Below are 144,179 nucleotides of genomic sequence, written 5' to 3' on the forward strand. Positions count from 1 at the left end.
GCCCAATTGAGGTAGTACCATTAGGATATTTTTATAAGCCATTTCTAAATATGAGAATTGAATGTGCCCCCTAAATGTTAATACACAATCATTGTTTTCAATGCCAGTTTCTAATCGTTTTTCTCCTTTAGACCATGTGGACTGACTTGATACTCAGAACTTGGAGGTGTCTGGAGTTAAAAATCAGAATCAACCCGTCACACAGCCTGGGACTAACATCACTAGTCACCTGAGAGTGAATTCTTTACCATCTGCTAGCCTTCCACAGGTAGAATCATTCATAGATTGCTTATGGGGCATAGAGAACACATCCTCTCACGATATCCTCAAAGTAGCCAACTCTATCTGTTCTGTATCAGCCCAAACAATGCCAGTATTAGTAACTGTATCTGTGACAGTCGTATCTGTGACAGTTGAGTTGGATGTTCATGCATCATTTGATCTGGTCCCTAAGGACGGCCTCATTTCAGTCTCAGGAGATCCGGCAAGCGCTCATGTCAGTTAGAATAACATGATCACCCACGGAAACTAGAAATTGGAGAATTGATAGGTTTCATTGTAAAATATAGCAGAGTATGCTTTCAGGAAACCTGGATGTGTGACACTGCATATTTAAATGGCATTTATTCCATTCACACATCCGCCAGAGCTTCTTTAGGTGGTCATAATAAAGGAGGGCTCCTTTCCTTGGTTTCGACAACTTTAAATAGAAGACTGGGAAAAACTTGTCTTGACTCCCCGTACTTTTAGATTACTAATATTCTGCGTAGGAAAAATTCGATGCTGGTAGTTGTCCATTTTTATCATAACAATTTTAATGTTTTAAATACCAGTATTGCCCAAGAACTGGAAACTACACTAACAAAGCACATTGAGGAGATTATTATGCATTTTGTTGTGCTCTGGGGAAGCGATTTTAATTGCAAGATGTGCCCCCTTTCTAAGTGTTCAGCTTGTCATTTACAATGGGGCAAGTGAAGGTGGCCAACATTTTGACCACAACCCTTGTGGAATATATTTAACTCGCTGTTGATAAAATATTCTTTTTTTAACTATTGATCTCCTAGAAGAAAGAAGTGCAGATTTAGTATCATATGTTGGGAGAGGCCGAGGCACCCTAATTGATTTTATTATCTTATCTGATTATTTTAACCGGTACTCAGTGTTTTTTAACATCCATAAAAATGGTTTTAGCTACCATTATCCTTTGTCATTAGACCTGGTGACACCCTCTGAAGAATTAATTGTGTCCACTAGAATATTGCCTATGACTTATGACAGAAATAAGGGGCTTTTACGAAAATGGTCTGCTGTAAATCCTGACTCTGTCCTCAAGCAGGTCATAGAGTCAAACTTAAATCAAATTCCAGATTGCCTGGAAGACAAGCAGAATCCATGATAAAATCCTTCAAGGCAACTACTGAGACAACAAGCGTGATACTCACTAAGAAATCAAGCTCTAAACAACAAAGCATCAATAGGTGGTTTAATAGCGAATGCACCCTACAGCATAATACATTGGTAAAGGCCTTAAAAGTAAAACCCAGAAATCCCATGAAGATAAAATATTTACGGTATGCCTATAAACATGCGCTGAAGAAGCGCAAAATGGAAATTAAGCAAGAAGAGTCGGGCAACTCCATGTGGCAAGTCAAAGTAAGGATTCTAGGCTCTTTTGGCGCATCGTAAAACAGGAGCACTTTAATAGCTCCACAAATGGCAGTATGGACATGACAATTATGCCCGAATCCTGGTAGACCATTTCTGTAGTCTTTACAAAAGTTGCATTATTTCATATGATAGCCCTAACTTTCAATATGGGGCTCCCACCCTGGCACTGCCGACGGTAGATGAAGTGGGCAGAGCCCTATCCCAGACTGAGAAAAATAAGGCATTTAGCCCCGATGGTATACCTGCGGATCTGTTTTTAGCCAACCTTCTCTTGGGTTACCTCTGCTAACTACTTTATTGAGATGTTATGCCGCCCAGGGTACCCCTGACATCTGGAGAACAGTAATATTAGTTCCTATTTTTAAAAAGGGAGACAGGTCGGACCCTAAGTGTTATCACCCCATATCTTTAATTGACAGTACCTGCCAAATTATGGGTCAAGTTATCTTAGAGAAGTTGGATTCCTGGGTAGCCGAAAAGGGGAAGTTCTCCGATGTCCAATATGGGTTTAGGAGAGGTCTGGGCACAGTTGAACAGTGCCTCAACCTGCAACTGGTCATCGGCAAATACACCTTAGCCAGGCCTGGACCCCTTTATATATGGTTCATGGACCTGACGCCTGCCTTTGACTGGGTACAGGGGGGGAGACACTGACAGAAGATGCTATCCATGGGCATTGAACCACCAATTGTCCACTTTTTAGCAGCAATGCATCAGGGTGTTACGGTACAAATGGGGAATTAAACACTCCAATAAAGTTGGATCGCGGGGTCCGACAGGATTGCTTCCCTGTCCCTTTTTTATGTTGCCTATACATTAATGATTTAGAGCGCAATCATGATAATGGGAATATGACGCACCTTTAATAGGCTGCAGACCTCTCCCAGCACTTTTATATGCTGATGATTGTGTGTTAATGTCCAGTACTGGGATGGGGTGGGGTTGCAGAGGCTTTTAACTGGTTTTAATAATTTTATGAGTGACCTTGGCCTGAAAACTCATGTTATGGTGGTGGGCAAATACCCCACAATTTTTTAAATTGTTTAATAAATAATGAAAAATTGCTTTACGTACCCACCTTTTCTTACTTGGGCATTCTTTTCAATCGAAAAAATTCCTTGTCTCACTTAACCTCTTAAGTGCTGCGCCTATACCAACGGCCGACGGCACCACTACCTCTGGAGTGCTGCCGTCGGCCGTTGGACGTTCCAGCTGCACCTGCGCAATGGAACATTCAGCACTGGAGCTGGACGTTCCAAAGCAGCTAAGGTGTTAATTGAGGCAAGAATTTTTTCTTTTTTAATCAAAATATTGAGACCATGTTCAGCCTTACAAAAAAAATAGGCTCTCAGCCTATAAAAACCATTATAGACATCGATGAAGCTCGCACATGTGCCATCACTATGTATGGTGCCGATGTATGGGGATTTTGTACTGTTACGGGCTTGCAGAGGGCTGAAAACATGTTCTTGAAAAGATTATTGACAGTCCCGAAAAGTACTGCTGCTAAGATTTGTCAGAATGAACTAGGTGTGACCCCTTTATCTTTTCGTATGCAACTAGCACCTCTTTTGCTCCGACGTAACATCCGGGCAAAAGAAGAGACAGTCTTGAATCATGCTAAAGCTGGATTATGTAAAGAAAATTCCTTGGTTCATGTATATCTATGATTTACTGGGGAAGTTGGGTTTATCAGTATGTATCAATACCCCAGGAAACATAGGAAAACTCTTTTCAGCTCAGCTTTTGAGATTTTGACTGTTTTATTCCTACTCAGTCAGAAATCATAAAGGGGTGTTGAACACTCATTGTTGATTTGCTCCCCAGGCACTGAGCCCTATCTTTCTTTTTATTTTAATCATGTTAAGATGCTTTATCTCAAACGATTTAGGATAGGCACTGCTTATTTACTGGTTTCGTACCCACATGATGCACATTGTGATGCTAAATTAGACCTGTGTCCTTGTGACTCAGAATCGGAACACAGCACTTTACATTTTATGTATTTTTGTAAACTTTATGCTATCCCAAGACGTTCTTTTTTAAAACCTTTATTAAGATTTTTAAATATAAGTAAGTGTAAAGCTGCGCTACATCACCTCCTTCTTTTAAAAGATTAATTTATCTGCTTAATAATCTATAAGTACATTTCTTACGCTGTTCGGCTCCAGAACTTTGTTGGAAAATGATTTTATTGTCAATTGATCAAATGGTTTTATTAAATACATGTTACAAATTTGTTTTTTTTAAATGCACGAAATGATTACTTGCTTTATGCAGTCTTTTATGGTTGAATTTTCAGCTGAATAAAGATTTGTTGACTGACTGACATAACGAGTTTTATACTGTGGTTTCCGAACTTTAGAAACTTCTGCATATCACTCGGTGCCCGCCACTTACATACTCAGCAGTGGTTAAAATTTGTAATCACCGCAGAGTACAAAAGGCACCGTTGAGAGGATATGCAGTGGTTTAGAAACCACTTCATATATCACTGAGTACCCTTACAATACTTTGCAATGATTAACACTTAATTACTGCAGAGTATTCAAGGGTGCTGAGAAGTTTGCAGTGATTTCTAAACTTTAGAAACCACTGCATATTTAAATTCGGCTGGCAGAGGATGGAATTTAATTAATCAAGTAATTCTGTTTTTACCAGAGTAACACAAAATTATTAAAATTTCCCTGACTCCGCTGGCAGAATTAAAACCATTTCCCCCCGGAATAAATGTTTCCTGATGTCTTTCTTGCTGACCTGTTCCTGGGCTTCTTTGCCAAGTCCCACAAGTGTAATGTACCCTAATTGTGCCCTGTGGAACTTGTACTTACAGTTCTGGAAACAACTCAGACTCAAACACACAGATTGCTTTGGGTGTCTCATCCATCTTGCTGTCTGCAGCAGAGGCGATGGGCGCCATGACCAATGGTTTTAAGGAGTCTGCCCTGCACTTCTCACTACCCTTTTCTGGCCCTTGCAGCAATATGGTGATCAAAGTGTCCCCCTAAGACGGATGGACAGCCTGTGCTCTGGTCAATACAGCTAATGTTGTCCAAGTCATGTGAGGTTCAGGCTTTGGTACCAACACAGTTGTAATTAGATTATTGCTCAAAATACATCCCTTACCTCTGTTTTTCTCTCACCCCATCACCGTCCATGGCTCTCTAGCCATTGACCTTGCAGGAAAAGGCCTCTTTTGTATGGTCGCTCCCTTTTTGTCTGCACTTTTTCTGCATTTTATGGACTCTGCCCACTGCTAACCAAATTGCAGTGCATGCACTATGTCCCCTAAAACATGTAGAAATTGGCTAAGCTCCTGCTTGGCATATATAACCTATATATACATCACTAGTATATGGTACAAAAGTGTATTCAGGGCTTGTAAGTTACATTTGATCAGGCAAAATACACATTTTGTCAGACCTAAACCTTCCTTATTGTTACCTTTAAGTCACTTCTAACTTAGGCCCTACAAGCCCATTGGTGCAGTGCATGGTATTGTAAAAGTAGGGCATGTGTACATATATTTTACATGTCCTGGCAGTGAAAATTCTCCAAAGTTTTTTTTCACTGTGGTAGTGCTGGATTTCTCATAGGAAAACAATGGGCTACCTCCATGGTATTGGGGCAGATGTGCTTCAAAGCATCATGGTCACTCTCCCAGAGTTCATAACTACTAGATTGAGTGAAGCAGGGAGCTCACTGATCCCAGGTCCCACACATAACACGCTAACTATCACTGGTGGTACAAGATACTTGATAGGACATTCACTGTTGTGTTTCCCTTCTTTGTGGCACTTGTAAATGCTTCCCACCTTGTACAATGCAGAAGACTCATTTGCAATGTTCTCCTTGGGCTCCTGACTAGGAACCCTGTTCAGTTTTTATGTTGAGTCTTGGATGCTTTGGAACAGATCTAGCCTTCAATTCTTGTTTGGAACCAGTCTGCTGGAAATACTCCCCCTTTGGCGTAGACTCATTCAGTTCCAGGCCATTGTTAACCCTGTTAGCTCATCATTTGTCAGCTAACAATGAAAGATTATCTACCCTCTTTTGAGGCAGGTCTGACAGGCATTGCTTGAGTAGAGTAGAGCACTACTTTCAAAGTCAATGTGTCTCCTTTGGCGAGTCGAGGGCATGAAAGTCTTATGCTGCCATCCCTTTCACCCATTCATTCCAATCACACATCACTGCATCCACTTTCTTGTTTACATAAAAGCACTGAAGGAACTGGGCTGGCTTCAACACAAGCCCTCTGAACAGAGTTCTTTAATTCCTGATACTTCTTGTTATCTGTCACATGCATTCTCCATATGACAGTCAGTTCTTCCCTCAGCAAGGAACATTACTCCTGCTTTCAAGACTACATTCAACATTTGTGATTTACAAGTGATCTCAAAACTCAAAAACCATTTCACAATATCTAGACATGCCACATACATATGCATAAGCGCTTTTAGACATTTAGAAAGAAGTTCCTTATATTTGGAGAGGGAATCATATTTCCCAGAACCAGTCCTTTGTGCTACAAAGCTAAGCTTTTCCTTTTCTGAGGGTAACCGCCTCTCTACAATTATCTCTATTTCTCTTTTCCTACCTTTCAACTTTGCCTTTCTTTCTCTTTTTTCCGTCTTTCCAACATCTTCTCTTCTTCTTCTTGGTGGGCAACAATCAGTTTCTTCTTCTTTAAACTCTGGCATTCACTTCTTCCTTATCCTTATCTTCATGAATAGCCAACTAAAGATATCCGGTCTCCGACACACTCACAGTTTCACTATGGGGATACTTGGGCTTCGATGATGCTTCGTCTCTCCCACCTTGTACACCAAGGAGGCTAAAAGTCAATCCAGAGAACTCAGTGGAAAATAAAGACACAAAGGGTAGTAGATTCATAATTCGACAGGAAAAAGAAGGGCAAACGCATAAAGGAGAGATAGGCATGAATGGAATACCATAGGTCCAAAGGAAAGTTAGGCTTGTATCAAAGTGATGTTAGTGGAACAGAGGGGAGGTAGATCAGATGAAAATGTATGATGATCAAAAACAGGGAGGAGGGGGATAGCCTCAATCTGGATGAGGGCAGTGGTATACAAATATCAAAAAATGTACTTGTCTCATTGTGTGTTAAAATTACAAATCTGGGCAAAATGTCCCCACTGCAAGTGAGAAATTATTTGATATTGGAAAAACCCATAGATCGATATATCACCATCCAGGGGCAGGAGACAGCACCTAGGTGGACCTGAAGATATGGATCTTTGACGAATGCCACAAGGCATGCCGACCCTGCCTAGTACACTAATGGGTAAGTGACATACCAATCATAAACCAAGAAATCCTCTCAAATCAGTTTGTATGAATGTGTATTGCATGAGTAGGATTAGATGGAATGCACTCCGACAAATAGACTAGGTGAGAAGTTTGGGGACCTAGATTGGTCTAGAGGAGAAACACAAGACCAGCCTTCTGGCACTGTAGGTTGCTGAAACATGTAGATGCTATAGTAAAAAAAAACTTGAGAGAATGATGTTCAGTTTTTAAACTTGCAAGACGGACCCACATTAAAGTAATAGACTGGCGTTAATGTGTAGGGAATTTCCTCACCCCTCACATCACTGCTCCCTCGAGTGCCGAGGTCAAATGCACGGCCTAAAATAGTATGTATCACAGAGAACTCTATGATAAAGCATGCCACTGTAAACACTAGTTGGTGAAAAGTCTTTTATAAAAAGAAAACTTTTTTTCTTGGTGGATCTAGGGAGTGAGGAGTACATGATGTGACATCATGCATGCTGGACCTCGGATGACATCCAGGATTTTACTACTCGTCCTTTCCTACAATATGTTCCTATTTGATGTGCATTCCTGCCAGTTTTTCTAGTTGCTCAACCCTAAGAGTAGCAGGTTAAGTGTCATCAGTGCCAAAAGGCAAGCCACGAGTGCAGTTTCTATACTGGATTATGCTTCATTAACACCCATTCAACAAAAAGCAACTGTCCCTCCTGCAACTTATTCGGTGCACTTATATATAATACTGCAGGCGTTATACAGACACTCATCTTATTCTTGTAACAATCATTTCAATGCTAATGTAGCTCGGATATAGGATTGTACTTCAGTTTATTTTGTATCACCTTGTAGAGAGAATACATATAATAAAAGGAAAATCGTTGCGATACAAAAAGCCACAACAATTCATTTTAATGAGTCAATGTTATGACAAAGACATTATGCTGGATATTTTTAAAATAATACAACAATTATCATTTTAAAAAGAAAGAGTAACATTTATGCTGGAGAGCTTTCTGCGGAAAAATAGAATATATATATATATATATATATATATATATATATATATATATATATATATATATATATATATATATATATATATATATAAAAACATCCCAACATTTTAGCAGCAATTAATTTTTATTATTAGAAGTGAAATATCCAATTTGGTTTTATATTTAATGAAATAATGACCAAAAAGTGCCAAGTTTCTTAACTTTAAAGTTAACACAGATCTACACTGCCTATCTAATATACATTTTTTGAAAAATAAAACATTCAGTTCATATTAATTTCTAATAAAAAAAGAAGTACCACGAAACAGTTACTCACTGTAACATACATATAACTGGCAAGAATAAGTGAATCCAAGAATGTCGTTGACTTCAACGTAACACTTAAGCATGAGGCAACTAGCCAATTGAAAGATACAGGGTTTAGAATCCTTCAGCTTTCCACTGCCACAATAAATATTATTTTCATTCCACTTTCTGGAGCGCAGTGTCCGCTCTTCGTTTTCGATGCCTTTGAATGTCTCCTAGTTGTATCCAAGCAATCACTCACATTCTGGGTTGCTTCGGAAACAGGGACACATTGCTTTTCTTCGGGAAAATGCAACACATCTGCATCCAAAGCAAAGTTAGAGGCTTTTCTAAAGACACGTGTTTGGTATGTCTGCACCGCCACCCTTTGGATTCTTCATCTTCCTTCATTGTATTGGCTGTAAATTGGCCATGTCAGCTCATAAGCTAATTTCAGTATTTACTTTCCAGCTCTCTCGTATTTCAGTGAACAGTCCTAAGCAAATAAACTCCTCTGATTGGCCACAAGAGCAGTCTGACTCTCTCTCCTTTTGGCTCTCTTTTTCCTTTGTCTGATTTTCCAGCAAAAAGCGCTAGAACACACCAGGAGCAGTCCAGATGATAAAAGAACAAGTCCGAATACTGAGATGATTGATCCATGGGAATTGAAACTGTATGCAACTGCAGTAACCACCACACCAGCAATGAGAATGACCACTCCGAAGGGGATAGTGCAGCGATAGCAAGAAAGTTCAGCACCTCCTGTGGCTGCAGTCAGCTGAGTTTCACTGACACGAGGAGCTGCAGCGGACACTACACAGTCATTGTTGTTGGTCTTCTCCACCATTACTTGCTCCAAGCACTTTGGACCACCAAGAATCTCTTTTATTGGATCTTCAGTCATGTTGAATTTCTTAATGATGGATAAATCCTTAGAAAGGATTTGATTAGGACCCAGAATGTGTTGAACTATATAAAAAAATAACAAATTAAAGTGAGAATATATTTTTCAGTCACAGATCACCGAGTGCAACACATTGTATTACAGTGCAATTATATACGTTTTAATTTAAAGATACAATCATGTAATTAAATAATTGTTTAAAGTATGTTATAATTTTATGTTGGAAATATTCCACACATTTCATACATTGCTATGCTGCTTTTATAAAAGAAACTGAATCAAGAACAGCAGAAATAAACTCTTTGTCCATGATCACGAGTCAGTCAGGGCAGGGTCTCTGGGTGGAAAACTGCTACCTCTGAACTTAAATGGCCCAGTGTTTGTGCAACTGGATTTTCCCTGGTAACACTGCACCAATTTTCCAGGCGAGAAAATGTATCTGGTAGAATCACTTTAGGCAAGTGCAACCAGGCCTGATTACAACACCCTCGCCCTCCCTCTACCCCCATGCTTCCCTTTCACACTCTCACCACCCCTTGCCCCGGCATCAGCCCACTAACTCACATTTACCAGCTGCTATGATCAGTGAACATTTACCCCGATGGAATTGGGAATTTGAACCAGAAAAACTGTGATTCTTTATTTCATGGCGATTGACTCATAATAGGTGGATTAAGGTGTGAAGATAATGTCCGGCATTGTAAATTCCTGCTACTCTGTATCTCTGCACCAAAATCCGCCTTAGTCATAATCAAAGCCTTTGCGGGAGAAAGAAGGAAATGCAATTCATTTAGAAACAGTAAAACAACCCAATATATCTGGAGATGAGCTACAGGCCAAGCTGTTATACACTCAATAAAATACATATTTGCATATTTGGCAATGAATATTTCATGCAGATGCTTCAGGGAGAATATCAAGAGTCAAAGAAATGACTTTTCTCATTTTAACTCCCATTGGACATTTTGCTGTCCTCTACAGAAAGAAAACAGGCGAAGAGAACTGCACTAAACTTTGCAAGAAAGTACTGTTCTTAGGGATGTAAGTTTGATTGGTTTGGTGTAATCCTTTCAGTAGTTCTTGAAAAATTAGGGTTACATAGATTTGTTATGTGTGTTTTGAGGAGTTATAGACTTAGGGCCTGATATAGAGTTATGTATATCCTATCCACCATACTGCAAGTGCCACAGGATATAATGCATTTGTAATATGGCGGACGGTACAGCTGTCATGTTTGTGATGGTGTATCCTACCCACCAAACTCTTATTCAGGCCCACAGAGATATCGGGAGCATTAGTCCAGGGATGTTCCTAAAATCCAGGCTATGCGGACCATTCACCAACCCAGATTTTAAAAAAAAAATAACTCTGATTGAACAAAGGAGCTTGTTTCTTCAACATCCATTTTGAATTAAGGAGCCCAGCTGTATTTGTGGCCCCACACAAACCTGATTGGATGGCTGCAACATAGAAAACGATGTTGAAACTGCCCAAAAACCAGTCACAGCCACCAAACCACTATATATGTACATGTTGCATTTGCTGGCCTTACGTGGATCGGGCGACAGAGTGTCCTGCATAATTCCTCATGAAGTGACCATATGTGAAAGCTATGTTAGCAAAGCTGTGCAGTTTTCAGAGAACTCTGAGCCTGGAATGAGCGGAACATTACTAAAGGAAACAAAAATGCACACACAATCATCATTGGTAAATTAGCCATCTCCTGCTCACTTGGGGCAGCCATTAGGAAGGAAAATCTGCAGATAGCCAGACCACAGACTTTTTTGTATCTGTAACTGTAAACAAGAGATGCAGTTAATATACACAGGACTCTTTCTACAAAAGAGTGCCTCTGTATACCAGGTACTCCGATGTCTTTACCCCGACATTGGGTCAAAAGGCACATTTGCATCCAAGATAGCCCCAGTAACAGCTTGTAACCGCATTCACCCAGCCATGGCCTGAGTAAGTTGCAGCTCAATGTAATCGACTGAGAATGAATAACCTCGAATGCATTCTACTAGATTTGGGTATATAGATTTGTCATATCCGAGAGATTCTAGCAGCAATACCTTTCATGCCAGTATGCTGAGTAATAAGAAACAATTTCTATTTGTGTTGTTAGGGTACTATAATGCAGACTTCTCATGTTGACAGTGTGTCATTGCCTCAACATCATTAAGAGGCAGAGTATTGCACAATTTCACTATTATACCATCCATGCTTCACACTAGGACAAAGTTCAACTCACTGGTAGCCACCAAAATCTGACCCACGATAAGTATACTGCTGTTCTAAACTTCCTCCAACTTCCTCCATATCCACCTTAAAATGGCTATCACTGCTGTCAGTAGCACATTAATCCTCACCCTGTTATGAGTTGATATCCTTTCCCTGCACACATAATGTACGGTCCGATATAATTTATATGAACTGTTTAGCTTTTTTAATTTTGAGATCATCAACTTCCCAGTTTTGTCATTTAAGACTTTAGCTGGGCCTTCCTTCCATTGTTAAATCATGGCACAATTAATTGAGTATATGACAAGAATCCTAAGGCACTTTATTTTAAGAAGATGCTTTACATTGAAACACAACTTTTGAAATGTGCATGGATCTGGAAAGTCTTTGACCATTCAAAACTGGAAAATAGGGAATCAAAATTAAGCCAGACAGAAGGAAGAAAATGACTTCGCCTCTCTTGACCTGTTGACCCAAAGGACTCAATATTGATGATGGACTGTACTCATTTCTATAATGTGTCCTTCAACTCTGTTGTAGATGGATTTATAATATTATAATGACATTTAAGCTTTTAACCATATGGAAACAGTTTTTGATACCTCTAGTTAGGAATATTTATTCCAAGCAATTTATGGGTGCACTCATTCACATTCATTCTATATGTGATATTATTTTATTAAAGTAGCAATGCAATATATGTTGATTCCGAAGAGACGTATTCTTATATCTAGTTTCAATCACTTAATAATGCAGATATATGATACCCTACTGTGATGTTTCTTACCTTCAGAAACCCGTGGAAGAAGGCGAAATATCAGTGGCCTTGTTTTAAAAGTTGCTTTTTTAATAATTAAAAGAACACAGATATGTTTCACCAAGATTGGTGCAGTATTTTTCTGCTTGCTTTGCGACCCTTTTATAATTCATTATTTTGTGAGACGAGCTTTCAGTACATTGGTTAGCTCGCAAAATTAAATAGTGCTCGCACAAAGTTGATATACAATTAGCACCCACATTTTTAGGCCATTTTCACAGAACATCTGAGCTATATTTAACGGTAGAATCAATAACAACATTTACATAACAATTTATTCTTGCCGCACAGTTTGAGTGTTACTCTGCATCAACAGGAAATCATGTTCCTAGTTCGTCATTTTGATGGTATGAAAATCCTCTCAAAAAAAGCAACATATGAAAGGATATTACATTTGATGGGCTCATAATAAATAGACATAAAAACATCATTACTGTCTGTTTGTGGCACTGCAGTTTGCATAAGATAAGTTTAATTAAGGAATGTTTTCCTTAGTATTTTCAGAAAAGTGAGGAATCCATGGTTTATCCTTGGTATAAATTCAACAAAAGGAGGGAGGGAGAGGAAGAAGTGGATTCAATCTCCCCTAACAATTCGTTTAAACAAAATAGAATCCACTCAGAAGGTGGTAGTGATCCCTAAAGTGATGGGGAGCACACAGTGTTGTTTGAATACCCTTCACAACATCAACAGGCCCCTTGGTGTCATGCTTCATCATCGGGGCCTTCGCATCCCTCTACGGGATGCGGCGTGCTGCGACTCACGGATACGTAGGAGCACTGATAGTGAACTATGTGTTTGTGTGTGTGAGAGGGAGAGTGAGTGGTGAGGTGAGAAAAGTGAAGGTTAAAAAATACCTGGCTCGTAGGAAAAAATATTTATTATGTCCTCGGCTGGTATTTTTAAAAGGGGTGCAAGACGAGGTTATCAGTTATACGTATTAGGTTATATCAACCTCAAAAAGTGCGTCGACATGTTTCGGAGTACAGCGACTCATTCTTCAGGACGAGGATATGCACGACTATCCTCACCTTACTCACATGGGATTTGAATGTAAAAGTGTATTCTACAAAAAACACTAGGTGAAATGTACCTATAGGTGTTATAGTATGGACAAGCTCTGTTGCGCCCAATTGGCGTTGAAGATATAGAACCTGTAGGATAAACCAAAAGCATAATAAACATCACAGTCGGACGTCCAGGATCAGGAAAAAAATAATTCCATATATGGGAGGGTAAAGTTGAACCAAAAATAAGGTTCAAGGACACTGTGGAAAAAAACAAGAAAAAGACACACAATAGACACAGACATACACTAATTGAAGATGCGCCAAATATCTTCCCAAACATTAACTGTGGAGGAAGGAAAAAGATCTTATAAGTGTGGCTTACTTATGGACCAAGGTTATCTGACCTCATGAGCCTTAGCGTGGTATTGGGGGTTCCTTCCTCACTGCTCAATATAGCAACCTATAAGATGTTAAAGGTAGGTTTTAGGGTCATGAATACGTAGTAATACTGGATATCCCAGTGGCCCTTGTTTGAACAACAGAACTCACGTTTACTGCACGACCTAGTAGGCTGCCATCCCCTCAACGCGGCTCCGACGATGTGTCGAGTTGTGTTGATCCGTCTCTTTTATACCGCCAAAACCGCTTCAATTAGGTGGTAATTGGAAGCGGAATTATGCCCAAAGAAGGATAGAATCCCTCCACCAGGTCGGGTATTGCGCGCTGGTCAGGGGCGTGTTTAGTGGTAAAAAGGCGCATGGGCTAGAAGTAAGTATTTCCAACTACGCACATGTGTATGGCCGATCGCGGTGCAGGCTAGGAGGTTCGGCACATGTACGCAATGCGCATGCGTCTTAGTGTCAAATTGGGAGATGCTGGTTGTTCGCGCATGCGTATTACGCACTGGGGAGCACTAGGAGTTTCGACACATTTACGCAATGCGCATGCCTCTTAAAGCCAAATTGGGAGACGCTGGTTGTTTGCCGATGCGTAGTACGCACTAGGGAGCTGTTATGATGTGGCCGTAATGTGAATAGTCGGAAATAAAGTGCACATATCGGGCTTGACAATTTGGACATGGGGTTGCTCATTAGGTTAGAGCTATGTCCAAAAGACAAGGGGGTTTAGTATTACCTAAACGTGGTCTACACATTCAGACCGGCTCATTTAAGACATTGAAACGTTGGCTGACAGCCAGTATAGAGGTGGTTGTCAGTTCAGTTTATACATCAGTTATTCACAGTATTATAGTTCAATTTTTTACAGGTGAATTTTTTACAGGGGGTTTTCTGTCTAATTACTTTGCCAAGAGCACGAAAAAGTGGTATGCATAATTAAGGGGTGCCTATTAGGTCAAGATGGATCATCGCAATTGGCTCCAAGGGATGGAGTCATTCAATCCAGTGGTGTCTGTCCCTAGACGGAACACCTACCTTTGCTCTTTTTCGAATAGGCCAACATCCATTGGCAATTGTTCAATCACTGTCCACTGTATTTCGTTCACAGCGTTGGTGTTCCAGGAAATGGGCTGCCATTTTTGTGGTTGATTTCTTACATCTTATGTTGATTTTATGTTCATTAATCCTGATTTTGACCGCCCTTGCAGTCATGCCCACATATTCTTTGTTGCAAGGGCATGTGATTAGATACACAGCCTGACAAGAGCAACAAGGCTGTTCTTAGAGACAATGCATGTAGTACATACGCGAAACAAAAGGGGATGATGGACGGAGCGTTTGAGCAAATCAAACACTCACCCCCAGTCAACTGATCTGTGTTTAATCCATCACCATTGTTTAGCTCACTCAGCCACCCCAGTTCAGACATGGCCATATGCAAATCAGTCTGACCCTGTGCCTCATGGGAACAGTCCAACCCGAACTGCCAAGCCATGTCTTCCCTGGACCGGAAACAAGCATCCTGGGACCGGTTTCGGATTCATAATCCTCATCAGCCAGGCTATCTTGAATCCAGTGGCCAAGTGAGCAAGGCACTCACGTCTGAGCATACCCTTCCAACTTAGGGCGAACAAAGCGAAACAAAAGGGGATGATGGACGGAGCGTTTGAGCAAATCAAACACTCACCCCCAGTTAACTGATCTGGGTTTAATCCATCACCATTCTTTAGCTCACTCAGTCACCCCAGTTCAGACATGGCCATATGCAAATCAGTCTGACCCTGTGCCTCATGGGAACAGTCCAGCCCGAACTGCCAAGCCATGTCTTCCCTGGACCGGAAACAAGCATCCTGGGACCGGTTTCGGATTCATAATCCTCATCAGCCAGGCTATCTTGAATCCAGTGGCCAAGTGAGCAAGGGATTCACGTCTGAGCATACCCTGCCAACTTAGGGCGAACAAAGCTAAACAAAAGGGGATGATGGACGGAGCGTTTGAGCAAATCAAACACTCACCCTCAGTCAACTGATCTGGGTTCAATCTATCACCATTCTTTAGCTCACTCAGCCACCCCAGTTCAGACATGGCCATATGCAAATCAGTCTGACCTGTGCCTCATCTGAACAGTCCAGCCCGAACTGCCAAGCCATGTCTTCCCTGGACCGGAAACAAGCATCCTGGGACCGGTTTCGGATTTATAATCCTCATCAGCCAGGCTATCTTGAATCCAGTGGCCAAGTGAGCAAGGGACTCACGTCTGAGCATACCCTGCCAACTTAGGGCGAACAAAGCGAAACAAAAGGGGATGATGGACGGAGCTTTTGAGCAAATCCAACACTCACCCCATGTCAACTGATCTGGGTTTAATTCATCACCATTCTTTAGCTCACTCAGCCACCCCAGTTCAGACATGGCCGTATGCAAATCAGTCTGACCCTGTGCCTCATGGGAACAGTCCAACCCGAACTGCCAAGCCATGTCTTCCCTGGACCGGAAACAAGCATCCTGGGACCGGTTTCGGATTCATAATCCTCATCAGCCAGGCTATCTTGAATCCAGTGGCCAAGTGAGCAAGGCACTCACGTCTGAGCATACCCTTCCAACTTAGGGCGAACAAAGCGAAACAAAAGGGGATGATGGACGGAGCGTTTGAGCAAATCAAACACTCACCCCCAGTCAACTGATCTGGGTTTAATCCATCACCATTCTTTAGCTCACTCAGCCACCCCAGTTCAGACATGGCCATATGCAAATCAGTCTGATCCTGTGCCTCATGGGAACAGTCCAGCCCGAACTGCCAAGCCATGTCTTCCCTGGACCGGAAACAAGCATCCTGGGACTGGTTTCGGATTCATAATCCTCATCAGCCAGGCTATCTTGAATCCAGTGGCCAAGTGAGCAAGGGATTCACGTCTGAGCATACCCTGCCAACTTTGGGCGAACAAAGCGAAACAAAAGGGGATGATGGACGGAGCGTTTGAGCAAATCAAACACTCACCCTCAGTCAACTGATATGGGTTTAATCCATCACCATTCTTTAGCTATTCTGTAGTACATACGCAACAATTAATTAAACAATAATGCAGTCAAACATGGAATGAACTTAAATGAGCAAAGTATCCTCAGAAAATATGATCTATATATAAAAAAAGAAAGTATGTCTGTCTGTGTGTTTGTCCTTTATGCATTACTACACCATTAATCTGATCGCCATGAAACTTTGGGAAGTTGTGGAGTACACTCCAGCAAAGGTTTCTGTCAAAATATATTTTTTTAAATCAGCCCCCCAGGGCCTCAAAATCTTTCGAAAACTGAAATAGACAGCGAATTTGCGAGCATCGTCGACAGTTATGACCCCCAAACGGAAATCGATTGGTCAATCTACATCAGAAGCACGAAAGAAAAAGGCATTACGAGCTTCAAAAACAGACGAGCAACGGGAAGCAATATTAGAAGCTGTTCGAATACAAACAGCTCAAGCCCGTTCTTCTCAAACGAACAAGCAACAAGATTGGAAGCCAATCGGGGACGCACTGCTCAAGCCACACTTAGAAATGTTTTAAAAAATAAAATGAATAAGTTTCAATAACAATGACACAATGTAAATTTAATGTTTTCATAACAAGTTTCATTGAATTTCCTTTCTTCTGAGATAGCAGCAACGTGTGGCGGGTAAGTTAGTATGTAATATAATTGTGCAACTGTGCCCAAAATACCCGTTCTTTCAAGTAATAAGATTCCCAGACAGCTTTCTACTCGAGCTGCAAAGCACTGTTCTTAATTTCTTGAATACATGCACTATGCCATCAAAACTATCCCAGAGATCCTTGGAAATAATATTCCTTACTTGGCTGTACTTAGTTCTGCGCTACTTCCAACACTGCCACTGGTGTTCCCAGTTCAAGCCATAGCATGCTACAAAAATGAATCTCCTGCGCTGAGCCACCACTTAGTTGGGGGCATAATAGCTACGCCCAGTCAGTCCACTAGCATTTCTTCACCTTCCACCCAGTAAGCGCATTATTTAAAATGGTAATTGGCATTCGGAGTCCACAAAGATGAAAATGGTATGTGATCACAGACATAATTGTGTAGGCCTTTTGGAATGCCATGCAGCCAATTTCATGCACAATATAGTTCCAAAAATAGCTTTGAACGAAGTAGGCAACTGAACATTAACTTTTGCACTGGTCTTTTCAGTCCAGGTCAGCTAATCCTACACATTTTCTTTCAGCAACCCCTTTCGGTTGAAAGTTACACTTTAATACTGCGGCTAGGAGAAATGAGGGGCTGCTAGGGAAAAGAAACAATCCAATCGTATGCTTTAGTAAATGGAACAGATGTACTTATTTTTCTATATTCTGTCTAGCCCTGCAGCAGTTCTTCTCAGTGACTGGTGTGGAAATTTTGAAATAGTAATGACTATCCTTTTAAAAAGAACACAAATAGCATTGACTGTTCAGGGAGTCACATCCACTGTGGGGGTTAACCACATAAGACATGCCTAGTTAGAATGGTACCAGGGAAACACCCCCACCATGCCTTCACCAAAGGACTACAGCCCATCAGTGCGGCGCTTACCCCAATCCTTCATCAGCTACCTTCCTGGGTACCTGGAAACATTCCACAGTACTCTCTCTGATCAAAAAGCTCTCTGCTGACCCAGCAATGCTTGCAAATTACAGACCCATCTCCCTGCTACCAAACCAAGCTTTAGTCTTGGAGCATATGCCTCAACCATATTAACGACCACGAACTCCTCAATACCACACAATCTGGCTTCAGATCTAACCACAGAATAGAAATAGCTCTCATTGCCACTAGGGGCGACATCCACTAGATCCTAGGCAGAGGTGACATGGCTGTCCTCATCCTCCTAGACATTTAAGCGGCATTCAACCCAGTATTCCACCAGCCTACAGGAGATTAGAATCCAAGGACCCACGCTCCGCTAGATCTGTTCCTTCCTGACTTTGCTACGGTCTTGTCCCATTCTAGCTTGGCATGAATGCTACAGTTCTAATACTATGCTTAAAAACGTTGCTAGAAAACCAGACATTTGAGGTGAGCAGTTTCATTGTGTTGGAGGTGTTGCAGTGTGCTCTATATAAGAGCTGCTCTCCACCAAAACATGGGAACGACCCAGAGTTCCCACATATATGCATTTTGCTCCAAATATCACTTGCAATTTTAGCTGGTGCTATATATTTACATATGTCAACAGAGCAAGGTAGGCTGTTCAATTTAGTATACCCACACAATCTCATGCAACCTTGTTACCCAAAGCCTTGTGTAAGAAAAAAACAAAATCAATTCTAATTATCCTTTAGGTCTTATCTAAATGCAGCATTTGATGTCTCGGTAGCCACATGTAATCAACCATTTTTACAAATAAAAACAAATACACATATACATACATAGAGACACTTTTGGTCCTCCCTCTTCATGCATTCATTGGTCATTTACAGTTTTTTTTGCTGCCCACCTCAGAGGATAGCATAGGGCAAGGGGTGTGCACTCCGCACCCACTGGCTCTCTTGCACTGTGAGTGAAAGCTATTTCCCTCAGCACATGTGAACATACGCCTTAAAAGTGCACTTCAAGGCTAGGGCTAGAGGAGGTCAATACTGTACTCTGACAATGTACATTACAATTAACAAGAGGTGTCTATTCCACAAGAATCCATACTGCTCTTACCATTGCATGTAATGGTTTTGTTTTTTGTTATTTACACTTATTATTGCAAATATAGCGCCTCCATATTTAGATATCTGCATTGTTTTTCTATTTGTTTCTGTTGCATATCCTTGCAAGAAACAAACAAGCATTGTCAAAGCCAATATGTCTGGCATCCTTGCAAGCCTTTCGACTTGGCTTTGCCAGTGCTTGTTTTCTTTTGTCATGGTTTTTGGAAACTTTATTTTTGGGGGGTGGTGCTGGGCCCTTGTAACTCTAAAACAAAACAATTGGCTATGAACAAAAATATGTTGGGCCTCACAAAACCATTGCAATAGTAGACTATGCCACTGAAGGGAACTACCTTTTTTTTGTTTGTTTGCCGATGTGCTCCTTGTGAAAAATGTCAATGCTACTACTCACCATGAAGATAGCCAAAGGCTGATTTAAGCTGACTCACTGCTCCAGTCCCTATATTGTACATGTGAAAGTTTTAAATCTAAACCTTTAATTAGAAGTGTTAATAAATTTCACAAAAAAATATTTGCCAAGTTATACCCCTAACAATACTGTCCAAGTTGGAGGAAACTAGACAGAAGATATTTTCACAAGCAGCAAACGTGGAAACCAAGGTTGCTCTTTTACAATAGTGCTAAGTGTATATTCGGAAATGTTACATTCTTAAAACCATGTCGGAATTATTGATCAAATAAAATAATTGTGCTAGGATTTCTCAACAGTGTACACAAATGGCCCCACCGGTGAGAGCAAAGTAGCACTGAGTAGCTCTAGAAGAAGGTGACTGATCCTCCAGCAATTACTCCGGGCCGGGGAGCATGTAAATCTCCTCAGATCCTACACCCATTGTTATATATATACACGCACACATATACATACAAATCCAATACTGAGATTGTCGTCACACAAACAGACTCCGATTTATGCGTGCTTTTATTTCTGTACTGTTTACATGTCAATGACACGTTTCGTCGCCGACCGCTGCCTTGATCACATGTACTCTGCGTCATCATTCTGCTTTTTTTGCATACAACTTTTTCACCACATGATTATTGCTCATTTGCATGAAGTTGTCGAAATAATCAACTAACTGCACGTCCCTCAGGACTTTCAAACCATTGTGATTTCTACAACATAAGAACACTAAAAACCTTGATTTATATAAATCTTACTGCTTAGTGCACAATTAAATCATGTTGTTTAGCTATTGAAATCATATGTAAAAACCAATATATGATTTGTTTATATGCGTTGTCTTGTTGATACACATTGAATGTTCTTTGATTTTAAAAAGCTGCTCTCATGAACTTGTACATTTTTTAATCTTTTATCAAATTATATCTTTAGACTCAAATATAAAATGATGCAATCTTGATGTTGTTCACCAAATTACATCTAATTCATGGGTGCAACTTACACGGCCCGTTACCCAACAGGTTCACAATGATCGTAAAGTAGTCTTATCCAAAGTTTGATTATATATAAAGGCCATTGATAAATAATCATCTATATATATAAAAACGAATGTATGTCTGTGTGTTTGTCCTTTATGCATTTCTACACCATTAATCCGATCGGCATGAAACTTTGGGAAGTTGTTGAGTACACTCCTGCGAAGGTTTCTGGGCAAAAAAAAAAAATTGTCAAATATCGCCTCCCCCCAGGGCCCTCATAATCTTTCCAATACTGAACGTTTACAGTTTCTGGTGCGACTCGCTCTTGCAATGACCATCAACAAAGCATAAGGACAATCACTGCAAGTGTGTGGACTAGATTTGGAGAATATGTGCTTCTCACATGGACAACTGTATGTGGCCAGCTCACGTGTCAGAAAACCTTCAGATTTATTTGTGTACGCACCAGACGGAAAAACAAAAAATACCGTGTATCCACAAGCACTCGAATAAATAAACAGAATTAAAGCAACACTTTAAAATGTTTTCCATATTAAAATGAATAAGTTTCAATAAAAATGACACAATGCAAATTGAATGTTATCATAACAAGTTTCACTAAATTTCCTTTCTTCTGAGATCGCAGCAACGCACAACGGGTAAGCTAGTTTGTTATAAATAGGTGTGCAAATCCTCGCTGATGTTAAGACCTTTTGGGGTTTTGGAGTCAAGTACTAATATGTATCGTGTTTCTAGCTGTCGTAATAATTTCTCCCTATTGCCACATCTTCTTAAAACTGAGACGTCATCAATAACAAAATACTTCATTTTTTATTTTATTTTATTTTTTTAGGCCCTGACATCAGCGTGGAGCAGTAATTAATATCACAATAAAAATATGCCTTGTATCAAAATACAAAAATGTCATTTAGCTTACATACATAATATTCAAATTTCATATTACATATTTAAAAACTAATAGCATTCATTGCTTAGCTAAAACAGTAAGAATAGGCAATACAATCAAAAGCAAGCAGGGCATCACAAAGGGATAGGAGAAGGGTGCGATAGAAAAACAGAAAATTTACAATTTGTTGCTTTCACCTTTCATCGTTCACTTAATCTATTATGGCTCCCCAGACCTTTAAATCAAAAAGTTCCTTCTACGAGGTACTTGAGAGAGTATAAATTATGCTCTCGGCAAAAAAATACAAAAAAACCTGGCTTTCCACATTTCAATAGCAGGTGATTCTATCTGCAATCATGCTGAGGTAATAGAAAGCAGAGCGACAGCAGTTGCCATAAATATAGTGTAGCCGACCTTGTGTACCAAGTCTAGCCAATGATTCCTCTGCCAAGCCTAATAATATACCTGTTGGAGTAAGCACGATTTCTTTCCCAGTCACAGAAGTTAATAAGTGCTTTATCCCTAAAAATGTTGCTGTAATTTCATACATGCAAAGAACATGTGGAGACTATCAGCTGAGTAGGCTCCGCATCCGAAAGCATTTACCATCATTGTATGATACAGATTATTAATGGGTTTATAGTGATGAGCCCTGAGACTTGAGGAATTTAGAATTTTCCCTGCCATGTCAATTGATCTCTGTAAAAGCCCCTCACCGTGCCCCAGTTTGGTATTACATTTCTTATCCTGTTCTTCAAGGACATCCTCCTGCATTTCCAGAAAGCTTGTGTAGAGGCACCCAATTTTCTGTTTAAGCTTAATCGCTTCCATAAGACCCTTTTTCCCCATGTCCACTAGTTGCAGTTTCTTTTCGCCTAGTTAGTCCCATATCTGTAAATACTAAAAGAAATCTCCATTTAACAATCCATAAGTTTCTCTCAGTTGTACAAAGATGCAGAGGTTACCATTATCATAAAAATCCTCGATAATTAAAATCCCCTTTGATTTCCACCTACCCATAATTGTATCCCAGAAAATAGGGTGTAGTAACTGCTTTGCATGAATAGGAGTATAATAATCAATTCTCCTAATTTTCAGGCTCTTAGGAACCTGTTTCCACACTTTAAAAGCTGCCACTAACACCTTAAACTGGGTCTTTTTATAGTATCTTGGTTCAATTACCCTTAAAAAACATCTCTCTGCTTCTGCACCTAGCAACATATGATAGATAGAAAGAGCATCGGCTGAGTTGTTACTTTTTTCTTCAGTTAATAAGATACTCATATTCTGAAGGAGGGAAGCATAATAATAGAGAAAAAATTAGGGACTGCCCAGCCTCCTCGAGACTAGATAGCGTCATATACCTCAGTGCTCTCCGAGATTGTTTCTGACCCCACATAAGCTCTACACAGAAAGATTGCAGATTTTGTAGCTGAATTCTGCTGAGCTCTATAGGAACCGACCTGAAAAAATACAACACCTTAGGTAGAAAGTCCATTTTCAGCACGTTACAGCGGCCTACCACTGAAACGTGTAAGCACTATATCCTTCCCAATTCTTTCTCGATTCCAGCCAACAATGGGTCCAAGTTCACAGTAACTAGGTCATCTAAGAACTCCCTAATTTTAATACCTGATTAGACTGCCTCCTGCACAACTATCATATTGTTAAAAATAGCCTGATTCGTACAAATGATCTTGTTTTAGCGATATTCAATTTATACCCTGACATTAAACCAAATGAGGAGGCTAACTGTTCTATTTCGGGCGTGGCTTTGGCGGGTGTTGTGGTGATGAGCATTACATCATTGGCATAAGCCAATACTTTATACTTTTCCCGCTGAATCTGTACAGGTTGTATAACCATATTCTATTCTATTTGGACCAGCAAAGGATTAATGTATAGCGCAAACAGTAAAGGTGAGCCAGGCATCCCAGCCACGTTCCCCTAGTTATAAAAACAGGTTCTGATTCCAATCCCATCCTACAAATTCCAGCCACAGGAGACATATACATTGTTTTAACTTAGTTAATAAAACTACACCCAAACCTATGCGGCCTCTCACTATCCATACAAACACAGTGAAATGCCTTTTTGTCATCGAGAAGTATCAGTTCAAGTGGAGTCTGCTAGAATTTGGCTATATCAAACATAGTCACCACCCGATTAATATGGTTGACCGTGCCTCTTCCCAGGATGAAGCCATGCTGGCTTATTGAGACCAAAGGGGTTATTACCATAGATAGCCGGCTACCAGGATTTTGGTGTAGATCCTACTGTCGCATTTTAGAAGCGAGATAGGTTTGCATGAACCTGGGAGGGTTGGTGGTTTATCCCTTTTCTTAAAAATAATGATGTTGGCAGTATCCCATGATACTGGAGCTTGTCTTTGCTGTGCAGCCTGAAAGGCTGTCAGCATTTCTATATTAAGTTCAGAAAAAAAGGTCTTATAGAATTCCAAAGGTAGTGTATCAGGGCCAGCTGCTTTACCCACCGCTAACAAATTATTAGCACTCTCAACCTGTTCCGGGGTTATAGACTTTTCTAACTCTGCAGCATCTTCACTACTCAAAGTCTGGTTGAACAGGGCTTGCGGTAGGCATCGGGATGATGTTTCCTCTGTTTTGTCCTCCCCTGTGTAAAAATCCTGTAACATTATCTAAATACTGCTTAAATCTGAAATTTCCAGGCAGTCTTCAATTAGCGCAGTGCCCAGCTCAGTCTCCCTATTCCTGACTTGTTTAGCTAAACATCTTCCAATGGCCACCTCAAACTCATAACATTCTCTCTGTAGATTCGGTACATGGAGGCAATGTCTTCAGACCATAATAGGTTAATCCTAGCCTTACAGCGGGCGACCATAGCTTGTGCCAAAGAACTTGACACCTTATCAACTAATCATTGATTCAAGCCACATTCAGCCCGCCTGAGATCATCGTAGTTACCCTGGAGCAAGGTATTATGTTGTCTTTGCTTATGTATACTGAAGCTCAATATTACCCCCCTACGACATGCCTTAAGAGCATCACACACTACAACAGGGGAATCTGTATTCCTATTTATTTCCAGAAAAGTGCATAATTCTGTTCCTCGTATGTATCACAAATACTTTTTCGGAAAGTAGTTTCCTATCAAAGGTGAACTGTCTCTGTGGCCTGGGTAGGCTTTAAATCGATATTTCAATAACCACTGGGCTATGATGATAGGTAAGTCTGGGGAATAGTTGAATTCTGCCCGTAGCAGCCTGTCTTATGGAGATGAAAAGGTAATCCAGCCTCACCCACTTGTTGGCGGTAGGACAAATATGTAAATCCTGGATCAGGATATCTATTTCTGAACCACAAATTTTCTAACCCATGCTCGGACACTAGCTGCTGCAGGGCCTTGAAAACCGTAGGTTTCCTACCCGTATATATTCTGTTGCCAGCATGTAACTCTGTATAATGTATATTAAAATCCCCACACAGTATTAAAGGTGTTGTCCATGATGCCAACTCGGTATAAAGCACATCTAGAATTTGCACTTCATCCACATTTGAGCATCTAACAAATTTCCATTCCCCAACCGTGCATTTAGCAATTTCGCCACCGGCCAAATGTACCCACCTTAACCCTTCCCACCAACCGTACACAGGATTTAGCCAATATAGCCACCCCTCGAGTTGTAGCAATATGTTGCGTACACACTAATACCGTATATCCCAATTTGGCCAGCACACCACGGTTCTCCCATGGAATATGTATCTCCTGAAGACATACCACATTGGGATAAACACTTCTCAATTCCCTCCCAACCCGCTGCCTCTTAACCATGTCAACACATTAAACGTACATACCCATAACCTCCCTGCCATCATTCTATTCCCCGTCTTTTCAAGGTATACTCATCCTGATTTGACACCCTAGCATTTTTAAGTGAACTTTGCTCAACCCACCTCCACCATTACCTTTTTTTAACCTTTTCTCCCCAAGCCCATCTCTTGCACCCAAGCCTCCTCCCCCCACCCCCTGTCTCCACACCACTGGCTCCCCACCCTCTGAAGCCTCGCCCCCATTCCGGTCTTTCTAGTGAGACCTAAGGACCCAAGGCCTCTGGTGAGGGGGAGCTGACAAAGATCCCCCTGTTTCCTCCATCCAGATACACTCAAAAGATATCCGCCTAGCATTAGCAGGATGTGTATCTGCTGACCCAGGTCTGCATACAAATATACACATTATCCTAGCCATTCTGAATTGATTGCAGATATTCTTTGGCTTGGACTTCGGAAGTGAAAAATTGTGTTTGACTCTTACAAATTACCTTCAATTTCGCCGAGTTGAGCAAAAAGACCTGTGCTGACTTTTCCTGAAACATTGGCATCAGTTGCCGCAGGTGCCACCTCTTCTCTACTGTTGCATGACAGAAATCGGGCCTGACAAAAAATTCACTCACCTTTCCTGCCCTTTTCCTGTCTGGACATGCTAGATCATAGATAGATTCTCGAGCCCAAAAATTATTCAAAAAAATTAATATAGTTTTTGGTTTAGTTACGAGCTGTCCTGAACCCATTTGCTGCTTGAAAGGAAATCTATGCGCCCGTTGAACCTCTGAGTTCCAGTACCAGTTTCACTATGTGAACTCGGATAATGCCCCTGAAAAAAGATCTACAATACATTTCCGCACATCCGTTCCCTCCGCCCCTTCAGGGATACCCAAGACTATCAGATTGACCCTTATTAAGCAGTTTTCCTTATCTGTTAACTTCCAGATGTATCATCCTTCTGTGATCCTAGAGAGTCCATAAGGGTTCTTTGGGCAACGAGTTTATCCTCCAGCATAGAAATCTGAGTCTCAACTTCCCCAATCCTTGCTACAAATTCTCATTTGGGCAGCTTACTGTGGTATGGGAGGTGCCTTTTACTTGCGGGGTGCTTGCGGGGAAATTGGCAATCCTTTTAATACTTTTTGCATGTGAATGGCGGCGGCGACCCACTTGGGTTCTACTAAACCACCAGTCCCAGAAAGCTTTGCTTCAGGTGTTACACGTGTGTATAATTACTGTGGGTATTTACTGCTGCTTTCAGCTTGCCGTCATGTCACATGGCCTGCCACAGAAGATTGCGTTGGCCCGAAACGCGTCTGGCAGGAAAAGGACTTTGTTCGCGGCTCGTGCCCTTGCGTTGGCATTAATTCCTATCTGTAAGTGCATTCCCACCTAGGGGCCACTCTTTCTTCCATTTGTTAGCGGCCAGCCCGGGCGCGGGTTTGCACTACCGCGGACAAACTGCGGGTCCACAACTACCTCATTTGGGCAGCTTACTGTGGTACGGGAAGTACCTTTTACTTGCGGGGTGCTTGCAGGGACATTGGCAATCCTTTTAATACTTTTTGCATGTGAATGGCGGCGGCGACCCACTTGGGTTCTACTAAACCACCAGTCCCAGAAAGCTTTGCTTCAGGTGTTACACCTGTGTATAATTACTGTGGGTATTTACTGGTGCTTGCAGCTTACCGTCATGTCACATGGTCTGCCACTGAAGAGGGCGTTGGCCCGAAACGTGTCTGGCAGGAAAAGGACTTTGTTCGCGGCTCGAGCCCTTGCGTTGGCATTCATTCCTACCTGTAAGTGCATTCCCACCTAGGGGATACTCTTTCTTCCATTTGTTTGCGGCCAGCCCAGTCGCAGGTTTGCACTACCGCGAACAAACTGCGGGTCCACAGCTACCTCATTTGGGCAGCTTACTGTGGTAAGGGAGGTGCCTTTTACTTGCGGAGTGCTTTCGGGGACATTGGCAATCCTTTTAACACTTTTTGCTTGTGAATGGCGGTGGCGACCCACTTGGGTTCTACTAAACCACCAGTCCCAGAAAGCTTTGCTTCAGGTATTACACCTGTGTATAATTACTGTGGGTATTTACTGGTGCTTGCAGCTTGCCGTCATGTCACATGGTCTGCCACTGAAGAGGGCGTGGGCCCGAAACGCGTCTGGCAGGAAAAGGACTTTGTTCGCGGCTCGCTCCCTTGCGTTGGCAAAAATTTCTACCTGTAAGTGCATTCCCACTAAGGGGCAACTCTTTCTTCCATTTGTTAGCGGCCAGCCCAGTCGCGGGTTTGCACTACGGCGGACAAACTGCTGGTCTACAGCTACCTCATTTGGGCAGCTTATTGTGGTACGGGAGGTGCCTTTTACTTGCGGGGTGCTTGCGGGGACATTGGCAATCCTTTTAATACTTTTTGCATGTGAATGGCGGCGGCGACCCACTTGGGTTCTACTAAACCACCAGTCCCAGAAAGCTTTGCTTCAGGTGTTACACCTGTGTATAATTACTGTGAGTATTTACCGGTGCTTGCAGCTTGCCGTCATGTCACATGGTCTGCCACTGAAGAGGGCGTTGGCCCGAAACGCGGCTGGCAGTAAAAGGACTTTGTTCGCGGCTCACGCCCTTGCGTTGGCATTAATTCCTACCTCTAAGTGCATTCCCACCATACTCTTTCTTCCATTTGTTAGCGGCCAGCCCGGTCGCGGGTTTGCAGTACCGCAGACAAACTGTGGGTCCACAGCTACCTCATTTGGGCAGCTTACTGTGGTAAGGGAGGTGCCTTTTACTTGGGGGGCTTGCGGGAGCATTGGCAATCCTTTTAATACTTTTTGCCTGTGAATGGCGGCGGCGACCCACTTGGGTTCTACTAAACCACCAGTCCCAGAAAGCTTTGCTTCAGGTGTTACACCTGTGTATAATTACTGTGGGTATTTACTGGTGCTTGCTGCTTACCGTCATGTCACATGGTCTGCCACTGAAGAGGGCGTTGGCCCGAAACGCGTTTGGCAGGAAAAGGACTTTGTTCGCGGCTCGTGGCTCGCGCCCTTGCGTTGGCATTAATTCCTACCTGTAAGCTACCTCATTTGGGCAGCTTACTGTGGTACAGGAGGTGCCTTTTACTTGCGGGGTGCTTGCGGGGACATTGGCAATCCTTTTAATACTTTTTGCATGTGAATGGAACGCGGCGACCCACTTGGGTTCTACTAAACCACCAGTCCCAGAAAGCTTTGCTTCAGGTGTTACACCTGTGTATAATTACTGAGGGTATTTACTGGTGCTTGCTGCTTGCCGTCATGTCACATGGTCTGCCACTGAAGAGGGCGTTAGCCCGAAACGCGTCTGGCAGGAAAAGGACTTTGTTCGCGGCTCGTGGCTCGCGCCCTTGCGTTGGCATTAATTCCTACCTGTAAGTGCATTCCCACTAAGCATGGGCGGAAAATCCGTTACGCTCGCGGATTTTACGGAATTTCGGTAAATTCACAATCCGCGAACGCTCGCAAATTTACCAAAAATCCGCAAATTCGCACGCAGCGGATTTTTTTTTCTTGGTGATACAATTTTGCGGCGTGCAGTGTAATTTCGCAATTGCAAACATGTAGGTGCGGCGGGCAGCAACAATCTCGCACTCGCGAAATTACAAAAATTGCAATTCTGCACAAGAAATCCACTAGCAAGCAGCATAGATCTTCTGAAAATGATGATTTTTATCAGAATAACTCCTCAGGTTGACATTTGCCTGCACTTTTTGGGATTTGAGGCCTTTTGACTTTCTTTGGATCACTTTTGGATTAGAAATCAACTTTCACAAGTAAACTTGTTTGGGGCATTATAGTTGCTGTAATGCTGTTCTGCAGAAAAACGAGTTTTGCAAAAGTGAAAGCATTCAGCAGGTGCAAAAGTTCAAATTCATCATTAGTAACCATTCCCTGTAGTGCTTCCTGACTGGGGCCCCTCCAGAGTTCAGTTGCTAGTTGCAACAATTGTATGACCCTGCTCTGACCCTCACAGCAGGCTCATAGAATAGCTACAAGTAGGCCACAAAGGTCCTGGAAAAAAAATTGCACTGCAACAGAAAGCAAATTACAGATAAGAAAGCAGGTGCCAGACTGGAATTTTAAAACAGTGACACATTAATAAATCAACCCCAAATTAATTCATGTCAGTTTAAGCAGGGCAGGTGTGCTTGCTTTTCCCCCCCATAATCTAAAGTGATGATGAACCAGAGTGTGGCATTGATGTACCAGAGGGTGGCATGGGTGAAACAGAGGGTGGCAGGGGTGAAACAGAGGGTGCTGGGAACCTGTGATGATGAACCAGACGTAGAAACAACATAATCGCGACCGTTGCGAGCCGACATGTAAGTTCGCAATTGCGAACTGGTACAAAACCCTCGCGAACTGGCAGAAATCCTTGCGAACACAAAAAAAAAAAATCCGCAAATTCCCAGTTCAGTTGCTAGTTGCAACAATTGTATGACCCTGCTCTGACCCTCAAAGCAGGCTCATAGAATAGCTACAAGTAGGCCACAAAGGTCCTGTAAAAAAAAATTGCACTGCAACAGAAAGCAAATTACAGATAAGGAAGCAGGTGCCAGACTGGAATTTTAAAACAGTGACACATTAATAAATCAACCCCAAATTAATTCATGTCAGTTGAAGCAGGGCAGGTGTGCTTGCTTTTTCCCCCCATAATCTACAGTGATGATGAACCAGAGGGTGGCATTGATGTACCAGAGGGTGGCATGGGTGAAACAGAGGGTGGCAGGGGTGAAACAGAGGGTGCTGGGAACCTGTGATGATGAACCAGACGTAGAAACAACATAATCGCGACCGTTGCGAGCCGACATGTAAGTTCGCAATTGCGAACTTGTACGAAATCCTCGTGAACTGGCAAAAATCCTTGCGAACACAAAAAACAAAAAATACGCAAATTCGCGAGAATTTGCGAATTTTGCGGATTGCGAGTTTGCAAATTGGCAAAATTCACGATCGCCAAATTCGCAAAATTCGCCCATGCTTAATTCCCACCTAGGGGCAACTCTTTCTTCCATTTGTTAGCGGCCAGCCCGTATGTATATACTATATATACCTACTGGCGATAGCCAGTAGGTATATATAGTTAGGACCTAGCTACCATAGAAAATCCTCAACATTCTATTGGGAATAATTTAGGCGCCATTTGAGGAATTTGCGTGTAATTTTCCAAAATTTAGGCCAGCTCCGCTCCGCTCCTTCCCTGGAAGTTTTGGGGGGATTCGTCATGCGGGGGCCGAGAAAAAAGGGGGTCCCAAAACATTTTTTCCCCATGTTAATTTCCATAGGACAATTAGACGCGGCTACAGCCCGAACGGCTGAACGGAATTACACCAAACTTGGCAAAATTGTAGGGACTGGTACGCAGAAGTGCCTTTTCTATATTTGGTTAAAATTGCTCCTGTGGTTTTTACGAAAATTAACTTCTAAAACACATATATATCTATATGCGCTCTTCGAGCGCTTACAGGTATGCGTACTGGGGAGCGCACCGGGCGCGACGCGGAAGTGCGCGAGCGGAAAGCTGATTGGCTCTCGGATGTCTGTGAACATTCCAAACGGTCCGGAGAGTTCGCCATCTTGTGTTTCGGTAGAACTGAGACACAAGAGGTAAAAAACAAAAGGGGCAAACTATAAAAGGGGGCAGGGTAGAGACCCACTGACCCCCTAGGTTTTATCAGAAGGGCCTAGGAGGACCCCGAAGGTCAAAAAATGTAATATGTGTTTTGAGAAAATTTCACGGAGTACGCGCTGGGTGTGATGCCATGTACGCCTACCCTGAGCGTACCACGGGGAAAACCAAATAAAAAATTTTGTGGGGGGGGGCCTGGGTGGTCCTTGTGGCACCCCCTGAGCAGGCCTACGGGGTCAGGGTGCTTCTACCCTGTCCCCTTTGCGTGTTTTTCACCTTTGTTTCAATGACAGTGGCAGCCAATCAGCATGCCTTTCGCAGGAAAGCAGCATGCTCATTGGCTGTCAACACTTCTAACCAGGAAGTGTTGGCATTCATCTTGTGCTAGGTAGACCGAAGCACAAAAGAAGCAGAAAAACAAATGTATAGAATCTAAAAAGGGGGCAGGGTAGAAACAACCTGACCCCCTAGGGCTGCTTAGGTGGTCCCACAAGGATATTAACATATTTAAATGTTATCCGCTAATAGAATTAGCATTTAAAAAACCTTGCGAATTCACTGAAAAAACCCATAAGTTTCAGGCCCTATATCGTCAGGAATTAGCATTAAAAAACCTTGGAAATTCACTGAAAAAACCATAGGTTTCAGGCCTTATATAGTTAGAAATCAGCATTTAAAAAACCTTGCAAATTTACTCAAAAAATATAGGTTTCAGGCCTTATATAGTTAGGAATTAGCATTAAAAAACCTTGCAAATTCACTTAAAAAACCATAGGTTTCAGGCCTTATATAGTTAGGAATTAGCATTTAAAAAAACTTTGAAATTCACTGAGAAAACCATAGGTTTCAGGCCTTAAATAGTTAGGAATTAGCTTTTTAAAAACCTTTGAAATTCACTCAAAAAACTATAAGTTTTAGGGGTGTTATAGTTAGCTGGACATTTCAGTCATACAAAACCATTGAAATTGCTCCTATATAGTTAGTTGTACTAACTATATTTCACGCACCCGCAATCCACTGCTGATGATGTCACATATTACATCATTCATGATATGGTCAGTAACATCACTGATGACATCTCAAATGACATCACTGATGACATCACTGATGACATCATCCAGTGAATGTGGTTTGCTTCGTTATTTAAATATGCATTATATATATAGCAATTTGCATTGAAGAATGAGTGGATATATAAAAATTAATATTTGGATGGAGGATTTAGTAGCAGTGAAATAGACTGTTTACTTTAAAAATGTATAGTGTCTCACTAAATATAGTGGATAGTGACTAAACTGTGTGAATATCTGTATCACTTTGTCATCTGTTGTGTAAACTGGTTCTCCAGTTGGTTACTAGCTATGTGAAAGTCTATATTAGTTATTGATTAGGTAACTGAGTATTTGTATGTGAGAGTGAATGTGTGTGTGGTTAGGCGGGGGTGTGTGACTGCCCAAAGATGTGTGAATAGTTGATTCAGTAGATATATGAAGTTTAAACTACATGTTCTAACAGTTGTTTGGGTGAGTGAATATCTTTATGGGTGTGGTGATGAGCAAATATATTTCTCAATGGTACATGTCCAACAAACTAGAAAAATAAAAGGCAGTGTAAGTGTCAGTTGTTGTATATAAATAAGTATACATAAGACTCAATGATTGTGTGAGTGACTGTATGGATAACTGTATACTTGTAATAATGATTTTATAATACACTAAGTATGACTTACTATCTAAATGAATAGATGAAGTGGTGTTTGTATAAGTGTGTAGCTAAGTAAGTATGTAAGTATGGTCCATTGTTTGCATAAGTGAGTAGGATAACTTCATATGTGAATAGGTTGTGTGCTGGCTGGTGTTTAATGTCGATATTGGTGTATAAGTATTTTTTTTTTGTAATACCTTTTTTATCTATTACCATTATTGCACAACATTGAGCCTACAACCCCGCGGGCGGGCTGCATTAGTTCACACTTGCCTTTCTGCACTGTCGGAGTTACACAGCCTTTCAGCCGACAACCTAGGGTCCGGCGGCATGGTATAGGAGACATATGTAAGTTAGTCATTTCCTTGCTAAGGAGTTATTGTCCTACATTTTCTTGTAGAAGTATGCAGTAAAACTTTTTTTTTTTTTAATTAGAATTAACGATAACCAAACATTAACTTTGGCAGTTTTGACGGAGTTCACAACATTTTATAACACAATTTTGCATTTGATACCTGTATAAGCATTTTTGATAGTGTTCTATTGTTCATTGACAACATGTATGAGTGAATCTACAAGTAAGTGATTAGATGTGTGTATACATCTAGGAATCACTGAGTGGGTTTTTAGATACTTGTATTGCTGTGTAAATGGATTCAAATATGATACTCTATATTTTACAAAAGTGATGAAAGATTTTACTAGTGTATGAAAAGGTGTATGTGATTGTCACATGGATGATGTCATCAATGATGTCATTTGAGATGTCATCAGTGATGTCACTGACCATGTCATGAATGATGTAATATGTGACATCATCAGCAGTGGATTGCGGGTGAGCGAAATATAGTTAGTACAACTAACTATATAGGAGCAATTTCAATGGTTTTGTATGACTGAAATGTCCAGCTAACTATAACACCCCTAAAACTTATAGTTTTTGAGTGAATTTCAAAGGTTTTTTAAATGCTAATTCCTAACCATATAAGGCCTGAAACCTATGGTTTTTTCAATGAATATATATATATATATAGCTACAGGGACATTATAGTTAGTCTGGCACGTTTGCAGAGGGGGAGCGAATTTCTCTTGAATACTGTGGGTCCCTGGGGGCCAACTAGCCTACCAGGAACCTCCAGTATGCGCCAGGGGGCTGCGCTGCAGAGAGGTGTCCAGAGGCCACGCCCATTTTTACACCTCTCTGCAACGCAGCCTTGTGGCGCTTACTGGAGGTACCTAGTGGGCTAGATGGACCCCAGGGACCCTCAGGATTCAAGGGGACATCATCCCCCAACTTAAAACGCGCCACAGGGCGCGTTTGCACAGTAGTCAAGGTAAGGGGCGGGGCCTGAAGTGATATGTGTGCAAACACGCCCTGTGGCACGTTTTAAGTTGGGGAATTAATTCCTCTTCAATCCTGAAGTCCCCTGGGGGCCAACTAGCCCACCAGGTACCTCCAGTAAGCGCCACGGAGCTGCGTTGCTGAGTGTTGTAAAAAGGGGCGCGGCCTCTGAACACCTCTCTGCAATGCAGTTCCCTGGCTTATACTGGAGGTACCTGGTGGGCTAGTTGGCCACCAGGGGACATCAGGATTGAAGAGGAATTAATTCCTCAACTTAAAACTCACCAAAGGGCATGTTTGCAGACATGTCACCTACGGCCCAGCCCCCTTCCTTCACCATTGTGCAAATACGCCCTGTGGTGCGTTTTAAGTTGAGAAATTAATTACTCCTCAATCTTGAGGGTCCCTGGGGGCCAACTAGCCCACCAGGTACCTCCAGTATGCGCCAGGGAGCTGTGTTGCAGAGAGGTGTTCCGAGGCGACCCGTTTTTTACACCTCTCTGCAACGTAGCTCTGTGGTGCTTACTGGAGGTACCTGGTGGGCTAGTTGGCTAGTTGGCCCCCAGGGACCCTCAAGATTGAAGAGAAATTAATTCCTCAACTTAAAACGGACGACAGGCCGCGTTTGCACAATGGTGAAGGAAGGAGGCGAGTCCTGAGGTGACATGTCTGCAAACATGCCCTGTGCACGTTTTAAGTTGGGAAAAAAATTCCACTTCAAACCTGAGGGACCATGGAGGCCAAGTAGCCCACCAGGTGCTTCCAGGAAGTGCTGCTGCGTTGCAGAGAGGTGATACAGGCCATGCCCCTTTTTACATTATTCTGCTACGCAGCTCTGTGGCGCTTAATGGATGAATTCCGATTTACTCACCTGTTATCAGGAGAGACCTCAGTGCAGCATCTTTGAGCCCAGTACTGATCCTGAAAAGTAATTCTAACCATACTTACCAGTAACTTGAATTTCCTTCCATAGGCTAACATTGACTGGTTTTACTTAGAAATTCTTTTAAGTGTGGAGTTTTGGAACTTTTAAATATTCACCTAAAATCATCCGAACAACGAATTCTGATTTACTCACCAGTTATCAGGAGAGAACTCAGAGCTGCATCTTTTAGCCCAGCACTGACCCTGAAAAGTAATTCTAACCGTACTTACCAGTAACTTGTATTTCCTTCCATAGGAATCCATTGTCTGGTTTTCACCAGAAAAGTTTCTAAGTGTCTATTTTCACAAACTACAAATATTCCTAAAAAATCACCTTTATGACTTAAACGCATTCTTTCAACTGTTTACAGGAGATGCACCAGTGCTGGATCCAGGATCCACCACTGAGTAAGAAAAAGTAACAATAACACTACTTACTTGCTAAGTGAATTTCCTCCCATAGGGTAGCATCGGTGATTCTATGTGAAAAAGTTTTTAAGTGTCAACTTTTAAAATACAATAATATTCCTTAAAAATCACTACTGTAACCGAAACGCTTTTACTCAACTGTTTACAGGAGATGTCCCAGGACTGAATCTAGGATCCAGTCCTTTGGTTAAAAAAGTAATTCATAAAGTAACTAATTGCATTTAACTAGAAATTCGATCTATATGCGCTCAACATTCTATTGGGAATAACTTTGGCGCCGATTGAGGAATCTGTGTGTAATTTTCCAGAATTTTGGCCAGCTTCGCTCCGCTCCTTACCTGAAAGTTTCGGGGGGATTCGTCAATAGGGGGCCGAAAGGGGGGTCCCAAAATGTGTTTTCCCCAAGTTAATTTCCATAGGGACCTTTAGACACGGCTACAGCCCGAACGGCTGAATGGAATTACACCACACTTGGCAAAATGGTAGGGCCTGGTATGCAGATGTGCCTTTGCTATGTTTGGTGAAAATCCCTCCAGTAGTTCTTGAGTAAATTGAATTTGAAATTTTTCAAATGGTATTTTCTATGGGACCTTTAGACACGGCTACAGCCCGAACGGCTGAACGGAATTACATCAAACTTGGCAAAATGGTAGCGAAAGGTATGCAGTAGTGCCTTTTCTATATTTGGTGAAAATCTCTCCAGTAGTTGTTGAGAAAATTGACTTTGAGCAAATTATATATCTATATGCGCTCACCGTACGGTACGCGTACCATACGTGCGTGTACCCTTACGTGCGCGAGCGAGTTTCTGAATGGCTGGCAGTCGACTGTCAACATTCCAAACTGTCCAAACCAGGAAGTATTGGCCACCATCTTGTTTTTCAGGAGAACTGAGGCACAAGAGAGCCCCAAACAAGAGTGGAAAACATGAAAAGGGGGCAGGGTAGAGACCACCCAACCCTCTAGCCCTTCTCAGGGGGTCCCAAAAGAACCCCCAAGGGCAAAAAAACAACAAAAAAAAGAAAAGCGGGCGCGTACCCCGCAATTTAAAGATTTTTGCACTTTATGGTCCTTCTGGAACCTCCTGAGAAGGGCTAGGGTGTCAGGGGGTCTCAACCCTGCTCCCTTTTCGTGTTTTCCACTCTTGTTTTGTGCCTCACTTCTCCTGAGAAACAAGATGGCTGCTCAGGTGGTCCCAGAAGGATAATAACATATATAAACGTTATCCGCTAATAGAATTAGCATTTACAAAACCTTTGAAATTTACTGAAAAAAAATATAGGTTTCACGCCTGATATAGTTAGGAATTAGCATTTAAAAAACCTTGCAAATTCACTGAAAAAACCATATGTTTCAAGCCTTATATAGTTAGGAATTAGCATTTAAAAAACCTTGCAAATTCACTTAAAAAACCATAGGTTTCAGGCCTTATATAGTTAGGAATTAGCATTTAAAAAACCTTGCAAATTCACTTAAAAAACCATAGGTTTCAGGCCTTATATAGTTAGGAATTAGCATTTGAAAAAACATTGAAATTGCTCCTATATAGTTAGTTGCACTAACTATATTTCAAGCACCCGCAATCCACTGCTGATGATGTCACATATTACATCATTCATGGCATGGTCAGTGACATCACTGATGACATCACTGATCACATCACTGATGATATCATGCATGTGATAATACGATGCACCTCCTCACACTCTAATACAACCTTTGATACACCCAGTGTTAAATACAGACTACCATTCTTGAAACCATTGACACACCAATACCAGTTACTACATACTCACTCACTGATTCCTAGGTCTACACACACATTCACTCATTCACCCATAGAATCAATCATACATACAGTCACTCATCAATACAACACTATCATATGCACTCATACACCTATACAGACACTCACACACTGCCACTCATCCATGGAGTTACTCATACACCTAGTCAGTCATGCAAAGAATCAATCACACTTCCATTTCCCCAACTATACAGTTATACACACAACACCTTACTTATTCAAACATATACTAACACATACTTACTCTCTTATATAATCATTTATACAAGTACACAATGATCCATACAGCCACTAGCAAATTCACTGCCTCTTATGTATAGGCATTTATATATGCCAACTCTCACATGCACTGTTTTTTACATATGTACTTACTTGGACATGTAACACTGAGATATCCATTCACTCACCAACACACCCATGCATACAGTCAACCGCCCATATAGCTGTTTCCACATGCACTCTTGAACTCATACACCTAGTGAATCAACTGCTCACACATCTATGCACAGAGTCACACACCTCCCAGCCACCCACACACACACTCAGTCTCCCATTCAAATACTTGGGCAACCAATCAATAACCCATATAGCCACTCATATAGCTACTGATCAACACATGCAGCAGCTTACACAACAACAGACATACTGATGCACACATTCAGACAGTTTAGTCACTAACCCATGCATTTAGTAAGACATATTTAATCACTCACTCATACAGTCAGTCACACACCTACTAAATCCTTCATCCAGACACTTATACATCCACTCATTCTTCAATATGTAAAACATATTTAAACTTTACAGAAACACACAGTCACTGGATGATGTCATCAGTGATGTCATCAGTGATGTCAAATGAGATGTCATCAGTGATGTCATCAGTGATGTCACTGACCATGTCATGAATGATGTAATATGTGACATCATCAGCAGTGGATTAGTCCTGGAACCTATGGTTTTTTAAAGTGAATATATATATATATATATATTACGCTCCAAATATCCCAGGAAAATCAGTCCTTTAGGAAAGTAGCACACACAGGGGAGGTTCCACAAAGGTTTTTAATGTAAGAACCAACAGCAACGACGCGTTTCGCCTTGGGGCTTCGTCAAGTTGTGCAAAGAGCCGAGGCGTTCGTCGGTTTAAAAAGACGTCATGTAACTCAATGAAAAGCAATGCTTTCATGGTCGCCATTACGGAACGGTTTTCAATACATATCATCTACAGGCAGTTGAATGACATTTCAACATAAATGAATGCGCATGTAAAGGAATATGTGTAATACATAAATCAAGCAATGCAATTGAAAATATTCATCTACCTCAAAAGATCGAGAATGCACAGTCACATACATATTAGCTGGAATGAGAATAATGGTGCCCTGGATGGGCGTGTGGGTGGAACAAAACATAGATTCATAATACTAAAGAGCAGAATGCAAGGGAGGGGACTATTGCGGCAAAATGCCGCCCTATGTGCAAGCCCCACACCAGTCTATAAAGTGCATATAGCTAGAATTACTTTGCAGATTGATGTAGTTCCACACCACAATGAAATCTCGCGTCGTTGCTGTTGGTTCTTACATTAAAAACCTTTGTGGAACCTCCCCTGTGTGTGCTACTTTCCTAAAGGACTGATTTTCCTGGGATATTTGGAGCGTAATTTAAAGACACGGGCACACCCCCGTTTTTGGTGTGCACCCACTCGTGTGTGCAGTTGGTTGGTGTTCTGGAGCTGTATATATATATATATATATATATATATATATATATATATATATATATATATATATATATATATATATATATACACACACAGCTCCAGAACACCAACCAACTGCACACACGAGTGGGTGCAAACCAAAAAATATATACACACATACATGGGCTTTTAAATGCTGGTGTTTGTCTGTTTTGAATTTTCCAGGTCATCATCACAAAGGTACAGCAAGTTAATTAGAAGACCTGTTTATGCCTACTGGGGTAGATTAGATTAAGTAGGTCCTGATGGAACACCATTATTCCACTTACGGACAGATTAGGTATGAGACATGTTGACTATTTGATTTAACGATCTAGGAACTATGATTTTTCCTGAGATTTGCACCCTGTGTTTTCAATTGTTGATAGAGACCGCAGGAAAACATTTTACGTCTAGGGGATCTATAGTAAATTTTAGCAGTAATTAGTTACCAATCTACACTTACTTGGAAATGCACAAGTCACCACAATTGGGTCACTTGACAAAGAGGCAACATTTTAAAAGATCTCCAGACAAAGTGCCTCCTCCAGAGGCATTAGGCATTGCAGTGTTGACACAACAAGGAGCACAGCCCAATGATGAAGCATGCCACCATTGGTGGGTGGCGGCCTATGCTCCTAAAGGGAACAACTCTTGATGACTAGGACTTCTCCAGTACCTTAATATAGGCTGGTTTTCCCAAGATTGTGCTGGAACAGTACACCTTTTTGTTTTTTGATGTATATTATATAGAGAGGATGTGTGCTGGACTAACAAACCTCTATGACCCTCCTGGGTTTTGTAGCTGCTCCAGTTATCATGAAGTATTGTTGATTAATGTTGATGTTAAGAGAATGGAGATGCTATTGGCTTGCAGATTATGCAGAATGATCCCATTGTTTCAAGAAACCACACAAGGGCATTGGCACACTTGTGATGACAGACTAGGGACACACCAGCAGAGGCACTAGCTATTTCCTTTGATGCAGAAACAGCTTTTGGCCATGCTGAATTGGGCCACCTCTTCTTGATATAAGACAGATATACAATGGGTCAGGATTTTTTTTACAAAGGTCAGATGGTTGTACATCTAAGTATCAGCAAATATCAACTGAAATGGATTTCCCTCTCAGATAATACAGATCAACAAGGATACACAACAGAGTTGCTCATTCTCACCCTTACTTTTCTTGCTCACCCTGAAGCCCCTTTCAACTGTGATCCTACATTGGAGGACTTTCCTACAACTCAAGACACAGTGAAGGTGTTTCTCTACCCAGACGATATTCTACTAGCTGTAACTAAATCAGAAGAATCCATCCCTATGCTGATGTCTGTAATGCAATCCTTGTAATAGTTCTGAGAGTATAAAATGAACAGGAGAAAGTGCAAAGCACCACCTATGTATCACATGGCAACCAAAGTAAGCCACTGCAGCTGCAATATTACTTGGGATCCAAATATCTGGGTCTCCATATCAACCACGTCCTGGACATTAGCTTGTGTAATGCGCAGTGATGGGGTAACCACCAAAGGAGTAAATTAGTTAATTAGCTCTACAAGTTTGTATTGCCCATGACCAGTGCTGAACTGACAGTTAAAAGGAAATGGGAAGACAAGATTGGTAGTGATTTCTGAGGAAAGGAACGCGATTGTGTCTTAGAACATACCCATATAGTATGCAGAAACATGAGGTTCAGGTGCACACCATTTAATTGCCTCCATGCAACCAACCTCATGCTCCAAAAACTGAATAAGATCACTGGGACAGTGGATAAAGCATACCCAAGATCTAAACTGGTAGATGCAGGATTCACCCACATGACATGAGCTTGCCTGTGGATTGACCAGTTTTGGAGGCGAATGACTGAGATAATGGAGCATACTTGGAGTAAAACAAGCCTATTGCAGTTGGAAATATGTTTGTTGGTTTTTTGCTCTAGGCCAAAAGCGTGCTCCAGATTTCTCAATTTTCTGCTAGTACTGGCTTTGTAAGAAAGCTGTTACCAGAAGAATGGTCGAACACTGTAGTGTCGTTCTAGGGCTGGAAGACAATTGATCCAATTGGTGATGTTAGGATGTGGGACAGAGGACAAGAAGGCTGAGTTATGTAAATGTGGAGAGAGCCAACCATACCAGTCAACGACCAAATGTGTGCTAATTGTTTTGTGCTTCCATGTGGATTACATATTTTGAACTGTAAAGATAGATGCCTAATGTTAGTTATTTCTTTGTTTCGTTTGTACCTAACGAGATGCAATTTAATGCATCAAAAGGATGCAAGTTGCTGGAAACTTTTATGTTCCTCAATTTTTGGTAAAGAAAATAGGCTAGTGCTTATTAAAGTTGCTACAACACACAAGAATTGAGAAACGCCATGTGGAGATCACGTCGGATGATTATACTTGTATTACTGAGTAATATTGTTCGACAAAGTAGCAACAACATGTTCTCATTATGTTAAATGAAAATAAAAGAATTTTAATAAACAAGGCCAGGAGAAAATGACAGAGGATCCGTTTTAATTTTTTTTCCTTAGCTCGATCCAAGACTCACTTCCAGATATGGTCCCTTCTTAACTCGACATTATGGGGGAAGACCCCAACAGTTGAAATGAATGACGCACTTGAGTATAACTTAAAATTTTGAATACTTCCAATACAGATCCACAAGTCTCCAATTTATGTAATAAAAAGAACAAAATAAAACACTTTATCTAGAATTAAACACATCCTAAGCTAAACCCACGCAAAGTGTGAGCAGGTATCAGATCAGGATGTTTTCATCTACTGCCAACAAAAACATATTACCAAGTGCACCAAAACTCCCAACTCTCACAATTGTTATTACAAATGAATGGTGCTGAACTATGGGTGAACTCAGAGAAGGGCAAAATATACTGCCCAAAGGAATTGTTGCCATTCTATTTAAGCAAGTACATTACATTGACACTAGAGCATCCTATCATAGGGTTTACAAAAGCCTACAGCCTCAAGGTGGGAGGCTCATCATTCAGAAGGAATAGCTGGGTTGCAGAGCGGGTTATACACACAAAACAACCGTTTTGGAATGCTCATTTGACCCCTTTTAACTTGCTCCAAATGTAGAACGCAATAGGAGATGCATTAACGTGGTGATGTAGGCAATCATCACACTGTCCGAAATGTACCCTGTGAAGTGCACAGATACACTTAATGGAATAACTGGTATTGAACTACCTCAGGACATTTCAATTTCATTTCAAAATACTTTATTCGGTTTTACAGGTGTAAAGACCATAAAAGCAACAATGCCACAATAAACATAAAACACAGATAAAATATGTACCATCGCCATAAACACAGTCCTTATAAAATTAATTCTGTTAAAAAGTGAGGTAAAATGTAACGAGCACCCATGAGATACATATATACTTTTGAAGAGAGGCTACAGATACAGTGACGATAGTTTGTAGAGCTAATAATTCTCCCTACAATTTCTAGATTTTAGAGATGATTTCAAGAAACCAATCACAAATAAGGTACTTTCGGGTTTTAACATTTGTAGATAGCAAAGGGCTGGGCGGACCTGACTAAAATTCAGCTTTTTTAAGAGGGGCTTTAAAAAAACCCTCAGAGGAACATCATAGAGGGAACAAACAAATAAAAAGTGAACCAGGTCCTGCGGAGACACATTGTCGCAGCCGCAGGGAGGTAAGACTTGACCTCTATGGGATCCCCTCGGTACAGCAAGTAATAAATGAATGTAATCCAGCCGGAACCTTGTTAGCAGAAACCGCTCGTGGCTTGTTATGGGCCATGATAAATATGGCTCCAGTAGAGGCGTGGTTTTGAGCATCACGAAATTGCGGACGCTAGGTTTTACCAATTCCACCTCATCTCGATTACTCTTTTTCATTAATATAAGCAATTTTTTTACAATCTCCACATCTGCGGTGACAATCGAGTCTGGATTTAAAAAGAGGTCCGGACGCCCCAGCTCAGTAAAGCAGCCGTTTAGGTATTTTAACCATGGGATATCAAGCATATGATCCAAGGACAAGACTTCTTTTAATAACTGATGGTTGAGGACCAGATCTTTATTTAACCAGCACTTCAGCCAGAATAATTGGGGCCGTAGTGCTATGGTATCACCAATGAACAGTAAACCAGTTTCCTGATGAACTATTAAGTTAGAGGTTCACTTGGGTACCCCCAGAAGCTGTTTTAAAAAATTGTTCTCGACCACCCCAGTGGCTTCGGTTGCTACATACCCCCACAGTTAGCTGCCGTAACTGCCCAATGCAACACTTTTCGCCTGATAAACCTTCAGCAATGCGGCGACTGGACGCTTGCCCATTTTCGTCGCAAAGTTGAAGATGGCAGTATTTGCCCGAATTATCTCCCCTCTTTTCCTTGGCACCAACGGTCCCCATTTTAACTGGTTGTCGAATAAGACTCCCAGGTAAGAAAATGTTGTAGTCGGGGGAACCTTCTCTGCATTTACCACAAATGAGTACTGTTTCTTAGGACGTGCCCCCACCTGCATAATGTAGGGTTTGGTGTAATTAATGGCTAGGTCGCGAGCAGCCATGAAACTACGGAAAGCATTCAGTAGGGACTGCAGTCCTCTTGCAGTTCTAGCCAAGAGGACGACGTTGTCTGCGTATATCAATACCGGCAAACCCCTGCGCCCGACGTAAGGGAAATCAACTCCGGTTTTAACCAGGGACGCATCCAACTCATTGATGTACAAATTAAAAAGGAAGGAGGCCAGGATACAGCCCTGCCTTACTCCCCTTTCAACAATAAAATCCCTGAATACTCTAAGGTCATGCGAGAATCTAACGTTGGCCTTTGTGTCCTTGTGAAGGTCCCTCAGGAAGTTAGGTAGGGTGGCCTCCACCCCCATGGAGCCCATGGACTCCAACAGTTTCCCCCAGTTGACACAATCAAACGCAGATGAAAGGTCCATGAACGCCATGTAGATGGTCCCCCATCGGACTATGGTATACTTCCCGAGCACTATATACAGATTTAGGCATTGTGCGAATGTAGAGTGGCCTGGGCGAAACCCATATTGGATGTCGGAGAAAACCCTGTTTTCTTCAGCCCAAGTTCTCAGTCTATTCAGCACTACACCTTCCACAACCTTAACCACAGAATCAATTAGGGAGATTGTCTGTAACAGGAGGTACTATTACGGTCTTCCTTCTTGAAAACCGGCACAATCGTGGAGGTACCCCATGGCCTTGGGCAGCCCGATTCTGCTGCTGCGTTAAGCACTGCGGTAAGGACCGGCGCTCATAATGATATTTTTGATTTGAAAAGGTCCGGGGGCATACCATCTGGGCCCGGTGCTTTATTGCTCGTCAGCTCTGCAATTCCTTTCCAAACTTCTCTTAAAGTAAAGTGGGGTAAAATTATATCTTGCCCTCCACGGTATGATTCTAGCTGGGGGGTGTTGCTCTTAAATATAGAGCTGAAATGAAACACCCAGTCGTCTTCAGTAATGTTGTACCAACTTCATGTTCCCCAACCATATCAAACAGTGGTATATTAATTATGCCCCTAAATTTCTCACTGTTACTCAAAATATTGGGGTCTAGGAGTTCTTTCCAAATCATCTCCTTTAATTCTGCTTTTTGTTTTGCCAATGCCTTTTTATAAGTTAGACGTAAAGACCTAATCTGTGAGTGGTCTCTTGGGTTGACTTTCAATGCAGCCTTTAACTCTCTAGCAGCTTTAAACATGTATGGTCGAACCAGTTAGGGTCCCTAAACAATGGGCCAGTTATAGGGACAGTTAATAGAGTCCCCACTTTAGAGACAATCCCCTCAAAGGCCTTGAGGATATCCAAAGGGAGGGAAGCAGGGGACACACAGGATATTCATTCGGGAGCACAAGATTTATGGATACTATCATAAAGTGAATCCTTTGACCACTTAAAATGGCGCATTCCATCCGTGAGTTTCAACACGCCGGGGGTTGTCGACTTGTCCTGTAAATTCAGTAAGTTACCACCCAAATGGATACAAACAGTATTATGGTCGCTATAAATACTTACCAGAATTTTAAAGCCAAATATAAGGGGTTGAAGGCCTTTCAAGATCAAAATATGTCCTATAGAGGACCCGCCAGTGTGGCTCTTGAAAGTGGGAACGGACTGTTTACTACAAACATCCACCATGGACATGTGGAAACCAGATCATATTCATTAAGTAGATGATTTAAAGCATCACTTCGGTCAGAGTGTTCAAAGTGAAGGCCCCCCATCCTATCGCATCCCATTTCTCCCATAGAGGTTTTCATCGAGTTACCACTCGGATGAACATTGAAGTCCCCTGTTAACATGATACAGTGGGAGGCAATTCCACAATACTGTTTAAAAAAATCTCCCAACTGGGCAATCCTGCAAACACCTGTAATATTCACTGCGTTATAGAAATTATTCAGACACAGCTTTACATGCCCTTTCTTTAAAATAACTGCTTGTGATGGAGCAGATTTCCTCTGCAGTCAGGCATTGTTTTATTTTTGTGCTTCAGACAGACTGCATTTAAATTGCCACGCACATTTTGGTGCAAGTTAAAAACATGGCACATAAATAAATATGAAAGTGAGGCCAAATCAGTCTGACATGCTTTTGCTGAATTAACATGTGTTTTTGCAATGTAGAGAAAAGTGGCCTTTTTAGCTTTGAAGATTAATAGAATGTGTTTCTCACTTCCCAGCGCATCCCATGTAATCTAAATCCACTATTTCTGTCTAAAGAGACTTTGACTTGTTGCATATTTTGATAAATATTTTCAGTTAATAACACCTCTTTTTCTTTGTTGCACATGGCACATTTTTGCATGTTGTCATAAATAATAGAAAAGCTGCTTTACACTAGTAGCTTGGCTAGGTAAACATTTATAATGAGTATTAGTATGGAGTTTGGAAACATAATGTGCTGATTTACATGAAATTAACATTATCTTTTTGTTTATTTTATTTTTGGGGCCTACCATTAAATGGCTGCCTGTGAAACCATCAAAAGCTATGGCTTGCTTTGAATGAGAAGGGAGCATGCGCAGACTGTGGCAGCTTTCCTCATGCCAAGAAGTCAAGAACACCTTGAACTGTACATCCTTGTGATTCTGCCAAATGTACCAGTGTTAGTTAAAAGTGTCCATCTGACTGCGCTTTGGCAGGAAGGAAGACTATTGAAAATTTTCCCTAGCAATTGTTGCAAACTTATAAAATGTATTTATTATGTATGCTTCATTTGTTAAAAACTGGCATGGTCAGGTTTTTTAGAATGCGTCAGGGTGATGAGAACTCATGCCACCATGACTAACCAATCAACATACAGGTTTTCCTGAAATGCAACATTTTGTGTAGTCTGCCAAAATTTTGTGTATAAAAACTGACAGGGGCTGGCTTTTTTTTCAGCTCAGCTGGCTTCTAGGCTCATTAGGGGGTGTGTGAGCTCTTGAAGAGAAGGAACAGATTAGGCCAGACAGCCTATGGGTTAGGTACGAGATCTTCACGGGTGCATGGGCGTCCGAGGAGAGTCAGGGGGAGGGTTCTTGCTTCCACGTCATATCTTGGCACTGCAGGCGCATTCCTTTGAGGTCTTGTGAAGGAGGGGCTATCTCACTCCCTGCTTGCTCTTTAGACACAGACAGATGCAGAAGAACAGCTGATTAAATAGAATTAGATGCTAAACTTTCAGTTATGCTTTACTAATTAATTAGGTCTGAAATGATTTTTTTTGACTTATGCATTTATTTCTCTTGATGGGAGATTTTTGCAAACTATTTGATTTTTGATTAGCCTTGCAAGAATATATTTTTCTTAGAAACTCTTTGAGTCTTGAATGACATTTTGCGCCACATTCCTACATGTTATGCCTATATGCAGACTGTAATGTGTTCTGTATTAATGCTATTTTTCCTGGTTTTCAAATTCTGTAACCTGATTGATATTTTATTAATGAATAAAGGGTCAGAGAAAATTAACTTTTTACTAGAAAATAAAACCCTTTAAACACTCAACAACTCTCTTTATTGGCTTAAAATAATAATTGCATTTTTGACTGTTCATCTTTATTTAAAGTCTCCTGAAGGTATTACATGGTGTGAAGGGCCCAACACCTTTTGAGCGGTAAATTAGAGGTAGCATGAGGGTTTTGCATTGAGAAATTACCAGAAGAAATTACCGCTCCATCACTTGAATGTCAGTGTTAGAAGAGGATATTGATTTGATTACACATTTCAAGGCTAAAGCAGTATATATAACCAAACCTCCTTTAGCTCTGCCGCAGAGTGATGGAGTGGCCGGGACAAAAAGCTTTGTATCCCTCTAACAATAGATTACAATCCACCATCCAGGTCTCTTGTAGGCAGATCACGGGGAATAGCCTTATAAACTCTACCCACTTTGGATCTTGAAATTTCCCGACCAACCCGGCAGTATTCCAGGAGATGACATTAAGGGCCACTTGCCTTACAGGGTCTGCGGTGGGGGCCATTTTTAGACTCTCTGTGGAGACAGCAGAGCGACCCCCAACCGGAGTCTGTCCAGAAAGGCCCACTCTTATATACTGAGAATGGAAAGATAAAGTGGGCTCTTTGGAAACTGGGGGAACTTTCAGTCAATCGCAATCCTCAAACGTTGAGAGAGCTGCAAATCTGTTTGGCATTTGCGGGATAGGTAGAGGGAGAAAATCCCCCAGGGTATTGTATTTTGCCACGTGGGGAATCAGGTGGTTAGCTCTGGTAACTGCTTCCGGTCTATGTGTCTGCCAACTAGTGTGTGAAATAAAGTTATTACTATTTGGTGGCTCAGGTTGGTAAAAAAAGCCCAAGGGCGGATCTGGATTCCAGAGCCAATATTAAACGAGCCAACTCTGGTCTCTCTGAATATCCTCTCGACGATCATCGGTCATTAAAATTTACAATTATGCAATTGCCCCCTCCTGACTTTCTTGAGTTTCCCACACATCCCACTCGAAGAGCCATTAAGATGTTGCGGCCTATTGCTGGACCTGCTGAAGTATTACTAGAAAGCCAGTGAATCACCTTGTTCTTAAGCTGGTAGTAAACTTCAGTGGATCTGTGGGGAAGAGGTGGCACATTCCCAAGAATGACCACCAATGGTGTAGATTGGGGAGGGAAGTCTATTACTGTGGAGTTTGAGGTAATAGTGATCGTTTCTCCCTGATGCCTACCCCAATGGTTCCTTGGTCCCTGTGTGATTAAGGTGTGTCATTGGGATTGGCCTGGTTGTTGTAATTCCCACGGTGGTACCCTCCACCAACTTCACTGATGTTCCATCACCAGGGCAGCCTCCATGAAGGACGCTAGTACTAGGAGCAATATCGCGATTAGGTCCACCTGATGGTTGTACGGGGCCAGCTAGAGGGGCAGGGTTAAATGGCATGCTACTTAAGGTGGCTAAAGAGCAGGCTGATGCCTGGTACCTAGATAAGGCAGCAAGACTATGCTCTATGTCATACAACTTTGACATAATGGGTACCAGCCTTTCCTCCAACAGAGAGCTCAACATTAATTTTAAAGTGTCCAATGTTAATTTGTCAACCCCGGGAAACCCCCCTGGTGCAGAGGTTAATATTGGCGAATCGTTAGGTTTAGATTTTTTTGCTTGACCCGCAATATCTTTGCACTTTCTCTTGAGGCTACCTACTGGGCGACCGGCTACCCTTGAAGGTGGGGGTGGACTAGGGCCTTCGAGAGCCTCTAATAAGGCAACAATTTTCTTCCCACCAGGCCCTCCCTCGCCCATAGTGGCAACATTTACGGGGGCTTTTCTATTAACAATTGTTATCACGGGAGACAGGGGCTTCGATAATACCCAGCCTGTGTCTTCTAAAATATATGGGGTGAGTCTGTGGCCAAAATTTCACTATCTGTGCCCAAACATTGTTGGGTACCCTCTAGGTCATCCAACGTATCGTTATGGCTGTTGTTAGTGGGGCCTACCCGGGGATTGTAAAGAGAACCAACTGGCGATCTGGAGAGATGCCTATTCACCAGCTGGATCTGTTTATCAATGACTGAAGGTGCCCTCGATAGAAATGCTTCCATAGTTGTCACTGTGGATTTTGTAGCAGCTATAGACCCTACAGCTGCTGTCTGTAACTTCCTTCTAACCATGGTTACTACCCTATTGAACAGTGAGATAGCTTCACTAAAAAGCAGCTAACAGGCTAGGTGTAACAATCAATTAATTTAAACAATAAACAATAACAATAACTGTCAACATGTACAAGTTAAAATTCAGTACACGGATGAATAACCAACTGAATGAGGTCTCTGGTTGGAAAGCTAAATAACATGGCCCAGGCAGGCCTTTTCTGACCCCTAACGGCCTAAGACGGCCCCGCCCTTGTTCCGGGCTTCTCCCGGCATTGCCCGCACGCATCCCGCGATGCGCGAGTTCTGCAGGCCTTTTAAGCGACACCGGGCTCTCGTTGAGCGTAGGCGGCTTCCAGGCCGCAGGTGTTGCCGGGAGTTGTCAGTGGCCGCGAGAATCAGGACAGCAGCGGCGGCGGCAGCAAAGTTTGTTGGTTGTACGGGGCCAGCTAGAGGGGCAGGGTTAAATGGCATGCTACTTAAGGTGGCTAAAGAACAGGATAATGCCTGGTACCTAGATAAGGCAGCAAGACTATGCTCTATGTCATACAACTTAGACATAATGGGTGCCAGCCTTTCCTCCAACAGAGAGCTCAACATTAATTTAAAAGTGTCCAACGTTAATTTGTCAACCCCGGGAAAACCCCCTGGTGCAGAGGTTAATATTGGCGGATCGTTAGGTTTAGATTTTTTTGCTTGACCCGCAATAGCTTTGCACTTTCTCTTGAGGCTACCCGCTGGGCGACCAGCTACCCTTGAAGGTGGGGGTGGACTTAGGCCTTCGAGAGCCTCTAATAAGGCAACAATTTTCTTCCCATTAGGCCCTCCCTCCCCCATAGTGGCAACATTTACGGGGCCTTTTCTATTAACAATTGTTGTCACGGGAGACAGGGGCTTCGATAATGAGGTCTCTGGTTGGAAAGCTAAATAACATTGCCCAGGCCGGCCTTTTCTGGCCCCTAACGGCATAAGACTGCCCCGCCCTTGTTCCGGGCTTCTCCCGGCATAAGCTCTAGTTGAGCGTAGGCGGCTTCCAGGCCGCAGGTGTTGCCGGGAGTTGTCAGTGGCCGCGAGAATCAGGACAGCAGCGGCGGCGGCAGCAAAGTTTTTCAAAAGTAAGTGCCCCCAAGCTTTTAAGCAGAGCTCCCGCTCCACCGTAGCTCTGCAGGGCTTTTAATCGCCACATGGTACTAGGTGAGTGTGGGCGGCGTCCAGGCCGCAGGTGTTGCTGGGAGTTGTGGTCCCGGGTGAGGTGGGGGCAACGTCAGTGGCTGCGAGAATCAGGACAGCAGCGGCGGCAAAGGTTTTCAAAAGTAAGTGCTCCCAAGCTTTTAAGCAGAGCTCACCTCAGGACATAAAAACAACTCAAAGAGGTTGTATCAAGGCTGTACAGTACACTTCAGTGTCCTACTGCATTGATGGATGGCCCTGCAGAAGAAATGCACACCTAATACCTGGTTAGAGTTACTACTATACCACACAATACTGGTATGGGAAGCATTCAAATATTTGCATTTCAACATGCTGCACGATTCATAATGGTCACTGGTACTGGTCTACCCACAACTCTTCCAAGACCAGCCTTCCCCACCATTCAAATTGCTAGAGATGCCAACACCAAGGGTGTGACCTTCTCTGTATTTTGGGGACCCTTCCCCTGATACAGTGGTACTTGTTTGCATTCTGTGATAAATTGGAATACACTAGCAGCCTCGAAATCTGCTCAATTACAACTGGTGATACTAAACGACTGTGTGCCACCTGAAGTGCCCTCTGAATACTGAATCAATATTGAAGGGACAGAATATCCATGGGACAGTAAACTGAAGATAAAATATCAACAAATAAGTAAGTCTAGATTATTTACGCCTATCTCCACATATAAGTACCTACGAGATACATATATCTTCAAGATATGTAGATGTGGATTTAGGAATAGTAAATCAATGCTTTCCTATATGCACTTACTTTGGGTATTTAGTCTTTTGATATTTTGTCCTCAACATTAGTATGCCACAGTATTGTTGGTATTGATATTCAGTCGCACAATCCCACACAACACATTATCCATAACTATAGATGGATAGTGACATCAGCAGCAGCAAAACTATGGACCTTGGGCCACTGGAGACAGACAGTGCGACCATTTCATGAATGACTAGCTTGCTTAATCTCCACAACGGCCCCTCGCGGCGGGATGCCTGACTTTCACCTTGTGGATACCCTGCCGGGGTTATCTCACAGGGGAATACCAGGACGGGTTCCCTAAGCAAGCGCCGGGAAACCCTTTGTGGGTAGCTGTGCGCTATATAAGCTCAAATACATTTACATACATTTACATTTACAATTGTCCAGGATAGCACAATGTGACAGACTTATCTACAAATGTATTGATTAGCTACACCTTTTTAAAATAATATGGAGTCCCTTCCTGGGGGAGAGATGAGAAGACTAAGAATCTTCATCTCTGCTAACCCCTGACAAACGATATGGGCAATGTTCAAACTGCTTAAGAAACCTCGACCATTGGACAATCACCACAAAAATAAAGACAGCCATACACCCCGGGCCCTCCTTGTCCTACAGAACCTCCATCTGAAGGGTGTAGATGAAGCGGTGTCTATTCCAAGCCGCCTACCAGCCTTGCACTGTGTATTTAACAGTGGGGCTTGGATACTTACCAAATAGCAATACATGGAACTCTGTAACTGACCTAAATTCATCAACAGACTGTGCAAAGCAGGAGACAATGCCAGAGATTACCATGGGGGCATTGAGATTGAAGAGAACCTTCTAGACTCACATCGGCATTTGACTCATCCTTACTACCACATACATGGTGGACACCACCTACTGTTATTAACGTGTGAGTCTTGCACTGCTCCATTGGCACAACTACATACTCCTAATACTATTAACTTTGTGTGTCATGCTGACATGGATACCGGACTTTATTCCTGATAATTTTCTTATTGATCACAGACCTTATTCCAGTGGCGTAGCTAGGGCTTATGCCTCCTGTGGTTGGCACTGCTTCTGCCGCCCGCGACGGCCTAATTGAAGAGCGGGGGGGGGTGCTGGCCCTTCATCCGGCCACAGGTAAAAATGAAGGGTTGATGATTCTCATGGCCACAGGTAAGAGCAGGGGGAGGGGGCTGGCCACCACCCCCAAAACTCATGCCAACTGGGGCAGTCCATCCTTGACTAGCTACGCCACTGTCTTATTCCAGTTTACATCATGATTTTGCCTTATTTTTTAAATAGTTTTCCCCTTAATACTAGCATCCAAATGTATGTTTGAGACATTGTCCCTCTCTTCTTGCTAGTGGGACTCTAGCTGCTATTGTCTTGGACATCTATAATGCAGCCAGGCATATTGGAACGATTCTCAGTGTCACCAGTTATGTTGGAGAAGGGGAGAAGAGATGATTGTTGTATTTTTTGACAATGAATTGTCAAATATTTCGATGGGTTGTGGACCCAGCTAGTGACAAATGTATGCTTTAATACTGTGGTGACGTTCTTTACCAATTTTAATAAAGAAAAACTGCAAAATAATAGTCAAAGGGTGAGCATTCTATGTATCTAGAAATGTAAGCGCTTAAAATAGGGTTTTACAAGGTAATTTAATTCATAAAAAATTAAAAACTTGATATATGCTGGGTCAGCAGCCAACTACACTGACACGAAATTGTCACTGTATTCCTTTAGAAATCTGAAATACAGAATTAATTGAAGGGCTCATTTTGTAACCAGGCTCATTAGACTGTGATTTGAATGTATCAAAGGCTAGCATGATACTAACCCACAAAGAAGGAAATGTAGACCTTACAAATGAAAGAAACAAACACATCAAGGAACCAGAGTGTTCAATCATAGGAAAAGAAGTCAAGCATAAAAGATACAAAGTATTACAACCTCATACACTAAAATGAAGGACTATTACAGCAAGAAGCCCTGAGTTCACAAGCTACGGAAACAACAAGTAACAAGCATTCTGGAAACCTACACCAAACCAAAACAAAATACTTTTTATTCATACAGAGCAGCCATAATAATTGAGAAAATGAAGGTCAGCTTGTAATAGCAGGACAAGACAAAGGACATTAGACGGTTCAGAAGAAAAGAAATGATGCAAGCAGTCTCAAAACAACGGACAAGGGCATTGATGTCACATGTTTTGCTGGCATGCCTTTTTTGCAGTCACAAATTACATTGACAGTAACTAAGAAGCATAAAATTGTAATTTGAAGTAACTTGTGCCCCCGCCGTTCACATTGTTGTCATCAATGCTAGTATTTTAGAGGTCATCAGTGATGGTATCAATAATGTCATTGAATTTGTACTGAGCGATGTAATACGAAAGGGTATAAGCAGTGCATGACGAGATGCGAGTTACAGTTACTTTATGGCGCACATATTAGTTACTTCAGTTAACTATAACTGCTGAATGTCAATGTGTTTAAGTTTAAAATATTATACTTACTACAGCATCCCTTTAACCTTTTTTTCAGTGAGTAACCAAAGTGTTTTGTAATCTCAAGTAAGATATCATTACCACATTTAATTATAACGCCACTTTAACCGTTATTTTTTTCAGTGAATTTCTCTGTTTTCTTTTAGAGTAAACAGGTTTTTTTTACCATACCTTACTATACAAAACCAGTGATGAGCACAGCCTTCAGCTATGCACATTGTGCGATTGGGGTGCAGTGCCTGGTTTACGGCCAGGCCCTGTGTCTAACCCCCAAGTCAGCCAACATTACACTGTGCACAGCATGGGGTTCAGACAGGGTCTGCGCCCAACTACTCATAAGCTGTGCTTATAACCACCTGCGGCAGCCAACACGTCTGCCACAAAGCAAATAACTCCTAGATACAAATGCCAAAGGTATGTTGTTTAATCCACATGGTGTAGGAATATAGGAAGTGTGTGGACACTATAAACAATAAAAGCATATACGTAGTGAAAGTAGTGATAATGTGTAGAAGCATTTAACACACCTTTTCCCGCAGAAAAAGAAATAATATAAAGAGCTGTAACTTAGAGAAAGAAAAGCACCATCCATGGGACAAAACCAAGCAAAATAGAGACATAAAAAAACAAGTAATTGCAGAAAAGCACATAAAATACAATCCTCACGTTTAACAGAAGTGTTGCCTGTGGCGAACCACAGATTTAACAGGTCCAGTAATGGAATTCTCCAGAAATTGTTCTACAGGCTACCTCCTGAACCAATCACCCATAGACAAAGATTCAACGCCCATCTCAGTTGGCTGCAACCTGGAATCAACCACTGGCATGGATTGCTAAGGTATGAGAACCCTCACTAAATATTAAACGGGAGACAAGGTTTTATTTACTGTTGTACACTTCACAATTTCTTCACATTCCACACACGACCACCCTTAGTCACAATACTTCTTGGATTAACTCAGCACTTTCAGAGGTTTAAGACATTTGGACATTCCTTTATTTACGAAATCAGATTTAGGAACTCTGAACCACCCACCCATCACAAAGTCAGGTCTCTTAACTACTGTACATGCCAAGTTTCCATTTTCTCTTGTTTACTAACAACTCTGTTATCCACATCCTGAACATTCTCCTCAGGAAAAGCATATTCCACGCTATTTATCCTGCTACTAAGCTTCTTCTTGAACCACCTATGACGGGTATCTGCCTTTCAACATATTAAAAGAGCTGACTCCTGTAGTTCTGTAAGGTGTGATATGTTATATCCATAAGTAAAACCTTAGGAACTCTTTTCGATCCCGATCATTAATGCTTCTCCATGTTACACTCTACTTCAGTACCCGATTTAACTTTTCCACTTGTGGGTTGTATAGTGATGTGGTAATGTGTTTAATGTTATATGTGAAAGAAACTGTTTGATTTCCTGGGACGTAATTTGTACTCCATTATAAGTGACAATAGATTTGGGTGTCTTTCCCTAGCAAACAATTCCTTCAAAAACTCAACAACTGAAGAAGTGATGGCATGGTTTGCAAACTTAACTTCAGGCCATTTGGAATGCAAGTTCATTAAAACTAAAGCATTCTGGGGGACACTGGGAACAAAATTAAATGGTGTTGAGCTATTGAATGCTATCTTTTTCAAAGGAGTTTTTGACCATGGAGTGGGAACTTGAATTTCATCCCACCATAAGCACACTGAAGACAATCTCTCACCCAAAAATTAGCCATCCTGTTCATTCAGGCCACCAAAATTGCAGTGCAACATTCTATATATGTCCTACATCCATGGGCGACTTTCATGAGCAGCTTTAATTAACTTTTCTCTTTTACCAGCAGGAGGCATGTACTTACTATCCTTAAAAAGCAATACTCATTCCATCTCCAAATTTGCTTCAACTGTCATAAATGGAAGACACTCTACTGGTACAAAATTATGTCTGGCCCAGCCTTCCACCACCAATTTGCATACTAACTGCAGAATATCATCATTTTTTTCTGCAACATTCCATTCGACCTTTGAGGTTCCACCACATACTCCTTCCGCAACGCTTCCAACAGAAATACTGCAAATCTTTTGATATGCTTTCTTTATTCATTCTGGAGGTTTAATAGGCAACCTGGAGACGGAATCTGTGGTCACATCGTTTTTCCCGGGAACAAACTGGATCTCAGAATTATATTCTTGCAAATGAGATATCAACCTGGAAATGTGTGTAGTTGCATTCATTCCAACCTCCTCCTGGCGAAAGATTATTAATCAGAGGTTTGTGATCAATTATAATTATGAATCTGTCCACCAATATATAGCTCCTGAAACGTTTGAGGCCCAGACACATTCAAGTAACTCTTTTTCAATTACAGCATATTTGTGTTCTTCCTCAGACAATCTCCTGGAAGCATTTTCCACATTCCAACCATCCTTATCAGCTATTTGAGACAGAATCTCACCCATAATGTACATAATAGCATCAACAATCTTTGCCTCAAACAAAAGGACTTCAGGGTAGGGCATTAGCAATATGTGCCAATACACAAGCTTTCTGTTGTTATTCACCCCAAACAAATTCCACATTCTTTTACACCAATTTCTTAGTGTTTCCATCTTTTCAGCAAAATTATAAACAAATTTGCTATAAATTATCAAATGCTCTACATCCACGTAGAACGCCACCCCATTCATGGAACATCTACACTTCAAGCTGAAAATCTCTGAAAACTTCACTGAGCGGAACCCTCACCTAACGACCACCCGGATGATGAGCAACCTTCATCAACCTCATCAATGACTTTGTCACCCCAATCACCATTGACTCCATTGCCTACATATTCCTTGGCGACCCAATTTCCACCTTGAAAACAGAATCAACCCCTGCTCTAATGCTCTCTTCTAAAGCCTGGGAAACATTGGTCTCACCCAGATTGTCTCAGGACCAACAAACATCATGGGACACACACTGGACACCATTTTCACCACCAGCAACAGCATCAAATACAACTCCACTTCGTCGCTCACATGGATCGACCACTCCATAATCCACTTCTAAATCAACACACTGTAAATCAACATTCTCATAAGCATATCTAGCCACAGCTGAGACTAAATCTCAGAAACAGACTGGGGCAATGCCCTCAGCACAGATCAACCGACAAGAACATCACCAACTTCAACGGCTGGATTAGGAACTGCGCAGACTCCCTCACACCCATCAAACCTGACACTCAGATTTCCAGCAAGCAGGCCAGCTGGTACACAGAGGATCTCTGAGTCACCAAACTGCACTGTGAACAGCCAGAAAGGAAATAGAGAGCCAGCCAGGTAACCATTGATAGAACCACATGCACTCAGACGCTACCACCAGCTACTAACAGGCACAAATAAAGAGCACTAGCCGAATGCATCAAAGGAAGCTCCAGCAGCTGTAAGGCAACTTTTTGATCATCAATGCCTTCATCTCACCGGTAGCCTCCATTCATACCATCACCCCTACTAACAACTCTGTGGTGATCACAGCGAAACTGCAAACATCAACAGCAACTTTGCACACCAACCTGACCTTAGGAAACTCATCAGCACCCTGACCATCGCCAACCATGATGACCAAATGGACAACCGTCACCAGAGACAACACAGCAACAATCATGAGGAACATCTACTCAAGGGCTCCAATGAACCTAAGTGTCTACCACAACTACAACCTGAGAACATCGCCAATCAGCCCCAAACTCCCCCACATCAACAACACCTCCATGGATCCGCCACATTCCTTGAAAACTGGAAATATACAGACGTCAAAACCCTCCTCAAGAAACCATCTGCCAATCTGAACCAACTGAGCAACTTCCAATTAATCTCCCTGCTCCATTACTCAGCCAAAGTGATCATGAAAGCTACCAACTTGTAACTCTCAACCCATATCGGGCATCACCCAATCAGGATTCGGTTAGAACCACAGCATCAAAACAGCACTTATTGTGGCCACCAAAGACAACCAGACCATCCTGGACTGAGGATAAACAGCGGCCGTCATCCTGCTCGCCACTCCATGGCTTTCGACACTATCTCCCACAGCATGCTCATTCGAAGACTCCACAAGATTGGCATCCAAGGATCCACACTCAAATTGATCTGTTACTTCCTCACAGGAAGAACTCAAAGGATCTGATTGCTGCCTTTCACATTAGAGACCAAGACCCTGAGCTGCATAGTTCCCCAGGAATCGTCCCTCAGCCCCACTGTATTTAACATTTACATGCCACCGCTCACCAACATCATTCAAAACCAAGGCATCACCATCATCTCCTATGCCAAAGACATCCAATTCATCATCTCCCTGATGGACATGACAACCACTACCAGAACCAACCTAATCAACTGCGTGACCATGGTAGCAGATTGGATGTGAACCAACTCCCTCAAGCTCAAATTTAAGAAGATGGAAGTTCTGGTCTTCGGAAACAAGACCTCGCCATGGGACTCCACCTGGTGGCCATCGGAGCTCTGACCAACACACACCAACCACACAAAAAATTATCCTAGACAAAACATTCAACATGACAGCACAAGTTAATGCTTCTACATCCTATGTATACTAAAGAAGATCTTCAAGTGGCTGCCACAGAACACCAGGTGGACTGTCAAAAAAGCACTCATCACTAGCCTGGACTACGACAGCAAACTCTACACCAGAATCTCCTAACAACTCCTACACAGGCTCCAGACCATCCAGAATGCCGCCACAAGACTCATACTCAACTTTCAACACCTCACCCAGATCACACCTCATCTTAACTCAAAGAGCTTCACTGGCTCCCAATGAACAAGCGTAGCTGATTCAAACTTCTCATGCACACATAGAAAGCATCACAGAACACTGGACGAACATAACTCAACAGCTGCAAACACTTCCACCAGCATGCCAGACACCTAAGCTCTGCCTCACAATCACTCCGACATGCCCCTCACACCGGTAAAAGCAGAGAATGAGGTCGCTCATTCTACTACATTGCACCCAAAACATAGAACAACCTCCCTCATCACGTCCAGGTCTCCTCCGCACTTCTTGAGTTCTGCAAGATATTGTAGACTTTTCAAAATAGCTCTGCAGGGACTACACGCCTACCCACCTTCTCAAGTGCATGGATACTCTTACGGGTCATTAGTGTGCCATACAGATCAACATAACGTAACAAATTTGCTATAATAGTCGCACAAACCTGCAAATGAAAAAAGCTTATCTTTAGAATCAGGAGGGGGGCTCATACAATTGCTTTACCAAGCCCCTGTTAAGGTACAATGCCATCCCCTGACATAATGTGCCCCAACTATTCTTCTTTGGTACAAAATAATCGAAATGTTTCACTTTTGAGGGTGAGACCATTTTCTTTCAGTTAAGCACACACTAGTTCAATGTTTCCCATGTGATCCATATCATTTTTAGAATATATCAAGTTGTCATCCTGAAAACATTTTAGAATCATATCCATATTCTTAAAAAAGTGATAAACAACTGGTACATCACTCGCTGAAATAACGACGCAGCTGAAGCTAGTCCAAAGGGTATTGTCTTAAACTGAAACAAGCCATATGATGCTAGATGTGAGGAAAGCTTTTAGGTGACGCGAATCTGGAGTCAACATGACTTTTTGGAAGGCTGAATAAGGTCCAAAGTGGAGAATATTGTGCCATATATTCCCATTAGGGTGCGCAACTGTGTGCACGCACCGTTCCTTTTAAAGCGCCCAGGCTCTCTTTTGGAACGAGCACCCCGAATATTCAGAAAGAGAGACTTCACCAAGTGCTCATTTAAAATGAGTGACTTCAAAGTTTCTGTTGGTGCACAATAGCACATCACGCTCTGTGAGAGTTCTTAGAAACGTGTGGAGGCACTCGGGGGCGCTTTGTGGAGAAACTTGCAGATTTTACAAACGCTGTCAGCTTGGGACAACTGCTGGGACATATTATGTAAATAATTAAGATATGGGGGGCTGGTAATTGGGCACTGCACGATGGGCCATGTGCTGAGGCCCAGCTGTAGGGATGGTGGGAGGGTAAACAGTTTTGTGTGACTGGTGCTGAAGGGGGTTATCCTAAAGGTAATAGGACATTAAGCAGTTCCATTAGGCCTCAAAGCGCATTTTGCATGGCACTGGCCTCTCAGGTTTCAAACAGCCCACAGTGGTGTAATGGCTGAGGCCAGGGGTTTAGGTGGGAAGGGTCACGTGAAAACAGTAATCGATTCATTCCAACTACTATATCCATGCCCTTAATGTTACAAATATATATGTTTTTTAAAGTAGCAGAGGGCAGCAATGCAGCCAATGTTGCATTTCACTTTTTGACCATGTTGTATGGTATAAACAATCCTGCTTCCTAAGAGTGTTTTATTTTCCCCGATGTGTTCCAGCAATGCATTTTTTCATGCAGCTTATGAATCTTGTACAGCGCATCATGCAAGCTGAGTTGCATCCAAGTGTTTGGGTGAGTTCATGGTGTGGATAGGGTTTATGATGGAGCTAGATTGAGTGCTCTGAAATTACTTCTGAAAGCAGTGTGAGTTTCTCCTGGTGCCTCTCACTGGACCATAATGGTATTCAGCAATAATTCTCATACAATCGTTGGCCTATCTGGAGACCACAGAATGATGGTCTCAATTGTGCCATTTGGAACAAGAGAGACATGGAGATGCTCGGAGTGTAGTATTAGAACAGGGGAAGGGTCTGGCTTGGCTCCAATACCCCTGGGTATGAGCCAAGTCCCGATAATGTGTGGCATGTAAATCATGAAAAAATATGAGATGATCTCTTCAAAATTCCAAAAAGCATATTTCTTTAGCATACTGGAGCGTTTCACTTTAGTACATCAGAATATTTCACAGCGTTAAAAAGCATTTAATAAAATTGACAGTTTTTAATATGAATTTAGAAACATTTATGCCTCCTGCCATGACAACAATGCCATTAGAGGTACGTCAGTTGTCATGTGCACCCTACATATGGCCTATATTCTTATTATAGCTGGAAAATATTAAATCAAACCCAGGATATGTTTTATACAGCACACATCAGCAACATATGCAATAATGAAGAAAAATGAGACACGTAAATTAAATATTTGTTTAAGATCACACATTCTGGTCAAACTGGGAAGCCACAATTGATCCGAGGTTTTTTTTTCACACTGTGTAATTCTGCCGCTAGATGGGTATCTTATACTCTCTCCTACTTTATATCAACTGTTAATGTTTGTCTTAAATTTTTGGCACATGTGCTTAGAGTGTGGGAGGCAGGCAAAAGCCACATGAAGAGGGGCAGAATGGGTTTGGATAGGTGTTAGGAAGAAGTGGCGCTCAGCAGGTGCCTTAAGTGTAGGTCTCGGTTGATGACTTTAGTCCGGTGCACTTGGGTCAGGGGAACAAACCCAATGGAAAACCAGCCCCTGCTAAGGTAAGGAGACGTGTCTCCCTTTCCACAATTGCAAAGAGAGTCCTTTGCACACGATAATCCGAATGGTTTTCAAGTGAAAACCCCAATATCACCATAATCGTACAAAACAAGATTCCAGAGTCTGTTGTCTATAGGTAAGGATATTTAATAGGGAGGTGTTGATCAGTACATCCAAGCAAAAAAATAATATAAATAGCCGACACTGTTTCGTCACACCGTGTAGCGGCTGTGACTCTTCAGGGTTGGGAAGGACAAAAGAGTGTGCATGTATTAGAGACGTAAATTATAACAAGTGGCTGGGTGTATGAAAGTGAAAATAAGTGGAGACCCTATGTTGGTGTAAAGGCAAATTAAAAGTGACTGGGAGAAAACGTTAAAAGGTACCACGGCCCAAAGCATGTTGTGACATAGTGATGTGACCGAATATATCATATATACATTTATACATTGAAAATGCGACAAAATTATGCGAGAAAGCTAAATACATGTTGCTGTGTCTAAAAGCAGACCAAAATATATGTGATTTCATTAGGCAGTGTAGCAATACGGTCACGTTGATGCAGAAATTGTTGCACCGGGGGATGGCTGTTGAAGCAGAGTTATGTTCTGTGGACATTGGACGCTGCCTGGGTGGTATGTTTGGGGGGGTTGCTTTGAGTTCTAGGCAGTAGCCATGTTGGATAATCTGTCTTACCCACCTGTCTGTTGCGATGGAATTCCAGACAGGTAGGAACTGTGATAATCTGCCCCCCACAGGAGTGGAATGCTGTAGGGGAGGCAGAGGGAAGTCACTGTTTGGGAGTGGAAGAGGAGCGGTTGCTGTTATTACCTCTACCTCTTCCCTTTTTATTGTTGCCTCTGTATCCTCCTCTAAAGTAGCCTTTGTTAGAAGGGGTCTGTGTGCGCATCTTAAAAGATGATGTTGTGTCTGCGCAGGTCTGCTTGGAGTCTCCTCTATAAAAGGAGCGTTGAAAATAACTTCTAGTCTGTGTGGATTGTAATGCACCCATAGACTTAGCTGTATATGTGTCTTTCTTCATGTTTTCTAGTGTGCTGTCTACTTCCGGCCCGAACAACTGGTTCTGATTGAAGGGCTGGTTCAAGATGGTAGTCTGAACCTCTGGTTTGAAACCTGAAATGCGTAACCACACATGACGTCTGAGTATGACACCAGTGTTGACTGCTCTGGATGCTGTGTCAGCTACATCTAGTGCACATTTAATTGAGGCATTGGATATTAAGTTGCCTTCTTGTAAGAGCTCTGCTGCCTGATCTTTGTATTGATCTGGGAGGTGCTCCATGAATTTTTCTAGCTGGTCGTAGTGAGCCCTGTCATAGCGTGAGAGTAAGGCTTGTGTGTTTGCTATGCGCCATATGTTTGTTGCCCGCGCAGCAATCCGTTTCCCTGACACATCAATAACTTTAGATTCTTTGTCAGGCGGGGGCGTGTCACCAGAGGTCTGGGAATCGGCTCTTTTACGTGCATTAGACACTACCAACGAGTGTAGTGGCAGATGTCCCTTAATATAGACTGGATCAGATGGTGCTGGTCTATACTTTTTTTCTATTCTGGGATTTAAAACCCTACATCGTACCGAGTCTTTAAATATGTCTGGAGCATGTTTAATGATTCCTTTGATCATGGGTAGTATTTGTGTAGAGCTTTGTGACTGCTCAAAAGTGTCCAGTAAAAAATCCTCATCAATGGCATCAGAGTGCATTGGAACTCCATGGTAAAGGGCAACTCTATTTACAAGATGATTAAACCCAATACTTCTGGAGGGGAAGGTTTTGTTGGGTAGTACTGAGGATCAGGAATGTCTGGCACATTGTGTGGTGGAAAACCATATATGTCGTCATCCTTCGGATATTCTGGATTGATATCCTCATCTAAAGGGTATGCGTGTGGCTCTGGTACGGCATTCTCCCCACCTAGATCATACTCCTCGTCAGTGTGGTGTGATGATGCAGGAGATTGAACAGGAGAAGCTATAGGTTCCATATAAGGAGGGATAGGAGAGGAAGAAGGTGAAGGAGAGGAAGGGTGCATTGGAGAAGTTGCACAATCCTTCTTTTTGGCAGGAACCACAGGTGGAAGTGGTGTGTCTGCTGGTCTTTTCTTGTAAGGAATTGCTTCCACATGTCCATTTTTTGGGTTGATTTGGACCTTTTTCTGTTTAGGGTCTGGTCTAAACAGTTCTTCCTCTTCTATAGTCAGTTTAGTACATTTTTATTTTGATGATTAAAAACCATCATAAAAATAAATTTTTAAAAATTCATTACATTTACATTTCTGAACTATATTAAAGATAAAATGTGTACAGTTATAAAAACATGGTGTTATATACATCATTGCTTAACCTCTTGCATTTCTTAATCTTACTGCTACTTTAAAAAAATTCATAACAGAGCATAAAGTGTGCATATCATTTGCTCTTTGTAAAAAGAGTAGTGCAGTTTTAGCATGACAAAATGTTGCCTCTTTTAAAATATCCACTAAAAATCTACGTCGGGGAATCCGATAAAATGAACACAAAAGTACAAAATGAAGGGTGTCCTGCGGGGACCTATTGTCGCAGCCGCAGGCACCCTTCTGCTCAATTGTTAAAGTAAAACCAGATGGGTAAGATAACATATTAGGTAACAAATTGAGCCTAAAACGACACATTAAAAACCTGTCCTGCTGTGCATCAAGAATAGATAGGGTTCCATGCCCTCCCCATTACTTACTTAACAATGAGCCGCTACTGATCTCTTTAGTAAATCAGAACCTGATCTGTCAGATGCGAATTTTCCTAGCAGCAGTTTTTTAATTCGGGATTTACAGGAGGTGGAAATTGCAGTCGGGTTACTAAAGAGGTTATGCTGGTCTATGTTCTCTAGCATACCCTTGACATAATTTAGCCAGGGGATTTGTAACCCCTTATCCCTTTGTAGGCAATCTCCAACAATTACCCTGCTTAATTCTGCCTCGGGGTTTACCCAGATTCTGAGCCATGCCATAATGGGCCCACCTTTACCTGGTCTATAATGTATGGGGTCCCAAGTTCGGTGTGTGCGATTTCTGCTGGGGTGCTCTGTGGGATCTTTAAGATCCTACAAAGGAATTTATCTTCCTCCAGCTGTAAATATTTTGCATCCCTGAAAACCCCAGACCACTGCTCCATACAAGGCATTCGCAGTACTTATGGAGCCAGTCTTTTTCGGCATCGATTTTTTTCGGTGCCGATAGTGGTTGTTTAGTGTTCTTTGCTTTAGGAGGAGTTATGGAGTCCTGTGGCAAATTCTTCGGTGCCAAAGGTGGTTTTGGCTTGGTAGGCTTGTTAGAGGGTTTAGGCATCTCTGTATCAGGCCTTGGAGTCTTTGGTACCGGTTTGGAGATTTCGACATGGAGACAGGTTTTGTTGGGCCTGCGGCGCCGGACTCTGGCTTTCCATCTTTATTTTTGGAACCAGAAGGTTTCGGAGTCAAAGCTTTCGGATCCGGTACAGTTTTTGGCTTCGGCGCCGATGTATCTTTTGGTGTGGGTGGCGAAGGGTCTTTGTCTTGGGGCACCGAAGGGCGTTTTGGCTTCGGTGTCGAAGAGTCCTTCGGTGCCAATGGAGGAGGTGGAATTGGCACATGTTGTTTTTTCAGTGCCGAGGCACCGGAAAGCGTAGTCCTTTTCCTTGGAGCAAGCCTGAAGGCGGGGCGTCAGAGGGTAGATTTCGGTCTCGACTGGGCCCCATGGGCGGAGGGCCGACCGCTGCCTTTGGTTGGGTAGTGTATGTTGTGCAGGGGTACTCACGGGCTGTCGAGATGGAATCGAGTCCTCTGCCCCCGATATGATCTGGAGATCAGGCGAGTCTTCCTCTGCGACGAGTGGAGCCTCCTCCTCGGAGATATCTTCGAGTGGATCTTCGTCCCCGAAGACGTCCTCTCCGACGATCTCCTCCTCAAAGATGGCCTATGGGTGCTGGCGCTGATCTCCTCATTTCGTGTCGACGGGCCCTCCGATCCTGAATGGTCTTCTTCGATCGAAAGGAGACACAGGCTGTGCAGGTCGACTCGTCGTGGTCTGGTGATAGACAGAAGTTGCAGACCTCGTGATGGTCGCTATGAGGGAATTTTGCTCGACATACCGGGCATCTATTGAATGGAGTTCTGTCCATGAGGCGTACGCCGTTGATGCACCGGAATGTAGCTGGTGATGTCGAAAAAGTCTATTCGATGTTGAAAATGTTTATATAAAGTTTCACGCCTCGAAGTTGCTGAAAAAGTCTTTTCCAGCCGGAGCGGAAAAATTTCATCCGAACCCAGTGGCGGAAAAAAACAATCTGAGGATGGAGTCGATGACCATGCGCAGTATTGTCCAAGGGAGGAGTCACCTATCTTGTGACTACAAAGACTTCTTCCAAGAAGACAACAACCTGCAATCATCCGAGCCCAACACCAGGTGGCGATCTTTTGCTAAGTGTACGATCTGCAGCTCATATGCCTCAACATATGATTTATGAATGCCTTGTTGACAGGAAGAAAGGGATTCACAGTAGCGGAGGCCCGCTGCAGAATCTCTGTGTGGTTAGCTTTTTTTTAATCTGCAGACAAAGGCATTCCATAACCGTCAACAATATTGTGTAGCACAGCCATGAAGGAGGCAATCTCCTCTTTCTGGGGTGCTGATGGAATCTCCAGATCTACCTAAAGGAAAGGACAAGGCGACTTGATTTCTGCAGAGCCAAACTGTCCCCACCATCTGTGCTAGTAAGGGAAAAGGATTATCTACTTCATTGCTATCATCATGGTTGATGATATTGGCCATCTAAATGTGATCTGGGTAAGAGCCAAAAAATCCTGTCAAAGTACTTATCACAAAGTAAGGCCATGCAAGGAACTCGTTCTCTATCAACTACTGGGCATGGGACAGGGATTGTAATAAAATGTTCTTCAACTTTCAGAAATGTGCCACATTTTGTAACAGATCAGTGATGGTTGAAACCTTGGCAGTGGAGCAACTGACACGTCAGGTAGAGGCTGAGCAGGGTTGACCACGGCCAGGGTTGAAGTCTCTGGTGGAAACCTTGTCCTAGTTAGAGGCCCGAAGGGCTCTTGGGGCTTTCAGGTGCACCAGAGAAAGCGGGAGGATAAAAGTGCCAGCTTAGCCTGGGTGAAGACAACAAACTGTGTAGTGTCAGTCCCAGGGGATGGAAACTCTAGGTAGAAAGCAGAAGGCTGTGAGCCCAGAGCCAGTTGCATCTCGATGGAAATCGGATACCTGGGAGATATTGATGCCTGGAAGTAAGGCAATGACCTGCACCAGTGACGGACCCGTCAGTCATCCTAAGCACTGCTCACAAGACCCAGAGTTATGTTTGGGCTCCAGGCACCAGAGGTAGATATCTGTTGCTGCCTTGTGTCAAGGCATGGCTTGCTTATCACCTTTTGTCCATTGACTGGCATAGATATTTCATCCAATCCATTATAAAAACTGTCATTCTACTGTTTGTCGTCTTGTTGTTATAATGTGATGGAAAAAATGCATCTTATGCATTGGCAAGAAATCAACATGACTGAATCAGCTAAACATGCCTGACATGGGAAAACTTGAGAACTCTGTTGAATGCTCTCACACACTATTCAGAGATAATGTACTTAATGGTACAATCATTTGAGGAACAATGTGGTAGGACCTATATCGTACACAGCAGTAGCAACACCATCTGCACTTAATATACCAAGTCAATGAGATGGAACCCCCTCACCCCTTTACCCCCTATCCTAATAGTCTCCCCCTACAAGCTAATCTGTTATTACCAGCAATGTTGTGTACGTTCTAATGGTATGGTTGTTGACGTAGTATTATGTTGCTATAATAAGCACTGTATCCTGCTTATCGTTCATCTCTTACATGGTCAGACCACTTCCTAATCCCATTTAGTCTGGTTATAACCCCTCGCTCTACCATTTCCACTAAGGCCCAGGATTATGACAATCAACTAATATACTGGCATTTAATGTCAACTTTTAATCAGATTCTGCGAAAACAATTTGAAACACTCATTCTGATGATTCCACTTTTATTAGGTCTTCAAGGATCTGGTTCAATTCCTCTTTTAGGCAAACTCCTTAATTTTTGTTTGACTGGTTGTGCTCCTTTCTCAAATTTTATTTTGTGAATTAAGCCTTCCAACTTTATATGTTTTAAGAACAAATTATGTATCTTGACTCAACAGTTCTTGTTCATTTCCCTGGGGAATTAAGACAATGCCTAATTTTAACTGGTCTTTCCAATCCTGGAGGTTCACCCCTTTGCAAGTTACAAATACCTTGATGGGAGCCTCACGATTTCTAAAAAATTGTTTCTCTGACAAAACCTAAGAACTCAAAGGATTTCACAACAATGTCTGGAACTTCAAAGCTCACTTCAGACAGCACACAAGTAAATTGTTCTCTAAAAAATTATTCGGTAACAATTGCCTATGGTGAACCTAAGTCTACCATAAAGGGTAAGATTTTGTCGAGTATCGTTACGAAGCAAGAGACTGGTCTCTTAACCTCATGTTCACCAGCCCCCAACACTTTTGCAGAATTTTCCTCCCCTTTGCCCTTAACTTTATTTCTGATATTATTCCATATAATTCTTCTTTGAGACTCATTAAGGCATGCTACTTTAATTTTGCTACTTTTAAAATTCCTCTTTCGATTGCTACACACCCTGATGAAATGCCCTATTCTACTGCAATTTTTACATTCCTTACCAACTGTGGGACAGGCTTTGAATGATGCAACAGGACTTTACCTCCCACACCTATAGCACACCTTCTATTTCTCATTTTTCTCGGACTAATGATCCTCTTTGTGACAGTGTGTACTAAATACTTCCCCACTTTTATGCTCCAATTTTCTTTCTTTTGTTGTCTCATCTAATGCTCTGATTGCTCTATCGTTTTGGCCATAGAAAGTATCCTTAAGGCTAGGATCTCCTAACACCCATAACTACTCTTACATTTTTTTGCTCTGAATGTTGTTACAGATCATTTAATCTTCCATCAGCCCATTTCAATTTTCCTATGGAATAATGAATTTTAATCTCCCTCCCACCCGCTCTTTTTTTGACTGACCAGGAAGGAGCTTAAGTAGATATGACTTTCTTTTGGAAACGTTTGTGAAGATTCATCAAACAGAACCAAAGTTATAAGCAAAGCAATAATACTTTTTCTACACAGTCTTAATTTTACCTAATTTTACCTACCAAGGGTTAGACCATTTGTGCAACTGCTGTACATATATGTGACTGAGAGCAGCTGCTCTTTCAAAATCTACACTAAAACACAAAAAATATTACCCTTCAATCAAACAATCAGTACATTTGTAGAGCGCGCTACTCACCCATGAGGGTATCAAGGTGCTGAAGGGGAGGGAGGTGGGGGGGGGGGGTGCCGCTACTGCTCGAATAGCCAGGTATTGAGGTGTCTTCTGAAGGTGAGATGGTCCTGGGTCAGTCGTAGGTGTGCGGGGAGGGAGTTCCATGTCTTGGCTGCCAGGTAGGAGAACGATCTTCCTCCGGTGGTGGCTCTGCGAATCCGCGGGACGGTGGCGAGGGCGAGGGCGAGGCTGGTGGAGCGGAACAGGCGGGTGAGGGTGTGGAACGAGAGGCGGTTGTTGAGGTATTCGGGCCCATGTTGTGGAGTACTTTGTGTGCGTGGGTGAGCAGCCTGAACGTGATACTCTTGCTGACGGGGAGCCAGTGCAGGTTTCTCAGGTAGGCGGATATGCGGTTGCGGAGAGGGATGTCGAGGATGAGTCGTGCGGAGGTGTTCTGTATGTGCTGAAGACGTTTCTGAAGTTTGGCTGTGGTTCCTGGTAGAGGGCGTTCCCGTAGTCCAGTCGGCTTGTGACAAGGGCCTGAGTGACCGTTTTTCTGGTTTCGGTGGGGATCCACCTGAAGATCTTACGGAGCATGCGCAAGGTGTTGAAGCATGAGGACAATACTGCTTTGGCTTGCTTGGTCATCGTGAGGGAGGAGTCCAGAATAAATCACAGGTTACGAGCGTGGTCCAGGGGTGGCGGTTAGGTGCCCAGAGTCGTGGTCCACCAGGAGTCGTCCCAGGCGGATGGGGATTGTCCGAGGATGAGGACCTCCGTCTTGTCCGAGTTGAGCTTCAGACGGCTGTGCTTCATCCATTCAGCGACATCTTTCATTCTGTTCTGGAAGTTGGCTTAGGCGGTGAGAGGGTCTTTGGTTAGGGAAGGTATCTGTTGGGTGTCGTCGGCGTAGGAGAGGATGTTGATGTTGTGTTAGCGTGCCATGGTGGCGAGGGGGCTCATGTAGATATTGAAGAGGGTCGGGTTGAGTGAGGAGCCCTGGGGTATGCCGCAGATGATCTTGGTGGCCTCGGAGCGGAAGGGAGGGAGGCGGACCCTCTGGGTTCTGTCAGAGAGGAACAATGTGATCCAGTCCAGGGCCTTTCCTTGGATCCCAGAGTTGTAGAGGCGGGTTATTAGGGTGCGGTGGCAGACGGTATCAAAGGCTACCGAGAGGTCCAGGAGGATGAGGGCGGCTGTCTCTCCGTTGTCCATCAAGGTCCTGATGTCATCGGTGGCTGCGATGAGGGCGGTCTCAGTGCTGTAGTTGGCTCGGAATCCGGACTCGGATGGGTCGAGCGAGTTGTTTGCTTCGAGAAATGTAGTTAACTGTTTATTGACGGTCTCCTCGATGACTTTAGCCGGGAAGGGAAGAAGAGAGATGGGGTGAAAGTTCTTGAGGTCTTTGGGGTCCGCTGTTGGTTTCTTCAGAAGGGCGTTGATTTCTGCGTGTTTCCAGCTTCCAGGGAAGGTGGCTGACGTGAAGGAGCTGTTAATGATGTTCCGGAGGTGGGGTGCGATGATGGTGTCAGCTTTGTTGAAGATATGATGAGGGCATGAGTCGGAGGGGGATGGTGTTCATGATGTGGGTGGTGTCTTCAGTGCTGAAGGGCGTCCATGCGTTGAGGCTGGTGGTGGGGGTCGTTGATTTGGTGGCTGGAGGCGGAGTCTGGGGTCCGAAGCTCTCGTGTATATCTGTGATCTTGCGTTGAAAGAATGCGGCGAGGGAATCGCAGAGGTCTTGAGAAGGTGTGATGTCGTTGTTGCTGGCGCTGGGGTTGGAGAGCTCTTTGACGATGCTGAAGAGTTCTTTGCTGTTGTGGGAGTTGTTGTCAAGCTGCTCTTTGAATGATGTCCTTTTGGTAGTGCAGATCATCTGGTGGTATTCGCGGGTGGCGCTATTAAGGGCCCTCATGTTTTCTGAGGTCCGTTCTTGGCACCAAGCTTTTTCGAGGGTACGGCAAGCTTTCTTAGTGATTTTGAGGGCGTCTGTGAACCATGAGGTTTTCTGTTGATAGTCTTGCCTGGGGGTTTCTTCAGTGGAGAGAGGTCATCGGCGCAGTTGGTGATCCACTGTGCGAGATTGTCTGCTGCGTCGGTGATGTCAGGGGTGCCGGCAGGTGGGTTCTGGCTCAGGGATGTGGTCAGCTGGTCTGTGGTGACTTTGCTCTAGCATCTGCGGGGGATCTGTAGCGTGTGGTGGTGGGATGTGGTCTTCTTGAAGGTGAAATGGATGCAGCTGTGGTCGGTCCAGTGTAGTCCGGTGGAGTGGCTGAAGGCAACATGGCTGCTGGCAGAGAAGATGGGGTTGAGCATGTGGCCGGCGTAGTGGGTGGGGGTGTTCACCAGTTGCTTGAGTCCGAGGTTGACGAGGTTGTTGAGCAGGGTGGTGGAGTTGTTGTCGTTGTTTTTCTCCAGGTGGAAGTTCAGGTCCCCTAGGAGGATGTACTCTGGTGAGGCTATGGCGTGCGGGCTGATGAAGTCGGCAATGGTTTCGCTGAATTGTGTCCGTGGGCCCGGGGTCTGTAGATGAGCGTTCCTCTGAGGGTGGTCTGGGGGTCGGTGTGGATTTGGAAGTGTAGGTGTTCGACGGCGGTGAGTGTGTCTTCGGCGTTGGTCGTGATGCTGATGGTGTTCCTGTAGATGATGGCGATTCCTCCCCCAGTTTTGATGATGCGGTCCTTCCGGGTGATTTTGTAGCCGTCCGGGATGGCTATGGCGATGTCGGGGGCCGAGGAGGCGTTCATCCAGGTTTCCGTGAGGAAGGCGACGTCTGGTGCTGTTGTATCAAGGAGTGCCCAGAGTTCGGCGGCGTGTTTGTGAATGGAGCGGGTGTTGAGCAGGATGCACTTGAGGTGGTTGTTGTTGTCGTTGCTGTGTTCGGTGGGTGGGGTGCAGGTTCGGAGGCAGGAGAATTTGCATGCTTGGCAGGTGAAGGGTCCGTGGGTTTGTTTCGTAGTGGCTTGGTGGCAGGTCGTCCTGTGTTGAGTGCGGTGAGGGTGGCGGTGTATTACCTCAGTTGGGTGCCCTGGCAACTGCTGGGGCCAGCGGTTTTGGCGTGGGCGCGGTCCAGGCACGAACGAGCACAGACGGGCTTGCTTCTGCACGGCGCCCTCCATAAGAGGCGAAGTGGGAGGGAGGAGCAGCTTGGAGGCGGAGCGGGGCAGCCAATGGGCAAGGGCATGGATCACAGAAGCCAAAGGGGGCGGGCCACAGGGGAGCAGTGTCGGGAAGCGGGGAGCGGGAGAGCACAGGGGCGAGGGCGCAAAAGGAACGGCAGTCAGAGGCACAGTAAACAGAAATAACAGCCAGGAATGGCGAGGAAACTGAGAAACAATACAGTACCAAAAGAACAGTAGAAACAAAAATAAACAGCCAGGAATTGGTGAAAACAGAGCAGCAGTACAGTACCAACGAGACAGGTACCAGGGGCACACCAGCGGCGACCCCTCGGTAGCAGCAGCAGCAGTGAGGCAGTCACGGGCAACCAGGAGGCGTGGGGAGTGACCAGCTATACCCTTGTACAGCTTTATAAAAAATATTTACAAACATTGGTAAAGTCAGTGCTTGTTATAACTTGAGGCTGTAGATGCATGTAAAACTATCTCTATGCCATACCTAATGGCCTAAGCCTCAATATATTATAATCAAGCTTGTTATATGACTCATTTTTCATGAGGTATGTTTCGTTCTTTCACATATTCTCGTTATGTTTTGCTCTCATAATTTCTAATTAGCTACATAGTCACCTTCTGACTTCTCTTTTGTTCTGTTCTCATAGTCTGCCTGTGGGCATTCCCATGAGGACAGTTGTTTTACACAATTCAATTTGTAGTCTTCTGCAACTTTTTGGAGAGCTCATGGAGATGATGGAGTTCTGTGATACTTTTGTCTTTTTGGGGTTTCAGGCAAGTCTACACTTATGGTGCATATGTTGGAACTTATTATTTACTGTAGGGAGGAAAATTTGAACTGCTTTTCCCAGAATGTTCTTGTTCTACAGAGAAAAAAAGCTTGCACTTCGTTTGCTGCTTAAACACTGCATTTTCTATGGGTTCGATTCCGTTAGGAAATTCCTCCGAAGGACTTGTTTCTGGAGAGCTTTCCAAGTGAACCGCGCTCCAGGATTCCGTTTTACCGATTCCGATGTATCCATGTATTGACGGACTCCATTCGCTCGGACTTCCATAGAACTCTATGAGAGCCTGTGTACCGAACGCATACACAGGCTCCCACTGAAAAAAGGGGTGGGTGGGGAAAAGCATGTACCCTGTGGCGGACACCCATGGTGCCCGCCAGACTATGCATGCATGGAAAGGGGGGACCCATGGGTCCCCCCACCATCCAGGTCCGCACACTGCTGACATAATTATGGAGCTGAATGGTGCTAAAGGCTTTTACAGCGTTGATTTTAACAACCTTGATTTAAACAAAGGGTATCACCAGCTCGACCTCAAAAAGAATTACAGGTACATTAATACCTTTTCGACTCATGTTGGTTTGTGTCATCAGGTGGCAAACTTTTTCAGGATATCATTCAATGCATAATACAGCCAGTCACAATGATCACATGCTAGTTTGTGGGGCCACCCGAAAGGAAAATGATAAAGCTCTGACACAAGTGAGTCGTATACTTACGGGTGCTGGTCTTACTTTAAAGGCAGCAAAATGTGAATTTCATCAAACCAAACTCAAGTTCTTTGGCCATGTCTTTTCTACTGGGGGACTGATTCCACACACCAACAAAGTACAAGCCTTGCCATCCAGTTCTCCACTACAGGATGTAATTATGCTGAGGACCTTCCTTGGTATGGCAAGTTACTGTTCAAGGTATATATATTACTTTGACACTCAAGTGCCCCATTGAGAGTTAACAAAACAAAATATTCCATTTAAATGGTTAAAGTGAATGTTAAAAAAGTTTCTAGAAAAACAAGCATGCAATTGAAAATGCAATGAAATGGCATACTTTGATGAGAAATTGCAGACGGAGGTTGCTGATGGGAGCCCAGTGGGGTTGGGCTCCCTGCTCAGCACACTGGGCATGCCAATGCCCGAGACACATTGTGGCTAATGGTAGCCGAAGTTTGTCAACGACAGAACGTGCTTATTCACAGCCGGAAAAAGAAAGCTTAGCTGTAGTGTGGGCTTGTGAACATTTCCATGTGTTCCTGTATGGAAAACATTTCATAGTTGTCACTGACCACCAAGCACTGCTCACCATTTTCAGCAACCCTAAAGCTAAGATACCACAGCCTTGAGAGGTGGGTGTAGCGTTTTCAGGGAGTATGATTATACGATTGTGCATCATCCAGGAAAAAATCAAAACCCTGCTGACTACTTTTCATATGACGTTACAGTGTCATGGCACTACTTCTAAAGCGACTAATGCCAATGTTAATTTCATTGTAAAATCCAGTACCCCTGCTGTTATATTGGTAGAACAAATCATTGCTGCCATGAGTACTGACAAGGATTTGTTAATACTCAAATACATTATTACACACCAATCATGGCGAACACATACTTCATGATGACCTTGAATACCAGAAATTCAAGAATGTGCAAGTAGAGCTTTAAGTTACTCCAGAAGGAATCATCATACAAGGGTCGAAAATTGTCAAACCCGAGAGTCTGATGCAACAAGGTATTGAATTGGCCCATCAGAGACACCCACGGGCTGTTGCTATGAAACAAGCTTCACTGGACCAAGTGTGGTTTGCGTGTCTTGATGAAAGAGCTGAAAAAGAGTTATTGGCTTGTCATTTATGCAACTGTTTGTCATCTAAGACAACCCCACATCCATTAAACACATGTCTGATCTCCAAAAACATTCCTGGCAGAAGACAGCAATTTATTTCTTTGGACTGCTTGACAATGGACATCATCTAATGGTAATTGTTGATGAATATTCCTGTTTTTCTCTGGTGGAGGATACGTTGTCAATGACTCATTGAAAGACTAGAAAGTATTTTTCGCCTTGGGATGTTCCTTTGATTTTGAAATCCAACAATGGCCCGTATTTCAATAGTAGGGAATTTGAAGACTTTCTCCCTTATTTAAATATTATGCATCAGAAAAGCACCCCACTCTGGTCACTCTGGTCACAGACGAATGATGTGGTTGAGAGATTTATGAGCACCCCCAAGAAGACCGTTAAGCGCATGCTGCTGGAAAAGCTTAAACTCAAATGAGCTTATCAGTCTATGCTTCGAGCATACAGGTCAACTCCGCATTCTACCACAGGTGTAAATCCTGCCACCTTAATGTTTGGGAAAGCCATAGGAGCCAGGGTGCCACAATGGACCAATGAGAGATCAATTGATTCTGCCTGACTTTGTAGTACTGACTTCTCTCACAAACATCACATGAAGACCTATGCAGACAGATATCACGGTGCACAGAACACAGTGTTCAACAGAGGAGACCAAGTGATCAGAAGGCAGAAAAAGAAACACAAGTCTGATGCTCCTTTTGATGCTGACCCACTGAGGATTTTGTCTGGTAAAGGACACATGATGAATGCTCATGGTCCTGGAAAGTCCATCACACATGATTCTTCACATTTCAAGCACCTGCCTTGACCTTCGCCAACTTCAGATGTGAGGAGTGACACTTATCCACCTGAGAGACCAGAGAGCGTGATGACTGTACAGATGTCTCTGTCACCGATTCCAGTCATAGACCCTTCTCCAGTATCTCCTCAGCCTCTCATGACCAGATCTGGGTGACTGATCTGGGCACCAAAATGACTTATTGAAGACTGTTAATGTATTTATGTATTGTTATTAATTTTTATTTAACAAAGGGAGCGATATGGTGTCTTGTGAGTTAAAGATAACGAGACCCTTTTGCTTCCTGACGGACTCAGAAGAACAGTAACGTAAGTGTGTGTGTGAGAGCTACACAATTCATGAAATAGAATGTTCAGTTCAAGTTACATGCTGATGAATAAAGACGTGTAATATCAAGCTCTGTGTGTGGAGTGATCATTTAGAAGTACCCGGGCTGGGGTAGGACGCTACACAACCTACAATCTGACACATGGGTAATTGGCTTCAAAACTTCAGTTATTGGGGGTAGTCCTCGCAAAGAGGATAATAGTTATGCACTGGCTGAGTGTGCGTCCACCAAAATGTTTTTGTTACATTAAGCCTTGCAATATAATAAGGGTGTTAACACTAAGCATGCTATATGAAACTGCTTTATTTGAAAAGCTGTGGAAACTGGATGGCATGTACGTTTTGTAAATAATAAATATACATTTTAAAAATCGCAGCAGTCTTTCAAGGCCAGACCTAATAGCTCTGCCAATGCTTGTAGCTCTACTTTAGCCCTACAAATTTTATGAGGAAAACATTTTGTTTTGGAAAAGTGTTAGTGTATTATGTTTATAAAATGAGTGGACCTGTGCTTTGCATCTCCATAACCTATTGCAAAATGATGTGGTCCTTCGTAGTCATGACCACCATACAGCAATACCCTTCACAACATGTTTTTGAACTTCTACAGTGACATTTTCCAGTTTCAGCAACCAACCCTGGAACTTTGCATCTTATTTACAATCTTCTGAGAACTAACTCAACCCCCACCAGTCACATAATCAACCATTTCTTATTCCAGCATCATATTTCTTCCTTCCATGAAATGCTGCCATCAAGAAAGATTGTAGAGATACTAGAAAAAGGCCAACATCAGTCAATATGTTGTGGTCCAAATGCATTTCAAAAGTTTAATATGCTCATGCCTAGCGACCCTCTTTCCAGCCAGCCCTGTCCGCTAATAAACCAACCATTCCGCCACCTTCTTTAACCTTTAAAATTATTTAATTCCTATAAATAATTCCACTCTGACGTTCTCAGGGAAGTTGCAAAAACTCCTGAAGGTATTTCCAAAACATCCACAGACATTAACATGTAACTGGACAACCACAATTACACAACAAAATTAATCTGGACACTAGTGCACAGCGAAAGAGATACTATTCTGTACTCAAGTTCTGAATCCTACCATAGTCCTACGAGCTCTTAAGGATCTAGGTACCACTTGAAAAAGAATAGAAATGTTTAACTGTCAAGGGTTACTCTTGAGGGTAGCTGGGTGAAATATATAGCAGAGGTAGTACATGTATCTCTAACTATATACATATAAATCCCTATAACCAAAAGGCTTTTTGGATATGCAAAGTAGCACTCCAGTAGCACTACTTCTTGATCTACAAAATGGAAATCACAAACCTATATGTGAAGATCTCTTCACCTCTGCTTCTCCCTTAATTTCTGTGCAGAGATCTCCGCACATGTGCACACTTAAGTACACATTTTAGTAGTAAATGTAGGAGAGACAATAGGGGGTTGGGAGAAAATGGGGACTAAATACTATTAAGTGGAAGGGGAGAGGAGCAATTTAAGGAAGAGGATAAGCAAAGACATGCTAGCACAACACATGCCCTCCAAAGTCTAAGACCATTGCAATTCACAAAATGCACATCTCAATTTACTATGATCCAAACAGTGAAAAATGGGCTTACATGTACTCCAGCCAAGCCACGTAGTATGTCAAGTACCACACATATTCTAGTACTGCAACTCACATTCCATATATAAAACAATGGAGGCAGGGAAACAAACTAACAATTCATAAGAGACAATGTTACATTTTTAAATTAATTTTACATTAAAATTATTAATTAATTATTTTAGTGATAAAAAGTAAGCTACATTGTTGATTCATTCTCTTATTATACATTTAATAATGCATTTAATTAAAAAAAGTTTTAAACTTATTTTTAAAATTATAAACATCTTAATATTAAATACAAATATAATATTAACCACATTTACTGCAAATTAAGTGAACAGAAGTGATTGTGGGTTTATTTTTTAATTGTTTAAAATTATTATTTACAATGTAAATTCATGTATTTACGTTATTTTAAAATTTAGTTGAAATTAAATTTCAAGATGTGAAGTATTGATACTTTTTATGTTATCAGTTTAAGGGTAATATTAATTATTTTAATTAATTTATATTTATATTTTACATCAAAATAATTCCATGGTTTACAATATTAATAACATTTAATCATTGTCCTATATTTTGCTATGCAAATATATCCGCCTGATGGCACTCATCTTCAAAAACACCCTCAATATTATTAATAGTAAATTTATTGATGAAAAATGAGTTGTAAGAGCGGTGAAAAGCAAATAAGTGGTGAAGGAGTAGATCTACACGTGAGTAGTTCTACTCGTGCAAATTTACATTTGTGAATCGTCACCATAATGTTTTACCACTGTTATTCTTTACAGAAAGATATATGAGACTCAATTTATGTTACGGAAATATACATAGTAGCTTTGATAAATGTTATGCCATAAGCAATACTCATGAGTGTATCTAGGTACCCAGTAATTTCTCTGTGCTTTACAAAACATAATCACACTTTACAAGAGATAGAGTTGCAGGTATAACGTGACCATCGCCAAGTACAGCATGGAAATATTTTCAATTGCTAACTTAATTACTAGATTCAGTTTCCAATTGTGAGTTATCTCATGAGCATGAATCATGCTGCTCTGCACTGTGCACGTCAGGCAGCAATTAGGATAAAGTGCAGTTTCCTTTAAGGTGTTTCACATGTGATTCCTGGCACCAAGTGGCATGGGAGCTGGCACTGTCTAGTAGTGAGTTTCAATATATGAATTATTTGCCAACTAGGTGTTCTTACTGGGATATTCTCCCAACAAAGGGCAGAGGAAGCAGATAATGGGCACATAGTCTTTTGTGCAAGGTATGCAGTCCATGCCTTATGCCATAGGCATGGTTTAGGTGTTGCTCTTGTCACGTCGCGAGCTGTCTTGATGTAAATAGTTTGGCCCAGGAACAGAAAGCATAGCAAGTCCTCCCTTCTCTAGTCAAATCATTTGAATATATGCATTTGCTTTAGAATTAATTCTATAGGGAGGGTAGTACCGGGAGAGTATTACTGCAGCAGGAAGAGGAAACAGCATCAATACCTATTACTAAATCCTACAGACAACCTACAACGTTATGAGTTACATACATCTCCCTAACATGGATAGGGGGATGAAACCAGGCCCTCTCATGTACTTTCTCATACACACCGCTTACCAGCTGCAGGAAGCAGGGTTTGTTATTATATGCTACATAAGTTTAAAAGGGAAAGCCAGAAGGCAGCCTCTTTACAAGGCTAGAGGTAAAAAGGCCATACCCGACTATTATAACCAGTTGCCGCCATTTCTTCGTAGTGTGATGGTCTGGATGAGGGTGCTATAGCTAAACGTGTTATAAAGAGTACTACACTGTGTAGACCCATTACACACAAAATGTCTAGCACTCTGCTGGTGAGTAACAAAACACATTTTGAGTCTACCAGATTGATAATATGAGAAGCAGATTTTCAAATAAACTCTGCGCTGGGGACTTTCAACCATGCATATGTACAATTACTTAGTCATCATCCATGCAGCCTCCAAGATAAGCAGGGCATTTTCCAAGGACATCCGACACTGACGGACCCCTGCACAGGACGCCCTATAGCACACTCAGGAGAAAGGTGCACACCTATCAGCGAGTTTTCAATGTCAAAATTAGGAATACAAGTAGTATCAGAAAGAACTCATAGAACAGACACATCGTAGCCAACCCTTTATTTAGGCCTCCCTGAACATGACCAAGGGGACACAATGTTATATGATAACCATTGCCTGCCTCTCAAGACTGCTCAATGCTCTCAAAGCCACAACAATTGAGGACAATACCCATCCCATTTTCTGTAGTAAAGTTCATCACTGGCAAAGCATTAATACATCAACATCAGGAATACCTCTCTCAAGCACTGCCTCTTTTCTTATACCCTCAAAGCCACATACAAACTCTTGTTTCTTAGTAAGGTCAATCTCAACCTCAACGAAGCCAACAATAACTATTTAATCACTCTCCACCCATTAAAAGACAAAATCATCAAGAAGAATTTCACCACCCATCTTCCTGAGGAAACCAAGGCCACTCCTGCCCATCAAGATTCAGTTTCCAGGACACAACGAAGACACAAGAATAGCTCTGTGGTTTTTGTACCGCTTGACGTTAACAGCAATGGAAAATCCTATCTTCTAATTCTTCTCAAAATCTCAGCAGCATTCTATCAGATCCATTTACACACCCACTCTGCGAGAAGTACCTTTGTTGGCTTGTTCCTAGACAATATATTCCAGTTCATCCAGATGAACTACTCAAGATCTTTAAACCCTCTTTGTGCTGCACAGCTATATCCTATGGGCAGTAATCTTGTTATGCTATGTTATGTTTTAAGTCTTTTAATGCGCGTGGCTACTCCTCGGAGTGTCCCAGCGCGAGCTCGATGGGAGGGGTAGGGGGGAGGTGAGAGCTTATACAAACAGACATGTCTTCAGCTTTTTCTTAAATAGGCCAAAGCCATAAATGCTGCGCATATCTAGGGGAAGCAGATTCCACATAGAGGCAGCTTTAACAGCAAGAGACTTGGCTTCTGATCTAGTAAGCCGGAAGCGGGGAATGCAGGCCAACCTCTGAGATGCTGATCGGAGAGATCTGACCGGAGAATAGAAGCGGAAACGCTTCTGTAAATAGATGGGGCCACTGTCATGTAAAGCACAGTGGATCAGGGTCAGTGCTTTGAACTTAACTCGTTCAAGCACCCGCAGCCAGTGGAGTGACCGCATCTGCTGCCTGGCGCTGCATCTCGTGGGAATGTTAAAGATGAGTCTGACAGCGGCATACTGGACAAGGTGCAGTTTGTTTAGAAGATACCTCGGCAGACCAACGTACAAGGAGTTAGCGTAGTCGAACGGCAAGAGTATCAACGCCCGGGTGACAGTCTCTTTAGCTATTCTGGGGAGAAGTGGGAGAAACTTCAGGAGAGATTTAAGAATTCCGAAGCAGTGACCTGCCAGCTTCTTGATCTGGGTGGAGAAGGAAAGATCCTCCTCAAACCATATTCCTAGATTTTTTGCAGGTTTTCCTGTAGAGGTCGGTAAAGGAGAATTTCAGAATTTCCTTCATTGCACTTCAGTTGTGCTGCGAAAAAGCCATTTAAAAACTGCGGACAGGCATTTCCTAGCCTGGGATGTAGAATTTTCTGATTTTCCCCATGTGAATAGGAGCTGCGTATCGTCGGCATACACAACGATTTTGTCTCTCTTCAACCACAACATAGAGCCCCATGTGCTGCTCCTGGCAGACATGAATTTCAAGACCCATCGATATATACAGAAAACTCCCACCTCAATCTGAAGGTGTTCTCTGGCAATGGAATAAACACCAAAAAGTAAAGACGGCCTTTCCTGTATACATACTTGTATGTTAGTTGCACACATGATGTTACATTTCCTGAAGGCAGAGATTTTATTACTCGCCAACTGAAAACTAGAACAAATTAAAGAATGGGTGCCTGCAAAGAACCAAAGGGATTCACGTTTCACTTAACAGACAGATACGTCACTAGGTGTCAACATGAGCACTCGTTTCAGTGTAAACAGAATGGCACAGCTACCATAGTTCACACAGTTAAGGCACAGTACAGGAATGTGACTTTAAAACACCGATCTACTCACTATAGTTTTTGCACTTAGATGGAGGCTGCCACGTTGAACGTCACTCTAGCGACCCCCGTGAAGAGTCTCCTTCATGCAGCAGTATTACTCTTCCAGGAAGTACGAATCAGGCCTATGTTCCAGGAATTTCACTGGCTTCCTCTGCCATCTGCATCAGCTTCAAAGTTTGCTGCTTGAGTTTCAAGGTTGTAAAATCCGACATGACGTAATACAAGGAAGGTAGGATCAACACTTCTTGTGGTCTAAGGAATATCTAAAGCATCAGAGCAAGAAGACTTTCTAATATACCTTCTCAGGCTAAACACCCAGAGTCTAGGATTTCATTGCACCACAGAACAGAACCGACAAGTCTTTCCAATCCAATCCAATCCAAAAAATCTTTATTTCGGCCTTTTAGGCCATAAAAGAAGCATACAAATACATACGACAGTATAAAAACATCATTGGAATGTACAAAAATACAAGTAGCGAGCCTTCTTATCCATCTTTAAAATCGAATAGATAAAAATACATAAAAAAGGGAACAGCACAATTCATTACATGGGAGTAAAATTGGCAATTATGGTAAAAGACGTTAACAACGGAAGCCGTAAAAACAATAAAACAGTGGCAGGACATTCAATCTATGTTAGATTATCCTTAATCAGCTTGGACCTCTTACGCCACATGGCAAGGAGAAATTTGGAAACTGCAAATACAATGTGGGGGGAAGGGTCAGATTTCAGTATTCTGTAGGATGACAGACAGTTCCTTATAGCCATGTTCCTGCATAAGGGCACCAACCAATATTTCCTTGAGGATTTATATGTGGGGCAGAAAAACAGAACATGGATTTCGTCCTCATCGCCCAGATTGCAACCAGGGCATAACTTATCCCCCCCATTGGTCCATTTACTAGTAAAGGATTTGATTGGCAGAGAGCCAAACCGCCACTGTAAAAACAACTTCCTTGCCAAGGTTGGGTATATAAAATCCAAGAAGGTTTCAAACTTATATGAATTTTTGGATTGAGTAAAACAGTGAGTAAGGGTGCCGGTGCTAAGTGCAGTCATGTGAGATGTGAGTTTTTGTTCCCTGTACACTTCCACTAGTCTTTTCCGGGATACCTTGCTACATCCTAATTCTGGAGTCTCCCAAAGCTCGCTAAAACCAAGCCTAAACAATTCTTTTTTTACAAAGGCTAGCCAAGGTATCTTGCCATTGTGGTTCAGGTTCATGACATATACCAGATCTTGCCTGTAATGACTAAGCTCCTTTGTTGACCACAGTCTATGCCAAAATCTAATGGGTTTGGAATTGAGATCCTCTCTGATGGAAGGTAGACCCAGATCCAGACGTATGGGAAGTAGGGGAGTTGCAGTTGGGAGGGCCAGGAGACGCCTCATGAAATTATTTTCAACACCCACCAGCTCTATTGCCGCTTGGTGCCCCCATAGCTCGCTTCCATAGAGTGCGGCTGGTTTCGCTTGCACTTTATACATCTCAACTGCAGGAGCTATAGGTTTATAGGTTGAGGTGTTGGTAACCTTTAAGATAGCCCCAGACAGTTGAGATAGCCTCAATCGTGAGCTTGCAATCTGTGGGTGCCATGAGAGGTTCTCCTGAAGGGTTACACCCAAATACTGAAAGGTTTTGACCCTCTCTAGGACCGTAGAATTTAAGGTTGGGTTCGGTCTAGTTGTAGGGGAAGGGTTAAAAATCATGTATTTGGTCTTCCCTGCGTTTATTTCAAGGCCATGCTGCCTACAGAAGAGATCGAAGCCATCAAGGATTCTCTGAATTCCCATGGGTGATTTGGAAAGCAGGAGGGTATCATCAGCAAACATAATCGCTGGTACCCTCCTGCCTGCCAAGACTGGGGCGTCATTATCCTCAACATTAGCTAAGTGTGAGATGACGCTGTTCACGTATAAACAAAAAAGAGTAGGGGCAAGGACACAGCCCTGCCTAACCCCCCGGGAGACAGGAAACCTATTTGTCAGTGCTCCGCCCCGTCCGCAGCGTACCTGAGCAAAGTTGCCCTGGTGCAGTCTAATTATAGCCTGAAGTAAATTAGTAGGCACTCCCAACTCCTTCAGGACCTCCCAGAGTTTTCCTCGCGGTACCAGATCGAACGCTGACTTCAGGTCCACGAACACCATGTACAATCTCCCGCCCTCGATGGTCACCGTTTTCCAAAAGAGGAGAACTAGGCGGAAGATTTGGTCCATGGTGGACGTATTTTTCCTGAAGCCGGCCTGGAGAGGACTTAGGATTTCATTATCCTCCATCCAGACCAACAGATGGTCTAGTAGGATTCGCGAGTAGATCTTCTGGGGGACATCTATCAGGCTGATCGGCCTGTAGTTGGATGGGAGCAGAGGACAGCCCTTCTTGAAGATAGGGACTATCTCTGCCCCCAGCCAAGTACAGGGGATCGCCATGCCACGTGCAAGTGAGTTAAAGAGGATGTGAAGGTAAGGCGCCCAGATCTCTGAATGGGACCTAAAAAGGTCGCCAGGTAATTTATCAAGGCCAGGTGCCTTACCCAACGCTAAGCCATCAATTGCACTGGCCACTTCCCCTAACGTAAACTCCAGAGTGTCACCAGGAAGGGAGAGGAGTGTTTCAACATTGGCATCAGTATTTTCATGGACGTCTGCATAGAGTTTCCCGAAGTGATCTTCCCATATTTGTGCTGCTATATTAGGTTCTACTGCGGCTTTTGGTTCCCCTGAGCCAGTAGTAACCAAGGACCAGAATCTTCTTGAGTCCTTGGCTGTTAATGCTGCAGACAGATCCTGCCATCTATCCCAGTCCCAGTCTGACCTCACACGAGCCATTGTATCTTTGTACTGTCGCCGCAGAGCGGACACCCTGGTCCGGGATTCCCCCTCTTTGACTGCAGAGATAAGGTCAGCTTTAACCTTTCTACACTCAGAGTTATACCAAGTAGATGTTCTGGTCTTGGGCTTGGACTTCGGCACCTCTGGGTAGAGGACCTCTCCCAATACAGTCACTAACTCTTCGTGTATAGAGGGTAAGGATTCCTGCAGGGCCTGGGTGCTGGATAGACTAATTAGTTCTTCCAAGGCCTCAAATTTGGGCAGGACCAGATTATAAATTTTCCCCATATTTTCTTCCGATTTGGAGAAATTCTGCCACCTCACCCTACGCCTATTTGAAGTTAATACCAAATTTCCCCTTTCATCTCTTTCCTCTGGGCGAGAGGGTCCTATAGGTTCGGGGGGGGTAGGCCAGGGAGAGGAGGAGGGCATTATGGTCACTATCAGTGCGAGGAATTACATAGAAGTCCTCCACCTTAGGCCAGAGGCTGATGTCAACAAAAACATAGTCCAGTCGTGACTCATGATTGAGTCTATTGAAAGTGCACTTTGAAGGGGTATCTGAGGGAGTCCGTCCATTACAAGCTCTTAAGGCGAAATTAAGAGTTAAAGACATAATTTGGACCGCAAGTGGGGACCAGGATTTAGGATGCGGCGAGTGGCACAGTGGTATGCCCCAAAAGTCGTCTTCTGCAGTAAGGGCCCCTTCCCTCAAGCCCTCTAGGGGCTCGAAGTGGCAATTAAAGTCACCGCCCATTACCACCTTGAAGTCTGCCGGCAGCTGGCCCATAAAGGACACAAGATCTTCGAGTGTGGTGGACTCTGCCGTTGGTCCTACTGGGCGGGAATAAACATTTATAATTGCTAACGTTGGAGCCCCCTTCCATTTTAGAAGGACACACTGGATATCTTGGGAAGACGTAGGTAGGGATTCCGCTATGCAGCCAATATGTGAAGCTATCCACACCGCCAAACCACCCGAGGGCCTCCCCTTGCCGTTCCAGGAGGCATGGATCTCAAATATGGCATAGCCAGTTTTGAGAACCGGCACCCTCGCCCATGTCTCTTGAAAGAGGCAGATGTCACTGTTTGTTATGAGGGAATCCCATTCATCCGTGTGAATTTTATTGGAAATACCTGCAACATTCCAAGATAGTACCCGCAGGGCACTAGAAGGAGTGTGCAGGATTGGTCCATACCCCCCTGAAGTGTTTCTACCACTGCAGACTTTTGGGATGGGAACCCCTTGAAAGGAGGGTAGACTAAAGTTAGATGTGACTGGAAGGCTTGGGATCGAGCCATGAGGGTCTACTGACAATTGGCAGAGGGAATTGCCACCGGGGGCGTGAGAATTTTCATTCAGTCCATTTGACACTCTTTCATCGGCAGAACAACCAAGAGGGCACCCCGGGCGTCAATCACATGAGTCCAAGCCAGAAAGAGCTTCAAATCTGTTGTTAACTTCCAAAGGTGTAAATGGAAGCAAATGGTCCATCCCCCCCGAATGAGAAAAATGTTCCATACTCCTGTGATTAGTTCCATAACCCCTTGGTGGAACATGTTCCCACCCAAGAACATTCTTTGGGATCATGGAACCTGGGTGTGAGGGGAGGTAATGGTTAGTTTGTTTTGGGCCATTAAACCCTATCGAGGGCATGGGGGGCCATGGGCATGACAGAGGAGCTACTAGGGCTCTGGGATAGAAATAAGTGAGGTCACACGGCATAATTGATTTGCCTAGGTTCCCCGGCATCCAACTCAGAATATGCCTGACAGCTTCTGGGTCCCTAAAGTTAATCACAATCAAATCGCCCTCAATGTCTTTCTCCCGTCCCCCTAACCAGGAGAGTCGGCGCACATGCACTATGTCTCCATTAACATTCACCGGGAGAGGTCTATTTTTGGACAGCCAGTACATAGTTTTGTTTTTAAGTTGCTCTGGGCCTTCTCGCTTGTCTGGGTCTAGAGTGGGCACGCCCGTAAGGACCACTACATAGGGTAGTGATTCTGGAGGAAGTTCAACCTGGGGGATCCTACGTTTAGGTACGTTGGTAGGTGGTGCCCTCTCTCCCACCAGTTGGCTTGATCTTGCGGCAATACTGCTTCCACCCTGCGGGTTGGTACCATTCTTATTAATGGCAACTGTAGAAGGAGTGGCGGAGGTTAGAATGCCTTGAGGAATGTGGGACAATGTTTTAGTAGGAGGGTTAGGCAAAGGGAATGAGGCTGTTGTGGTGGTGGTGACAATCGTATTGGCCTCCTTGGCTAGGTTGTTAGATGTTAAATAGGGCATCTTGGAAATGCAAGGTTTTGAGCTGTCATATGAACTGACTACAGTCTGAACTATGCTAGGTGTTATGGGGACCTTCTGATTGGTCGGTCTATTCAAAATGGCCTGTTCCAAGTTCCCTAACCGTTGTTCTATGGCCAATAGTCTGTCTACAATGGGGGAAGTCAGTGTCCTAAGCATTTGCGCAATTGACTCTAAGGTAGGGGCAAGCGAAGGAATCACCTCCGGAAATGCGCATGGAGGGGTAGTAGCTAGTATAGGGGGTAGTATTTCTTGTGCAGTCGCTGTGGATGTAGTAGGTCTAATACCCACATCTGGTTTGGAAACGGAGACTGAACCCCCCCCTTTCCCCTTACCAAATTCAGAGTGACTAATTTTGCCCTTGTGTGTAGTACCCCCTTTCCTCATCCTTTTTTTGGGCGGAGGGCCAGGGATTATCTGGGCCTCAGTCTTCCTCAGTTGATTTTTAGCAGTAGTTTTTGCCATAGGGATGGGAGCTTGCATAAATTTCTGAGCTACATCAGGATTGCAAGGTGGTGAGGGGACGACGGCAGGCAAACTAGAGGAATCCCCTGAGTAAGAGGGAGGTGTGGGGGTAATATCCCTTAAAAGTTCTGGGATTCCCTGAGATGTAAAGGGGTCCTCAGTAATAGGGGACACCTCTGTACCGGGTACTAAGGTATGCGGGGACATAACCAAGGGAGTTCTTGCCTTGTAACCCTCGATGGAGCGACGACGCTCCACCCTTTTCTCTGCTAAGGCTTCTTCCCTTTCAATATCAGAGATGGATTTCTTGAAGTAGTTATCTAGAGTGCCCTTGTTAAGGTTAACCCCCGAAGTCCCAGGTGAAGCCGTATCCATAATGGGAAGAAGAGACACAGCTATGAAGTTATACAAGGGTGACAATGGCTAGAAATACTAAACCAGCAAACCTGTAACAACTAAAGTAACACTTACACCGTATATACAGACAGTGGAGGTCACAGAGAGCCCAGGTCTACGTAGGAAGCACGACAAAAAAGGGACGGGGCCCAGCCCAGCCTCCCCAGCCACCTAACGGCCACACAACGGCCCGCTCTTTGCCCGGTCTTCGCCCGCTTCCTCGTCCGCGCGCGTCCCGCGTTCGCGTTCGAGTCGCGGTTGAAGTAGAGGAGGAGAGAAGGGGGCGGGAAGAGGAACCAGGTGCGCGCGATGGACGGCGCTAGCACTTCTGGACCTCGCAGTCCCGCTCCCTATGCAGGTGTCTCAATACTCACTCCCCCAGCCGAGGTGACCGAGCCGAAGTGCTCCCAGGTCACTAGAAATGACTCGCACAGGGCTCCGCAACAGATTGTGCCCCTTGGACGGCCAGAAGCAAAGTTCAGTGTCTCCCACGCTGCACGAACGGTCTTTCATCCTCTGCTCTCAGTAGCATCGGGAGACTCGCCTCTTCATGGAATTCCCCATCCCTAAGGATGTCATTGCAACATTTAAGCTGGTAGAGGGAGCTGCCCTAGTGTGCTATCAGAAATGGGGACAGGAGGGCGTGTGAACACAACACTGGTATCAAGCATTTCAGTGTTGCTAGACACAATTTGATTCAACCTAGGGCCGTGAGTTTAATGAAACCAGCGATGTCTCAGTAAACAGAATGCTGCACCCTGTCCTCGAACATTACATGACAACACACCTGCCTCAAGTACGCTGCATGTTCTGCACATTTCCTGGTTCCCTGCTGCTACCCTGTACAATGCTTTCTTGCTTTATAACAAGATTCACGGTAAATAAATGCACATTCATAAATTAAGCTTTAAACTTGGCTAAGGCACACTAAAATAAGCCATTGAGCTTCGAATGAAATGTCAGTTTACCGCTGTCCATTATTAGCTTAGTCCAGCTCCGATGAAAATTAGCTTCATCACATTTCGGCTTTAGTACCTTAAGAAGGCCAGTGACTTTGTTACTAATATCCTCTGCATCTGCAGACAACTGAGAGTACTGGACTGTGGCCGACTCCGCATCCAGTGTTTCAGCATTTAACTCTGAATTTACATAACTCCCCATCTCTTGCGACATTTAAAATAATCCCCAAGAGTCAACATTTCTATTGCTGGTGCTCGCTCAGTAATACGGTTTTGGAGACTGAACGATGTAAAATGCTGACAGTACAACATTCTTGAATTTAAATATATATATACACACACATACATATATATATATATATATATATATATATATATATATATATATATATATATAAAATACATGGTTTCAGGCCTTATATAGTTAGAAATTAGCATTTAAAAAACATTGAAATTGCTTTGAAACATTAGTTGTACTAACTATATTTCGCGCACCCGCATCCACTGCTGATGATGTCACATATTACATCATTCATGACATGGTCAGTGACATCACTGATGACATCACTGATGACATCTCAACTGACATCACTGATGACATCACTGATGACATCTCATTTGACATCACTGATGACATCATTCAGTGACTGTATGTTTCTGTAAAGTTTAAATATGTTTTACGTATTGAAGAATGAGTGGATGTATAAGTGTCTGGATGAAGGATTTAGTAGGTGCGTAACTGACTGTATGAGTGAGTGATTAAATGTGTCTTACTAAATGCATGGGTTAGTGACTAAACTGTCTGAATGTGTGCATCAGTATGTCTGTTGTTGTGTAAGCTGCTGCATGTGTTGATCAGTAGCTATATGAGTGGCTATATGGGTTATTGATTGGTTGCCCAAGTATTTGAATGGGAGACTGAGTGTGTGTGTGGGTGGCTGGGAGGTGTGTGACTCTGTGCATAGATGTGTGAGCAGTTGATTCACTAGGTGTATGAGTTCAAGAGTGCATGTGGAAAAAGCTGTATGGGCGGTTGACTGTGTGCATGGGTGTGTTGGTGAGTGAATGGATATCTCAGTGCTACATGTCCAAGTAAGTACATATGTAAAACACAGTGCATGGGAGAGTTGGCATATATAAATGACTATACATGAGAGCCAGTGAATGTGCGAGTGGCTGTATGGATCATTGTGTACTTGTATCAGTGATTGTATAAGGGAGTAAGAATGTGTTAGTATATTTTTGAATAAGTAAGGTGTTGTGTGTATAACTGTATAGTTGAGGAAATGGAAGTGTGATTGATTCTTTGCATGACTGACTAGGTGTGTGAGTAACACCATGGATGAGTGGCAGTGTGTGAGTGTCTGTATAGGTGTATGAGTGCATCTGATAGTGTTGTATTGATGAGTGACTGTATGAGTGTTTCTATGGGTGAATGAGTGAATGTGTGTGTAGACCTAGGAATCAGTGAGTGCGTATGTAGTAACTGGTATTGGTGTGTCAATGGTTTCAAGAATGGTAGTCTGTATTTAACACTGGGTGTATCAAAGGTTATATTAGAGTGTGAGGAGGTGCATCATATTATCACATGAATTATATCATCAGTGATGTGTTCAGTGATGTCAAATGAGATGTCATCAGTGATGTCATCAGTGATATCATTTGAGATGTCACCAGTGATGTCATCAGTGATCTCACTGACCATGTCATGAATGATGTAATATGTGACATCATCAGCAGTGGATTGCGGGTGCGCCAAATAGAGTTAGTACAACTAACTATATAGGAGCAATTTCAATGGTTTTTTAAATGCTAATTCCTAACTATATAAGGCCTGAAACCTATGGTTTTTTAAGTGAATTTGCAAGGTTTTTTAAATGCTAATTCTTAACTATATAAGGCCTGAAACCTATGGTATTTAAGTGAATTTGCAAGGTTTTTTAAAAGCTAATTCCTAACTATATAAGGCTTGAAACCTATGTTTTTTTCAATGAATTTGCAAGGTTTTTTAAATGCTAATTCCTAACTATATCAGGGGTGAAACCTACATTTTTTTTCAATAAATTTCAAAGGTTTTGTAAATGCTAATTCTATTAGCGGATAACATTTAAATATGTTATTATCCTTCTGGGACCACCTGAGCAGCCATGTTGTTTCTCAAGAGAAGTGGGGCACAAGAGAGCACAAAACAAGAGTGGAAAATGCGAAAAGGGGGCAGGGTTGAGACCCCCTGACCCCCTAGCCCTTCTCAGGGGGTCCCAGAAGGACCACCAAGTGCAAAGCAAAATGTTTTGTTTTTTGAAATCACGGGGTAAGTGCACGGTACGCGTACCGTACGTGTACGGTGCGCGTACCCTGCGATTTTTTCAATTTTTTCTTTTGCCCTTGGGGGTCCTTTTGGGACCCCCTCAGAAGGGCTAGAGGGTTTTGTTTTGGGCTCTCTTGTGCCTCAGTTCTCCTGAAAAACAAGATGGTGGCCAACACTTCCTGGTTTGGACAGTTTGGAATGTTGACAGTCGACTGCCAGCCAATCAGAAACTCGCATGTGCACGTAAGGGTACGCGCACATACGCATACGGTACGCTTACCGTACGTGTACGTACACGTACGGTGAGCACATATAGATATATAATTTGTTCATATTCAATTTTCTCAACAACTACTGGAGGGCTGGAGGGAATTTCACCAAATATAGAAAAGGTACTACTGCATTCCTGTCCCTACCATTTTGCCACGGTTGGTGTAATTCCGTTCAGCCGTTCGGGCTGTAGCCGTGTCTAAAGGTCCCATAGAAAATGCCATTTGAAAAATCTCCAATTCATTTTTCTCAAGAACTACTGGAGGGATTTTCACCAAACATAGCAAAGGCACATCTGCATACCAGGCCCTACCATTTTGCCAAGTTTGGTGTAATTCCATTCAGCCGTTCCGGCTGTAGCTGTGTCTAAATGTCCCTATGGAAATTAGCATGGGCAAAACACGTTTTGGGACCCCCTTTCAGCCCCCGCTTGACGAATCCCCCCAAAACTTTCAGGGAAGGAGCGGAGCGGAGCTGGCCAAATTTCTGGAAAATTACACACAGATTCCTCAATCGGCGCCAAAGTTATTCCCAATAGAATGTTAAGCGTATATAGATATATAATTTGCTCAAATTCAATTTTCTCAACAACTACTGGGGGGATTTTCACCAAATATAGAAAAGGCACTACTGCATACCTGTCCCTACCATTTTGCCAAGTTTGGTGTAATTCCATTCAGCCGTTCCTGCTGTAGCTGTGTCTAAAGGTCCCTATGGAAATTAACATGGGGAAAACACGTTTTGGGACCCCCCTTTTTTCTTGGCCCCCGCTTGACGAACCCCCCGAAACTTTCAGGATTGGAGCGGAGCGGAGCGAAGCAATTTTAAGGAAAATTACACTCAGATTCCTCTATCGGCGCCAAAGTTATTCCCAATAGAGTGTTGGGGATTTTCTATGGTAACTAGGTCCTAACTATATATATATATATATCTTTTTTTTTAACAGTTTGACACACACACATATATATATGTGTGTGTGTGTGTCAAACTGTTAATTGGAATATTCATTGACAAAAATCTGGAGAAAGATTAAATGGATATCTGTATTAAGTTAAATGTCATGAATGTCTGCATATTCAAAGTAGATTTTTGCTAAAACAAAATAAACTAACAGTTGAAATGGTGCTGATTTTTGTATCAACTTCAGCGAGGAATGCAACAATGAATCATCATATTGTCGGTGGACCGGCCCAGCATGTTTTCCTATTTGGCAGAGTGAGTCTGGCACAGTGATCAAAGGCTGCACAAAAGGAAATCCAATAAAGTGCATTCTGGAAACCTGTGCATCAGTTACACCTCGAATAACCTTTGACACGACCCATGCAGACAGACACAAACTGTCTGAATCGGAAAGACGTGTCAGTACTTAGCTTCTTCATGTTTGACGTGTGGTGAAAGCGGACGACTGACCTAAAAAGAAGGGAAACACCCGGAGCTTTAAAGACCCATGCCCAGAGACAGATGGAGATCACAGTTAGGAGTTCAGCACACTGCTGTTTTCCACCGTTTCACTCCAAGAAGCAACTTCACTCCATTGCCTCTTTGTCAGTCCTTTGTTTACCAACTGAAAAGTGCGCACATATGCGTGTGTGCTGGCAAACAGCACAGCTCTAGGTGCCTGTTCTTGTGAGGTCGCACTATCTAAAGGGTATCCATTTATCTCTGAATTCGTCCCTGAGCTGCAGACAGCACAGCTCGGAAGCAGTAAGAGGTAACACTACTCACAGTTTTCAAACTGTGCTGTCTGCAGCTCATGCACTAACTCTGTAATCAGAGTTCGATGGTAACACATGAAATAATAAACTTCCAAACGCATTTGGCTCCAGCGTGCCTCCTCGTCGGTTCATGAACAAATGGGAGTGTTAAAAGGACCATCTCCAGTCATGGAATCAAGTGCCAAAGTAGAATGTGATGCTTTGCGTGGAAGTATGTCCGAAATGCAACCACCTAACAGAACTTGAGTTCCCTCTTGATCAAATATGTGGCTTGCTCTTCCTTTGTTGCAAAGCCTCTGTTTTAAGCTTAGAACTACTGTCTTAAGGCTTTATATAGGAGTCACCTGCCGCTGTCTTGCCTTTGCCAAGTACTTGATGAGCTGCAGCCGGAGATTGGTGCCTCCATTGAGGTAGATGAGTGCGTATAAGTGAGGTCGATAGTGGTTGCATGACTTTCTCGATCTAATGGTCCACTCATTGCGGATAATAATCCTGTGTGTACACAGATTGGTGGGACCTGAAATGGGCTAGTTAAGATAACTGTGATCACACGGTGGCCGGCTCTGGGGACCCCCTCCTTTTGCTGGATCCGGCTTGTGATGTATCCATTTGTTGTGGTGTTAGGCCGTCCAGGTAGGCAGCCAGTTCCTTAGGGTCCTTGAAGATGTGTTGTCTTGAATCCTGAATTTGGTTGTGGCTATGAATGAGAACTGTATATTTTTGGACCTTAGCTTGTCGCATAGAGCAAGAAATCCTTTCCTGGTGTCGACCGTGGGCTTTGAGTAATCCTGCGTAAAAATGACCTTGTTGCCTTTCCATGTTATCTGGTGGTTTTTACGAGCAAAGTCAAAGATGGCCTCCGTGAGCTGTGCTCTCAGCAGTCTACAGAGGATAGGCCGCAGAAAATGTGGCCCACTTGGGGCCTGCATGTATACTTCAGTATGTAGACTTCTTATGTAAGAATGTCCCCATTGTATGTCAGACGTAAATATTATGCAATGCAATGCAACTCGCAAGTGCCTGTCCACTATCTCTTCCTTCACCCCTTGCTTTCCTGTCCTATTCTGTCTTCTTTCTGTCTTCTACAATATTAACGGCATGTAAGGGTTAGCTAAAAGTCTTAATGTCAGAAAAGCGATTGGAATAACCCATGCCAACCCTGTAATAGTATTGCTAATGAGATCTTGTTAAAAATCAATGAAGCATGGTGAAATGAAAAAAGAACTACGGTCCTGAAATGTAGTCCTTTGGAAATACGAACAAATGAGCAGCTGGTCTGTTTAAACTTGTATTTGTAGCACATTTTGTTGAGAAAAGGAAGGGCATCCCCAGATCTGCAAAAGTTCTGCACAAGCTACAGTACTTTTGATAAAATCATCAAGAAGAAAAGACGTCTTTACACTTAATATTATTACATTTTATTGCACATACCCAGCCAACCCAGTCAACAGAATCAAATTGAGTGAGGCATGGAGCATTTTCTGCCTCAGGAAACGTGAGCAATGCTATTGATTGAGAAAAACACACTAGCTCATAAACAAGCATGGCAGGTGTAGAATTTACTGGAAGAGGTAAAGCAATATATGTCCAGGTCGCAAAGATGAAATCCTTTCCGCAGGGGACATCTCGTAAAGATGCCCTAAAACCCCATCCCAGAATTACCTAAGCAAATGAACTGATGGGGTTCCTCCAGTAGTTGTAATGAGGTGTTATGTGTGGGACCTCTAGGCTAAATGACACATGTAAAGGATAACTTTTTGGCGACATCTGTCTTCAGTCGCTGCACCTTACTACTTAGATTTAATTTTTACTCAAGTATTACTGGGGTGACAAGGGTACAGAGATGATAGAAGCCATCATTCAAGTGGGGAGGATGTGGCCACATCAACCGTAAAATTCTCTGCGATGACAGCAAAAGCTGATGGCCTTAATTCAGCTTTCTTACTGCAAATTATATGCACAGTCAGCCTTCAAGTGAGGGATTAGATCAGGGATAGAGGCCTTGCCTTTACCCAGGGCTGGGAGTAGGATAGCGCTTGACATGATGCCAGGCCACCATCACTATGACACTCATTGAGGTGTGCATATATTTGTCCGTTTGTCAGTGTGTGCATGTGTCGATCCATATGTGTGTATTACATGTGTTTCCTTGTGTGGGGCAATAGAGACATATCATGACAGGGCTACTCTATGGTGGTATGAGCACCGCATGGCAAGGCAAACGAAGAGAAGATGCACTTATTGCTGCGTAGCTGGCATAAATGGAACCGGAGCGCTCCATGGCATACCTGTGACATGGGGGAACAAGGGTAAAAAGTGGCATGGCTGTCATGTGGCATAAACAGGCACTTAAAGGCATGGCTGGATTGCTGGTAACCCTGGACCATTATTGCATGGCCACAGTATGAGGGAAAGAGGCACATCATGTCATGGGTGGCATACGGGAAATCATGTCCAGACTGAATATGAACGGACGGGTGCACACAATGAAAGAGCTGGAATATGATCGGAATAGTGATACACAATGGCACAGCTGGAATCTTAAGGGTGACGCTTGATGACGTGGTTGTAATTGTAATTGTAATGGGCATTTATAGAGCGCTGCTACCACTCCAAGGAGTATCTTGGCGCTTACACAGCCCAGATGGAAGGGTTGGATAGGGAAAGAAGTCCAGTTTTTTAAACACAGCCTCTACACTAGGGTTCTACACATTGAGTCAGGCATGGAGAAAATCCAGGTTTTCAGTGCCTTCCTGAAAGGGGCCTCTTGGGAAAAAGAACGCAAGGGAAGGGGAAGTTTATTCCAGGCCTTAGTTCCCAGTACAAAGATGGATTTGCCACCCTTTGTAGCCAGTTTAAAGCGGGGAATAGTAAGTAAATTCTGACTGGCAGATCTTAGGCAGCGTGCTGGGTAGTATCTTTTGAACCCCCTTCGTAAATAGGTCGGGCCACGTTGATGGAAGGCTCTAAAAGTAATCAGGAGAAGTTTAAACAAAATTCTCTTTCCTATTGGCAGCCAGTGTAAGGTATTTAGAGCTGCAGAGGCAGATGATCTGCGGGGCAGACGCAGTACGAGGCGGGCAGCCGCGTTTTGGATCATCTGCAATTTGTGGAGCACGATTTTATTTGCTCCAGCATAGAGTCCATTGCAGTAATCTAGCCTGGAATTTATTAAGGCCACTGCGACTGTATTCCTCGCCGAAAGGGGAAGGAGGTCAAAAAATTTCCTAAGTGCTTTGATAATTTGAAAGCACATACCTGCCACTGCTACAGCCTGAGGTTTGAAGGATAGGCAGTTGTCAAACTTTATGCCTAGGTTACGGGCGGATGCAATTGTGTTAGGTGGAGCTTCTGCAAAGTGAAACTGAAAGGCATGAGTGGCAAATGGGGAGAAAGGATGCATGCCATGCCACAAGCTGGCTTATGTGTGAATTGGGCACATCATGTCGTAGCTGGCATATGAGAGAACCAGGTTTGCATTGTGGGGATGAGAGACTCCCAATGGTATAGCTACAATGTTGGGAATCAGTAGTCTATATGTGTACCTGGAAGATGAAGAAATGAGCAAGCATAACACTGTAAGTAAATGGAGAAAATGCACACCATGGCATGGCTAGTATATGTGGGGGACAGAGGCACATCATAGCATCTGGTATGTGAGACATTTGTAGATCTGGATGGTGATAGAAGATGCCTTTCTATCCTATATTCTGTAGTAAGGACAATGCAATGATATGGAACAGGTGGGCACCTGCCTTCAATGCAGGCTTCTAAGACCAAATGTGGGAAAGGATATTAGAACGTATTAAACAGGCATTGGTCTTAATTACCTACATAGGACAGATAATACATCTGATGTACTACACAGAAGGAAGACTTAAATCTAAGATGAATAACAAGTGCTGGGAAATTAGAGTGATTGTTTCCAAAAGTTATGGAATTGTGGATGTACACATAATTCTCAGAGATGGTATTCACTCAGGTGGAAGAATATAAAGTCAGTTAAGTGCTGTTATGCTGCAGGTATTATCTGAAGGAAGCATTCCGAGAAGGACTGGAAGGGAACAGGGAGTCCAGTTAGTTAGCTTTGCTTTTCTACTCACAAAATACGATTTCTAGTCTGATTGGTGCATGGCTTAACCAGATAATTTAAGGAAAACAAAGGTCCTAAACTAAGCAAAATCACACATTGATACTACATAGACCACAATAGGCTGCTATATATTCTTTCCTTGTCCAGCCGGACAGGGAATTTATTAATCAAATCAAGTGTTAAGAGTTTAGATACATTTGGCAACAAACATTTTATTGCAGTGAGGCACAGTCCTGTACTGTACTGAAAAAGTAAGCGCAAATAGAAAGAAAGGTAGTAGAAAGGAAAGGTACTTCAGGCAAAGAAAGTGAACCATCTGGGCACTGTTTGAAATCAATGTTATCAGTGTTTCCCAGAGTAGCACATACAAACATTAATGTACAATGGTTAAACGTATGTCTACTAGAAGGAGTCGACGTTTCGATCCTGTGCTCTAGTTACAAGGGGATCATCTTCAGGACTTAAGAGCTCGTGTGGCTCGGTTCCTGGAGACGCAGGGCGTGTGGTAACGCTGGTGCCTTGGCTCAATAAGATTATAAACTATCGGTTTTCCGGGTTGTGACAGTCGTGGAGGCAACGCGGGCTGACTGGCCTTTGGTTGAGAAACGGTCGATGAGTTCAAAACGATCCGCAATTGTTAGAACGATGTCTAGATTCAAACGGACCGCAGTGCGGGTCCGCTGCCGCTTCCGCGCTTGATGTGGATATAGCAGCCTATTGTGGTCTATATAGTATCAATGTGTGATTTTGCTTAGCTTAGGACCTTTATTTTCCTTAAATTAACTGTTACCCATGGTCCATAGCTACCTATTGGGTCCCCCTTGTTTACTTAAAAAAATGGCTTAACCAGATAGACATGGAATACATTATTTCAAAAAGAAAACAGTGATTCGTGGGATTCCTGTACAGGAATAGGGTACGCTTCTTGACATGCCCCCATACCTACCCAGCAGACAGACACCCAGTAATGTCTGTACGTGGCAAGACTGCGGGATGGGAACAGCTTTAATGTGAATTATATATCTATCAATTCACCTGTGGCATGAATTCCACATTGGATTAAAGGACCAGGATGCACTGCTTAATGTGCAGCCTGCTGTACAGGAGAACGTGTTATATACGAACCATATGAATACTGAACTCCTGACACTGCTTTTTTGCCAATGAGAAGCTAAATATCCCTCTTTTCCTTTGAACTGTTTAATGATGACCTCAAAAAAATGTATTTGAATTAAAAGTAGACCTTCAACTTCTGCGGTATTTCAAGCATACATCTAATGTATATTGTCTTGGAATAAAACAAAAAATAAAGGAATTCCTTAATCCATTTTCCTAAGAAATGTTAGTCGAGACCTGCAGTTCTCAAACGAGTTAAGTAAAGAGATAAGTAAAGCTCCAGACTCCCAATTTCTATGCATGTTTTTTTCATGGCGAAGGTTGCCTGGGGCCCTTCCTCGAGATCAACTTGTAATTGCCGTGGGGGTGTGGGGGCGGAGGTATTGTGTGGAGGTGGTTTCCTCTGGGATCTCAATTATAAAAATAAATAAACGTGCAACATCACTCATAAACCGTGTATACACAGATACTTGCATCAATAACCCATAATAAATGTATACTTTTAGCAAATGATCCCCAGAATCCTTTCAAGGAAGTGCATATTTTATTTGTCTCATTTCCTCAAATTCGGGTCAAGTTTGCACTCACATTGAAGTCCCAGATGGGCCCCTAATGTTTTACCTGGGAGGCTGCCATGTTCCCTTTCAGAGGCCCTGCAGAATTATTGACGTCACTGTAGCTTTCTGGCATGACACACACTACTCAGAGCACATTTGTTTCCTTAATCATGCCCAGGCCCGCACTGTTTCTTTCTGCTTGTAGCATTTGGATATGCCAACAGGAAGTCAGTGCTAAGCAAAATACTTCCAATATGCAAAATCCCAGTGGCTTAAAACCTGTTAGACTGTGCATGTTCAAAAAGCGTGTTCTTATGTTGCTAATCATACAATTTGTACAAAGAGTATCAGGGGAAGCTTTTCAAAATACATGTACCTATTGTGAAACATATATGAAGGAACTATTTTAAAAGGGTGCATGGTGAGAAGCAAGATATGTGGACACTTAAAAGGGATTTTGGAATATCTTGAATATCGAAACGAGAATGCGATTGTTCAACATACGTCCAGTAGGTTCGATTCATACAAGATTTTCTAGATAACTACTGACTGGTGTACAGCCTTTATCCCATGGTCTTTACTCCACAAGACTTTATGTCACATGCATTTATCACGCAGGTTAGTACCATGCAGGCAGTTGGTACTTCACCATGCGGTACTTCAAGAAGCATGTTTTTAATGGCATAATTATTATGCCTCTTACAAAAAAAGGGATTTAAGAGATCTGGCAGGGGTAAGGTTTGTAGGGGCTTTAAAGTGTTTTAGGGTTTATGAGTGGGTAAGGGTACTGGGTAGTAAGTGTTTTAAAAGACATTTTTAGGATGTAGGATGATTAAGGGTAAGGGGTACGAAGTTTTTACCGTTCATGGATGGGCAGGGGTATGGGGTAGTAAGGGTTTTTTTGTGGGTGAGGGATAGGTAAAGGTACGGGGTAGTAATAGGTTTTTAGGGATCAGGGCTGGGAAAGGGTACAAGTAGTAAATGTTTTAAGATTTTTTTTAAGGTTTAAAGGTGGGTAAACATAAGGGATAGTAAGGAGCCAGTGCTTAATTTGTAAAATAATAAGTGACAGAGCCCTGACCAGAAGGCCACTGCAGCTTGCACCATTCATCGCTGCCAAAACAATTACTAACCATCTCTCTTGCCTACACGTGTGACAGTTCAGATTATTCCAGGGCCCCAAAGATAAAGGAATAGCTGGGGAGGCAGGTATTAGTATTTTTTATGTATATTGTATTTATAAACAACAATTGTTCTGCTCATCTCCAAATTAGATGAGTAGTGCCAACATGTGGCAGACTATCATAAGTGTGGCATTAACAGTTAAGTACCGGTGCCCGGCACCTGAAACCACTGGCTCAAATTAAGCACTGGGAGTACCAGAGTGTTGGAAAGAGAAAGTATATAAATATGTAAACATATTTGAAGAGGAAAATATATATATAATATAATATATATATATTTAGACAAGGGTGAGTACATTTATATATCACGTAAATACAGTCAAATTCCATTTGGCTGGCTTCTGAACTTCCCATGGGAAATTAACTCTTGCTATGTACCTGAAAGACTCCAATCTGGTCTGAAACAAAGCCAGAGTTTTAATCGGATTCGTCCATGAACAAGGTTCAGGGAAATGAACCAAAATACATTGTGTCTGAGGTGTCTCTTTTTACAACTGGACTGAAATAAAGCAATTACACCAGTATCAGGCCTGCGGTTAAAACTCTTGCTATATTGCAGACCAGAGTGGTGTGACAAGTGCATGGTTAGGAAGTTCTTTTTGGAATAGGATTCAGTTAGACTCAACAGTTCCAGCACTGCCACTGAAAGAAGAGCATGCGTAAACCAGAGGTATTGTGGCACATTATAAACATTAAAAGGGTAGACGGATTTTGCAAGTCACAGAGGAGCTCCATGATCATACAGAGGAACAAGCCCAAAGTCCAAGTTCCTTTATAAAGTTATGGAGCTCCAGGGTGACTTGCAATAGCTTTATCATGTACTGCAGGGAGTACATTATCTCATGTAATACATTGTCACACTATCACCTTTCCCACAAACCACTTAAATTCTTGCTGTGCAGCTCTTTCATATGAATGAAAAAGATTGTTTGTAAACATGAACAATAAAAATAGAATTTCTAATGTAAAATAAAACATCAAAAAGCTGTTAGATATTTGTTGCAAGAAGCTATTATATTTAGTTTAATAAAAATCTGGGGGGGTTTGGAAAAAATAAATCGCACTAGCTTGGAATGTGTAGAAACATACAGAAAGATTCTCACTTTTATAAAATTACCCAAGGAGTACAAAAAATAAATAAAAACGATAGCTTAAATATCTACTTTCTGCTTATCACTTTACAGTTAGAAAAACAGAGCAGAAAAAAGCAACATTTCGTTTTTTCATTCTTTAAACGACTGCTTTAATTATGCTCCATGACTTGGCCTCCCTACCCCCGTCGGCTGCTGGCTCTACGTGCAGGGATTGTGACATCAGAACTCAACTGTAATATGTTATTACAGATGAGTTCTGTTTTTTTTTCTAAATTGGAAAATGCCTTCTCCTACTGGCAAGTACACTGTGGGATTTTATGGGCATTTTTCATGCTTAATAAGAGCATGTGTGCAAACAGAGTGTGGAAACCTATTGGGAAGGTTCAGTTATAACCTTCCCTCTCCTTCTAAACACACTCATATTTTAGCTTCTACTCTTAAACTTACAACTGCAAACAAAGTGCAGTACTTACAGGATAAGTGAAATATGTGAACATTTCCCCCGAGTGTATGTGATATTTGAGTCGAAAATGGAACAGCAGAGCTTATTAAGTAGTTCTGAGATTGTTACACTTTCTGAAGCACCTCTACATTTCTAATGCACAAACTCTAATTACATTTGGCACCGGTTCCTATTCTCCTTCATGTGGTGCACTGTTTCTTGTTGCTGCATTGCAAGGAAACACTTTGATCATGACGTTCAGAGCCCTGAGTATCATTCTAAAAATACTAAAACGTCTCGCTGAAGTAATGGTGCAATTGAGGTTCACAGGAAATGACATAGACTTTTCATGAATTTGCAGAATATCTTTGGAACGCCCAGGTGGCTTCTAAGAAGAGTTCTGATCTGGTGCGCTCAAGATCTAAGATGAAGAACAGAAGAAAGAATAACGATGGTACTTTCAGTACATGTGCTAAATACTTATTGTACCACGGGTTTGTTGCCAGCAGTGTTTGTTTACTTTACACAGCATGTTATTTGCACGTAGTATGAGATGTGTTCTCAGTAAACAAGAGTTTAAGTCTACGGTTAGTTGCTGCTCTGAAAGAATGGGATTACCACGCACCCTGCATTGAAGATGTGTACAAAATCAGGAATGTAAATGTGATGGCTGACAGAGTAATAGATCCAGGACTTCGATTCTTTACAAAAGCAGTAAATTAACCAAACTCTTGCATTTGGTGGGAGTGATGGGACCATGTTTCAATACTAAAATAGACATCAAAACAATGTATTTGATCCAGTTCCGCAAAATTGTAATAATCTGAGTACATAAACTGTAACAAACCAAAACTGAGAGGTTTGTGGCTCCTTTATAAGACTGAAAACATGCCTTCAGGAGACATGAGGGGCAATTATCCACGACATTCTTGTATAAAAACGGATTTTAGACATGGTGCTCATGTATCATGGGTTTAGACATGCTCAAACATTTAAAAACATAGGCCCAGCTTAGGAACACGCTCCTTCCATATCCTCAAACCTTCTGAAGAGCACCCCACTCCCCCCTTAGTGACAACTGCGCAGTACCTACCATGGGTGTCCATAGTCCATTTCAGCACAGTCTGTTCGGTGTGATGTGCAGTCAGGACTGGGCCATCATGTCGCAAAGTTCACGCGGACGCCTTGTTTCTGAAGAGGAAAAAAAACAAAAGATGAAAAGTGGCCGTGGATGGTCGGGCATCTGTACAGTACGGCTCCACCCTGCTGAAACACACACCACCTAGAAAAATATTGTGGAAGAACTCAGCTCACTAAGGTTTCATTTTGCAAACATTGCTTTTCTCTGAAGTGACTCCAGATGCGAGGCAATTGAGAGAGAAAGGCCCCTCCCTTAACACTGCCCCTTTGCCTGGCAGTATTTATTTTCTGTTTCCAGCCCCGGGCGCATTTTTGCCATCTGAGTTCTTGTAGCTATGGGGATCTTGCAAAGGAAGCTCCCGGCCGGGGTTAACCTCACGTTAACAGGAGCAGCTTGTTGTGACTGCAGCTGCGGCAAGATGGTAGGTTCATTAGCCTCGGCCGGGGATCCGGGGAGTAAACAGCTCAGTGGCTGCCTCGGCCTGAGGCAGGGCAGACCCTGGAAACTGCCGCTTCTGACGACAGCATCTGCTAAACCCCAGCCACGTCCGCTAACACTAACAGCACGCATAGTTAAGCGTCTAGTTTCACGCAATAGCACTTCAGTGTGGAACTCTTTGCTGTGTTTGGAACGTAGGCATTCTTCACTGCGACTCTTAGCTCGGACTGCTAAACAATGAGCAGAAAGTGCAAACAGTTCATTTTACCTGCTTCCCGCGTGAATGCAGATCTCGAACATGGAAAAACGGGTTCAATGAAAAAAGATGATAGGCTCCAAAGGTAATTTTATACACCAATGCCCTATCCCGAATAATTCATATCGCCATGAAGTTAATGAAGAATACCTATACATATGTTATTTAATCTAAACCAAAATACTAAAATCCAAAAGGGCCGTGATATCTAAAACCCTAATTTTTATTTTTTTTCGGTGGGGGTAGGGGGGTTAACCCTCTATTCACGGTTACTTTTTTTCAGAAAATGTCCTCCTAAAATTCCTTTACCCCGTTTCCTCTTCTTTTTCTCATTTCTTTGCTAAACTGCCTTTAGCTCTATTTCTCCTGACCATACACGTCAATATTATACACAAGCAAACATAGCCAGGCATTTATGTTTTATGGTCTGAAGCAATTCAATAAGGTTATTTATATGTAAATGTATCAGATTATATCACATAGAACATTTAAATAAAACCATGTTAAAGTATAGACAAACAATTTCTCATCGCATAGTTTAAAAATCTGATGGTCACATACATTTAAGAAGACCACTCTATATTATGTTTCATCTATTCTACGATCGGTGGTCACTGGATAGGGTACCAGGTGTAACATGTTACCCTGCGTATCTCAATTACGTAGTTTAGAATTGTTGCACAAACAATGCCAGTTTAAATGTCATGCTCTAGGTCTCTGGTACAAATGAGGTCTGGACACACTATAATTGAGAGATATATGTGTATTTATTCAAATGTCAGCATTTGCAGCCAGCTGGAGATAATTCAATATGCAGAAGGAATTTAATATCACCAATAATTCATATTCATTCTAGAAAATGTGGCTGACCTTTTCTCTGCTAGGGAAAAGGTCCAGTCTCCATGAATCACCAGCTAGGATGTTCGAGGCCAAGCAATCTCATTTTCTGAGCACAGTATATTTAAAACAGGACGTGTCACTGAGTGCACTGCATGAACAGTGATTAACAATGTACATCTTAGTAATTCCCGAGAATCACAGACACCTGTAAACTGATAGCGATAGCTAACAGGACAAGTGACTTGTTGGGGAGTTTATTAACAAGACAAGTTATATCAGGCTATATGGAACACCTCCAAAAGTAGCTGGTCCCAACAAAGACCCTATAGGAACCCATTCTGGACACTACTCTCCCACTACTTACACTTGAACCAGAAGAAACGTAACGACTCTCCTAGCCAATCAGTAATTCCAAATTTGATAACTTTGCAACCACAGCCTTCTCCCAAGACACTAACTGTATAATTCAGTGTTCTTACATTTGTCCTCACCCACTAACCCATGTAGCTTTTATATATATATATATATATATTATATATATATATATATATATATATATATATAGATATCGTTTCATGCTAGTATGGCACCCTCTGCTGAGACTGCACATGCTAGACAATTTTTTTTTAAAAACGGAAGCTTAAATTAGGATAGTCACAGAAAACAGCAATGCTTGTCATTGGAATATATCAAAAGTAATCCCTTTCTCTAGGGACCGGACCAGCGATATCAGCAAATGTAGCGCAAGGTGAGGACAGCAAACCTATACAATGCCTGGAGCTGGCACTGTCCCTCACACATCCAGGTTAGCGCGTGTGGGTATGTTGTTTACGCGTGGGTGCGCGCGGCTGTGCGTGTGAAGGACGTGGTACCGCACGTCAAACGTCGCCAGAGATTGAAAAGTACATTTTATATCGCAAAACATTGAAACAAACACAAGAGGCGACACATATTGTTTAACCCATCTCCCCCGACCCCACTGCCGGCGCCTCTCTTGCTCAAAGGGCAGTGTGGTGGTGCAGTCCTGACTCCTGAACTATAGGGAATCAGAACCGAAGGCACGAGGGTGTCCATCGGAGCCCATAAACCCCATGCGAGAGACAGCTCTGACATGCATGCTCGTAAAACGGTAAAAAGGTGTTTTTTATCAAAAACCTCTTCTCAACTTCTGCCATTAAATTTTAAAATGACGACACCTCCCCGAGCAAAGCTTAAGTGCAGAGCACGCGAAACGACGATTCCTCTTAGTAATCTCCAAGATGCAATGCCAGTGCCACACTGCCGCTGTCTTCTCACGGTAAGAAAACAAACTTTGTAATCTCGCTATTGAAACACTGGGGCGACATTCACCGTGAATGATTCCCCTGTACAAATATCATCCACTACGTGGTCGCTAGCCTAAAACCTACCTTTGTACTTTAACACACCACCCTCTCTCTTTCCCCCTTTATCGTTGTTAGTCTTTAAACACATTTCATATGATCTGAAAAGAAAACGCTAGCCTGCTATTAGTCTTCCACTCCGCCGGCGGACGGAGAGTTTAGGACCGCACCGCAGCCCACTTGTTCGTCTTCCCCAAGGATTCCCCCTCTGCTGCCATTCCGCCAGCTCCGTGCTTACCTTTCTGAGGCCAGAAGGGAACTAAAGCAGACACTTGCACAGCAGGAACATGTGAGGGGATGCAAATCACTGCCAGGGACTGTCTGCAAAGTGCGAAACATGACTTGAGACTCTTTAGGCACCGGAGGAAATGTGTTGACTGGCTACAGCAGTGAAGTTTAGGCTGCCTCGCCGTGTATATTTGGAACTAGGCACCTTTCACCGTTTCTTTAAAATATTGTTTTTTGTTCTTTAGGATTCATACAATTTTCATGGCATGCAAAACTCTTTTCTTGTGACATAGTTGCATATATTAGCAGTTTGAGAGTATCTAGGCACAGCACCTATCATTGTACTATAGTGGAATTTATACAGCATTTTATATACCCCCTTGGGAGGCATAAATCTCTTTTCGATGGTTAATTAAGTAACTATTCCCTATGCATCTTTATGCAGAGCTTCATAATCCTGATGAAGTCATAAAGGACACTGATTTTCAGTGGGTTTCTGGGCGCCTTCAAGGTGCATAAAGAGTGATGCTGGTATTTTGGCCTCTGGAAAAGTTGGGTGCAATGCATAAGGTTTGGGGGCAGGGTAAAACATACGGGTGGTTGATGCAAAGGGCATTAAAAGAGATGTTATTGATGATATTAGAATAGTCTGCATATTATTATGCTATTTTGTGCCGTGTGTAGTGGCTTGTAATATGTAAATTGGAACCCTTCTGGACCCTGATGGAGTCCATAGAATGATGTAATAGTTTAGGTGTGTCTGGATGTGGTTAATAAAGTTGATGACGCAATGCTCATAGTTAACGGTTGCACTCTGAAGAATAAAGTCGTGCTCTGCAGAGCTCTGTGTGTGGCATAGCCCTTTGCATGGGACCAGGTTAGGGAGGAAGTAGGGCTCGAGTCGGGGTACCACGCGGGTGGACTGCGTCCCCCCACTTATTTTACCGGGTTTTTACTGGGTGGACACCGTCCCCCCTGCCCAAAAGATGGAGCCGGTACCCGAGTCTGCACCTGCGTGCGAATGATAGCCTTTCAAATGCACCCGAGGCTCAGATTAAATCTCCCCTTCCACCTTGCGCCCTCCCCTTGCCAGTCTTTCTCAGAGCACAGCCGAGGTTACAAGGCTTCAAGGAGCTTCACTGTCTACATGCCGAGCATGTCACTCCCAGGGACCCCGACAGATGCCCGTTGTGCCTATGGCCCGAGTCTGTAATAACCGTGTAATCCGAGGAATGGGTCCTGTGTAAAGTGTGTTCTTGTGTTTTGAGTGACTGCCACTTATTGCAGCATTATACCTCTACTTGTATCTTGTATGTATTCACGCATTTCCGACGGAGACTGGGTAATTTCGTGACGTCACTTCCGGTGACACCACCTAACTTGGAGTGTCCCCCCACTTCTTTTTTTCGGACTTGTGCCTGGGAGGAAGCTACAACTGGCGATGAGTTAGGAGATCTGCAACCGAAAGTAACAAGAGTGCTCTCCGTGAGAGTTTGCCAAGGCCCTGCAAACTGCTTATTCATGCCTTGTGCGCCTCATTTTAAGGGAAGCAGTTGACAGTTAGCACATGTGGAGCCAATGTGCCACTTCAGCCAGTGCAAGGCTTTCGAGGGAAGCGAAGGCCCTACAGAAAGATCAGTCACAGTCGGCCCAAAACCTGCTGGTAAGAAGAGGTACTGTGCCGCAACATAGCATAGAGCCAACGTACATACAGTACAATAGTGCTAAAGGCAGCGACAACCAGATACAGAGAAGGACAGATGGCTGCAATAGTCAGGTGCAGAATCAGCATCAAAGCAGAAGTCAAGTCCCACGAAAAGCTAGGAACGATACAGAAGAGTCAGAACAAAGGTGAACCTATGCAGAATACAATGCCGCCACTCACTGACAAAGATAAACAAGCATTGTCAAAAGCAATAGGTTTCACCTAAGCAAGAGCTATAGGCATTGTCAATGATTATTTAGAAAGGTTGCACAACAGCACGGGCTGCTGTGTAACATGGCTTAAAGTAAATAAAAAGAAAGGACCATACAAATGCCAGTGTTGATGGCAACATAGTGCTTTTGTGTTTTCTTTAAGGCATGTTGCATAGCAGCCCACGTTTCTGTATAACATTTTTAAAAATCATGAAGAAAACCAAATATCTATGTGAGAGCTATTAGACTTTGTTAATGTTTTTTTGTGGCAGAAGGGAGGGCCATAAAGGGGAATTACACAAGACAATAAACAAAGCAAGCCACACAAAGGAGATGCGGGCGAGAAGGGAGGGAGCAGCAAGAACAGAAAACAGGAGGGGGTGGGAAACAAACATGAGTGAGCTGCGGGAAGCAACAACGGTCAGAAGGAGGTGAGGAGGTGGGAGGGAGTACCAATAATGGACAGTGGGAGGAGAGGGGAGTAAGCTACATAACACGATTTGCCGAGACATGCACTCTTTGAGAGGACATGTACTATGTGAAAAGTTAGTCATGAAGATAAGCTCTATATTCATCCTCATACTATAAAATCTGAAGATAAATTCACCAGTGGTTCAGTGGCATAACAAGGGTGCCATGGACCCTAATGATAGTCAGGAAAAAGAGTCTACTATTCCATGATTTGGAAGTAAAAAAGACAGCAATAGCAGGTAATGCTGTGGGCCCCCAGAACCGTGGGCCCTGATGCAATTGGCCCTTGCTACACTTTTATTAGCTGCAGTCCCGGACTGATTTAATGCTCACTCGAAACTAGACATAACAGTCTCAAGCAATTTGACCAAAGTTCCAGATTAGGTGTGTTTTTTAAAGGAAAGCCCATAAATCGAGTATTGCTTTTTCACTGAGCTGCAGCCTTGTTTTAATGCTACAGAATATAAATCTTTTTCAGTCATAATGCCCGACAACAACAGAATTCTTCTATGAAGAACATTTGTAAAGCGGAAGTGAAGTCCCAGCTTGGACGCTTGTAACATAGCTTTGTAGTTTAATTCATCAATTGTAGAAATAACTTTTTATTCTTATAAAGTCGATAAAATGAGCACTAATGAATTGGGTAATAATTAGCAGTTGTCATTAGTTCCTTTTTACCCAAAAAATGGAAGCTGCTGCTATATAGAGTAATTATTTTATTATTTTGCCTGCCAGAACCGTACATAAGTTCTCTCTACAATACCTTTGTTAGGCTAACTAAGCGCAATTCCATATTAAAGGCAGTATGTTTGGCATATCCAGTCCTTGCCTTGCATTGTTTTCTAACTTAAAAGGGCTCTAATTATCTCATGATTGCCAGGCCATGCACCATGCAGCTGGGGAACGAGCTGCAAGTGGCACAGAGTGGTGAAAATCTAAGGTAACATTGGCAACACTGAACAATAAATGCAGCCTCTGAATTGTTGTGGTGGTAGATATATCACCTGAATCACCTGAGCTGTAACAAAGCAGAGGTGCTAATGGGGGCAGGCCAGCACAGTAAGCTGCAGTAAGGTCCCTGGGAGAATACTGCAGCAACCTGGAGTGGAGGAAAAGTGAGAAGCCAAACAAAGAAGGGGCTGAAAGGATCTCTATGTTTAGAGATCAAAACGTAGCGAAGCAACAGGAATCTCGTCAAAAGACGAGGTGCTAATTGTCTGTACTGCTGAGGAATGGACACCCTGCAAAAATTAGCGGAATTGAATATATGTTCGAGAATAGGTGAGGGACACTGTTTTACCGAACAGTTCACCAAAAGGCAGCAACAGGTGATTAAATAAAAGTGCGCCAGAAAAGGATTGCTTATTTCAGAGCTTTGACAGTAGAGTTATTATCAGAATACACTGCACAGCCCGAAGAAGGTTTCTCAATTTTTCGACATACTTGCAAAACACTGAGAACAACCTGGCCCCGCGCCCTCTCCTCTGGCGTCTAATTTCGGTACACTCAAAGGCAGAAAAAAATATATATTGATCGAAGACACTCAAGAAGAGGTGTCCTCCCTCGAGACAAAAACAAGCAATTACTCTCACAAAAAAAATCTATCGACAATTTCTGAATTTTTAAGATATGTGTGGTGCAGTCATTCGCTCATCCAGAATAAGAAGGGAGGAAAAGGGGAACAAATAAGGAAATATTCTGATGTAAAAGGAAAAGTACACAATACAAAAGGGTTTTACTAGCATAACGTGCAACACTATAGTAAGCTTAAATGACAGCAGTAATGCTGAGCACCATGCAAGCTAAGCAAACACGCTTAGAAATTACCTGGAAGCAATTGTCATTATCTACATACTGAGGACTCCATCAGACATGAGGTGGCCTTAGACTGTGAGTAATGCTCTGTCCTTCGAGGTTATCAGGATAGGAAACACCTCAGAGAAAGGGAGGGGCGTTGAGGTGGTTATGGTAGTTGGTTAAACAACAGTCAGCAGGCGGTGACAACATGGGAGAGGCTGACTCCACGGAGAGCAGAATGAAAGCGGGTGTGAAACAGAGGGACTATAGAGGCAAGAAAAGTGAAACAAAGCCTGTAGCAAGATCTAAAGCACTTTATCCACCATTGATAAAGTGCCTCGCAGATCTCTTGACCTTCTGATTCATCTCGCGAACAGGGGCGGCTTCTCCACAAGGGTGTTGGAGCGTCGCCCCACTGCTTTTTGGCAGTGTGAGAAGCAGAAACGGAAAATGGTATGAATAGCAATAGAAGGCTATGCCTGGTTGGGGGCGGGCAGGTAGGTGGGACAGGGAGGTGTGGCTAGCCCAATTTTATGGGTGCTGTCTGTTTGATCGGCCCCAGGGCCGACCAAACCAGTCATAGCACTCTCCGTTTTATTCCTGCATGAAGAAAAGGGCCTCCCATAGACGCCTGTAAAGGACGGCCTCCTAGCCAATCATATCACTGACAATGCAGCGTTGTGATTGGCTTAGGGGAAAAGAGGGAGGCTGCCTGGCTCTGCTTACTGTGAGCAGAGAGCAGGAGACACGACACTGGAGTCTGGGACCGGAGGCAAAGGTAAGTTTTTCTTTTTTAATTTTATTAAATTAACTCCCCACACATCACCCGCCCTCCCCCCCCCCCCCCCCCCCCACTCGCGATCCATGCCGGCCCCGACTGCTCGCAAACCTGTCCTGAATTATGCTAAACTCAGAAATAGACTATTGGTGTTTCAGATGGCATATGAAAATCTTTATTGTAGCGCCATCACAAGGTTTAAGGCTTTAAACACATTAGAAACATATCTTATCCTGACTTGCTGCAACAAAAGGAAGTCTTTAGTATCTCTAATGACCCACTGATATTCCAGAAAGCAGCTAAAACTGGGGAATTACTGGTACTGATGTTTATCACCTTTCCAGAAAACAGCCAAAACTGGGGAATTAATGGGACTGATGTTTATCACATTATCTCTCCGAACCTGCACCAGCATCTATATAGTAGCATAAACCCATGTGATCTTAGAATTAGAAAGACAAAAACATTAATTAGGATGGAAAATTGAGAAAAACAACTTGGTGCAATCTATTTCCATATCAATGAAAGAGTGTGTCAAAATCCATGAACAGGGGAGCAAATTAAAAGCAAACAAAAGGGCTCCACCCTAGACCCGAAACCTGTTCCCCTGCTTGGAAGTCGGCCGCTCAAGCTTTCATGCCATTAAGAATGGTAAAGTCAATAAAATAACAAAAGCTATCAAAGTGAATAACACCCTGGAAACAAACTTGCCCAGAGGGAAGCAAAATAGGTCCAGAGACTGCTTTCCTGTCAGGGGTCACTTTGATGGACAGCAGTATAAAGATGCAATAAATTAAAGAAAGCTGCCAAGATTAGGTCTTATCTTAAGAACCTCTCAGGAGTGAGAAGTGTTTACTGTGCACTGGACAGCAGCTGATGCACATGGCCAGTCTGTGCACATCGGCCATGGTGAAGAAGGAGACCCTCCTTTTGCAGCAGGAGTGTCTTCTCATCCCTCCCCTGACATGCAGGCACAGGGTGCTCAGATAAGTCTCAGTACCGCACATCAACAATTGCAGCGACGGCTCGTGGAGGGAGTTACGGTGGGACAGGAGGGTGGGGAGGGGGAGGGGCAGGGCGGAGGTTGCTAAAAACCGGCAAATGGATAATTGCAGGTAAGTAAACAATTTAATTAATAAAACGAATTTCGTAGTGCGCCTTGCATCGCAAAATGCAATGCAGTGCGAGCTACGAAATTCGTTTTATTAATTAAATTGTTTACTTACCTGCAATTATCCATATGCCGGTTTTTAGCAACCTCCGCCCTGCCCCTCCCCCTCCCCACCCTCCTGCCCCACCGTAACTCCCTCCACGAGCCGTCGCTGAACAATTGGTAGGGGGTACTGTGGACTTGGCTAATGTAGCACTGGGGAGTCGGAGGAGGGCAGGCAGAGTGCATTCAAAAACAAAAACACAGCTACCTGGTGCAGGTAGAGGACGTTGCCATAGGTAATTGTATGGAGTGTGGGAAAAAAGTAAAAAAATTATAAAAAATATTCCAAAAGAATAATTAAATATAGTAAGAAGCAAAGTAGCACAAATCACATGCAGCCGTCAAACATGCTTGCTCACAAACAAAAAAGTAGGTCGGAAAAAGCATATGAAAACCTAAAAGGAGGAACATGGGCCAAGCTCCACTGATAAGGAAACCACAAGAAGAACAACAGGAAATAGCATGCTACACCCAACAGAATCAAATAAACAGTAAGCGGCAGGCACACAAACAAATTAAAAGTTAGGGCATGATGTAAGTCACTTTTAAGATTTTAAATTGATTACAATGGATTTCACAAGCACAGCGCAAGCGCTGTTTAGGTGAAACCTAAAAAGGGTCCATCCAACATCATGACGATTGCGACTAAACTGATGCAAGCCGGTGGCTGGAACTTAGAGATTGTATGAATGGAGCTAGTACCAAGCGGGCAGACGAAGGTGCCAGAGCAACCCTACTCTTAACAGCAAGAAGTGGTTAAAGGGCCACAATCTTTTTGAAACCGCGTCTTCTAATCAATACCTCCAAAAACCAGAATACTGGGGCTACATTGACTGCCTGGATAGAAAAATTTGAGGATTTCATCAATGTGTTAGAAGAAATAAATGACAAGAAGATCACTAAATATTTTAAGAGCCTTGCAGGTTACGGCGTGAAAGCAGCAATAAAGAAAACACAACAGGCTGATGAAATATCTTACCATAAGATTAAAGCGCCATTAGGAATCAAGTTCAATCCAATGTTGAATGTTGGCTATAAAAGGTACATCTTCAACCAAGCCAGACAGGAAGCAGGAGCAACAATGGTTGAGTTTGCTGAAATACTTGAGGCTCTCATTAAACATTGCAATTTTAATGAATTCAACCATGAAGAAGCCATCCTTCTCAGAGTCGATTGTTGCCTTTCCGACACATTTAGACAAAGTTTGCTGTGTGAGACAGTCTGGAGAGAGTGTCATGGCTGTGAGAGCAGACGAATGTGCAGATCGACAATCTGCTGATATGGTAGCTTGAATCACCTAGAGTGAATCAGCATTAAACATGAAAAGTAAGCAGAGGCACAAGATCGCGGGCCATAAAGTAATTTCTCAGATGAGAAAGAAATTCTGTTTCCGATGCAGATTCTCCTTTTCACACAAAAGTAAATATCCTGCCATTGGGTAAACATGTAAGTATTGCGAAAAAGAAAATTCTTTTGTAAAACGAGAGATAAAATGACTGCGTCACACTGAGAAGAGAAAATAGATGCCCAAAAGTTCTGGAAAGTTCTGGAAAACCTCCAGCCATGCTCACAAGACCAAGCAACGACATCAATCGAGGCAAGTGGAAACCAAAAAAAGTTGATCATCATCAAAATCATCCTCCAAAGAATCTTCAATGTCCCTGTCAAGCAGCAGTGAAGAACATGGCTTTGTGATGATGGTGTTGACTGGTGAACATCAGGAGCACGTGCGTTTGGCTTCATGCAGAGAAGAGCCCAAATCGAAGAGAGATCACCACTTGAAACAACCACATTCTTTTGGACATTTTCCCAAGATCACATTAAAGATGAATGATCATTCCATACCTTTTATCGATAGTGGTGCATCGCTAAACATCATGCCCGCTGAGAAGTACAACAAACTGTTGCCTGAGCCACGTCTCACATCTTCGAAGTCAAACATATACATGCAGACTGCCTCCATGTCATTAAAAAGTCAAGGAAGATTTGTAGCAATATTGGGACATATGAAGATGAAGGTACAAACACTGATTCATGTTCTTAAATGTACTTCATCAACTACATGCTTACTCTGCTTCAGTACTGCTGCAGACATGGTCCTGATTTCCATCAATTATAGCATAAATGCACATACAGACATTGCAAGTCAGTTCCCATCATTGTTTCCTGGACTAAGAAAGTTTAAGACCATGAAAATGCAAATTCATATGAGGACATTCACTGTGCTGCTCAACGACATTGTTGAATTGCTTTTTTCTTGCAGGAAGCTGTTGAGAAGGAACTGGAAATGTTGTCAAAACCTGATATCATTGAACTTTCAACTGGCCCAACACAATGGGTTGGACTCATAGTAACAGTGCCCAAAAAGAACAGTGGAGGCACCAAGCGTATCTGCATTACCATTGGTCAAGTTAGCAAGGTAATTGAGAAAGAATAGCCTCCCAGTTTGGACATTATGTATATGATCACACAGCGAATAGTGGCAAAGTCTTTTTTTTTGTCTCGATCTGAATAAGGGGTATCATCAACTCATACTGGAGTAAAACTGTAGGCACATTACTACCTTTTCAACACATATTGGCTTGTTTATATATAAAATACTAAGCTTTGGGGTTTCGTCAGCTGCAGAACTCTTTCAAGATGTAATTCGTCACATAATACAGCTAGTCACACATGTTTATAATTGCAGTGATGATATACTGGTAATTGGGATCGCTTGAATGAACATGACAAAGTCCTTACACAAGCATGCCGCTTGCTGGCTGATGCTAGTATCACTTTGAACAGAAAAAAGTGTGAGTTTCACCAAACAAAACTAAAATTCTTTGGGCATATTTTCTCTGAAAAGGAGATTACCCCAGAAACTGCTAAAGTACATGCCTTGTCATCCACTACTCCACCAGAAGATATGACAATACTGTGATCCTTCCTAGGCATGGCCAGTTTCTGCTCCCGGTATATCCTTGATTTTGCCACAGTCATTGAGCCCGTTGAGAGACTTGAAAAAAAAACACCGTGTTCAATAGGTCACCAGAATGCGACTGAAGCTTTAAGAAAATCAAACATGCAATTGAGAACTCTCCTGAAATGGTTTATTTTGATCCATAACTTCACACTTAGATTGTAGTATCTACAGGGCGCGGTTTGGTGCAATCCTTGCACAGCACATTGGGCACCTTGTGGCTTATGCGAGCCAGAGTCTGCCACAGACCGAATGTGCTTATTCCCAACCTGAGAAAGAAAGTCTACCTATGGCGTAGGCTTGTGAACACTTCCACATGTAGGGATACAGAAAACACTTCACTCATGTCACTGACCACCAAGCTATACATACTATATTTGAGAATCCAAAAGCCAAGGTGCCCACTCGCATTAAAAGGTGGGGTTCCGATTGCAAGACTATGATAACACTAATGTGCACAGGCCAGGGAAAGATCAAAATCCCATTGACTGCTTTACACGAGTGCCAGTACAGTATCATAGTACCATGTTTAAAGGTGCTTTACTGTCAAGTTAAGCATACCTGAAGCACTTTCAGTGGAGCAAATAGTTGCTTCTACAAATACAGATCTGAGTATTCTCAAAGGCATTATTAATCAGCAGTCCTGGAAGAAACACACTCACCCTCTTACAAATTACTTTGAATACCAAAAGTTCAAAAATGTGAGTGAGGAACTCTCTATAACACAAGAAGGCCTTATATTATAAGGTTCTAGACTTGTCATTGCAGAGAGCCTTTGAACTAGCCCACGAGGGACATAATGGCATTGTCACCATCAAGAGTGCTCTTCGAGAACAGGCATAGTTTCCTTGCCTTGACGAAGGAGTAGAAAGAAAATTAAAGGCCTGCCATTTGTTCAACTACTTGTTTCCCAAGCAAGAATGGGAGAGGATTGCAGTGGATTTCTTTGGACAAAGGACGTCATCTAATGGTAATTGCTGACCAGTACTTATGATTTCCCCTGGTGGAAGACCTGTCGTCAACCACATATGACAAAGTAATTGGTACCTTAAATTACATTTTTGCGACATCAGCTGTCCCCTCCCTTGTTCAGTCAGACAACAACCCACTGTTCAACAGCTGAGAGTTTAAAGAATTTCTCACTAACATGAACGTCAAACATCAGAAAAGTTTCATGGGAACTCTGTAGAGAGTAGTCCAGCCCGCTGAGCTCGAGGGAAGAGATCTCAAATCAGCCCTATGTTCAGACCTTCATGTCTACAGATCAGCTCCCCATTTCAGTACAGGTGAAAGCCCTGCCACCTTGATGTTTGGGAGAGCCATCAGAACCAACTTGTCACAGTGAACCACTATAGGTCGATGAATGAGGACGATGTCCTTATGACAGATTCCCTGCACAACTCCAGACTGAAGACCTATGCAGATAAACGTCAAAGTGCTCTGGATACGGTTTTCAAGGAAGGAGACTGAGTCCTGGTCAAGCAGAAACAGGATCGTAAGCCTGATGCTTCCATTTGATGCTGAAACCCTAAGGGTTGTGATGAACAAGAGATTTGTCGCATATCAAGCACATACCTCGATGTTCGTACGCTCCAGATGTCAGAAGTGAGACATTCCCACCTGAAAGTCCAGAGAGATAACCTCCTATGCCAACCGCTGCATCCCCGGTGTCTGAGACAGACCCTGCTCCTCCATTCTTCAACCTCACACAACTAGTCTGGAAGACTGGTTTAAGCATCTCAATGGCTCATTGAGGAATTATCATCTATATGTGTAATATTTGTACTTTTCATTTACCCTCTGGAGGAGAGGTAGTTTCTTGTAAATATGTAAAGCGGGACCCTTCTGATCCCTGATGGATCACATAGAATGACGTAATCATTTGGGTGTGGTTAATAAAGTTGATGACGCAATGCCTACAATTAGTTAACAGTTGCACTCTGAAGCATCAAGACATGCACTATAGAGCTTCGTGTGTGGATTGGTTATTTGCATGCTACCAGGCTAGGAAGGATGCTACACCATGCACAGTGGTGTGAAAGAAATATAGACCCTACAAATAATTTCAGGTCCATCCATAGGGTTTACCTACAGATGCAAAAATAATTGTCTAGTATAATTTTGATGTAAGTGACAAGGAATAGCAGCTCTCCGCTCCACTGGAAGTGATGGCGCTTTGGAGTGTGTCATTTGGACCATTTAATGCTGTGTACTGAACTGCAGATCACTGCTGATAATTTAGAAATTGAGACATATTTTTGCAAAAAGCCATCTTTTTTTCCCTTTTCTGAATTCTAGGTATTTGCTGAGTGTACTTATTTTCATGGGAAAGGTGTTCCATACCTTGTAGGTTTGTACAGAGAATTAACTATCACCTATTTGGGGAGATTTGCTGGGATTATTGCAATAATCACAGGTACATGAGAAAATGTTCAATATCAGTGTGTCAGAGGTCAATATCATCTATGTGACAAAGGAATGGCAATGGACAGCTCCATTGGCGTTAATAATAGTCTGTGACAGTGTGTTATTTGGCCCGCTTTATGTTATGCATCAAACTAGAGATTATATATAATCATAGGAAATTTGAGTTGAAGTTTTTGTCAAACCCTAATTGTAATTTTAAGCCCTATAGCCATTGACCAAGGGCAAGATGTGCGACCACCAAATTTGTGAGTCGCAAGTTGCATCGCAATTGCAACTCACAATTTTGTGAGTCACAAATTGGGAAGTACGCAGAATCAGAGACACTGTTTGCGATTCCCAATAGGGTCGCAAATTGCATGCCTCATGAATATTAATGAGGCGCTCGCATGGCCGGCCCACCCAGGTATGGTGGCCAGATGGGCAAAGCAGACATTTTAAATAAAGCAATTCTTTTCAATGCAGCGATGGCTTTAAAAAAAGAAAATTGAAGCGTTTTTGTTTAATTTTTTAAGGGCAGGTAATGGTCCCGAGGACCACTGCCTGTCCCTAAAAAATATTTTCCCCTGCATTTGCAAAGGGAAAGGGGCCCCCTGGGGACCCTTTCCTATTTGCGAGTGCATTACCACTCTCTTGAAGGGTGCAGTATATGGCAAGTCTTTTGTGACTGCAATTGCGGTCGCAAAACATTCTTACACAGGGTTGAGAATCGCAATTAGGAAGGGATGTTCTTGGAACGCCCCTTCCTAATTGCGAGTCGCAAATCCTATTTTGCTAGTCACAAATACATTTTGACTTGCTAAGTACAGTTTGTACATTGCCCTACTAGTTTTTGCATGCGCAAACAGGTAGCGAACCTGTTTGCGCATGCAATTTAGGGTCGTACATCTGGCACTAGGTACCATCAGCGACTGTGTTGAAAAATGACAACTGGAATACTTTTTTCACTAATAATTTCTGAATGGATCAATGGATTTCACTTCATTTTATTCATTTTATTCATTTGTTCAGCAGTCAATTCTCTACAATAAGGCATGAAAAACATGTTTGCAGTATTAATCTTAACCGCTCACATTCTCAGCAAAATTAAAAACACATCAATAGTTAATACTGTAAGCCCATTACCCTACTATGTCTCAAAGTTAACTCACAGAAATAAGGTTTTCATGAAAACTTACTTTCAAATCCCAAAGAAATTTCGCATTGTTAGTATTAGATCACCATAAATTACATTTTGGAATAATTTCAAACAATAAAATCTAAGTAAACTATGAAAACTGATTTTATTTCTCTTCTTTTTCAAATTCTGACTCTAGAAATTAAAAAAACCCCACTTGATTAGCTTTAAAAAACTATAAAAACATAAATGTTTTGTTCTGTTAAAATTTAAAACATTATTTTTATTGAAATTGAAAGCATACTCATAGCCACCATATAAACAAAAACCACTGTAGAATAAATCAGATTTTGTACAATTGCACAGTGAAGCACAACGACTTTTACACTTGTAGTTGATCTATTCTGGTGTTGCTTCACCTTTAGGCAGCAACACCAGTAGTAGTGGTTATGTCATAACTGGAAGGTGGAATGGAGTGCACGCTCCTGGGGGTTCTTTTATGGGTCGGTTACTGGATGGACAGAGGCCAAGGTGTATCTGATGCTTCATGATCCTCGGGTTGACTAAAGTCACTACTTCAATAAAAACGTGTGAGTATTTGCAACATAACAAGTGACGACAAGCAAATTGAGGAGTAGAACTGTGTGTGCAGACAAACATGTGCTTTTATGTGCTTAGATTAACACCGGTTAAGGTTTACTCAGGATAACATTGACCCTTCTGTGTCAAGCTCTACGTTTAATTCAATAGAACACAAGCTTTAGAATGAAAGACTGGGAAAATGGTAAAGCCTATAACATGAAGAATACACCCCTTGAAATATCTCAAAATAGTTCAAAAGAAACAAATTTAAAAAAGCAAAAATAAGGAAAAAAGTGTTGTCCGCGTCCATCTCATATTGGCCATAACCCTTTACATATCAGAAAACACAAGTAAAAGTAACATATGACTTTTTAAATGAAAAAACGGAGAAATAATTAAACAGAAACACATATAATGCTGATATAAGATATGTAGAAAATAATGGCTGCCTAGCTTGCAGCTATACTGGCATACGATTAATGACACTTAAAATAAAGTAATTCAATGAAAAATGCCACAAAAAGACTCCATGCCGGTTTAGAAATATATAGAATATTTAACTCATTAAAATAAGACCAAAATGGCAAAGATTCAATAAGGAGAACTTGAGATATTAATTTGTGAAGATTAAATGTAAAAACAGTGTTTAGAAGGCACTAGCAGTCAAAAGGTTACATGAGGTCGTGAGGGACCAGTGCAAATGCAAAGTTCAGGTCAACCGCAATGGAGGGCAGGCCGGCTACTGGACCCAGACAGCTCTTGTTGAAGAAATACCTTTGATGGAGCTTTCCTCAACATCAAGAATTTTCAACGGCATTATGTAAATGTGTGTGTCTTGTAAAGAGCACTGCTACCCGGAGGCGTCCTGGCGCTATAGACCGCTGGGGAAACCGTCCTGGCTTTCCCTGTGAGATGTTCCCTCCTGGGTATCTCCAAGGTGAAACCAGGCATCCCCGGTGTTTGTGGGGGGCCGTTGTGGAGATGAGGCAAGCTAATGCCCGGAGTTGCCGAGTGTAATCCCTGGTTAGAGTAGGCACCGAGGCGAGAATTATCGAGTCTGCAGACCCTGGTTCACGACCCTGCCGCGTCGGGAATTGAACCCTTATCCCGGGCCGTCCTCTGCTTTTGGGTCTGCCGCCTCTAACCAGTGAGCCACACCACTCCATTATGTAATGTAATGTATGTAATGTATAGGCATTTATATAGCGCACTACTTACCCGGAGGGTCCCAAGGCGCTTCGACCGCTGCGAAACCCTTCCTGGCTTCCCTGAGAGATGGTCCCTTAATGGGTATCTCCAGGGTGAGACCAGGCATCCCCGGCGGTCTGGTGGGGCCGTTAGTGAAGATGAGGCAAGCTAATGCCCAGAGTTGCCGAGTGTGATCGCTGATCAGAGTGGGCACCGAGGCGAGAGAATTATCGAGTCCGCTGACCCTGGTCCAGAAACCTGCCGCGCCGGGAATCGAACCCTGGTCCCGGGCCGTCCTCTGCTCTTGGGTCTGCCGCCTCTAACCAGTGAGCCACACTACTTCACGCATATCAAGCCATGCATAGTTGGCTGTGCGTCATAGTTGGCTCTGTTGAAATCAATGGAAGGCTTTTTCACCAATCAGCCTTTGTGTTGCCGTCAAGCTGGTCAGGCTATGGATTTTTTGTCGTCAAGCAGCCTCTGCGTCGGCGGCCAGTGCTTTTGAAGTTCTCCCGCAGTCGAGGCAATGCATCGATTTTTAGCAGAAATCAGAGGCAGAACCCTATTCCGAGTCCAAGGATTGGAGGGAGCATCTCAGGCAAGGGTAGGACTCACAGATGGCAGCACCAGAGGGATTGCAGGACATTTTTGTGTCCCTGAAACTTCAGAAAAGAACAGGAGGCAAGCCCTTGGAGTCACTCTGAGTTCAAGAAAGATGAGTCTACTCCTTGTCCTCAGAAGAGCAGAGGTCAGCAGGCAGCAGGTCAGCTCAGGAAAGCAGGGAAGCGGTTCCTCAGAACAGTCAGTCAAAGCAAAGTGGCAATTCTTTCAGCACAGCAGCCTTTACTCCAGCAGAGTTTTTCCCAGGTACAATGGTGTACTGATTTGAAAGGGCCAGAGCCCTAATACTTATACTCCAAAGTGCCATTGATGTAGGGGGTGACTTCAAAACAGTGCACAAGGATCCCTTTCAGTCCTGCCATGGCTCCAGACTGCCAGGAGTTGGTAAATCGGCCCTTTGTGTGAGGGCAGGACACAACCTATTCAGTTGTAAGTGTGAGCCATCTCTCCCTCTCCCTGCCAAGGAAAACTATCAGTGTGCAGAAGAATGCTGATATATCCCTTGTCAAAACCAGCCCTTCCTGTGTTGTGGCTGTCAGGAGAAAATGCACAAATTATGGCTGTCACACAGCCCAAACATGTATTGGTGGCAGGGTGCAGGCACAAAGAGCAAAGTTAAGAGCAGAGAAATGTCCACTTTCTAAACATGGAATTTCTAGAAGGGTAATGTCATATCCAACTTTACCACTAAAGAAGATTTATCACAACCATTTCAAAGATATTAAACATGAAGTAGCTACTCCTTTCCAATCAGGAATTACAGCTTAAAAGGTATTTTGAGGAATCCAAAATATTAGCCTATGGAAGGAGTAGGCGTCACAGTAATGAAATACTTATTTAGCTGTTTGCTGCTGCCAGGACATGTAAAACCTAAAAGTACATGTCCTGCCTGTTGGTGACCTATGGGTAATAAAAGGAGAGTTTAAACTTGGCAAGTAGTTTTTGATGCCAGGTCGAAGTGGCAGTAAACTGCACACACAGGCCCTGCAATGGCAGGCCTGAGACAGATTTGCAAGGCTACTTGTGTTGGAAGAACAATCAGTGCTGCATACAGTACAGGCCCTGGGTATATGGTATATCCCTTCAGAAGGGAGTTACAGGTAAACTAAATATGCCAATCAGCTACACAGCAAAGAGGAGGAGGAAGGCAAAAAGTTTGGGGTAACCCTGCAAAATTTGCCATTTCCAACACTAACAAAAACGGTAGGTATTGTTTTCATGACAGAATAAATGTCTGCATCTTCTGGATAAATCTCACAAGATATTTACAATTTGAGGAACGCCATTTTTTAGTGATTTTACTGCAACTGAAGAATGACCAGATTTCGATGCCCGAGATTTATGACTGAACAGTGAAAATCTGTTTCTGGTGATAGCCATATCTATGGGCTTTGCTGAAGTTTGTACTCAAAATGTTTCTTGATCTTTTTATTTACCTTATGGAATCAACAAGAGACTCATCAATAATCTGAGCAGTATTTAGAATCACAGATGTAAATCTTCACCTGAATTTGAAAAAGGTTTACCTATTTCCTCTATGGAAGATGCCAGGTTAAAGGCTATCCAGAAGCTTTTGTTGTCTGCTAGGAGTGTCACCATGAAGTCCATTGCTCATTTTCAGATACTGTGATTAGCCCTTGCAGACTCTTCCACAATCCTGGCTACCTCCGGTCTAAGTAGGGAGTCAAGAGTTTCTGCATATTGCCATCTAGTCCCTTTTACTTGGGAACTATTTTGTTCATGGGCTTCATTCATGTTTTAAAATGAATAATCTCTTTTGTTTATTTTGAACTTTCCTTTCATAAACTCTTAAAGGCATTTGAGTGTTTTCTGCAGAGGCGGACCCCCGCAGGGGCTAGGGAGCCGTCGCCATAACCACGCGGCGAGCCCCCCGAAGAAACAACAAAGGGGGGGGAAGACGGCCCGGGAAGGAAAGGAAACGCGGGTAAACGGGGTCTCCCGAGCAGCCAGGGGACCCCGGAAGGGCCGGGCTAGCCCCCCCCCATCCCCCCCCAGTTCCTGGCTTCCGCCGCCGCGCGCCGGCCAATGGGGGGGGGGGTAGCGAGATTCAAACCCCCCAATGGGGGGATTCCCCAGGTGAGGACATACGTGGCGGGGGGCATAAAAGCGCGCTCCCCCCAGTGATACTCCTATGCACAGGAGCGGGGGGAGCAGCACGGCGCGAAGGAATCTTGAGGAGGAATCTCGAAGAAGACGGACGACGGACGACGGGAACCCGTGCTGCCCCTGGAGAAGACACCGGCACAGAGAGCAAAGACGCTCCCCTTCCCGCGCTGGGGAAGCAGGCGACACGGAGCGTGACCGGAGCTCCTCCCGGCTGTGGGGGAAGAGACCGCGACCGGAGCCCACCCGGCACGGCCTGCACCTAAAAAAGACCGCGACCGGAGCCCAACCGACGCGGCCTGCACCGGGAAGAGGACCGCGACCGGAGCCCACCCGACGCGGCCTGGGCTGCACCTAAAGAAGACCGCGACCGGAGCCCACCCGACGCGGCCTGCACCTTAAGGCGGACCGCGATCGGAGCCCACCCGACGCGGCCGGCACCTGGAGGAAGACCGCGACCGGAGCCCACCCGACGCGGCCCGCAACTGAAGGAAGGCTGCGACCGGAGCCCACCCGACGCGGCCTGCAACTGAAGGAAGGCCGCGACCGGAGCCCACCCGACGCGGCCTGCAACTGAAGGAAGGCCGCGACCGGAGCCCACCCGACGCGGCCTGCAACTGAAGGAAGGCCGCGACCGGAGCCCACCCGACGCGGCCTGCGCCCAGCCTGGGTCATCAGCACAGCCGGTGCCCGCCCGGCAAGGCAGAGCAGAAGACCGCGACCGGAGCCCACCCGGCGCGGCCTCGGAGCAGGAGCGCCTCCAAGCGAGCAGGACGTGCCCCCGGACCAAGTACACATCAACGGTGCGCGCCGGAGCCCACCCGACGGCACCGGTAGGACAGAAAAATCGGAAGTGGGCTGAGGGGAGGTGAGGTGCCCCCCCCGACTTACCGGGACGAGGAGACTCCCGGAGCCCGACCGGATCATCCAAGAGCCGACAGAGAGTGTCCGCTCAGCAGCCCGAGTGCAATCGAGGAGACCGGGGGTGCCCTCTGGTGGCGAAAAGGGGAATTGCAGGCGACATAAGGCCATTCAAGCAGAGCCCAAACAACAGAGACAAGGCTGCTCCTACAGAACCAGGGAGATTGGTGCATAACTTGCGGCGGCTGCACCCCGCCAGGGAGAGCGACAAGAGGGGGCTTTGGTGCATAATTTGCTAGCGGCAGCACCCCGCTGTACACACGGTAATTTACAGGAACGAGGGCAGTCCAGGCAACGAGGCATGGCCAAGAAAGGGAGCTCAAGGAGGGGCCAGGACGACCTGAACGACCTACTGCGGAAGATCCGCGCAGCCTCAGAAGCCCACGGGGACGGATGGATGCAGGAGCACCTCAACCGCGACCCAGGCGAAGGAACGAGCGGGGGAAGGGGCAAGGCGACCACGCCCCCCGCGGCTAAGAGAAGCAGGAAGGCACCAGCGAAGCTAGCGGATGCAGCTCCGCCCAAGAAAGCGCCAAAGAGAACCCAGCCAATTGAAGCCAGCACGGCGGTGGCAGGGGCGGACAAGGGGACCGACGACACGCCAACCAATGGTGAGCATATTAGCACGATCATACAAGAATGTTGCAAAGCAATGGCGCCACTACTGTTACAAGGGCTGGGGGTCCAGAACACAGGGGGTGCGAGGGCTCAACCGAGTGCAGGACAAGGGACAGGGCGACCAGGGGGTACCACGCCCCCGCAAGGGGAAGGGGCCATGGGGCCCCCATGGTACCTACTCAACCCAGGCGCGGCGCGACAACAGCAGGGAATAGGGCAACCATATACTGCGGCGGGGGGCGAGGGAGGGTCACCGGCAGCAGCGTGGGGGGAGGCCCAACAGGGGAGTGGGCCCTCAATGACCACAGGAGTAACGGGGGCATACGCCAGACCCTCCCCAGGCCCCGCACCCCTGACCACCAGAGCCACAGGGTTAGCCAGCATGATACCAATGGCGGTGAAGGAAAGAATATGGCGGAAAGAGTTCATAGACATCTTCTCCTTATTGGAAATACAGCTAGAAGGGCTAGACCTGACCACATGTGACAAGAAGGAGGAAGACAGGAGGGAGAGGAGAAGGGAGAGGAAAGAGCGCTCATTTGATAATTGGTTGGACGCATTCAGGATAATGGCGTGCATAATAGTTGAAAAGTTCCCACAATGCGCAGCGGATTTATGGTTATACGAGGCAAACATACACAATGCGCAAAGGCAGTTCCCGGGGGAAGCGTGGCTGGAGTACGATAAGGGTTTCAGGCTAAAAATGCAGACGCACCCCGAGATGGAGTGGAATGAAGAGGACGTGTCAGGCTTCATACATAAGATGATGGTAGCAAAGGAAGCCAGGTCCTGGGGGGGTAGGACCGAGCACTCTTACAGGAGCTCCTTTCAAAAAGGGAAAGGAAGGCCATTTCAGAAGCATAAACACTTCAACACAGGAAAAGGGTCGCACACAAGCGGACCACCAGCAATATGCTGGAAATTCGAGACCAATGAATGCACATTTGGGGCGTCATGTAAATTCTCCCACTCATGTTCAGCATGCGGGGGAGGGCACCCGGCGGCACACTGCAAGCGCAGAGATAGCCATAAGCGCGACAAGAAGGAGGGTAAGAAGCAATGAGGCGCGCAGGGCGGACCACGAGGGTGAAGCGCGACAGGAGACCCCCTCTCTAGCATGGTCCCCCATCAACACTCAAAGGCTGCGCGCACTAGCAAACAGATACCACAACAAGTCAGACGCAAGAATACTAGTCCAGGGATTCGAGGAGGGTTTCACCATACCTTTCAAGGGCCCCCTCCCCCCCACCTGCCACCGGAACTTGGCATCAGCAAGACAGCACCCAGGGGTGGTGGCAAAAAAGATAGAGAAGGAGAGGCTGCTGGGCAGGATTGAGGGCCCCCTCCCGGCATCGGCAAGGGAAGGACTGGTCACCTCCCCACTGGGGGTGGTCCCCAAGAAAGAAGCAGGGCAGTTTAGGTTGATCCACCACTTGTCGTTCCCAGACGGGCTGTCAGTCAATGACGGAATTGAGTCGGAAGTGTGCTCGGTGAGCTACTCCACGATAGACGACGCAGTAGACCTGATAAGGGCCTCGGGGAGCGGCACACTCATGGCAAAAGCAGACATAGAGTCGGCATTTCGCCTCCTCCCAGTCCACCCCGACAGCTTTCACCTTTTAGGCTTCCAGTGGGAGGGACAGTACTACTACGACAAGGCAATGCCCATGGGCTGCTCAGTGTCATGTGCCTACTTTGAGATGTTCAGCACATTCGTCGAATGGGCACTGCATGACCGCCACCCAGCGGGCGGTAAGCTGCACTACTTAGACGATTTCCTATTTACCGGCCCCGCCGACACCCCAGTGTGCAAGGACACGCTGGGGGCATTCACCAAACTGGCCGGGGAGTTAGGGATCCCTTTGTCCAAAGAGAAAACAGAAGGGCCATCGACAAGGATCACGTTCTTAGGGATAGAATTGGACTCGGTAGCAGGCACATCAAGGCTCCCCCTAGAGAAAGTAGAAGACATCCGGGGGGAAATAAGAAGCATGCGAGGGCGGGACAAAGCCACCCTGAGGGAGATACAGCAACTGATTGGGAAACTAAATTTCGCCACCAGGGTCATCCCAGCAGGCAAGGTGTTCGCAAGGAGGCTAACAAAACTCACGCGCGGCATCACACACAAACACTACCATGTGCGCCTAGGGGCTGAGGTGAAAAGGGACCTTGAGGTGTGGGATGCCTTCCTAGCGGACTTCAATGGAGTGCTGATCTGGAGGGAGGGGTGGCTGACCTGCAAACAGGTCGAGCTGTACACGGATGCGTCAGGGAGCACAGGGTTTGGGGCACTCTTGAGGGACAAGTGGTGCGCGGGCCAGTGGCCCGACAGCTGGCGCAGACAGGGGGTCACAACGAACATAACATTTTTAGAGCTGTTTCCCATTGTGGTAGCACTAGTGATTTGGAGAAAGGAACTCAAGAACATGAAACTGACCCTGTGGTCCGACAACAAGGGCGTAGTGCAGGCCATCAACAGGGGGTCAGCCAGGTGCCCGGACACACTGAGACTAATGCGCCGTTTGGTTACATTACAGTTGGAGGGCAACATAGACCTACGAGCAAGGCACGTACCAGGGGTGGAGAACGAGCTAGCAGACGCCCTGTCCAGAGGCATGATGAGCAAATTCAGGGAGCTAGCCCCCAGGGCCGACGTGGATATGACCCCTTTCCCACCCCAGCTGTGGAAACTGGCAGGGCAGACCTCTCGGAACTGATCACCCAAGCCCTGGCCCCTGGGGCGGCAAGGAGATATGCAAAATACGTAGCCACAGTACTCACAGTAGGGGGCATCCACTCACTAGCCATACCTAGCGCCACGCACAGGGCAGCAGAGCAGTTCATCAGCTGGGCATACAAGAGCGGCAAATCCAGGTCATGGACCCAAGCCCACCTTGCAGCCGTGTCACACCATGCAAAACTGGAAACAGGGCACAACCCACTGGCATCGCACTACATAAAGATGGCAATGAAGGGGTGGAGAAGGAATGAAGGAAAGAAAGAGGACACAAGGCGCCCGATAGACTTCACCAGATTGGGGGCGCTGCTGCAGGCACTAGACAGAGTGACATCGGGGGAGTACGAGCGAGTACTATTCAGGGCAGCATTCACTATGGCCTTCTTTGGGGCATTCCGCATCAGCGAACTAGTGGCCCCCGCCAGGGAGGGCCAAGCAGAGCGCTGCCTCTGGGCTAGCGATGTGACACCAGGTGCCGGGCGAGTAGATCTGGCGCTGCGGCGGTCAAAGACGGACCAGGAGGGACGCGGGGCCACGGTAACCATACACTGCATCCAGAACAAGGAGAACTGCGCAGTGTGCTGCCTCTTTGCCTTTATGGCAATACGCCCGGCGGGGGATGGCCCCCTGCTTATCCACAGGGATGGGTCACACTTGAGTAAATTCCAGTTTATAGCAGTGATGCGCCAGGCCCTCAGCAGTGCAGGCCTGCCGCCTGGGGCCTTTGGATCACACTCATTCCGAATAGGGGCGGCCACGACCGCGGCACAACAGGGGATGCCCGAGGCAAAAATTCAGGCCGTGGGGAGGTGGCGCTCGCGAGCATATAAATCTTACGTGAGGCCCCAGCTACTGTGACTAAGAGACAAACAGGGTAGGCGTGAGAGTGACCAGTCACTTTACATTTGCATCAACAGGGAGCAGACCACGCCTAGTGTGGGTGGTGGGCCACTCTTTCGTCAAGCGGATGGGCGCATGGTGGGAGCGCAGGGGGCGTCAGCGCAAGGACAGACCACAACACACGTGCATCCGCTGGTTCGGCCAATCGGGCATGCACTGGTTTCAACTCGCAACGGCCCTCAAGAAAATAAGGGAAGGGGCCGGGCGCCACCCAGACGTTCTGATCATCCACCTCGGGGGGAACGACCTGGCCGCAATGGGCCGGAGGGCCCTCCTCTTCGGAATACAGAGCGACCTGGTGGAAACAGCCAGGAGGTGCGGGAAAACGGCGATCATTTGGTCTGAAGTGATCAGCAGGCAGGAGTGGCGAGGCGCTGAGTCATATAAAGGCGTTGAGAACTCGAGGAAAAAAACTGAACCTCACTGTAAGCAAATTTTGCAGAGCTAACGGCCTGGGCTTCGTCAGGCACGGGTTGATTCACACCGGGCGCCCGGAATACTACGCAACCGACGGGGTGCACCTGTCCGAACAGGGGATGGAGATCTTCTGGAGCAATCTGTGGGGCGCCATGGTGTTAGCAGGTTGCCAATGAATAACGGGGCGCAAGGGGGGAGCCGCAGGAAGACGGCAGCCTCCCTGACGGCGTGGCGAAGGGCTGCGCAGAGAACGGTTGGTACGGAGGCACACCGGAGAGCGGTGCGCCAGAATAGGTACACTCACCTTCAGATGCCGCACGGCTGGGTGAGATGGCCTAAGGACAGCGGCTCTGGGATGCCTCACGGCTGGGTGACATGCGACGAAGGGAAGGGGAAGAGGCAGAGACGGCGCTCGCAGCCCAGCCCCCGCCGGATGGCAGGGCACAACAAGGTCCGAAAGGTAGCGAGGCAGCCTAACTCTGGGACAACGAATACCCCCTTCCCACGCTGAGGAAGCACAAGGAAAACCCAACCTACAAAAGAACCGCCCCAAAAGGGGCAAGAGACATTGGCAAGGAAATGTATATGACATAACATGCAAATGCAAGTAATACCTGTTTCCTTGTAACCCTTAATAAACTGCGGCCAACAAATGACCACCACGAAGAAAGGTGTAGTGGTTTTCTTGGCGGGAAGGGAAGTAGGAAATGTTATGGGTATTTCACTGCGGGAGTGGGGCAGAGTGCGCAGGTTACTGCAGAGGCGGACCCCCGCAGGGGCTAGGGAGCCGTCGCCATAACCACGCGGCGAGCCCCCCGAAGAAACAACAAAGGGGGGGGAAGACGGCCCGGGAAGGAAAGGAAACGCGGGTAAACGGGGTCTCCCGAGCAGCCAGGGGACCCCGGAAGGGCCGGGCTAGCCCCCCCCCATCCCCCCCCAGTTCCTGGCTTCCGCCGCCGCGCGCCGGCCAATGGGGGGGGGGTAGCGAGATTCAAACCCCCCAATGGGGGGATTCCCCAGGTGAGGACATACGTGGCGGGGGGCATAAAAGCGCGCTCCCCCCAGTGATACTCCTATGCACAGGAGCGGGGGGAGCAGCACGGCGCGAAGGAATCTTGACCCACCCACCCACACCAAGGGATCAGCATTGTCGCAGGGCTGAAAGAGGGAAGGAGCTTCGCAGCGAAGGGCTGCGCAGAGAACGGTTGGTACGGAGGCACACCGGAGAGCGGTGCGCCAGAATAGGTACACTCACCTTCAGATGCCGCACGGCTGGGTGAGATGGCCTAAGGACAGCGGCTCTGGGATGCCTCACGGCTGGGTGACATGCGACGAAGGGAAGGGGAAGAGGCAGAGACGGCGCTCGCAGCCCAGCCCCCGCCGGATGGCAGGGCACAACAAGGTCCGAAAGGTAGCGAGGCAGCCTAACTCTGGGACAACGAATACCCCCTTCCCACGCTGAGGAAGCACAAGGAAAACCCAACCTACAAAAGAACCGCCCCAAAAGGGGCAAGAGACATTGGCAAGGAAATGTATATGACATAACATGCAAATGCAAGTAATACCTGTTTCCTTGTAACCCTTAATAAACTGCGGCCAACAAATGACCACCACGAAGAAAGGTGTAGTGGTTTTCTTGGCGGGAAGGGAAGTAGGAAATGTTATGGGTATTTCACTGCGGGAGTGGGGCAGAGTGCGCAGGTTATGTGGAGGGTTATAATGTCTCTCGGGTAACCACGAACATACCTTTATTTAGGAACAGCCAATGATAATTAGACGATCTCCAAATGTTTTCTGTGTACTGCTCTATCCCACATGAATATTTCCACTGGTATGGTGAGTAGGAGATTCCAAAACATACACTGAGAGTATTGTTACTCTAGAGACGGCCATCATTTTTCCCCAGAAAGCACACGAGTTTGGCCTTGGCTCTCACTGCGGTGCTCTTGGTAAGGTTTCTGTCTAACTCTGTACAAAGTAATGAAAATAAATGAGAGAGGGGTCCCACAAGCCAAGGAGACAGAGCACATAACTCTGCTCAAGTCTGCTGTCCCTGACGATGCAGCCTTTGCTTGTTCAAGGATTGCAGCGACTGTTGTATAGTACGTCTAGTAAGCACTTTAATAGTGCCATTTTGATGTGGAACAAAGTGGTGCTTTTCATAAGCGTCAGGCCAACTCAATTTTATTTTTCATACGTTTGCCAAGTGGCTGATAACATGTATTCGCACGTATTTGTCCTGTATTTAAAATGACATTTCTAATAACGTTCATGAAAACACACAGTATAGACACTGACTAGGAAACATCTTGAAACAAGGAAAGGGGATCAGCTTTCGTGTCTGGTATGTGCGGTTTCTCTTGTGTTCCATCTGAGTTGAAAGCAGATCAAATTCAATAAATATTTGTATCTTCATTACTCACGTTGGGTATGCACATCAAGAACTCTTTCATGTAAAAAATCTTATGAAGATTATTCAAGATTATGGCAGTTTTTGAGGAGAGCCTTTTAGGTGGGTAACAAGAAGTGGGGGCACTAATGAATAGCTCCAGGCAATTTAATCATTTTCTGGGGAAGAACTACTGTGAATGCAGAACTGACTTCTGCCACTTGTCGGGATTTTTTAAGATATGGAATGATCTCTATGTACTTGCTGCATTTGAGGCGTGGTCAACGTTATCAACAACAGAAGTTGCAAAGATACTAAATTTTAAGTTTGAAGGGTTACAGCAATACTATCAGGAACATGGGACTAAGTGAATTCCCTAGTTCAGCTGACAAGCTTAAGACATACTTGGATGACACGTCCGCAAGGACCTCAGATCTAGTTTTTGAGTTAATAGTAGACCATACAAATAATAGAAATGGTGACTCCTTGGCTTGAGAGTATTTTGTACTTTTTGAGGACTGACACTGCTCATTAAAGTATACAAAGCAGGGAGTATCCAAGATGACTGCCGAGATGGATGTGTAGCAGGGTTGGATTGGGATTAAAAGTCGGCCCAGGCAAGCTAAAAAAAAGAGGCCCACATTTGCATATTGCCTTTTTGCAAAACACTGCCATGGCGAAGTTTTATAAAAAAGAAGGGGGTGATGGCGGGGTCTCTGATAGAGGCATGTTTTCTTAACTTTACTTAGATTTAAAAAAATGCACGGATTAGTTCACACTGGTGAAACACACCTGAAAACAAGTGAGGCCACTTTTGTTCAGGCCCCCTTCCCTGGGTCAACATGCATATATTATGCGCCGGCCCAGCAAAAGAAAGGGAGTGATACTTCTGCCCGCTGATAAAAGGGAGGTAATGGGTGCCCATCTGCCTCCAGAAAGGCCACTCAGGCACCCACTGGGCTGCTAGCAGCATCCGAACAACACAGACACCGCAAAAATCGGCCCCCAGGCTGCCCAAAAAAGCAGCCCACAGCTGTAACACGGATACCGGCTCCACGGCCTTTGCCCGAGTGCCCGCCTTACCAATTCGCACTGTAGTACTGAGCTCCATCTGCAGCTCGACCCACAGAATCCAAATCAACGGTTGCAGACACAAGTGGCATTGAGTGCAGCACCCCTTAAGTGCAGCCCCCGGGGGCATGGGAATTTCAGCCGACACCGGGAAGTGAAATCCTCAGGTGCGGGCTGCGGCCTGGCCTACTGCACTGGTGCAAACTCATTTGCTGTCTGACCGAGCGCAGCCAATACTGAAAGCCGGGCAGCCCAGGATGTGAGACGACACCTGGGGAAGCTAGGAGGGCCGCAGCAGGGGTGAGTCAGCAGCGGCTGAAGCAGGTGTGGAGACCTGCAAAGTGACAGGGCCCTGGCTATTGTTTGGGAGGCACAAGCAGAGGGCTGGCGTCTCTCCAGCGTCCTTGTCTGGAGTGTGGGCGCCAAAACATTAACATGAACTGGGTGGGATTGCCATGATATGAGGTTGCGGTCTGGCACCTCAAGAGAGTCCTTAACACAGGAGCTTTCCCGGATCCCCTGAGAATCAGAGGTGAGAGTTGATGAGGCCCCCTGCTTGCTACCTGCAGGCACAGAACCCTTTAAATTGCCCCTCCCGGGGAGATGAATGGATTAAGGCCTGAAGGCCTCGGTCACTGCAACATGCCCGTAATTCTGGAGGACTCAGTCAGGCCGAGCTTCACAAGACTGGGCCAGCTTCAGGAAGGGGAGGAAAAGTGCACACTAGTGAGTTTTCCGGGTTGGCAGAAACTCCAACAGCTTTACACACAAGGCCTGAGAGACACACACGAGCATAAAGGCCCCCTCTAACTGAGCACATTTAAATTGTAGAGCCAGACGTGAAGGGCCATGGATGCTGGCTGTTAACCAGAATACACAGACCACACCATTTGCAGACCACCACAATGGTCAAACCCAAGGAACCTGAACCATGAAGACATCTTTGACGGACACAGTGGAGATAGTCACCACATATCCATCAGGGAAAGGCCAACTGAACTATCTGAAATCCACACTGCAGAAACACACAGGAGAGTTTGAACACATTCTTCAAGCAGTAAACATCACTTTAACCAAAAATGTACACAGTCTCTATTGAAGTGAACCCGCTACAAGCAGATCACACAAAACGAACAGATCGAGTGGATAACGCAAAATCTGCCATTACTTCATGCAGCCAGCAGTCCAGAAAACACATTACCAATTACATGACCTGCAGAAGGAAGTTAAGAACCTCAAGCAGTGGGTGGAGGATGCAAAGGGCCAATCCAGACAGAGCAATATCCTTTTCTTGGGATTGTCTGAAACAGCAAAGAGGCCCAAAAAGGAACTCTTTCTCAAAAAGTGGTTAATGGACACAGTCGTAGCCGGGAGCCTTCCAAAGACTTTATCATTGGAAGTGCTCACTGCTTGTCGGGCTGTCCATTGCTGCCAGGGGATTCCCCACATCCTGTGATTGCTAAACTACTAAATTACCAAGATAGGGACCAGGCTCGGACTGGCCGTAGCGGGCCGTAGCGGGCACCGGGCAATCCCCCGGTGCCCCGCACCGGTGGGGGGCCGGTTTTGGGCCAGTTTTGGGCCGATTTTGTTACAGGGCCGTTTTTGCAGCATAGCTGCAAAATCGGCCCTTTAACAAAATCGGCCGAAACCGGCCCCGGCAAAGAGCTCGGCGGCACCCCCAACACCCCCCAGAGAGGAGGGGCGGCGGCCGAGCACTTTGCCAGGGCCGGTTTTAGCACCAAGTCCGGCCCTGATAGGGACCTCATTTTGCAACTATTGCATACCAAAGATCATTGACGATTTTAAAGTGCAACAATCAATAACGCCTACCCAGATTATATGACAGGAATCCAAAAATTCCAATTCTTTGGAGTGATAAAACAACAACTGAAGCACATGAGCCTGAAATGTGCACTCCTTTTCCCATCCACATTACGAGTGGTGGAAGGGGACACAACTCACTTCTTCACAACAGCAGTGGAAGCATGGTCATGCCTACAATCCAAGGGGGCCCCTGGCCCAGCAGAGGAGGACCCAGCAACTGACCGCTGGGCATGAGTAAAGCTGACTGTTAGAAAATTGGGTCGCTAGTTGAGAGAGATATGCACCCTGTACAAGTAGACACCACAATTCTAATCAGGGTAAGTCAGTCACACACTTAAATCAGCCCATGCTCAACCTCTAGTAGCTTGGCACAGAGCAGTCAGGCTTAACATTTGAGGCAATGTGTGAAGCAGTTGTGCATACATGGTACAGCATCACAATAAAAACACCAAAAAAACGACTCCACAATGAGGTATGAAAGTAGAATATCTTTTAATCTTTAAAACAAGATAAACACAATCAAAATCCAATTAAAGCATCTCAAGTTACAACTATGTCAAGAATGCACAATGGTGAAAGAGCCCATGGGCTTTCAGTAGGTTCTTTACAGTTACCCTTTGGGAAAGGCAGTGATCCACGCCATGGATCGGGAACAGACTTTTTCCCTGGGTCAGCGCAAAGCAATGGTCCCAAAATTATTACAATTAAAATGCAATGTCAAGTTTGCGGGAGACTGATCTACTCATCTGTTCAGGGACGCACGCAAAATCTCACATTACACTAATCTACTCAGCTTTTCACATTCAACACTGCATCTCACTCTTCACATCAGCAAAAACAAAAGAACCTAGGCAAAGAACCCTCCTGCGGGGCCCATTGGGCATTGGAGCACCAGCCAAAGAGGAGCTGCCCGATGATGAATCATGACAGCCATTTGGGTGTATGAGGGCTCTTGCCCCTGAGGAAAGAAATCCGCTGATCTGACGCCTCAGGTTCCTCCGACCCTTTCTTTCCCTTTTAGGAACTGCATTTTCTACAATTTACATAGCCTGTCTGGTGGCGTGTATGTTGGACCTTCATGCCCCCCTTTTAGACCCTGAGATTTCCTGCAAGCCAAAAAGCGCTTGCAGTTACTTAGGTCACAAAAGGTTGTAGAGAACAGGTCCAGTCCTTCTCATCCCCCAGGTCAGAGGCAGCAGTCCAACATAGCAGAGCATGTAGCAAAGTGGCAGCCCCTACTGTAGCCCAGCAATCAACAGGCAGCAGACCAACACAGCAACCCAGTGAGCAGTGTGGTTGTCGCTACTGTAGCACAGCATCTCTTCTTGGCAAAGTCTCTTTAGGACCCCAAAGTATACTAGTGAGAGGGGTCATAGACCCAATACTTATACCCAAATGTGTCCTTCAAGTGGAAGTGACTACCAAGCAAAGTCCCCTTCGCTATTGAGGGTCATTAAAGGACAACTAGCCCTCCTGTTTCCTCCAGTAAGAATCACACAGCTGGATTGCTAAAATGTCAGCAGAGGCCATGCCCCCTTTCTCCACTCTCAGGAGTGGAATTAATTCCCCAACAAGCAGAGCGCTACAATGCACATTTGCAGAGTGGTGGAGAAAGGGGTATGGCCTCCAAGTTCTCTCAGGCAATCCCACTGGCTGGGAGTTACTGGATGTAACAGAAGGGGTTCCTGGACCCCATGGACCCTCAGCATCCAAGAGGACTTCATCCCCCAACCACCACTGAGCCATGATGCGAATTTGCAGAGTGGTGGTGAAAGGGGCATGGCCTCCGGTGACTTGCCGGAGTTCTTTTATAATGTATTTATCTTTTTAAAGGAGGGGGGCTGCGTGGCCTTCCTTCCCTGTGCCATTTTCGGCCGGAGGACCCCATCTCCTGGGCCCAGGCCTTTTTTCAATTGGTGAGGGGAACCAGGCCGCCCCCTCCCAGAGCCAATTTCGGACCGGGGACCTGTGGGAGCCGGCATTAGTTTTTGCACACAGGGAGTTGCTGACATGTAGCTCCCTGTGTGTAAAAAGCAAAGTGTGCCCTGTTTTGAGCAAGTGAGAGCAAAATGCTCTTATTTGGTCAAAGCGGAGCACTGTTTGCTATGGCATGGCGGGAGATGACATGACAAGCTGCAATGTCCCGGGGGTGAGAACCCAGGATATTGCTTGAGCCAGCCCTCCTTCCTTGACTAGTGGCTTGCCCTGGGGAGGTGGTGGTTCCCGGTGCAGAGAGCGGCCACGCAGCGCCCTCCCATTTCTATATAAAACACTTTGGCCCCAGGGAGTTGGAGGTGAGGCCCCCACATGAAAATGTAAAAGCCCTGGAAAGGTGGTGGTCCCCGGGGCAGTGGGGGTCCATCAAGCCCATCCCATTACATTAGCCCTGGGGAGGTGGCTGTGAAGGACGCAATAGGGTCTCCCCCACACTTTTTTAATAATTAGCCCAGGGGAGATGGTGGTCCCCTGGCCGAGGGGCCATGCGGGTCCCCGAATCTCGTTCAATATGTTTGCTCCATGGAGGTGGTGGTCCCTGGGGGTGCGTGGAAGGGCCGGGCACCTGCACACATTACTATTTCATTATGGCCCAGGGAGGTGGCAGTCCCCAAGGCGTTGGGGGTCACTTGGCACCCCGGCATTTCTCATATTTAGCCCTGGGAGGTGGCATTCCCTGGGGCAGTGGGGAGGTTGTTGGGCCTTTGAATAGCCAGTTGAGGGGGGCCCGTGTGCCCCCTCATACATCCCCATAATGCCCCAGGGACCTGGCTTACCCGGGGGCTATTTTCGGAGGAAGAGCGGGGGGCCGCAATTATTTTTTTTGTATTTCAGCAGAAGTAGCGGAACCAGTGCAAATCCTGCCAAAATTTTACGTCTTCTATGTTATTTTGGATGCTACTGATCTCCGCCTCATCAATTACCACATTCCAGAACTATATGAACCTCACGTTGTCTGAAACCAAACACTGACCAGATCAAATTAGTATTGGTGCGTGACAATGGCAAGCCTGACTGTGTGACAATTGTTACATAACTGCACCTGCCATTAGAACTGGCACCTAAAAATCAATGCTAAGCTTTTTCTGGTGTCCCATATCAAAAGCAGTCATTCAATCTTGCTTGCATTAGATAAGGATCATTAAGTACATTCCCTCTTAACCCCAGCTATCCACATGTAATGCCCTATATCCTGCGCTTTTACTTGGTTTTGCCACTGTTCTCTAAAACAACTTCAACTAGAGAAAAATGCAAATGCAATGATACTGTATGGTCTCTTTCAACAAGATTGTGCTTCCTGTTTCCATCATGACTTTGCTGCCTTGTAATGGAGAAAACAAATACAAGATGCTGTGATTGATGATCATGCCACATGTGGAACTTCATCTCAATGTGTTAAAGAGAAAACAGTGGGGCATATTCTCAAGGAGCTATCGCCGACTTAACGGCACTTTTATCGCAGCCAAAGTCACGATAAAGATATCACCCCTTTCACAAGTTGGTGCCAAAAGCCCATAGCACCAGTTTACCCGTGATTGCAGCCGCAAAAAAAATCGCCACCGATGACCTCGGCAACTATCTCTAATGAGATGCAGAGTAGGCGTTCCTGTGCAAAAAGCTGTGACAACACCACTCCGCAACATTCTCAACGACCAGCCAGATCGGCAATACGACCACAAAATATGCGATAAGGCGCAATAGCAGCTGGAAACTAACACCTGCTCCAACATGGTACAAAGTCAGACCACAGCCTGCACCACAAGAGGGACCCTAGCCCACAGCCACACCTGAACGGCAACAGATGCCATGGAGACCCTGATCATGCACCTCTGATCCCCAACAGGACCACAACACCCACCGCCACCACCCCCGTACCAACCTTGAGGCAGCGCAGACAAACATAGCGACCCCAGAAAATGCACCAACCTCACAGCCCCAGCACCAGAGAATGACATTGCCCACTAGAGGCCCAATCCTCAAGCTCAATGTGGTGTCACCAGAAATGCCCATGAACTTAAATACGCCATCAACACATTGCTAAACTTGCTAAAATGTGCGGGCATCCATGGCTGTCGCCAGTGGAGGTACCTTCTTAGCAGTGGGAGGTAAGCACTCTTTTAGAACTTATGACCTCATGGTACTTTTGTCAGGGGGTGTAACACTTGTACCATATTATCAGCTGCTGACATTCTTCATGCATAGTACCCCGTGGACATATATAGGGTCACTAGAGATATCATGTACATGAAGGATAAATGGCAGTGTTTACGTGTGTGTTAAGACACTGTGACATCGTACTGGTCTAGGGTCCCTATTTATATGCATATATGTCTCTTGAACCTGTTTCTTTCTTATTCCCTTATGTTTTCGAAGTGCACACAGTAGTGGCACATTACGAGACATCAAGTTGTTACTGATGCCCATGTCATTTGTTTCTTTTCCTAGGTATTGATCAGGAGCCCTTTTCATCATGCAGCTGTGGCCACATTATAGGTATACACGTGCACTTTACATTTTACTGTTTTGGTCCTGAAGACGTGCCAACGACCCTTATGGCGACGCAGGTGCGAAACATGTTGACCTTTGACCCCTGACTCCCAGGCATAGTGTGCCTTTGGGGCCAGATTTTATTTTGCAGTATGTCTGCTTAAGGCTATACAATTTAAACATTCTCTGCATATTTACCCTTTCTTAATCTCTTTCATCACGTTGCACACACTCTTATCACCCTCATTTGAACCCTCACCCCACACACCTGCATGCACCATCTGGCAGTCCTTTAAAAGATCTCCAATAAAGAGACCCTTCTGGGGATCCACAGGGAATTGAAACACCGGCCCTACGAGGAGCAACTGCCCGATGATGAAGCATGATATCCCACGTCATGATTTCTTTTTTTTTATTTTTATTGTTACGAACCCAACACAGGCAGAGCCAGACAGAATCTATACAATACATCATATAAAGCAAGACATTACAAATTCATTAATAGGAAAAGGAATAACAGAAATAGGCAAAAAAAAAAAAAAAACCTCACATACATCAAAAAGCATAAGAGCAAGGAGCTGGAATGGAGCGATCTAAGAGCCTTATATAGTCATAAGATTATGTTTAAATTTCCAATTCGTTATAGGAAGCCAGAGTGACTCCCCAAGTTTCCTTGCTCTCTTTCCCCTTATAGTATATATAGCCGTCTCTATGCTATAGATTGCCAGAAAACGGGAGAGCCACATCTGAAAACTAGGAGGTTCTTGCTCCTTCCAGCGAGCTGCAAGAATGATTCTAAAGGCAGCGGTACCAATATATAGTATTTTTGCTCTGATTTTGTCAATTTTAGAGTAGTATCGAATCCTAAAACAAAGAGTGTATCTGAATCTGGTGCCCTGTGCCCGAAGAGCTCTTCCCAGAAATTCGAGAGCATGTTCTTAATTAACACAAGTGAGGGACAGCTACTAAACATGTGTATCAGGGTGGCGGGACCTTTCGAGCATCTTGGGCAGGTGTCATTCTCCCTTTTCCCCCATAGAAACAGCTTGGCGGGTGTGTAATAGAGATTGAAGACTGTTGTGTATATTTGGGCTTTTAAGTTGCTGGCCATAATCAAAAGTTGGCTCATCTCTAATATCCTATCAATATCTACGTCAGGATTGTTTAATTTTGTAGCCCAGCTAGTTTCTGTTTTTTCCAGGTCATCCGACATATTAATTAGGAGTAGCCTATAAAGTACTCCTATTCTAGTGTTTGTATTGTTAAGGGCTTCCATTATCTCTACTCTCCCCAAATAAATAGAGGGACGTTTTGCTGTTAGATACGCTATTACCTGCGCGAATTTAATGTAGTCACCATTTGAGAGTTGGTATTTTTGTTTCAGGTCGTCAAAAGTGGTTTCAAAATCGTTAATCAAGAAGTCGCTAATTGTAGTTATACCAATCCTTTCCCATTTTCTTGCTATCACATCATAAGATGGTGCGCAAAGAGTACTATGTTTCCATAATAGCGTATAACTGTTAAATTTCTTAAGTTGTATGAGTTTAGCAACCTTTTCCCAGACTTTCCAAGCGCTTAACATAATTTCAACCTTGTATTTCTTTTTCATATGCTTAGTGTCAATTACCTGGAGGAAAAGGCCCTTTGCTTCTTTACCGAGAACCAGCTCATATATTGAAGGAATGTAATCAATATCAACATGTGTAGTTCCATTACTATTACAACACATAGGAGTTGAGAGTTTTAGGATTGAGGCCCAGTGGTACAAGGTACAGTTTGGAACAGCAAGTCCCCCTATTTCAGCAATACTATCAAAGTCTATACACTGAAGACCTAGCTACCACTGACACTCAAATAAATCTGTTTCTTAACAATTTTCTTGATAACGATAATGGAGAGAAAGTTCTTGACGAGGCTACTCGTGAAGATCTGGAAGGGGAAATCTTCATCGAAGAAGTATTAACAGCACTTACTTCGTTACAAGCAGGAAAAGCAGCAGGGCCGGAAAAAATTCCAATAGATCTGTATAAAATCTTATCTGAGCAACTAGCCCCAATTTTGCATGATCTTTTTCTAGGGATACAATGGAACGGAGTTTCTCCTGCATCTTGGTCTGAAGCCAGTATAGTTGTATTTCCTAAGAAAGGAAAGTCACCCGAATTTCTCACTTCATATCGCCCTATATCCCTTAATAATTCGGACTCTAAATTGTTTGCTAAAGTAATGGCCGGTAGATTAAGCAGGGTTATTGAACATCTGGTCTTCCCTTGGCAGCATGGTTTTGTTCCAGGTAAAGGGACTACCGATCACACCTGAAGGGCTCTCGCCCTTTTCGATGCCATTGCTGTCAGGGGAGGGCAGATGTCAATGATCCTGTTGGACGCCGAGAAGGCCTTCGACCGGGTGTCATGGAAATTTTTCTGTGCGGTTATGGCACGAAATAATTTTGGCCCCAAATTTGTAAAAGCTATGAAATCTATGTATACGTCCCCCAAAGCCAAATTACAAATTATGGGTTCTGAATCTGGTCAGATTAGTATATCTCGGGGTACTAGACAGGGTTGCCCTTGTTCGCCACTATTATTTGCGCTTTATATTAATCCGCTTATATTAAAACTCCTTGAGCATACACTTATTACTCCCATCCTGAGCCACTCATTTGAGACCAAAGTATTAGCCTACGCGGACGATATCGCGGTCATCACTGCTGATCCAGTAGTGGCTATGCGCGAAATCGAAGAATTAACTCTGGAGTATGGCTTATATTCGGGCTACTCCCTGAATAGGGGAAAGACTATTATACTGGCTACAGCCAATACAGTGGGTAGTGATCAAAGAAGGAGTCACAAAGCCACCTATTTGGGAGTCACTTTAAGCCCTGATACCAAGCATATTGTAGCTCTGAACTATGACCCCCTCATTGCCAAGATTAAACAGGACCTAGATCGGGTCAATAATTTACATCTTTCGATCATTGGAAGAGCTAATTTTCTCAAAATGAATGTTTTACCCAGATGTTTATATCTTTTTCGTGCAATCCCGTTAGCAGTAGAGTCAAGGATATTAAAAACACTCGACTCACTTATGTCGAAATTTTTATGGCAACACAGAAAGATTAGGAGATCGCATAAACTGCTCTCCCTCCCCACGTCATGATTTCTTTAAGCTTTTCTTAACCACTTTGTTGGGATAGGGTCTTCATTCAAACCTTGCTTCGATTGCTCTGCTGTGTCAAAAAACGAAATCTTATTGTTACCCAACCCTACTGCCAGGTAACAAGATCGATGTGTTCCACGAAGCAGTAATACATGACCTATACCAACTCATCCAGAGAAAAGTCAAATACAATCTATCTGTTCTAGAAAGAATGGCACTAAAACGTTTGCGACAGGACCCTTTAATTGAAAGTAAACCCGCGGATAAGGGTGGGAATGTAGTAATTCAAAACAAAGAAGACTACATATGGGAAGCAAATAGCCAGCCACAGGATGAGTCATGTTATAAGTTACTGGAGCATAACCCAAAAAAGGAAATAGAGATAACCATAAATAAACCCCTAAATGAATGGCTAGAAAAGGTTTGTTAGACGAGGATGAGAAGAAATATCTAACAGTTGCAAATCCAGTAGAACGAACAATCTACTTTCTACCTAAAGTGCACAAACGTCTATATAAACCACCGGGCAGACCAATCATATCTGCAAATGGATCAATAATGGAACCGATGTCAAACTACATTGATAATTTCCTGGCACCAATGGTAAATGGAATTTAGATGGGATACCATGGCATCAAAGATACAAGTTGATATCAATGGACGTAGTCTCGCTATATACAAACATAGAACATCCAATAGGTTTAAAAGCATGCAGTTTCTTCTTAGGTAAAAGGAAATCCAATATAAACAGCATAACACCATGTTGCTTGAAATGATATCTCTATGTCTCATAACATTATAACATTTTTACCTGCAATAAAAAACATTATCGACAAATGAAAGGTACAGCCATGGGCATTTCTTTTTCTCCAAACTTTGCTAATCCCGTGATGGGTTGGTACGAACAAAAATAGCTTGGAACTGCGAAAATGACAAAAATGTGCAAAAATCGTTGCTTGGGGGGCAATTCATTGATGATTTATTCATTATATGGGATGGAACATAAGAGGATTTTGCCAAATATTTTCAAATCTTAAACAAAAAAGAGGCAAACCTTCAATTCACATATGAAATTAGCTCAACCAAAATATAATTTTTTAACATTGAAATATATGTGAAAGATAACACTTTGCAGGAAAAAAACAGCCACCAATGTAGTTCTTAATGCAAACAGTTTCCACCCTATAAACCAAAAATGGAATATACCATAAGCTTAAAGAAGGAGAAACTTAAAAATAGAAGTGGAATGCTCAAGAAACAAGAGAAACAAGAGAACTTAAAGAAATAGGACCTCACAAAAATAAGATTGATCACAACGTATTCAACTGAAACAACTGACTTGACTCGTATGCTTAAAAAGCATTTTGAAACTAGCTACAACGATTGCTGAACTCATAGGCTATCATCCTAATGTCACCTATAGGAGAGCCCCGAATTTGGGTGACAAACTGACCCATAGCCACTTCAAGCTAAAACAACAAAAGACCTGCACTGAAATCGAAGCGTTTTGGCCTTGCAAAAATTGCAAAGCTTGCAAAATAGCAATTCCAAAGAAAGAGGTGGAAATCAAAAAGGGTGTCAAGTGGAAGATAAAACAGCATATAACATGTAATGCAAATACCTTGTATACGTAGTGGAATGCCCATGTAAACTAAAATAAATAGGGAGTACCATTTGTGAGATTAAAAAACGTTTCCTCGAGCATAAAGGAGCTACTGTCAATAAGGACCGTTCAAATGCTATCGCAAAGCACATGGAGAAAATGCATGATAGTGAATGGGAGTTGCTGAGATTTTATGCAATAGAACAAATACCATATCCAGAACGAGGAGGAACGTGTGAGAGACACCTAAAACAGAAGGAGTCAAAGCACATTGTATCATTCAGGACTTTGACTCCTTTAGGGTTAAACCAGGACGAAGAACTATTTGTACATCTTTAAATAATTTTTTTAATGTTTTAATGGTTAATTTGCTTGGACACTAATATGAAATCATTTCACTTAAGGGAAGGGTACCTTGACTAATAATACTTCAATCACAACAAAATCGAGGAAAATACTGGAGGTTTTATGCTTTAATTTCGCTAGAATAGAAAGTAATTACAAATGTAGTATAAATCTTGTACTTTCTTTTTCGCATTTAGGAAATATGATTAATAACAACAATATGTATATACACCCACTGGAGGGAAGATAGAGCAGTAAAGTATTTATTTGTGACTGTACCATTGTAAACTAAGTAGATTAGACGCTGCATCCCTGACTAGACAGGATGCAACCATAATCTGGGTTAATAATCATAAATTTTGATTTATAATTTTTTGTGAGTGTAACAATGGTTTCAAATCCCATCACCCACTAGAGGGAAGAAATTGCTGAAATGTCTGACAGGCAAGCAAGAGAAAAATTTGTTTGGCTGTTTTGCAACTGTAAACATTATTATATCACTAAGCACAGTGTCTTACAAATGTTTTTGTAAATAGCACATTTATATTTAGCACCTTTTTATGGATTTTTTGAAAAATCTCATGACACATAAAAACTCTTTGTGCACTACTAGGACCAGAATGCTGTGCAACCACACAAACAGGAAGTAGCTGTGGTAGTAGAAATAAATAATGCCTGGTCTTGCCTGGTTGTAACAATCTTTCTGTGATCAAGGTTCAAGTGAAGCGATGTTGACGAATATGCATTAAAAGCAACTTGAAAAGCAGCAGATTCTGAGTGAGTGCATTTCCAATCGATCCTTTGGCTCAGGGATCACTTGTGTTCATAGTTACCGGCTGCCCTGCCGGTGGAAACCTGCACCGCGCCACAAGGGGAGTGCTGGCGTTCAAACTGAGGGCGCTACAGGATTCACATATATCTATCTATATATATATATATATATATATATATATATATATATATATATATATATATATATATATATATATATATTTATATATATACATATATATATATATATATATCCAACAAGAACGTCGTCTAATTCGTTTCAAAGACAACAAGTTGAGGCCCAAACTGCATTCAAGGTGAAGTTTATTTGGTGATCACACCAAGGGTGTGATCTCCAAATAAACTTCACCTTGAATGCAGTTTGGGCCTCAACTTGTTGTCTTTGAAACAAATTAGACGACGTTCTTGTTGGATGTACTGGGGTAAGGGGAAACCCTTGTTGAGGCCCGCCATCCAAAAGAGGCACGGGCTCATTTTCGCCCATTGTTTGGTATATATATATATATATATATATATATATATATATATCAAAAACACCGCAGGAACCCTTTTGGAATCAGCCACACACGAACTCTGTGTTGAACTCCTTTTATTTCCAAAACCTTGCCAGCAGGGTTTCAAGGTGACGCTCTCCAACTAGTACAACTGCCAAATGCATTTCAA

General features: G+C 43.8%; 1 protein-coding gene across 1 annotated transcript; it reads right to left on the reverse strand.

The window, feature by feature from the left end:
- Positions 1–8,080: 8,080 nt before the first annotated feature.
- Positions 8,081–105,095, reverse strand: TMEM100 (transmembrane protein 100). The gene is made up of 3 exons (XM_086930870.1): positions 105,075–105,095; positions 101,873–101,970; positions 8,081–9,233 (listed from the first exon to the last, which is right to left on the reverse strand). The coding sequence occupies exons 2-3, from the start codon at positions 101,883–101,885 to the stop codon at positions 8,761–8,763; spliced, it is 486 nt and encodes a 161-aa protein (XP_086786996.1). The 5' UTR covers positions 101,886–101,970; positions 105,075–105,095; the 3' UTR covers positions 8,081–8,760.
- Positions 105,096–144,179: the final 39,084 nt, after the last annotated feature.

Source organism: Lissotriton vulgaris, chromosome 7 (assembly GCF_964263255.1).
Source record: "Lissotriton vulgaris chromosome 7, aLisVul1.2, whole genome shotgun sequence".
Taxonomy (NCBI): Eukaryota; Metazoa; Chordata; class Amphibia; order Caudata; family Salamandridae; genus Lissotriton; species Lissotriton vulgaris.